We start from the raw sequence: 141,445 nt of genomic DNA on the forward strand, positions 1-141,445 counted from the left end.
TTTCTCTCTTCGACTCTTTGAATGCTGTTTTTGTGAACTTTAAACTTTTTGTTTGTTTGTTTTTTTGAAGAAAAAAATGTCCCTCTTTGTTGAAAGAGTCGTCCTTAGTCTGGTTCTGCCAGTTTAAACTGACTTTATGAACTTGGCTCAAAATACATGAGGCCTATTTTAAATCCTAAACAAAGAGCGCTCTTTTCTGAAATCACATAATCTGGCTGCATAGACTTAGCTGCCATTTCTTTTTTTTTTAATACGTTTTTTTTTTATATTTCTTTCAAAAAAAAAATTTCGGGTTTCATTTAAGGCTGTCCAAGGGATGGATTGAGATGACCATAAAATGCCTATATGTTTCCTAGATCCTCACACTTAATCTTAAGAACTGAGTATTCCCTTACTTAACACATCTCGCACCTTGACGAGGGTTATTGCAACAAAAATAATGGTGTAATTATGCTATAATGTAATCACTAGTATATCATAACTGAATAATTAGCTCAAGTTACAGCAGAGCTGACTGAAAATGAGACTTTAATTGAGGAGAAACAGCTTAGAATGGCTGCAGATTTGATTGAATATCTTGCTTTTTCCACACCTATTCTGGCTCTATGAATGCAAACTTGATTAATGAAATATTCATCTGTAGTAAGAACTTACTTTGTTTTTTTTAATACCATGACTGTTAAGTAAAACCCATTTTCATTTTGATTCACAAGATCATCTTGGCATTGCAGGTACTTGGGATCGTTTCAGGGCTGTGGGGCGGCCTTAAACAACAAAGACGGCAAACGGCTGCTTGATTTACATGTAAAGGACATTTCAGTCTTTACTTGATTGCGTTTTTAGCCTGAATTCACGCAGAGAATCGCTGGGAACAACCTTTTATTAGAATTATCTGCTAAAAAACAAAGTAAAAAAAATGATAATAATAAAAATACCTCCTGGATCCATTATGAGGGTGGAACCTCATTGCTCTGTCTGGAGAGAACTAGACTTGTCACTTTGAATTCAGTCTTGCAACTTTCAGTGGCACAGCGTTCAGTGTGATCTTTATTTTTAGCTCAGGAGCTCAATGCATATATCAGCACTGTACTGCGCAAGCACTGACACCCTCTCATGCTCTCATTCACAAGAATCTCTTCATTGTGTGTGTGAGGAGGGGAGGGAGTGTGTGAGCACACAGGGAGGCAGGTCTTGGCTAAAGTTTATTAACTTTCTCTTAGCCAATGGGGTGCTTTGTGCGTTTTTCTTGCTGACCAATGGGACAGATTGAGAGGTTGGAGGTGGGTGTTGCTTAGCAACTGCAGGTAGAATCTCAGATCATGTCGGACCCATTGTTTTGTCTTGCCTCCCTGAGACATTGCATGCTATCTGTTGTCATTTGTTAGTTTTTGAAAAAAAAAAAAGAAAGAAACACCCTTGTGCGAATGCGTCATAAAGTTGTTAACTCTATTTTTGTATTGTTAAACAAAGATCAGAGTCTTGAATGGCATTTCACCCCCCCAAACACGGAGCACTTTGTTGATTGATTGCCATCATGCCACTTCATGCAACTGTCTTATTTCATCCCCGTGTCACCGTTTGGAGATGTGAGGTCATTGAAAATTCTTCTTTTATTATTTGCTCCACATTGCAGGGTACTAACCCTCACTGAACCTCAAGATGATTGAATATGTACACAGACAGCAGACAACAAGCTGAAAACAAAGAGGTTGCTTGTAGATGAAACATCAGCATTTGCAACATTTAACACCCACCCACCCCAGATACCATCACACACGGAGCACCGATGCACTTAATTATGATTCCTTATTCCAACTCTGATTAAAGGAACCGTGAGTGCAAACCTAAAAAGAAATCACTCGTGTTTTGATAAATCCGGCGTTGGCAAAGAGCTTTTATATTTGTGCAGACACGGACTACTACAAATAAAAGCATACTACATGATCTCTCCCACGATGTTCCCGACTCCCACAATGTCGCACGTCACAGCTGTGAACTTTTCATCCCCCTGTCTAATTAGATGACCCGATATCTTAAAGCAATATGTCAGAGTGGAACAACTTGTGGAGAGCTGACCACCAGCACTCTGTGTCCTTTCACCACTAATGGTGTCGCTTGTTGGCTTCTGTTTTACCTCTTTTAGCCTGGAATAATATGTATATGACACCTTAAAAGGAATGCGTGCTTGATGAGTGTCTCATGTCGATGTGAATATCTCTGCTTCAAAAGCAGCTTAGACGACCGACCTTGGTATTTATTCTTGTGTCCTCCTCCAGTACAATTCAGTTTGAAATAGGAAGACTTGTACAACAAAATTGAAAAGGTAAATCTGTAACCTTTTGGATATATATTGGAGAATTTGGATTTGATTACATTTTTGTTGACAACAGAGCTTCGACATAAAACCGCAAATGAGTTGCTTCTGCCTGTGATCATGTCCCGTGATGCTTAATGCAAATATTTAAATGAGGTTTATGGAAATAAGAGAGATCCACCCTGCTTTGGCATGTAAAGCAGGGCCTTGAGGATTGCTGTTGACGCCACAAACCTTTGTGTCCACTAACTCCCACTGTGGGAAGTAAAAGAATAGATCTAAAACTAGAGAATAAGATTAGCTTTGTTGTCCGCAAAATTGTTGCACATATTGGGGGATACTTCATCTCAAAAGGCAGTTGGAAGTATTGATTTTGGAGAAGGTAAGCCCTCATAGCTTTGGATTTAAACAAGTGCAATAACAATTAGTTGATGAGACACTTTATTAGAACGTTGAACATTGTTGAGGATGTTTGTTGAATATTGTATTCTGGCTCTTTGTTCTTTTCGAGATTTCTCCAAGCTTTATAAACCATTTCATGGTGTTTTATTAACTAAATATTGGCTTGTACAGGATGACCTGTAGAAGAAGAGCAGATTTTGCACAGGCACCGGTTGTCTTTGCCATGTTTAAGGTGTGTGCCCAATTTTGTCAGAGGAAAAATAAGGACGAGGACGATGGTGATGTTGGTTGTTGGTGTACTTGATAAAAGAGGCCACGGCAGTCTGAGGTAATAAGAAACATCCATTCTGGGGAACATTATAGACAGCTGGTACACGTTCTCGATCAGATGGGACTCAAGAATAGTTTATTATGGATGATATCTGCATTAGAGACTAACCTGATTAGATATGCAGTACGTGTTTGGTTAGATGCTTCTGTCACCGTTATTTTTTCACAGTTTGAGAAATGTTTCAGGTTAAAATTTCTGCCAACATTTGACTCTGCAAGCAACTATGTGAGGAAATAGATGTGGCAGCAAATACCTGGCTCCCTTTATCAATGTTCAGCTGACTGTTGACAGGACCTTGTGCAGTGGTAATCATGGGGGATGGGTGAGATTTACAGTTTCCTTTACCAGGTAATGTCTCCTGTTGTGAAACAATGTGACAGAAAATCAGTACATCTGTGATGGCTCAGCAGTGTTCTTTGCCCCTCTACATTCTCCTCCAAGAGCTTATCCAAAGCCCACCTCAAACATACCGTATGTAGCCTGTGGATGACTCATCCTCGAGAGAAAGAGCTGCATGGTGCAGGTAGCCTTGCAAATAAACATTTCACGATTTGCAGTCGACTGAAGTATTTTGCTGACAAAGTCTGATCCCACGGACTGCAAATACAAACTCACAAACTGGTTCCGTTTTATTCTGTCTGCAGGGTGCAAACCTAAAATAATCTCCTGCGTTAACACGTCTCCATTGCGTTACACATGTGCTGCTGATATCACTAAAACACAGCCCTGAGACATTGGTTAAGGCTCCAGAGTCTTTGTCATGTTGTTTATTGAAACAGCAAATTTGTCATCATTGCAGCAATTGCCATGGAGACTGTGTTAAGTCCCAAACCTGCTGCTATTATACAGTGCATTCTCATCACCACAACTTTCAGTAAGTGGATGGGTGACTCCTCCTCTTACTGGAAGGTCAGGCAATATGCTCACATTCAAATGATCTTTGATTTCCCACAGCTTTTTGCATCTCTTCAAACACCCTTTAAAGTCGTCCCTAGTTACTCGTTCACTTTGCTGAATCTTGTAATTCGGTGGTCTTCGCATGTACTGTTCATATCATAAAGTTTGTCGTTAGTGGGGGGTGATGGTTCTCCTCTTGATTACAAAGCAGCTTAAGTGCTGTTTAAATGAGTTTTGTCCAACTTTCTTCAATTTGAATCAGATTTCCTCTGAGCAACACTGCTTTACAGAAATTTTCCATACAAAAGTGCAATTGTGTCATCATCCAAACAGTACTTTTTACACAGTAACACACAGCAAAAATCCAATATCAACGGTGCATACTGCAAACTTTATAATGAGTACTGCTGCTTGTATTGTGGATGTACATAAGAGGAGTCCTAAGAGTTTAAAAAATGGCAAATGGACTTCTTTTTCTAGGTCCTCTCATCCCAAATGCTTCTTCAGTGCTACACTAGTTGGTGGGGAATATTGGCTTATAAGTAGGGCCACAAAGTTCTCAAATAATTTTTTTTGTCATGGTGAAAATAACTCCAACAAGCCCCATTCACCTACTGAGACACCTTCAGAGACAACTTGGGGTTTGGTGTACACTTTGACAATTGGTCAGGGAAAGCTTTGGATATAACCACTCTTCCTCCTAAGCTACAGCCACCCCAAAGGAGTGTGTTGTCAGGTTTGGGTATTAAAAAGAAGGGGACTAAAACACTCAATAAATCAGAATTATTGAAGAAACTGTACCAAGGAAGGCTCTTTTGTATTTTTAACAGAAAGAAATTCATTATTACGTACTTAAAATGCATGTAAAGTGCTTGTCTGACCAGAATCGTACGAAATAGAACTTGTTAAAACTGGACTAACACCCAAAAAGGTTGAGGATTAACTGACTTATGCATGTATATACTCAACTAGACTATAAGAAGCCTGGCTCCGTACATTCTCCAAAGTTAAGACTGTGTCAATCTGAAGTCACATAAGACATTTGTTTTGTACGTGGATTGGTACGTAAGGTGATTGGTGTTTGTAATGGTGGCAACCCCTGACCCCAATGATGGACATCTGAGGTGAAGGCCGTCATCAGACTGAAGAGAGAGTCTAACAGAGCTTGGATGGCTTGTGGGACTCTGAAGGCAGCTGATGGGTACTGACAGGTGGCTGAGGCAGATGCATAGGCAAAAAACATGGGTCTCGAGTTTGGACAAGGTGTTTGGGGGAATTTGACAATCTTTGGGTCTGAAGTTGCTAAAGTAGTTCAACAACTCTGTGGCGGCAAGTCCCCAGAAGCTGAATATATTCAGGATATATTAAGGCCCTGGATGTTGTTAAGCTGTCTTGGCTGGCACGTCTGCACAACATTGCATGGAGGTCTGGAACAGTGCCAGGGCCAGACAGTGTGTTCCAACTACAGAGGGATCACACTTCTCAACCTACCTGGGAAAGTCTATGTCAGGGTGCTGAAGAAAGGAGTCCGACAGGTAGTCGAACCTCAGATTAAGGAGGAGCAATGTGGTTTTCGTCCAGAATGTTGAATACTGGACCAGCTCCTTACCCTCACCAGGGTATTGAAGAGTGCAAGAGAGTTTTCCCATCCAGTCAACATGTGTTTTTGTGGACTTGGAGAAGGCTTATGACCATGTCCTTTTTGGTTCTCCGGGAGTATGGGGTACCGGGCCTCTTACTATGGACCATTTGGTGACCGTACAACCAGCGTGAAAGCTTGGTTTTCATTGCTGGCAGTAAGTCAGATCCATTTCCAGTGCATATTGAATTCCCCCAGGGCTGCCCTTTGTCACCATATCTCCCGGTTGGCAAGGGAACAACTTGGTGTCCCCCCGGAAGAGCTGGAAGAGGCGGCTGGCGAGAGGGAGGTCTGGGTATCTCTGTTTAGACTGTTGCCCCCGCGACGAGGACCTGGATAAGAGGCAGAAAATGGATGAAATACAGGACCAGTACAGGCTTAGTGGTAGGAGTCACTGCAGTGGACTAACACCAAGGGCAGGGTTGTCTCTCATCCAGACTGGTACGTTTTATGTATATCACACTTCCCATTACCTTTCATTCACAGTCTGGTTTATGCATTAAAAACTACTTTAGGTAGTAAAATATACTGGCTTTACTCAGGCATCTAATTTACTTGGTTATGGCCTAAAAAAAAGGACTCACTATGTCGGTCTAAACCTGGTTTGATATCAAAAAATTTTCCAAAAGGGAAATTTTTCAAATTTTTTAAGGCAACCGTCAGTTCATAACTATTTTACACAGCTGCTTTGTGTTGTTCCGTGTGACTTGGTTTTTGTGACAGTTGGATGTTTTGTGAGGAAAAACTCACCAAATGTACAGGACCCGGGGCTGAGACATGCCTATGTTTTTGTAGTGTAGAAACACACATTTAGAGGCTTGAAATGCAAAAATGATCCTATTATTTACAGTAAAAGGCTAATATTAGTGGAAAGAAGTGAAGCCTCAGATATAAATCAGTTTTCATCATTTTCAGAATTTTTTTACTGTAGTGCAACACGCTCAACACTAAGCAACCATGCTGCACAGGAAGGTGAACTTCCTGCAGGGGTAAGGCAGTGTAATCTCAATACAACACCACAGACCCCTCACCCATCCAGGCATCCTCTTTTATTCTATGACTGAACTTTTGATTCAAGCCTAATTGGATTTGTTTCAAATAAAGTTACAGCCTCATCCATGTTACACCTACACAGGTGTTTTCACTTGCTTCACTTGATTAGACCTCCTCTCAGGACTGTGTAGGCGTGTACAGACTCTGCTTAATTCACATCTGCATTGCTCTGCCCTTTAGTTTTGTTGCACCAGTTTCTCAAGTATAACTTAAGCTTTTGACCTTGGCATAAAACAATAAGTGGAAAGTTGTATTTAAGCCTTTCTCTTTTTGTGAATCCCTTCCTGTTTTTTCAACACAGAGGAGAAATTCTCTTCTTCCTGAGTCTTCAGTATCCTTCATGATCAAATAGTATGTGATCGCTTTTAATCGTATTCATCTTAATTTTGTCCTCACTTGTCTGTCTGCTGAATCCAAGCTGTAGTAAGATTAATACACTTACTTATTGCAATTGGAAACAACATTCCACTTTAATCGTTTAGTTGATCCACAACAAGATTGTTTTGAAATTAATTGAATTAACAGCTTTAATGGAAGTTATGCTTTGGCTTTTGCTCAGTATTAGCTGAATTTGAATGTCATGGTTGTTTCTTGCTAAAATACTCCATTGCAATACATCTCATAGATGGGCTTGGTTTCCCATCATTCTTTCTTTTCCTACTCGTCATCCTGTTTTCTGCTGCCCAGAGCACTGTCCCCTGAGTTTATCTAGGGGGAACTGATGGGAGAGTGATTTTTATATATATACTGACATCACACTTAAGAATTTCTTTACTTTATTTACATAACAACATGAATTTTTTCCAACAACTTCAAGGAAAAGAGCGTAGGAAAAGACGTTGGGTGGTAATTATTTGACTATTCAACCGGACACTTCAAATTTTGTGTAAAAGTTTGATTGACCAGCGGCTGGTGATTTAACTGCTGACTCATGTGCCTGCTCACCATTGCTGCTATGATGCCTGAGAAGAGCTTCCATGTTGTGAAAGATGGATGATTGGTCTGCAGATCAATGCGGATATGACGATATTTGGTTTCACATAGTTATATTAGCATCTGACTGCTTATTATCAGTTTAAATTTTATTTACTGATCGTGTTCATTTTATGAGAGTAGTCATGATAGTATACCGCAAGCCTTGTCCACACCTTATCAAAGGAAGCGTTTCCATGGATATAACTCCAACTGTATGTGGGCTGGATTTCTGAAGATAGAGGTTAATTAAATTTTCTCCTGCCTACCTTTGACTTTAGTTTTAAAAACTTGCATAAAATGATTTTAAAAAATTAAGATACTCCTGCTTTGTAGAGATGATAAAAAATTACCTTTAAAACCAGTCTTCAAAAAGTCAATCATATCCCCAACCACTTTTTTTCACTTTTCCTCCCTCTTGTGCACACGAAAGAGAGGCATATTTCACTGCCAACTCACAGAGGGCCCCTCTGTCAAATGACAGGAAACGGTACTTCCAGGCCAAAGCGCCTGTTTGATTTGAAAAAAGAAAGGAAAAAAAAAAAAAAACGTGTCTCCAGGCGCAAAATGAATCTCATTGATTCAAAATATGGTCCTCAGTCTTTGTCTCTCTGACACACATACTATACGAAGCCACACAGTCAGACACACTCATGCCTCTACATGCTTTCATGCACACTGTACTCAGAAAAAAGCGAGGTCTCTTTTTCACCCTTTCTTTCTCTCTTGCATGATTAAAAAACAATATCCAGCTTATAACTGCAAGTTAGGCAGACACCCACACTCATTTGCAGTGAAAGGCAAATGACCCTGATGATGAGTCATTGCATTCACTCAGAGATTAAGATTTTTTCTTTTTTATATATATATATATATAATTATATATTTAACACAATGAAATCTCTAAAGGCAAATTGAAATTCTGCTTTTCACTGTTGTGAATTATATTCAAATATGGATATGCAGTCAAAAGTCAAAAGTCAGTCGGCGTGTTCAAACCACGCACGTATAAATTATGATGGAAGAGATCTTTTTTCCTTTTAGCTTCTAATCAAACAGGACTTTCTGTGATATTTTCAGCAAATTATTAAATATGTGTTACTCTGAAGTGTTGGAGGTGAACATGTTTCTATATATTAAAAAAAATAATAATAATCTAGAATCATTGCAGTGAAATTAAACTTATAAATGCTTCATTCCTGGTTTTTCTTAACCAGACTTATCAAAACATAAAGCAAATGTCCCACAGGACGGACTTATTAGAATTCTTAGAAATATTTCCGTAAACAACCGGTTGGCATAAAAAAAAGCAACAATGCTTCACACCCTGTCAGTAAATTAAGGGAAACATCAATGACTTGTAAACATTTCAGTGAATTTCCCCATGGCAGGGAGTTTATTTTGAATCATTTATGGGAGCTTGAAAATGTACAACTTTGCTGAGAAGCATTTTAAAATGAAATCTTCGAAGTATTAAAACAATATTTCGTAAGACATAGCAGTACTTTTCTTCGTAATTCGAAGACCCCTCTGATGTATTTTGTGGCTTCTCCAAGGGGTCCCCACCCACGCTCCATGGCAACAGCTGCCAATGTCATATTGAAACACAATATAAGTTTTTTTTTAAAAATTCAGTTGAATTTAATAAAAATTAGAATGAGGGAAAAATAACTTCTGATGCAGTGTAATGATACAGCATGAAGAGGAGCAGGGCAGTGCAGGGTGAGTCATGTCAAAGTGTGCAGACAGAAAAGCTACTTTCCTTCCATACTTGAATTTGCATGGAAAAACTTTTCAAGTTGTGACAATTTACTTCAGAAGAATGCAAAAGACCCAGGCAACAGATGTTTGAAGAAGCAGCAAAACAAAACAAAGATTTACTGTCAACTGAGAAACGTGTCTAGTTTGCCTGACCACAGTTTGTTTAAGGCTCTCTGCTTAAAGAAAAGAAAAGAAAAGAAACCTGAATGAACCTGAGACTCATTTTAGGGCATTAGGCCTGAGGGCTGCAAGTGTTGTCTGGCTGCATCAAGTTTACTTTGTTTAAGAAAGAAAGAATAGTGGAGTGTATGGGGGAGGGAGTGTAACGGGAGTCTTTACCAGCGAGTAAAAAGGACTGAAAGGATTTTGATCCAGTGATATTATATATCTGTCCTGGTCAGGGCAGACAAAAGCACACAGCAAACCACCAGAGAGCAAAGCATGTCATCTGAATAGCCTGTCTTCTTTGCAGTGTTGTACATCCAAAGTTGGTAGAAGACATAAAGGAGGCAGTTTGTTCGCCCCGACAAGTGTGCTTTTATTTGTGGCGGCCCTTTGATGTATAGAGAAACGTTGGCTGGGATATCCCTCGCAGACAATACACAAGAAATCCCACTCCATTGTATTATCCTTAACAATTCCCTCACCATTCACTCCAAAGCTTTTATTCCCTTTAAGACCTTTATTTTAAACTTTCTGCCTACTGTCTGTCTGTCACCTGTGATGGGGTATCTTGTCTGACGTTGGGGGATGTGGTGCATAAGGTGCTTATTTGCTCTCTTGCTGAGTGTTGTATAAGACCTTTAGCTGATTTTATGTTTCAGTTCCAAAAAACCTGGGATGCTGAGCAATAAAAACAACCTATTTGTAAATCGCAATAACCCTAAATTTGAATGAAAATAGTGGAAAGATTTTGAGTTAAATTTTGGAACTTAGCGTGTGTTAAAAAAAATTATTCCTAGGGAGAATGGGCCGAGGGAGGATGTCTTTCAAAAATAAAGTTGGGGAATGGTTTATTACTCTATGAAAGTCTGTGTGGACAAAAAGATGCTCTGAATTGAAAAAAACAAATGTGAACTCACCTCATTGCTGCGTCCACAGACACAAATTAAAACAGTGTAAAAAAAGTGACAATATCTTAAAATGATCCTGCCTACGCTGAGCTCGAGCTCATTTTATATGGACTAAGGTGGAAAATCGTCCTATAGGCTGAGAACTGATGTGTCCTCTGAGCAAAGAAAGAATGGCCGCCCAGCTCGTTAACAGAGCAGATCAGAATCCCGCATTCATCATGATTTAGCAGGCATTAGAGCACATGGCAAGTGGAATTTTCAGGGAACATCTTGCTCATTTCAGCAACACAATGCCAAAACACAGTCCGCACAAATTGCAACAGCATTGCTCTGAAGTAAAAGAAAAAAAAAGACCTCAGACCCTCCCAATGTTGTTAAAAGATGAGGTGATGCAACATGGCTTTTTGAAATGTATCAAATAAAAAAATTGGGTTTTTCAAAACACAAAATTCTCTTTACGAAAGATTAAGAATTTCTCGTTTTTTTAAAAATAATTTTAGAATACATGTAGGCTTCAAATTATTAGAGCCTGAGTGCAGAAGGGTGCATCTTGTTAAAATGCTACTGTTGATTTTTCTTCTTAGCAAACATGAAAAGCCTGTTTGATGGTTTTTACCATGACTGAAACTCATGAAACATTGCAGATATATCATAGGTAGCAAAAATTGACAAATTTTCTGGGTGCTGCGCATTTAGGATTAACTACAGCACCCTCTCTGGAAAATGAAATGACTCACTCCAGCCCCTTGGATTCAGTGGTCCACCAATGTAACATCCCACGACTAAAACCCATGAGACAAACCCAACAGAAGGTCAGCCATTTTGAATTTGATAAATTAATTTTTGTCGTTTTTTTGCCATTTTCATGCACCATATTTTACAGAACTCACGAATCGATCGGATTGACATAGCTGGCAAAATAAAACTACATAAACCCTAACCAGTCGAATTAGTTGGGAGCGAAGTAGGATGAAACAAGTGTGGACTGTCACCAGAAACACTTTTGAACAGTCCCTGTTCCAGATGTCTACAGACCAATACTGAGAAAATGTCACAGCGCCACCAAAAGACAATAGGAAATGATATATTTTTACACTTTGACATAATGCTTTGAGTTTTGTAATCTCAACCAACTTGGATGAACTAAATCTTCTGGCAAGCTCAGGAAACTTCAGTAGTGAGTCAGTAGTGACTGATGTCTGACAAGTTTAACATTTATTGATGATTTTTAGTTAGGATCTTTCAGAATAGCTCCACAGAGCCTCCTAGAGTTCTTCCAAGAGGATGCAACACGTTTCAGTGACACGTAAGAATTCCGTGCACATGTAAAATCCCATGAACCACGAAGGAACCCATTTTCATAATCCACCAAGATCTCATTTCGAATTTACTCCTTGTTTTTTGGCAATAATTTTGCCATTTACAAGTTGATATATTTGCACAAATTTCTCTAAGAATTTTTATCTGATCAACGTGATATTTCATTAAGTTACATTAGACAAAGAGAGGAGGCAAAATTTCACTTCATTTTTTGTTTTCTATAATAAGTGTCTGTGACAGCCTGGCAAATTTCAGTGTTGCGCCGTAAAAGATGAAGTTTGAGCTCATAACTGGTAAACAGTTATGTTTGAGGAGCACCTGAGACGGTATTATTTACTTACAGTCAGGACAGGAAAAAAATAACATCCAAATTAAATTAAATGTCCAAGGTTGTGTTAAACAGATGATATAGACGCTATGACTTAAGTCCTTTGAGCAGCATCTAGAACACTTCATTCCTGAAGATGTCCACGCATCTGGGGTAAAACCCCTTGAATGCAAAGATCCCACAGGTGCAGGAGCCAGATATTGCTGCTTTAATTCTCATGGATTCTGTTCTCTTTTTTACGTTTGACACAGTGTCTACGCTATTTCAGAAAAGAGCTTGTGGCTCATCGTGTGGAAATGGCGAGTTCTGAGCTTTGATCATAACACTACAAATGTTTTATTCTTTTTTAAAAAGTTTTTATAGAAATACACCATACTATTGTTCCTATAACAGAGAAGCCCGTTTAACAAGCACCTCTCACAAAACATTGACCTCAGCGTGTAACAGGCGGGGCACTTACAGCTGAAAAATAATTCTTGACATGCTGACATTGTTTGTAAATTAGCTCAAACAAATATGTGACTGCCTCGTGCTGCCATTTCTTCTTCAGTAATCAGCCTACATATGTAACCTGAAGCCAATATATCTACATGAAGCTGATATCAATCATTATGTCTCCCGGGCCAATTTATCAGTCTAACAATATGCCAGACTGATGCATTTATTGTTGGGTGTTGTGTCTATGTGGGAGACAGCTTATTCAGCCTGTTTAAATTCATTCATATGTAATGAGCAGCTATCTGTAAAATATAAAGTTGGAATTATCTCTGTTGTTCAATTTTATTTGTAAAATTCACCGATGTAATCTAAGAAAGAACAAATTATCAGATGTTGAGAAAAACTTGCAAGGGAATCCTGTTACGAACTATTGATTAAATAATCTTCATCAACACATTGATCATTTATCTTAATCTTAATTTATAAGCTTATATATTTATATATGTATATATTTTTTTCCTGAGCACAGTCATGAATCTTCATTTTGATGTTCATTGCTTATGCATGTCCTCTAAAGCAGCAGATCAATAAACAACCTCAACCCAGGATCAGTTTCCCAATTTTTTAAAAACTTTTGATCATATCACGTGATCCTCATCAGCGAGCTTTAAGTGCTAAAAAAAGCATCAAAAGGGCAACATCTCCAGTTGGAGCTCTGCCTTCCTGTTTTTTAGACTCATAGAGGAGAACGCATCACCCTGGCAGCGTCGAAACATGGAAAATGAAGCTTTCAAACATGTGTTTAAAATAGTTAAAAGGTCTATAGATAGGTAAATAGGAAGACTGATCTCTGCACCCGGACAAACAGCAAACTGCAAAAGAGTGAAATAGCAACTTAAACTTAAACATATTATGAAAAAAAAAAAAAATTTCACCAGCAAGTGAAAAACTCTCCAAAAACACAACCCTTGCATTTTCTTTTAGTGCCCCTTTGTCTGGAGGTTCCTCATTGAACGAGCAGCACTGCTTTTCATTTCAAAATGACATCACTCCTGAAGTTCACTCCACCTCCTCTGCTAAGAACTCTGAGCCCCACCTGCTCACAACCTGCTTGTCCGATTAATCCAAGCTTGGCGTGGAAATGTCCTGTTGTCAGCTGCCCTGAGGAGCATGCGTCTTACATCTAACCCCAGCCTCAAAGGGTATAAGAGTTCAGTAGATAAACTATGTTTTGGGATAAAGGTCTGTTTTAACAACTCGGTCCAGTTCAAAGATGGACTGAAGAAACTGAACCACAAAGAAGAATTAGTTCCAACTCTCTATAATATCATATAAAAGTATATAAAAGTATCTGAGAAATAATTATTTCTCATGGTTTTTTTTGTTTGTTTGTTTGTTTTTTTACATTTAGCAGTAGCTAATGCTAACGGCTTAGGTAAGGAATGTGATTATACCAACCTCCAAGGAGTTATTGCTGTTACTTTTTGATAAATTAACATTACTTTTAATTGAATAACAGTATTGGTCACATTCCGTGATTTGCACAACCCGGAGGTGTTTGGATAAGATGTGTTTTCTGCACAATGCTGGTCCTCTCCTCGCTCTTGTTGATGACTGTGGATGAGAAAGCATTGTTTACTAGCATCTGTTGCTAACTTACAGCTACATTACTAAACTATTTCCCTCTTGTATCAACAGAGTAATCTAGAGGTAGAGTGTTTTAGGAATGACTGGAGGAATAGCGTCATTGTGTGTGCATTTACTGCATTAAATCGTGCCCCTGTTGCCCAGGTTTTGATGACAGGTTATACACATAAACAAGAAGTGTGCTTTCATCCCCAGAAGGGAGGGATGTGCGGGTTGGGTAGCTGCTCATGGTCTCTGCCCCTCCGAACAGCCTCCTCTCAGGAGAGGTGTTTCAGTAGGGAAGAGATAAAGGCCACTGTGCCTAAATCAACACATTTTGTCTCATGCATCTCAATAAGAAGTCTTATTCATTCATATACCAGGACAATAAATTGTGTCAACTTATTAAAGAAGAGCATGATATGTGAAACCGGGTTTGATAAAATAAATAAATGAGACATCCTTTTTGTGGAAAAACATTTAGTCATAAAAGAACCTTCAATAATCTTTAACTAATAACCATATTTTGCTTTCAAATTTACATCCTGATGTTACATAAAGATTGTCTGGTTCTGCGGTTCAGAACTGAGTTTGAAGCACAACCTGCCAGCATTGATTTGAACTGAAATCCATGCTTGATTTAAAAATCTGCTTCAGAAAATGTGAGAAGAAACCTCACAGAGTCACACCTAAAGCTACCCGTTACACTGCCACCATCTCACACTTTATCAACCAACCAGTTGGGACTTCAGCGACTCTGTGCAACAGCACGTTTGCAGGTGTCATGTAGCCAGAGCCCGGTTTTGCAGCTCAGAGAATTGAACTTCAATCTTCAAAGTTAAGAGCCTCCATTTCCTATGGAGGCTGCTGTCTTTCATATCAGACAACCAGTAATGGAGTTAAAACTCTTGACCCCTCTGTTCCTGGGCGCCCACAAGTGCTTAAGCAGATAAAGATTATATTCATCACATAGGCATTTCAGTGTGGGGGTCAGAAAAGGGCTTTTACATAAAAACATTGAAAAAAACAGTTTTGTGTTAAAGCCTCCTGATGTGAATTTTGCAGAGATGGTGACCTTGACTGACTGTATATTGTAAGTTGGCTTATACTGGATTTTACATGAAGGTATTTACAGTGGTTAGTGTTTATAGTGGAAACCTAAACACTGACTGAATATTCTGGCAAACTGCACTGTAATAAAAAGTAACTAAATGAAAAGGAGCTAAAACTAAAAAAGGAAGTACGTGGCCTGAGTTCACCTTGCTGGTATCTGATTGAATCACACAACGTGAATATCTGAGCTCACAGTCTCCCACCTATGTCTGCATGTGCAGCTTCATCACTGTGGAGCGACTTCTACACATCTGTAGGCAATAGGAAAAAAAGAAAATCACTTGCTTTTACTTTTTTTGTCTTTCTTCGTTCCAGTAAGTCTGGCTTCATAGGTGAGGCTGGCATGCAAATAGGAATGAATATAAACAGCAAAAAACCACCAAAGCAGTCTTAACTTAAAAACTTAAAGTGTTGTTTCTCCTTTTTTTTCCTTGTACAGTTCAGAAGATAAGCTGGGAGGGAGGGACAATCATGAAATGTGATCACCTGCGTCAACATGTGTTACATATATGCGCTGCATTGAAGGTCAGTGCCTCATACTTCTTCTGTGCAATATTTGGCTGAGCATAAAGGGGCTACCATATGCAGGGTTGCCTTGCATGCAAAATTTCAGGTCACTACCACTGGGAACCAATAATGCCTTTGGCTAAGCAACAAGATGCAAATATATCTATTCAAATTTGCACCCCTCCATACACATCCAAGCTTACACTAACACACACAGTCTCATCTCAGAACACCAAGCTGAAGAATTAAAATACACTGCATTAATTTCAGTCATGAATAAGTCACAGTCCTGGGGCGATATTTGATGTGAAACAAGTTTGGATCCATATTTCTGTGTTCACTTTTCTTTTTGACCAATAAATTTGCTTTATCTAGCGTACTCTGAATCATTTAAATCCAAACTTTTGTGCTTACCCTCCTCGCTTTAGTTTGGCAGGCTCTCAGTCCGGTGGCAGGCCCAAGATTACCCATCTCACACAGGCAGTCATAAAGATAATGGCAGACAGGCAGCATCCTCCACTCCAGGCTGTTGGGCAGACGGAGGTTAGTCAGAGTTAGGAGATCAATACACTTATATGTCACACCCAGAGCTACAGATTCCTACCCCCCGGGTACTAAAGACAGAGTTTACATTGTCACTTTTGGTGTTTAACTGGTAAGGGATGATCAGGAGAGGACGGATGATGATGTTTGCTGCAAAACTAGAAAGAAACCCATCAGTGACACATCAGCACACTCAGTTCAGTTTCAGCCTGCTAAGCCACTGGGGCAACCCAAATATCATTCATCCTGACGCTGTCCGTGACACTATACATAGAACAGGGAAATTAGCACAAATGCAGTGCTCGCCATCAGTGTGAAGTATGGTGGCAGAGGGGCGATTATTTACGGGCTGCATTACTTTCTGAGGACCTGAGCTCTGAGTCACCAACCGAGCCTGATAATTAATTCCACACTCCACAGAAATATTATGAAGCTGCACTGCTGAATGACAGATGTACAGCATGAAGCACATTATCAACAGGCTGACCGCACTAAGCCATTTTGACGTGGAAATTATGATTCATTATTTCAAAAGAAATTAGGACCTCACATAAACAAATCACAACTTTTTACACTTGGCTGTTTATTTTCACTAAACGGTAGTTTGTTTGACCATTAGAGGGTGAGTAGCAGAGACAAGAGGTGCAGTAGTTTGATTTACTGGTGTGTAATCAGGCTGTTTGTTGTTTTCTGTCTGCTCTTTGTTTGTCCCAGAGCTCAACTTCCTGTAGATACAAGGGGGGGAATCTGACAGTAAGAGATAACCTGCTTCTATTTATAACAGAAGGTACTAGTAACTCATGACGTGGGACTCTTCTTATCAATATTTATGGCACAAAGATTAAGACAGTAATGATACACAGAGCCCTGACTGGATCCATCCTCGCCCAATCGTTGTCATTACGTCGTGAGGGAGGAAAGCGCTTATACACTCAAAGTTTTAGGCTGGCACACTGCATTTTTAGTAATTGTTCCAGAGACTAGACGGGGCCCAAATGTGATTAACAGATGTAAACTGGGAAGTATGAAGATTGCCGTGTTAAAACAACTTGAACATTCCTTTTTTTCTTTTTCTTTGGTGATTGATTTGTACAGTCGTCAGTAGAGGAAGTGGAGTTCATTTCCAGGTTTTCAATGGCAGATTGTTGGCAGGGATCACACTTCAAAGGTAGGTTGTGTTTCACAAAGCACAACAAGTGGAAATGAAACAGCCACTAAAGATGTACTGTAGGTCCTACATCCTCTACGCTGTATGTGTCCAGATAACATCTATGCCAGTCTCAGTGTTTCTTTACAGACCATATCCCAAGGTGCACCCTATTGGCTACACATTTTAAAAACACTCCCTGTGCCAAAATATTTTCCAACTCAAACGCACACAAGTTCTAAGAGTAAGCTCAAAAGAGGTGAAGTATCTTGGCAGACCGTGGAGCAAAATGCCATGCAGTCATATGCAGCCCAGGGGATGAAGTGATTGATCTGTGACCTCGGACTCAGCCATAAGATATTATGGTGAAGAGTGCGGGGGAGGGCATGGATAGTGGAAAAGGGACGAGCATGAGTCAGTAACAGAGTCTGCGAAAAGCTGTGGGAGCAGAGGAAGTGTTAACAACATCACAAGTAGGAGCAAGTCAAGTTACCACGTCAGGAAGCAAAAAGGCTTGGGAGTAGGATGATGGTAGGTACCCGAGACGTGACGGGACACACACATCCTGATCACTTCATCATGTCCGGCCAGTAAAGGGAGTTTTTCATGCTTTCAAAGCTGTCCACGCTCTGCTGGGATGTGTTACCTCTCTCTTTACATTGCTGCCTTTTATTAGTAGCCTGTAATGAGAAGCTGCCTGTGTGAAAAGCTTACAAGGAGTGAGCTGGAGGATAATAAGCTGTGTGTGACTCCCATGTCCAGCACTCGTTGCCCGCACATGAAAGACTGCATTTTTCTTGGCAGGCAATGATTGAGATTTTTTTAAGAGATCAAACTAATTTTATCTGATTATGCCATCTTGTGTCTTTGAGGCAGAAATGTATTGACACAAACTCCAATGAAAAGTTTTTTTGGCTGATGCCTCAACAAGTGAGCTGATACAGTACAAAAGTAGTTTTTGCTAGAACTATTTTTGCCAATTAATGACTTGAATGTGTCAGAAGTTTGGTTTAATACTGACGAGTGGCATTGACCACACAGAAATGCGCTATCTTTCCCCTCTGAGGTCATCGCGCTTAAATTAACTGAATGTGTTCCGTGTGATGATAAAGAAACGAAGTGTTCCCCCCTTACAGTCCTCAAAGGGAAGCAAACAGAGAGCCTGAATGACAGGTCTGAGTGGCTGCCAGTTACCTTAAACACTTTTGATGATCTGTGAGTCCAAAGATTTGTCAGACTGATGCCATTGTCTCCTTCCACGCGCACACCCACAGGTTGCAATAAGGCGCCACCCATGCTGCGTGATTTCCATAAACTATGACAAAAAAGTAATTTATACCACAAGAGTGACACTTTTCTTACACGCACTCTACAAAGTTTGGGAAGCTGGCAAAGAGTCAGGCAAATATCACCTATTACTCATGTTACTTAGTACATTTGGGGCTTCACTTGCAAGCACAGCGCTTCGTCACTGCATAACAATCAGATGGCTGAGTGTTGGCAGTGCAACTGATGGAATTTTACTGAAAACAGATTTCGCCTTTGAACTTCCAGATATTCCTGATCGAAAAGTGCTATATCTGACTTTAAACGCTCTGGTCGCTTCTGTCGGTGTAGTTACGCCCGTGGAGGACGTGGATTAACTTTTTCCTTTGTCTTATATCTGTCCGGGGGAAGAGGGAAAAAAACTATCTTTAAAATCCGCAGCACTCCCAGCAGAATTGGACTGTGTAAGTATATATGACAGAGTCGGGTCCAGCGAAAACAAGAGGGGGGAGAAGGGAAAAAAAAGCAGGGGGGGGGTGTTTTTGAGCAGCAACAAGTTTCTGTAAAACTTGACATGCAGACATAGGGGCGCTATAAATGTTTGTTTTGAAAAGCCAACCTGCTGTGCATTGTCCGTGTTAGAAAAATCTAAATGTCCAATTGTGCGTATTTGTAATAGGCCTATGGCCCGTCGCCAAATATGGAGTTCACAGCCTATAACACAAACACGTGAATATGTCAGAAGTTGTGTGTCCATCATTGTTGCTCGATGCGGATTTAAAGCTTTGAGGCTGTGAGCGAGAGATAAGCCAGGAACTAGTATCCCCATAAACTTGTGCCGCCCGTCGCTCATTTCAATCACGTAAGACCCCTTAATGGCGTTGTCCGGGCGAGGGTGTTACGTATATCTGTTCAAGCTTTTCTGAAAAGCCAGGCTTGTTGTTATTTGTCTTAACTGTAGAGCCACCAAGGTGTTGCCTAAGAGAGTTAAAGCACGCCGATATTGCAAAGGGTTATTAGATTCATAAGTCAGCGAAGTGGTGGGCGATCTACTGAGCACAGCAGAAGTTCTCATATGATGACTTCAAACAAGACACATTACCTACCAGCATCTGTTGGAGTGAGTGGATATTAAGACACTTCTATCTCCAGGACAGCGTAGGGGAATATGGTAAGTAGCAATGGAAACACACAGCAGATAAGGAATGATTACAAGTAAATAGTCGTGCTTGCTGTTTAGTCTGGCAACGCATTGCTGGAAGGGTTGGACTCAGAGGCTACTTGACAAACTCAGTATCGAGACCCATGTCTGCTGAGGCTGATGTTGACAGAGCTTGTGTGAAAAAGATTGTGTGGCATTTCTCTGCTCAGGATATGCCGGTTCAGTGAGAGGGGTAAGGAAATATTACATTGTGTCTGCGCGCAATGTGTGGATGTGATCTGGGCTGTAGGCTGTTGGAGGGCTGTGTGCTGGCAGTGAGGGCTTTATGTTTTATGCATGTATGTATGTTCTTTTGGAGTGCGCTACCCGTATTTTAGGAGAAATAAGCAACATGTGCCACTTACCTGTGACACTTGTCATAAGCATGGCATGTGGAACCTTAGGGCTCCGTATCAGCCGTCGGCAGTTGTAAATCGGCGTGAGAGTGTTGCCTTTTAAGGCGACCGTGCACCGAATTGAACCGGCGTTTGTCATATAGGTGCTTGTTATCTGAAAGGAAATGTCCGACCAATATGTGATCAAATATTAACAGGACTGGTTTGGCAAGGGGTGGGAAAATACACGTGACAAAGGGGAAGCAGCATAGTTGGGGAAAAAAAAAGAAGCAGTTTAGAGTGGGCACTCAAACAAAAGTATAGATATTTTCTTGGCCCCTCATAGTTACCCTGGCTGTGTTATGCTTTCAGCACGTTGGACAGAGGCACCGGAGTCGTGCATGGACTAAAACGCCGAGTGGACGCCAACTCTCTTTCTCTCTTTTCCCAGCCCCCCTTTGCCAAACCTGGGATTGTTTTTTCAACTTTTGGTAAGCTTATTCTCAAGGAGCCTGTGGTCTGTAAACGGAAAAAAAGCGGGATTATGAAAAAAAAAACCAAAAGAAATATTTACTGATATATATATGTATATTTAAAAAAAGGAGGGGGAGCTTGCCGTAAAAAAACAAACAAACAAACAAACAAAAAAAGAGCCTGTGCTTTAAAATGTGATTTTTTTTTCTAGAGCACTGTGAAAGTTGAAATGTTAGGGCGTCTGGTCTTTTGCACAGCACATTCTCGGTACCTATAAGCCCCCCCACACTGCGTTAAACTTTGGGACATGCAAGTCTTGGTCGCGGAGATCTAACCACGCACGTAGTGGTTGTCAGCCCCCTTGTAAAGGTAAGAGCACTATCCATTGTTCTCATGTCAATCTTATTTTACATTCTTTTCGTCTTTCCGGGCTTCTTCTGATTTTCTTCTTGTCAAATCAACTTCGGCTTTTAAAACTACAGCATGCAGCCCTTTGCCTTGTCAGTGTGATAATTGTGGACATCAGTGACCGAAATAACTCCGAATTCAGATCCGATCCAGGTGACCAATACCTCGGAAACCTTTTTTTACCCCCCTTCAAAACCAACCATTCTGGAATTAAGACTATGTTCAGAAATGCTTGATGCGAGCACATTCAAAAATGCTCGGTCTCGTGTGTTTAAACTGGGACTCGTTGTCGTGCAGAAAGAAAGCTTTTTTGAAGCGTTTTTGGAGTTCCCGGACACTGCCTGCTGCAACATAATTTGCGTAATCGTTGCGTTGTGCCTAATCATGCTCCCAATATGGGACTTAAGACGCTGCAGTGATCCTTCTAGCACAAACTGGAGTAGGATGCAGGTGCATATCATGAAACTGTTTGGTAAAAAAAACATCTATCTATCTATCTATCTATCTATCTATCTATCTATCTATCTATCTATCTATCTATCTATCTATCTATCTATCTATCTATCTATCTATCTATCTATGCATGCTTATTGTTCTTGTTGGGTCTGCTGCATTCATGTTTGGTCTTGATGTCAAACCCTCTGGATTTTGTTATCGACCAAAAATAGCCTACTCTTTACCCCCCCCCCCCCCCCCCCCCGAGACCCCCCCCCCCCCCCCCCCCATCCGACACACACACACACACACTCCCTCTATCCGCCCCCCCCCCCCCGTCATCGCCATCAAATCACTTGTGTTTTTACTACGACCGCTCCACGGTTTCATTCATAAGGTGCTTTTCACTTCACCTGCTACCCTACCCCCCTCTTTTGTCCGTACACGGCTCTGTGTCGACCTGTCAAACGCAGCCTACCAGCGAGTGATTTAGAAAAGGGGAAAAAAATTGAATAAAAGAAAAAAAAATGAAAACAGAGGGAGGGGAAAGAAAGATGAATTCATTCTCGATCGCTTTGACTCCCCTCGACTTGACAGTTTTTTGCCGAAGCGAGTCTCTCCTTCACTGTATACAAATTTCCACATTATTCCCGTGTAAAATTACAATAAAGATGGGCGTGGTCAAAGTGAGCCCACTGACAGATGTTATGGCTGAATGTGATGCTGAGAGATAAGATGGCTTGATATGCAATTGTTCACGAAGCAACGCTTCTTTCCTTTTTTCTTCAAAAGGAGGGCAGGCAGGCGTAAAAAACAACTCACCAAACCTATTACATATAGACTCACATAATTCAAAACTACCCAATTTTATTTCACTGCTCTCTTGAAGGACTTTTAGGCTAAAAAATTCGTCTTTCACCGATGCAGAAGCTGTGGATATTGTCTACCCCCCCCCCCCTCCCTCTCTCTCTTTTCCTCTCCACATCCTTCCCTCTCTCCCCCCTTTCTCTCACTCATCTTTCTTTCTTTTTTTTCCTTCCTCCTTTGGTCAAAGATTTAAGATTTCTGATCCAAGACGAAGCAATTGCATGCAAAACAACAGCAAGAGAAGAGAAAAGCCCCAACGCCCACTGGCTGTCCTGTTTTAATCAAGACTCCTCGTGCAGGCTGCGTCTTCAAATAAATATGAATGCATCCAGTAAATTCCTAATTGCATTTGAATTATGAGACTTTTCCGCTGGCGTTTTCGGTAATTTTTGCCCAGCAATGTAATGTGCGCAGATCGGTTTCTGCATATTACAGGCAATTACTCCTCATTTTATGAGACACTGAAACCAAAATAGATCATATTACTTATAAGGCTGCCCGACATTCATAAAAACGCTCATTTAATGAAGCCCTGCGACGCAACTTAATGCCACGTTTTAGACTTCAATTTACCATAAAACCGCTGACTGAACCAGTTATGCCCATTGAATGATTTAGCTAACGAAACAGTAACGACTTGAGCTCGCATGTGATCAAAGAAATTGTGATACTTTGAAGACATTTTTGGCCTTTTGTTCACAAATGCTGTGAATGAGACTTTTAACGCATCCTCTTCGTTATGGGTGAGGCTATATTTGTTTGTAAAATCTAATATTTTCTCAACAGATTGCCTATTTTCTGGCAGTATTTTTATTCTGTTTATTTATTTTTTTTTCTCTGAGACGTGGGATTATGGTGTGGGCGTGGGCGTGTTGGGTGGAGGAGGAGGGATGAGCGGAGGCGGGTTAGGAGGGGTCTGTGGGGTGGCACGACACACTTTGTATGTATGAAGGTTTTTTTATAGCACTTTTCTGCAATGTACGTCAGCGGATCAGTCCATAAATGGGGCTGCGTGCGCTTGTGTGCGGGCGTGCGGCCGCGTGCGCTCGCGCCTGTGTGCGTGCGTCTCCGCGTGTGTTATCTTTACCGAGAATCTCCCCTCTCTCTCCGTCCCTGCCTCCCTCCCTCCCTCCCTCTCTGTGCACTCTCAGCTCTGCAGAGTTGGGGTGGGCGTCAATAACAAACCTGATGGTAGGTTTCACGTCGAAAAGATAAAAGAAAAAAATTCTGATTCAATTCTGTCGGTAGGCCTATTTATTTAACGGGGAAAATCCATTGCGTATGAATAAAAACGGCATTAATTTATGGGCTAAATTGTGCCATGCGACTGATGTTTTTCTCGCTTGTTTTCATGAAGCAAACGTGTGGCCTTTGTGTGCCGTTCTTATTTTATTTCTGTTTTTATTTCACACATATATATATATATATATATATTTGCCGTTACGATTAATCCGTGCTCCCTGCGGCCTAAATGTGAGTTAATTCCATTCTTTCTGCTGAAATATGAGAGCAAATCTGTTTGGCTAAAAGTCGGAAAGTGCCTGCCCACTTTGCCACAACGTTTTCATTCATGAAATGCCGCCTTTAATCCGAGCTGAAGTCTCATACAAATAATAAATAGGCTATTGATTATTTTGGGCGGAAATCTCGGCTCGCAGCTAAGCGGACGTCACGATATATTTAGAGCAAAAATTAATCATCTTAATCATTATGGAAATGTAGGCTACATCGCCACCGCCGCGGTCGCTGCTGCTCCAGCTTTAGTCACCACACCATCATCTCCATCACCTTCATCCAATTAACAAGCTTGTTTAAACAAGTTCTGGCAGGAGGCGAAGCCTTGGACCTTTTTTCCGAACCTTTAATTATCAGTTATTCGTCATTCAGTGGCGTGGTTTGTTGTTTTACAGCGACGAAGCCCACGATAAGTTATTAATACACCGTGGATGGAGTTAAGACATTTTATGTCGGATCACTGCGGGCAACAACGATTCACGATGCTGTGTGTGTGTGTGTGTGAGGAGGAGGTGTTCAATCATGTCGGCAAACCATTCACGTGTGTGTGTCTCTCAGCATGTGAACATGCAACAGCAATAAGGAACATTTTTTGTGCTCCCTGGATGTCAGAGACACTAAAGGTGGATTAGAATAATTTATAGGCTGACTCAAAACTGTGTGATATGGGACAAATCTGAATCTGTAGCTGCAAATGGTGGCAGGATGTGTCATGTCAAGCCAAGCAGAAGCCTCAGTTTTAGTTCTCTACAACCTGCTTTTGACTAGCAAATCACCCCCCCCCCCCCCACACACACACACACACACACACACACCTTTCTCCTAGGTATATGTATCCTTTATAAACATCTGAGCATTTCCACGTGACTCCATAGTGAGCTTGTTGTGCTTTCTGTCATACAAACCATACTGATGTGAGACCAGACAGGGACTCGCCACACTTTGCAGTCTGTGCCACTATAGAAGTAATGTATCAGCTGCATGAGGGTGTGGAGGGAGGAGTGTGTTTGAGGCTTAGAAGACTAGTCTGTTGTGGCTGCCTCATGATTGCATTAAAGGTTATTGTCATCACAGGAGGGATGACATTAACTCCTCACCCCAGCATCCGGTTAAAGATGGGCCTACTCTGAGTTTACCAGTTTGAGAGTTCTCTCAGCTGTTCTCCAGCTCACTCTCTCAACTCCTTTGACGTCATCCAACCTCATACAAAATGTTTTCTCAATTGACGTGTTTGCTCCTTGAGCAGGAATGCAATTCCACTTTGATCAAAATACCCTCGTCGGCTCCCTTTATTCTCAGTGAAAATGACATTTCACAAAATGTCATTCCGCCCGTGTTACATGGCTCTTCTCCTGTGCAAGGAGGCATAACTCTACCTGTTAAGTGAGGCTTTCGGCAGTGCGGACCTGTCAGCATCGTGCTGCATTTGATGAGAGAAGCCTTGAAAGGTGATACAAGTGTGTCGCGTTGTCAGCTCCTGTGTTTGTTTCTTCTTTCTGCCGCACAAACAAGCTTGGGAGCCGAGAAGATGTGAGGACTACCCAGCTGTACCCACCGAACATGCAAAGGCTGAAGATTTGATTCCAAGAAGTCAGTGTTGAGCAATCTTAAACCTTAAGAAGTCTCATGCATCAGTTCAGATGAAATAGTGGTTTAGCACTTTTCTGAATGACTCCTGGTTGCCTCATAACAGGTCGATGCTGTCAAGCCTCCGTTTGATCCTCAACTGGATGAGTCAAAAAGATGCTCACGGCTCCTTTTTTTCCTCCCAGTTATTAGACATTTTATTACCTCCATTCAGAAATTCAGCCTCGCACATGCGAGCCAGAAGACTTCTCTTGATACGCCACCTTCAGTTGTGCTGCATTTGCAGATTTGAGAGACACCATGTTGTTGTTTTTGCTCTCCTAATGAGATGCCAAGTGATTTATTTATGAATTACTTGTTTGGAACAGCCCCCTTGTGCAGTGTGCACTTTTTTTTTATCCTCTTTGGAGTCATGTCGCTCAGTGATTGCTGATGCAACTCTTTGTCATCCAGAGTTTGCCCTCACCTCCTGTGAGCCTTCAGGGAGGGCTATATCTAACTTGGCATGTCCCCGAGTGTGTTGGAGGTGGGAGTGACTCATTAAGCAGGTGTGAGCATCCACTCCCATACTGCTGCATGCCAAACAAGAACTCTCCGGCTCATAAGCGCATGCAGGGAAGAATCATGATGGCAATATAGCAAACGCATCACAATAAATCTTTGCACTGGACCAGGGCCAAGTCAGAGGGATAATGAGCTGCTATTCTCCCATTATGCTCACTTTTGTATTCATCAGAGGTGGAATTTCCAAACGTTCATCAGCCTTTGAAAGATTGGGCCTCCACTGACATCTTTATTTGAGCCCTGCTTTAGAGAGGGAACTAATTGTTCCCAGTTTGCTCCAGATGAGGGGAATATGAAGAAGCAGAGCTGCTTTATTGTATGTCTATAAGCTCTGTGTGTGTAATTAAGCAGGTTTGTTTGGCTGACATTTGCTGCTAATAATCTGTGAAAGCTGGTCACCACACTGCAGAGGCATGCATCTGTTGGTGGGGATGGCTCACTTTGAAACCCAAAAGAAGGGAAAGTTTAGCACCGAACACTTTCTAATTTAAAGAATCATTATTATAAGTAAAAAGTATATATTTTCAAAATGTCACTTTATGAGAGATATCTGGGTTTTATGAGGAGGGAGGCTAGGAGGAAGACTTACATAAATAGTGACAAATCCTCCTCAGTTACATACCCCCCCCCCCCCCCCCCCCCCTTCTCATAATTTTGCGCAGATCTCCACGAGAAAGGTTTATTTTTATTTCTCTGAACATCTCATTTTACTTAAATAGGCCACCTCTAAATGGCACGCCGTGTATCACGACTTTGGTTGGAGACGCGCTGTTACGCAAAACCTTCAGAAAAATATGCCTCCTCTGTAGGCTGAGCAACAAATACGGAAGAGGAGAGGCTTCGCTCGTGCTTTGTATGTTGCCAGACATTATGGTGTGGATGCAGGCTGCAAGGTAGGCAGGCGAATAAAAGCGCGTAGTGCACGCTGAAAGCGCATTAATCGTTCCGCCCCGGGGCTGTTTAAACAGGAGTTTGGTGGCGACCAGTCAACCAGCTGCGGGTCACATGTTGCAGCGTCATAGTGTAGTAAAGTTACTGTAGTTGCAAAGACGCTCCTCATTTCAGCTCCAGAGGTCTCTCATCCCGTGCTAGTGCTGCTGCTGCGGCGGCGTTTCGACATGCGACAACTTCACTTTCAGACGATCTCCAAAGGAGCCGTGCAGCCATGGGAGTGCATTACCTCAGCCGTGCAATTTCCACCATCAATAATTTAATCTATTTGCTCCAAAGCTGAAGAGATATCCTGAAGCTTTTGTCGGGAGAGTGCAGAGAGGAAAATACCGCTGAAGTAGCCTAAATTACTCAGGGAGTTGTGCAAAACATCCCAGATGACACCACTGTCCTGTTGAATGGTCTGTTTTACGACTGGGCAGTAGAAGGTATGTGTCTGTTTGTTTTGACGGAACTTTGCTGTAGGCACTTTGACTTTGTTTGATGCTTCTTTAGAAAAAAAGACAGCTGGTGTGTGTGTGTGTGAGTGAGGTGGAGGAGAGAGAGAGGGGGGGGGGGGGGTGTCTAAAAGTAGCTCGATCAAGTCCAGTTATCCTGCGAGCAGACAGCGCCGCAGCCCGAGAGGGGATATGTGTAACCTTATCCTCCCGTTCATTAATAAAAAACGCAGTTATTATGTTGATTGGGTTTCCAGTGGAGAGCACGAGCTCAGGAGATATAATCTCATGAAAAAAAAGGTTGTGGTTTCATTAGCTACTGGGGCAGACTGAGCAATTATTAGTTGTGTTTTTCCTCCTAAGTAGGTAACAAAGTGGCTCTGCATTAAACCCGCCGAGTTTTAACATTTTGCTGCGACTTGACGCTCATAAATAGCTCAATAAAGTATTTCCTCGGGAGTATTTGACTGTATTAGCTCGTCTAACCCGAGGCCTTCCTCCACTGTGGACAAACAACAACAAGAACAACAACAAAAAATAAGGACAAAACTTGTTTCAGGAGAGAGAACACTTTGATGAACTCATTAAGACTTTATAGGACACCCGAGACCTAAACGCTCAGCCACGGCCAACTTGCACTGTTGTGTGTTCGCACTGAAAAACTCCACAGCAGAATCACCGACTAAAACAAAAAGTGGTGGAAAACTGGCGCATTTCAGACAGCTTGTGGGTCACACAATTATGATAAATGTTGGAATAATGGTGCTCTCTCTGGAAAAACAAACAACACCCGTTCTGTTGTCAAGAGTTTTGCCATCAAAGTGGACTTTACGCATCTATCTATCTATCTATCTATCTATCTATCTATCTATCTATCTATCTATCTATCTATCTATCTATCTATCTATCTATCTATCTATCTATCTATCTATCTATCTATCTATCTATCTATCTATCTATCTATCTATCTATCTATCTATCTATCTATCTATCTATCTATCTATCTATCTATCTATCTATCTATCTATCTATCTATCTATCTATCTATCTATCTATCTATCGAGTTTCACAGGGGGAGGTTAAGACAGTGGAAGAGGAGAAGCTCTCAATATTTCACGGTCTCATACGCCATCTAGTGTACAAACATGGGAACTGCCGCGCTCTCCATTTGGAGCCATAGGCCCACTGGTGTCGTTTCAGTGGTTGGGTTTCAGTGTTCAAGGGTTCAAATGAATTATGGATTTCTTTATAAAGCTTCCACCAGGAAGCTTTGTGCATTAACACATAAACTGGATCGATTATATAGCCTCATACCAGAGCAAGCTTTGACAATGCAGCTACTGTATCCTTCAGATTGTCCATTTCTGCACGCAGAGTGGGAGGGAGGCGACGTCTCATTTGGGTAGCATAAATCACTCAGCGGGTATTTGAATGCGGGGCTTTCTGTGGCAGGAGCTGGGGTTGGCTTGGAGGCCAGGTATAATCCGCAGCGATGCTCATCTATTACTAAATGTGCTCTGAAGCTGTTTCAGATTGAAAACAGATCTCAGGGAAGCAATCTTCCACACGTGTCAGCCATTACTGTAGACAAGTCAATTAAGTTTGAATGGCTTTCTTAAGAGCTGCATTGTGACACAGAAGGGGTAGATGTTTTGATAATATTTGCTGGTTTGGTTTTTTTTTTTTTCCGCAAGCTTCCACCAAAGTGAACAGATGGAATTGTGGGCTGCACACATCGAGCATGACAAAACATGCTGCCAGGTAAATAGTTCTAGCCACCATCGTTCTTGAGGAATTAAAGAAAGACGGATGCCCACAAGGGAGCAGCCGTGGAGGATGAGAGTAAATGCTGCACTCATTTCTATTCAAATATAGAGGACACACTTTACTCTTTCATCTCTACTCTCAGTGTTTCCATTCCTTTGTAATGGCCTCTCAGATACCATGCATGCAGTTAGAAAAGATGCAGCCATAAAGTGGGCTGACGTGCAGAGAGGTTGGAGAATGTTACTGAACGTGTAACAATACTTTGCCTTTGCTAGTCCTTTCATGCTTTAGAAAAACTTTTCAGCAACTGTCAGAGCAGGCATTTATCCCTTTAATCCCCACCTGGCAAACAGAATAAACGCGAGGGTAAGTTACATATCCCAGCCTTACAGCCGTGCTCTCCAAGCAGATGAACAGGTGGTCATCTGGAGACGTCAAAACCAAACAGCAGCTAGAGTCCACACACTCAGCTTCTCCCATTGTTCAGGGTGTTTCAAGCTCTAGGTGTGTTGTCATGGATAAAGGCATGTTTGAGCGGCAGTTATTGCAGGCTTTATTTCCCTCCGCTCTATGTTATTAGCACAGCACTCAGGGCTTCACATTTAGATGCATTAGACAAAAGCTGACCTTTTTTTTATGTACATAGGTGGATTTAATTTCAGATTTTTAATCAATCTGGGCAGAAGAAGCTGCACTTTACTCAACCAGTGGTCACAGAGCTCACCTAGAGGCTCCTTGCTTGCTGTATTATTCATGCTCATTATGTTAACACTGAAGACCATTTTTTTTTTAAATGTAAAATCCAAATGAAATGTTCCTTCACTAGATGTATGAAACGAGTGCAAACCAGACATTTGTCACATTTAGCCTCTCGCAGATAGAAGCCGGAGATTCTCCGCCAGTCCCACAGCAATTAAATGATTCATTGGCTTTATGGCATTTTAACAGGATGTTGATTGAGAGCATAAACCATATTGATTGTCCTGATGGAAACAGGAAATCACAGAGATAGAAATAAAATCATCTGTTGTTCCCGGTGAGAGGATACCCGGGGGAATGGCATGCAATTGCGCACCGTTGAGTGGCATTACCCCCAGCAACCTCCTCCCCTCCATCCTCTCCCCTATGGAGACCTGGAAGAGACGTCATCTGTGGTTGTTATGCTGCGAAATGACGCTGGCACTCTCCCCACCCCCTGCTACTGCAACATTACCCCTGTGGTCTGTTACGGAAGATGCAGCACTCTTCGTCTGCACCATTTCCAGCATGAAGTTTGACGCCTAACAGTAATCAGCCCTCATGCCGTCATTTCCCTCATGTGGAAGTGGAACCATTTGAGCGCGATGCTGATAATAATATCAGCCTAAATGCATCCTACACATAAAGCTCGTGACTGGCCTCAATCCCGTAAACCTACATGATTCTCTGTGCTGGGAAGCCTCGCAGAAAATCCTTGTTCTTGGAACCAAAAGATTATTCACAGGATGGATTGGATTTGTTAACAGTATTCACTGATAATTTGATAATCAGCTCATCATTTTTGGCTTTTGCCCTCATTGTTGTTTTAATTGGTGAGAGGAAAAATACCCCCATCTCCCTGCAAACACACACAAGCCAGCCCCTCCCCATGCCCTCCCTATAACACACACACTCACACACTCTGGAGAAGCACGTCACTGAGCTCGGGGAATGAGTGGCTCATTAAGAAGAAGGATGTGATATTCTGAATAGAGACTGTGAGACTCCCAGCACATCTATTTTTAGACCAGATATCTCTATGGCACTCACCGTGGTGTCGGTTAATTGCAGCCACAGCCCCAGATACCAATTAAGAATGAAACAAATGCTTTTAAGGTGGAGTTTTGCTCCTCCCCACTGGAAAGGTCCTTGTGCCCATTCTGTGTGGAGCCAGGAGTGTGTTTGCTCGCCGTGTTTTCCCGTGTCAGGTTGGGACATGCGGAGTGCAGTCAAAGCCTCGACAAGGCTATTTTTAAATGAGCCCCTGTGGAAAGCGAGATCTAGATTTTTTTTTTTCCTCGTTATGGTTGCTTTTATGTCTCTATCCGCTGGATGTTCACCAATTTATTGATTTGCTGTGAATCTTAGAGCTTCTCAGAGGTAAGGGATCCACATGTGCTCAGACAATTCAATGATTAAGGATGTATGTTCAACATTTCAGCAACACCTGGCTCTCCGTGGCTATATTTTTTTATTTTTTCAACCCTAGCAGCGCTTTGCTTATCTTGTGAGCTGCTCTCCAGAGCCTCGGGGTTGGTACAGTGCAGGCAGGATGACACATCTTTCTGTCATACAGCTTCCTCGTGACATCCTGTTAATTCATCCTGCGGTGCTCTTGCCATCCACCTGCCAAAAACAAACAGTGTCCCTCACAGACAAACCCCAGGTTCACGTTCATGACCACAAGGTTTAGTGTCAGACCTGTCTTGCAGCACAGACCAGTTTGTTGTTTAAATAAATAACTCTGCAGTGCCAGTGTTTGCCAGAGCTGACATGAACACCACATCTGCCACTCAGATGGCCAGTAGGTGCTGTGGTGTTGGAGGTTTTTGAGGTGTTGACGCCGGGGATGTTGTGTGGGAGATTTTCAAACGATAATGAGCTCGTCGGTTGGCCCCTCACATAGTTTGAGTCCTAACTGCATCCAGCTGTCAGCTTTATTATTAAAGAAGTGCAAGCACATTATTGTAACTTCTAGTAGATGCCTGAGAACATCGAAATTCCCAATTTTTCTTTTTAAATTCAGAAAAACCCATGGTGTGAGCTACGCTTGCCTGCACACTCTTCGGCAAGGATGTTTCAGCATCTATTTGTGTAATCTTATCTTTAGTAATAAGCAGCCTCTCTGATGCTCAGCACAGCTTTTGTGCGTTGCTGCCAACAAATAGAAATGTAAGCCAGACTTCACATAGATTACAGTTTGCAAACAGTTTGAAAACAGTGACAACGCAGTGCCAATATTAGTTTGATAAAAAAAACATGTTGTGGGTATTCCAAAGCTACAGGCTCTCTTTTTGGCGTGCAAACAAAGAGTAGTGGGTGTAGATAAGAGGGGAGGCTTACATGATGCATTATGGATCAAGAATAGGCTAACTTTGTTAAAAATGCTCTTTGACTAACCGTCCTGCTCCCTCCTCTCCCTCCTCTCCCTCCTTCCCTCTTCTTTTCTCTCTTTCTCTCCCCCCTCCAGTTCCACCAGGTTAGAAGAGTGATGACCATCCTGTTCCTTACTATGGTTATTTCATACTTCAGTTGCATGAGAGCTGCGCCCTTGAGAGATGCCCCGGGCATGCGGGGCCATCGGACGGAAGGCTACTTGGGCGCCGCTGCAACAGCCGCTCGAGGCCACGGGACTCCGCAGAGTGGTGGTGGGCCAGGCCAGCATGGGGAACTGCCCTCGCTCACAGACACATTTGAGCAGGTGATAGAGGAGCTGCTGGAGGTGGAGGGAGAGGCAGCACAGCTGGGACAGGGGGCCGCTAAGAACCAGGGAGGTGGGGGCCCGTCGTCTGTGGTCACCACAGAGACCAAGGATGTCGACCTGTACAACTCGCGGGTGATGATCGGCAACCAAGTGCCTTTGGAGCCGCCGTTGCTCTTTCTTCTGGAGGAATACAAAAACTATCTGGATGCCGCTAATATGTCCATGAGGGTGCGGCGACACTCCGATCCATCACGGCGCGGAGAGCTCAGTGTGTGTGACAGTATTAGCCAGTGGGTGACAGCTGTGGATAAAAAGACGGCAATAGACATGTCTGGGCAGACAGTTACCGTCATGGAAAAGGTCCCAGTCCCCAATGGCCAACTGAAGCAATACTTTTATGAGACCAAATGCAACCCCATGGGGTACACAAAGGAGGGCTGCAGAGGAATAGACAAGCGGCATTATAACTCCCAATGCAGGACAACCCAGTCCTATGTGCGAGCGCTCACCATGGATAGCAAAAGGAAGATTGGCTGGCGATTTATAAGGATAGACACTTCATGTGTATGCACATTGACCATTAAAAGAGGGAGATAGTGTATAAAATGTATAGATTTTATTGAAGAGTTTAAAAAAGAGAATAAAGAGAAAATATCTATTTGTATATATACATAACAGGGTAAATTATTCCGTCAAATGAAAATTTTATGGACTGCATGTAAAAAAAGATGAAGTTTATACAGTAAAAGTGATACTACAGTCTATTTATTGAACATATTCATGACCTTGTAAACAATTAAAAAAAATCTGATCAGTCATTTGCGCCCAGTTTAAATTACTATATCACATTACTCAAGACATTGTGATTTGTTTATGTTGCCAAGAATTAGAAAATGAAGGAAGGAAAAAAAAACAGGCAAGGAAAATAAGAGGACAGTTTCCATCTTCAAAAGCTTGCATGCTGCTTCAATTGTGAATTGAGAAATTCTCCACTTCCAAAAAAAAAAAAGGATATGATGCTGACCAAAAAAGAAAAAAAAAACATTCCGTTTACATATTCAGCAGAAAAAAATTTCCTCTCCAGTAATTTCTCTGTTTACTGTTCTAAACTTCTCAAGGTAATGTTGGAATTACATACTATGTCAAGGTGCTGTTGTCAAAGCTTTGCTGTTTATTTTTTTATTCCCACCAGAGGACAAGATATATTTAAAAAGTATATATATATATATATATATATATATATATATATATATATATATATATATATATATATATATATACATATATATATATATATATATGTATATATACATATATATATTCATTGACATGTTTCTGGGTTAATATTATTCATTTTGTATGTTGTGAAGTTGTTTGCAATATTAAACTGAAATATTTGAAGAAATAAAAATGACTATAGGCAACTGAAAAACAAAATCAATGTTGATAAAGTTTCAACAGTGCATTTTTAGGCAGGTTAATTTCACTTAGCAGGCAGGGAGGAGGAAAACAGGCACATAACGCACACACGCATGCGGACAAACTGCCATGTCTTCGACACGAGAAAGTGTGAAATCATCATCAACGCTGCCTGAATTGATCAGGTATCAGTGTTTAATAGTTGTTCAGGCTGCAGACGAACAATCATGGGGTTGTACATGGGGAAAGCAAACACAACAGTGTTGCGGGTGGGATGGATTCTGCTCTTGAGAGAAAAAGTAGGGAAAAGAAAAAAAAAAGAAGCTCCCTAACCACTTACTGCTCCCCACCGGCACTTTACTGGAACTCAACTTTTGTGCTTTGATACTTTTTTGTACATATCCAGGTGTTCGGAGATTTACTTAATGATCACTCCAGCTGCGCATGTCATATTTCACAATTACAAGATCCTAAAACCACAAAAAAAGGTGTCTACACATTCAAGTGCAGACTAGTGCAGGTAGGGTTGGGTACACATAAGGTATGCCTGAGGTCGACAGTGATGGATACAGCCACCCATACATTTGTGTACATTAAAGATATACACCCAACGTTTGGTTTTGAGCGCACGGTAATCCCATCTTTGAATCCCCTTCAAAAGAACAATTGTCACAGATTTTACGCAGCTGCACAACCACTATGATCACACAGTAAAGCAATTCTCAGCAACTGGTTTAAGAGACTACTGCGGCTTTCCATCAATATTCCCTCCAGCAAATAATAACTCAGTGCATTTCAGGGTGAGAATGCCTTTCTTATCAAGTTTTGAAGCCATAGTGGGATAGAAATGGAGCGTATTTGTCCCCTTATGTGATATTTCCCTGAAAAAGTGGATGCATATCTTAAAAAAAAACACAGTGTTTCATCAAAGGCCTGAGTTACACCACGTTTGTGTTGCACATAATCCCGAACACCTCATTTTACCTACATTTTACTTCTTCCTCACCAACCCGAAGGTAAGTGTGACCTCAGCAGCAGTTTGGACATCGTGAGATTTGGTGAACGAAGACAGTTTGTGAAAAAAAGAGAAGAGTCTCCACCTTCATCCCTGTTGTATGAGGATCCTCCGAACAGACCTGATGAAGACACAGTGAGTTAACTTTGTTGAAAATAAGAAATTGCTCCAGAATGAGCAAATAGTCTCCATTCAAACAGAAGATTCTCAAATGAGTTGCTATAGTGTGTATCCAACAAAAAGCTTCCTGTCATGGTCACAAAACAAACATGTAAAAATTGACAATATCAATAAGTCATGCTATTGTGATGCAGACAGAAGAGCAGCTGATCTGCTCTTTAAACAAAAATAAGATGGAGTTGGAATGGTTTTGTCAATTCAAGAAACCAAGACATCCCCAGCATAAACAACAACAAATCAAACATTCTGGTATTGTTATTAGATTAGTTTTTTGAGATCCTTTTTATCATGGGTACGGGCTGTTTTTGATTAACAACAAAAATGTTAACTATATGCCAATTACATACTTAGTAAAGGATCAGACTCACTGGTTTTCTATGAGCAAGTCTATGTTAGCAAAGAGACGGACAATATTGTCTTCTGTGATCAAAAACAATGCAGCTGAATATATTTCACAGTATAATGTGGGATTTCATTGAGCAAGAGTTGTGTTTGAAGAAGAAGAAAAAAAAACAAGCGTTGCTTTTGTTTCTAAAACAAACCAAACTACTGTGGCTGCAGTGGTGTTGTGTCTTCCGTCATACCCCGATCAGAAATGTCACAGCAAGTATTTTTCATCAGCTGTCCAAGACTAACTGTTTGTGTGTTCCTCACCAGCTGGGGTGTGGTCAGAAATGAATCATGCTCCAAAGTTTCAGCCCACAGAGAGCTGTGCAGCAGCGAATTTCTGCGGGTTTTTGCACTTGAGTCACAAGAAGTGCTGCAGTCAACCAGCCGAGGGCAGTAGAGAGGCTACTCCTCGCAGAAAGCCTGCACTTGGGCCTTTCTGCCTTTGACACCGGACATTGCTTCAAGCATCCTATAGAGGTTTGTAGGATCAAGACCTTTGAATACACCCACCCTATCAGTTAAACTGAGATTGGAAAGGGAGTGCGACTATCTGACCCCTTGATCTGAAATCACGCAAGTTAAATCTTGCATTTAAATGTATAACGCTGTATCCCAAACATATCTCTGATCCCTCTCAATAGTCCCTCAAATATATTGCACTACACAGCAAGGTAAAACACACATTTCTATGGTTAATCCTGATTCTGAACAGATTAAATCTCGAGTTGAACTCAGCTCCATAAATTAAATATGGACTGAGGGATAAGGTGTAGGGAGGAGTGAGAGGAAGACAATAATAACTGCCCACTAGACTGAGCCATGGGTGATTCAGATATGTTTGTGTGTATGATGTATTAAACTCTATTAAACTCTAAATGGACACACTATTTAATAAGAAATATTTGTATTTTCTAAAATTTTGATTCAAAAGAAAAAAAAACGTATAACATTGACTCATGGGAAATATCTTCTTTTTGCTGAGCTTTCCACTTTACGAGGTTTACTGAACGCACCATGACACTAGCAGCTAGCCTAGCTGAGCTAACTTGGCTAATCTGATTTATCGTCTCAGTTAAGCGCACGAAACGTTAGCCAGGATTACCAAATTTAGTTTTCCATATCTCCCTTTTAGTGGAATATCTGCCTAAACTCGCTTAACCGCTAATTTCGAAAATGGCATCACTTGGGGAGCCTGTGCGACTGGAAAGAGGTAATGTAAATTAGCTAGCTAGCTTTTTTTTGTTGTGATTAGAGGGAGACGTTAGCTTAGCTAACATTGCTTGAATAAAACTAGAGATAGTTTTTGAATACAGTCTCTTTTGTTTGATGGGATAACCTTGTCTTGATGATTTCTTTTGAATCGTTAATGACCGGTTGTATATATTTGCGGTACCAAGCCAAGTAACCTATAGCCCTTATAGTTATATCGTTTAATTTGCGCACTAGCTAATTAGCTGAAATTAATGACAGCAAATGGTGATTGACAAAGTCAGGTAGTTTGGTTAACGTTTGTTTCCAGTAAATACAAGACACGATCTTGCTAATTCGTCCTTCATTATTAGTAGCAAGGAATGAATGTATTGTCTGGAGACTGGTTTTCAACGCAAGTCTTCCTACTGATTAAATTAGCCCTGACTCTGGCAAAATGGTCATTTGTCTGCCAGGTTTTTATTGTCACCCTGACAAATAAACAGCAAAAATACGCAACATGTGAAATTATCCCTTCGATTTTTAACATCCTAAAGGATGAAGATAATGGAGGTTGTTGCTTCTTACGTAATTTAAAAGCTACAGTAGCATCTAGCGCTGGCTTGCTATTGACTTGCACCAAAGTAACTCTAAAATGGTAAATATATATTTATATATTTTTTAAAAATCAGAACAGAATACTTTGATAATGCAGAAAAAGGCAATTTCTTACTTGTATAACAAGAAATTAATGATGTGGATGTACTCACCAAAAGAGCTGGTATGTATTTTTTTGTTTGTTTACATATGTTCTTTTAAATTTAATTGAATTATCCTTCCTTGACCACTATTCAAACAGGAATATAAATCTCTTTCCTTTCTTTTCATTACAATAAAAGCACCTAAAATTTAACATCCTACCAAACATACCAGTTACATCCACTTTCAGGCATGACTCAGAGAAATAGGACACATTTGTATGTCAGTGAATCATGAGTGAAATTAATTTAATGTAACTAGATTATGTAACTTTACAAGCTTTTGCAGATTGTACCACCTGATATGGAACAGAGAAATGAAAACCCACTTTCCCATTTTTAGTTTTATCAAGCTGGATTTTTCTAGGACTTATCAAGCGTCTGTAGAGTGTACCTGTGTGTTACCATTTTTTTTTAGTTTTACATGTGTTGAGACTGAGTACAGAGAGTCACACAAGCAAATGCATTATTTTCTTATTTTTAATCTCGATGTTAATGTAAAACCTTAATGGTGCTCCGCTTGTTTTTGTGACAGACATCAACCGTGCTATTGAACTGCTCGATAAGCTCCAGAGGACAGGAGAAGTGCCTCCTCAGAAGCTGCAGGCGCTGCAGAGAGTCTTACAGAGTGAATTCTGTAATGCTGTCAGAGAAGTGAGACTCTTTTAAGCTCTTCACTGTGCAGTGCAATCTCCTTTGTCTGGTGTTTGGTTTGTTAATTTTGCTTTCTGAACGTGCTTTCAGGTTTATGAGCATGTGTATGAAACTGTGGACATCAACAGCAGTCCTGAAGTCCGGGCCAACGCTACAGCGAAGGTAGACCCAAGTCAATTACTGTCTAATACACGACAAGTTGAGCCAGCTTTCCTCAACATAAATTTCAGATCTTCTATGTCTTAAGGGAACACGCAGTTCATATTGTTATTGAGTGCCGTGAATGCGGTATGTTTGTGAAGGCTGAACAACCTATTTTGCTTTTTCGTAGGCTACAGTGGCAGCTTTTGCAGCGAGTGAGGGACACTCACACCCACGTGTTGTGGAGCTGCCCAAGACAGAAGAAGGCCTGGGTTTCAATATAATGGGTGGAAAGGAGCAAAACTCACCTATTTACATCTCACGGATCATCCCAGGAGGCATCGCCGACCGACACGGAGGCCTGAAAAGAGGCGACCAGCTGCTCTCTGTTAACGGAGTGGTACGTTTAATTCAAAGAATCATTACTTACTCAAAGATGGTCAGTTTGGAGCTTTAGCATGACACGTCTGTGTTTTATAGTGTCTTTGTGGACAGTTTATGCAACTCTGAACATTTGAAACATTTGAAACATTTGAATCCATTTAGATATGCACTGTTAGTTATCAAAGACACACCTATGCAGAGGTTTGAGCAATGAGTTCAGAATTCTGTGGGTCATCGGTGAAAGCTCAGCTGAACAACTTGTAGTTAGCAGCTTCGGACCACTCACAATTAGCCATCAAAATCCTCTACAAGTGAAGCCATCTGTCTGTTGTAGCACAAAGCCAACAATTATATCAATTATGACATTAGGGAGACGTTCAAAGAGGGAAAACGTTTGGCAATGAGATGTATGCACCAGACTCCCAAATGCACTTTCCTGTCAGAATAAAACAGATCTGCTGTGTGCCTGGTGAAGAGGAGGAGAAAACTGTATGGTTGTCATCCCAGATGCTGCTGCTGGTCTGAAAGACTTGTAACGACTTGTCAGTTGAGAGGGCACCTTGTAATTCTGGTTTTCAGACACTGAGATGATGATGAGCCAACTTAAAACTCAAACTCCCTTCCAATCGTTAAGAAATGTAAGCTGAAACTTTGAAATGGCATTCGGCAAACAGTGAGAAGGTAATAAAAACCTGCTTTCAGTATGTCTAAGGTGGGTTGCAAAGTACTGACTTTTAAACCTTTGCGCATGCCACAGTTGCAGTTTCACACAGGTTTAAAAAAAAAAAATGATAGAAACACCTGTCAACATCTGGCTCTTGGGTGTTCATACAGAAACTGGGTACACACAAATAATAGTAAAGCTGATGTGTTTTTAAGGAGCGCTTCATTCATCCACAAGATGATAATCACTTAATGAACAACTTACAACCATTGATTAACATCTACGCGTTGAGTCAGTTTGCCCTGAGCAGGCCTTTGACACCCCTTGTCCAGATGAGGAAACACACATACAGAACTGTTGTGGAGAGATGGAGGAAACCACATGAACAGCAGGAGGATTCCCCTCAGGATGAACTGAAATATATTAGACACTGTGCAGAGCAATATTGGCAGTTTAAAGTGTGAGTTATCAGGATGGTTTACTGCAGGACCTGAACCACACAGACTCTGTGCTGATGCTAAGGTGCAGCTTTACCGTCTTTCGCCATGAATCGTGTCATTTTAATGTACAGAATTAGTACCAACATCGCTGTCTCTCCAAAGCTCATCTCTGCACACATCTTGTAACTTTTGTTTTTTCCTCCAGGAAGCTCAGGGGAATCTTAAGAAATCTGGCAAGAGAAATAGTTGTGTAACTATGTTGATTATGTCTTAGTTGAATGAGCTCGTAAAAGCCTTTTCATCGGTCCACGTTCTCACCAAGGTTAACCCGAAGCAGCCTCCAGGAAAACAAAACCTTTCATAAACCTCATCGTGCATTTGGCCAGTTTCAGAGTAATCGGGAGCCGTTTCACAATGTCCCTCAGGGACAGTGAGTCACCCTCAACTGTAACAAAGTACCTCCTTACAAGAAGTTACAGATAAAAACAGTTTTGAACTTTACCTAAAGGCTCCGAAAATATTTTCAGAAAGAAATGCATTATTAGTACTAAAGAGTACTCTGTGTTTCTGTGTATTGTATTTTTTCCAGAGTGTGGAAGGTGAGCACCACGAGAAAGCGGTGGAACTCCTCAAAGCGGCTCAGGGCACAGTGAAGCTGGTAGTAAGGTACACCCCCAAAGTCCTAGAGGAAATGGAGTCACGCTTTGAGAAAATGAGGTCGGCAAAGCGCCGGCAACAGAACAACTATCCCCAGTAGGATTTTATTTTTTTTCTTCTTTTTTTTTTTCATGTTGATGCCCGGCTCCCTTCTCTAGCTTACTGGCCAACTGTTCTGGTCACTTTCTTATCTCCTCGCTCCCCCTCTCCACCCCCAACAAAGGAAAAAAGATTGAAGTTTTTAGTTGTTGATCCTCCTCAGACTTACTGTATATTGTGTTGTTAACCTCCTCTGTAGCATTTTTAATATTCACCATTGTTACTGTACCAGACACTAAACTCTAGACGAACACTAGAATGATTATGATTGTCAGCGTGAGTCACACCTTGTGCATTACTTTTGAAATTGACAATTTGAATGCAACTTTGAGTACTTTTGAGACAAAATGTATGACTCCTTTGACAAGAAAGGTGGTGTTTTTAATTGTTTTATCACATCCACTACCAAGTGCCTCAGGGCAAACACATTGATCTTATGTACTGTGTCAACTGACCTCATTTTTCTTTTAATGGTTTAAAGTTACGCACTGGTGATTAAATGCTTGTGGCAGGACTAACTAAATGCTTTGCATCTGTTAGTGTCAGTTTTTATTTTAATTTTTTGTTTGTTCGATGTAGATACACGGTAATGATATGTGAAACCCTTTAATTGTGCAAACTTCAAAAGGTGCAGTTTTATTTTTTATTGCCACATGACAGGCATGTGCAAATTAGTTTTTGGAGGAATTGATGACAGTTTGTATGAATTATAGAGACAACATCTTCAGTACTAAGCAAAACCACAGTAAGCTCACTCCAAAACTAAAAAGTGATGCTTCTTTTAAGGTTCTTCCCTGGGCTTAGCCTTTGGATTTTCTACCGTGCTATAAAAGGCCCTGCAGAGAATGTAAGTGATGGAATGGGGCCTCAGCAACTCGTGAATAAAATTGGTGCCACCTCAGAGCCCACATTTCAACTTTTATCAGAATAACAAACCTTCATAAGCATTAAGTCTGCACTCAGCGTGCTGTCAGGATGAACTTCAGCTTCCAGTTAACTTGTCATGACTTAAAGTTTAATTTGGAAGTTTACACACACTCACCGTAGACACGAATATCGTAGCAATAATTTGACTTTTGATTACTTTGACTGACTTTCTTGGACAGAAAAAATGTGGAGAAAAGTTTTGATTAGATTTTTGGTTTCCTGAAATCGATTTAGGGTTACAAAAAAATGCATATAAAAGAATATGATATCTGGTTGAAAGTTCCCAAACAAGTAGCACCTGGACCAGGTGGTTTTGTTAGACATCCATCAACAAACTACCAGAGATTAAGTCTGTTTGGATATTTCACGCCTCTCTTTGACAGTGTTGGTAAGTATCCACATATTTTGACAGGGTTGGGATCAGGACTGAATTGAAGAACTTAAATTGGTGCAGTGCTCTCTTTGCTAAGAGGCTTTTTTAAGAGCATTTTGAGACATCTAAGTGGGTGTTGTTTTTTTTTTTTTTTATTATCCTAATCTGATTTCAGAAAACCCAAAAGGAAATTGAAATGCTGTATGTAAACTTGTGGTTGTCACTATAAAGTAGAAATCTGCTTTATGTGCCGTTTTTATTTAGCCAGCTACAGCGTTTCATGAAAGTTCATTCAGTCACAGTTAAAGTTAACTTAGACCTGTTGATATCATATCAAGCAGTCATTACCACAACAATGCCTGATGTGAACTTTCACTGAGTGACATGTGACTTCCACACATCCACCAAGACTTTAGAGAACAGTGATTATGCTGTAAAATTCTCTGTGTATTTTTCCATCTCTTTTCAAAGCTAAAGTGTCTTAAATGAATCATTCACTTCATTTGAAAGTTTAATTTGGGTGATCAATTACATCTTTAGAGGATCTGAATTAAAGACAAAGACTACACAGGTACTGGGATAACAATTTAAATAGCTGCTTAATTTTGAGGTGCTCCGTTTTAAATAATAATAAGACGTACTTCAATGATTTTGAGCAATAATTTAAAACCTCACTATCATATCTCCCGTTATTACTAACAAATGTCTTTTGCACTGTTAAATCCAAGTTTTGGTGGCGCACATGCGCTCATATGTAGTTTCCAAACTGCAGGTGGTGTTGAAAAGAGAATAACAATAATGGACATTTCATTTCCGATTACTGCCAAACGATCTCATATGCATTTTAAAGCGGGCTAATGTCAAAGCAGCTACATTAGTTCCCACATTTGCATCACTACACTAAATATTTGATATTTCTCAAGAGTTTGCAATGTGCTATAAATGATATTCATATGAGGATAAAAATGTCTTGTGTTGTCAGCTGGTGATCTCAGATCAGCCTGGCCTGAGGGACAAGCTCAGATCCAGCTTCTAGGCTTGCACGCGTCATGTCAGTCAAACAAGTCACAGTTTACTTTTAAATGGCGTTTAACGTTAACAGCGAGCACTTGAAGACATTTCCTTGCTCGCCCGGTGACTGGAAAGTGTGACGATTGAATGTCTGTCTGTTAGATTGACTTTGATGGATGGCAAAATATCTCAAGAACAAATTTATTGAGATCCAGAGATTCGTCACTTGTTGGTTTTCAAAATGGGTGGTGCTATGTGTGCAGCATGCTGTAAACGTAACGCAGACCAAGCCATACTGTCGTCCAGTCTCAGCATCAACGCTCTGCGTCGCTGACACTCCAGAACAAGAATAAAGACGCCTCTGATTCATCCAAATAAAGTAGAAAGTAGATGGTGGATACAATGACTTTATACTCAGTCTCAAATTTAACGAAGACGTTTTGTCATAACGAGTCCATATCCCATTAAATGTGCCACTACTCTTTGACATGTGACAGGAAGCCATCTTAAATACAGACCAAAATAGCCTCAGTTTAGCCACTGAATGTACAGTTTGGTGTTCTTTTGTCATTTTGTCCACCGTCTCTTCACATACACCAGGGCTCAGTAAGGGCAACTCAGCGAGTTGTTCACAGCTTATTCAGAAGTAATGAAGGCTTGGATTAAAGAAAATCAGTAGAGATGTGTTTGTGCGCTTTCAGTGATCTATACATCCAAATTGCATCACCGAGTACCAAAAATATCGCCGGTGTAAAGCTAGAGCATGTGTCAGACATCATTGCTGTTTTGATATTCTGCCAATAACTGGAAGGAAAATGAAAGTTACACTGAAGTAAAGTCGGGGACTAAAGTCATCATTAGTCAACGCGCTTCAGTCACGGTCACCTGCAAGACTGTCTTCATCCAAATCTGGAAGGTGTTTATTTACTTTTTTTTTTGTTTGTTTCTTCTCTTAAATATTGCAAGAAAAGCAACGGTACACAATGAGCACGTTGCTCGCTCCGGTTCAGCGAACGCGCTCCTACAGACGTCTGAAAAACTGCTGAAATGTGGAGCAAAAACAGGAATTAAACACGCAAGCTTAATGCAAATCGATTACCTATGCAAAGTCATTTACAAACTTTGGAAAATAATGTGTTGGTGCAAAAAAAAAAAAAAATTTCCCATCATTTTTCTGAAAATAACTACGACGAATCTGCCTAAAAAAACAAAGAAAAAAAACTATTTTCGGGGCCACCCCATCCAGACTCGTGTAAGGTGACATAAAGAGACATTTGCAAAGTTTATCACCACAACAGCCTCGTATTGATCACTATCAAGGAGGCGCAGTGAAGATCTACTTGTGATCTTCACAGCTTCTACAACTAATGGTCATCAGGAGGCCTGAAGAAGAACAGGCAGCCACACGTTGCATTGTGGCTTTCAATTAAGCACTAACAAACTGACTATTACAGCGTTTATTAAAGTATGAGTCAATGCCAGCGTTTCCTGGTGAGGCTCAAAGTGCAGGCTGATATGTCACCAATCAGTTATTTGGGAGTACAGTAAAACGATACATTTGTGATAGATATTCATATACACTGCTAATAATGCTAAATAGAGGGATTTAAATGTGTGTGTTGGCAAACGTGCTCATATTTAAGAGAGGTTGGTAGAGTAAGAGACCAATCCATAGGCCACCCGGAGGCAGAGATAGGGTCTGGTGTACATATAAGTCTTTAAATAATGTATAGTATGTCTCATACGTGTGTTTTATCCAACAGTAGCTTGCTCCATACACTCCTCACAAACATACATGTAAAGTAAACGAGGAATACGATGTAATGAGTTATTTAGATTGCACAGTCACGATTTTCCACTGAACGCCACTGACCATTCAGAGAGCACCCTCCAACTTTTTACCCGCTTTACTTGTCTCTATATCAGAATAGTCAATAGAATGATTTTTTTTATAATGGTTTTCTTTTGATATTTTTCTCAATTTTTATAAGTGATTTTTCCTAAAAAGCAGATACCAGGAATGGTTGGTACATCTATTTTGATTGTGTGTGACCGGGGCCGCATCAGCTCGGTTTGTCTGGAAAGCGGCTCCGATGGGAGGATGGATTGAACCGTCCGAGATCAGCTCTAAACTGATTGTTCTTTTCTTTAAAGGACCAATACCAAACTTGCAACATTTGTTAAGATTTTTATAATGTTTTGAGATGTTTAAGTCAGTGGTTATTTAATAGTAATGCGTGTAGATGTTGTGTTATCTTGTGTTTTGGTTTGTTTCTAATTTGCTGTGTTGCGTTGATGTCGGATGTAAAATGTTGTGCTGTAGAACATAACAGTAGCTGGATTAGAAGCTCAATAAATCATGCTTGCATCTATGAATTTGAAACCCGCTGTTTGAACATCTTTTACAGCAAAAGTGTCCAAAGGAAGTACCTGTTATTGCACTCCTCACTGTATATAAGAATAACTTGTGCCCCTTGTCATAGGTTCTGTTTATTTATTTTTTTAAAACCCCAACATCAAGTCGTTTTTGTTGTTTTCATCAGCTTTTTTTTTTCTCTACCTTGTTGGAAGATGTTAGCAGAAAGTTATACGGACCCACATGAAGCTGCACTGTGCATCTGCAACACTGAAACTACAGAAAGGGCTTTAGGTTCTTTGTCTAATGCAGTCTTATGTTTTTTAGATGGAGGCTATCGTATACATATATCAGTATAAAAAATGTATGAGATATTACTTTATTATCAAGGTTCATTATTTCAAAAGGGAAAGGGGTATTGTATTGTATTTCACAGGCTGCTCAGCCTCGCCTTCCTGTCCTTGTATCTATCCTCTCAAATCACAGGTGTTTGGACAGCTTTGAAAGTTTCTGCCACAAGGAATTCTGGGAAGAAACTGTCCCCTTTTGTGCCGTACACGCTGGTCCAGTGTTTCCAGGATGCAGCGAAGCTCCTCAGAGTGTGGGGAATTTAAACAACTCTTGTCATGGCAGGTTATTTCATTCAGGAAAAAAACTTCCAAAGCAAAAAGGTCCATGTGACCGGATCTTGATTCTTTAGCCCTTTTTACAACCAACATTTTCACTTATCATAGTTGGGAAAAAAAGCCGGTTAATCTCAACGATGATTTAGTCGGAGTAGGAATTATTCATGTTAACAAAGATACCTGCTTTTGACTAGAATTCTCTGCCCGCTGTTTGCAGTGACCTCCTGCGGTTTATTCTGATTTTGTTCATTCTATTCTTTATTTTATAATAGTACAATTATTTTTGTTTTGCAGACTTTGACACAGTAGCTTTGCTAATAGATGACTGAGTTTGTTGAGTCTGCTGCTCTCATCAGTAATCAAGTTAACTTAAAGCAGTCACATTGCGTTCAGTTACATTTAAAAGGGTGCTTATATGTGTGTGTGTATATATATATATATATATATATACTGTATATTTCTGAGAGGAACTCTGTAACAGGAGCTCAGGAGCAGATCGGGGTTGTTTGCCTGGAACCAAGCAGTGCACGTGACAGAGATTCATTAGAGCTGGTTGTTCACACTACAGCTTGAGACCACAGCACAGCTGCTGGTTTCTGACGCTGTTGACGCCATCCGTTGCAGACTCGCATGTGTGGATGGTTCACTTCATCTTTTCTGGCAGCCAGAATCAATCACATCCTGGAGCAAACTAAGCAGCAGCAGGGACCAAGGAAGAAGCAGGAGGCCAAACTGGATCCGGAGCCAAATCGGCAGCAGAAGCAGCACACAGGGAAGAAGAAAAAAAAAATGCTTTCAAGTTAATATATAGTATAACGTGCATTTGTGTGATTGGATTGGCCTGAATAAGGCGACTGTTTCTGGCAAGACAAGGAGACATTACTGAGAGGTGAGTGAACTGCCGTGGTGTCACAAAAGTTTTAACGGGGGGAAGCAAGTTTTGAAAGCATCACAAAATACATTTTCTCGTGAGTTAGACTGAGAGAACTGACATATCAGACTGACCTAAGTGATGGTATGGTCCATTAAAAAGAAAAAGCAGAAAGGTGAGTTAGCATCCTCTACGTATGGATATTAATGTAGGCACAAAAACAAACTTTATAGGTTTTCACCAGAGATTTCCAAGAAACTGTAACCACTTTTATAACAGTTTCTTTTTAGGAAGCAACAACATTTGTTACTGTTTGATTAAGAAGCACAAGTTCACAGATTGTCCTGATTTATGCTCGTGAGGTGAATGTTGTAGGTACAGCATGGATGTTTTAAAACTGATTCCTCGTTAATAAACTCGAGTGCCCGTTTTTTATTTGGTTTAGCAAATATTTGTGCTGCAAGCACCCTCCTGTGCAGCAGGCCTCAACGCAGCTTTTGTTTACTCTTTATTCTTCACGAAGAAGAAGAAGAAGCTTTTTCCGCTTTCAGCCGAAGACGTAACTTCCTTTCTGTCCGAGCCAACCTCGAAGTGAACACGCGTTCCCCAGCTTAGCTCAAGTGAGTGTCCTTTTTAAACAAAATTAAAGCAGTTACCGGTGTGAAAATGATAATTTTTCCCATTGAAAAAGAGCTAACTTCCAACCCTGGTGGCTTGAATAGTTGCTAAGTGGCATCTTGGCGATTTTTTTTTCGTAATTTTCCTGCTAGCTTAGCTGCGGCTCTGTTAGCTGATGGGAGCGGGAGCAAACTACACGCCGACGCATGGGTGTTAAACTGTGAAACATTTCTCCGGTTGTCACGTTTCATATGGGTTGATGAGATAAAAAATAAAAAAGGAACCAGTTCGAGACATTTGTAATCCTTTAAAAGATGCTGTTCTCCTCGTTGATGAGGCTCGGCTTGTTGTGTCTCAAATGATCACAAGTCGTTAAAGTCGCAAATTGATCTACATGAGAAGCTGTCAGATGTATCCCTACTCATCATGTGAAAGTTTCAACAGTTACAACATGCCCTCTAGACAACTGGATATTCCTTTGCATGTAGCTAAGCTGTAATTTAAACGATGCCCTTACCTCTCATAGACTTTAAGAGTTGTTTATCTGCATGAAAGCCTAGTTACACTTGATTTATTTATAAGTCTAACAAAACCCGACAGTTTGTTAGCTTTTGGGGGGGTCACAATTTGAAAACTCTAACATAGTCTGCACCAGGTGCTTTTTCTCTTTTCTTATATAATGTAAAAGAGCTGTTTTTCAGTCTCCTGCTTAAACCTGCTTGTGTTTTAGGATGCGTTACGTTGCTGCTTACCTGCTCGCTGCCCTGAGCGGCACCGAAAGCCCAGAGGCCAAGGACATCAAGAAAATCCTGGAGAGCGTTGGCATCGAGTCTGATGACACACGCCTGGAGAAGGTATGGAGCCGCCCCCGTGTCTTTGCGCTTCTGATGTTCTGACTGCATTTTGCCCACCAGATGTTTGCCGCCTTTTGAGATGTTCATGTATTTTGATCTTTTCAAACAGGTCGTCTCTGAGCTCAAAGGCAAGAATGTGGATGAGGTCATTGCCACAGGTGAGTCGGACGTTTTGTCACGGGTCCAGATGTTTGTATGTGTGTGTGTGTGTGTGTGTTTAACTGCGAGAATAATCTTTCATTAAAGGTATTGTTAAGATCTTATGTTTGAGTCCGTATGGATTTAATCAGTTCGGGTTCTTAGGATTTTTTTGGAATATGTGCAGCAGCAAGAAACATGTACTGTGGGTACATTTCAGTACCACATCACATGCATCTGTAGCTCATGATGTAGAGTGGTTATCCTTTTCGATGGTTGGTGGTTTGATTCCCAGCTTCCCCAGTCTATATGCCAAAGAACCACACAATTCCCTCATTCGTCGCACTCGATAAAAACATCTGTAAAGTTGATGTAATGTAAGAAAATGTATTATTCTTTTAAAGAAGTTAACTATTTTTGATATTGGGTACAGTAAGATTAAATAAATTCCCTGTGTACGAATACGAAAATACGATTAAGATAAGCCCTCAAAGCATGCCGGCGGTGTTCTCACTGCTTATTAAAATAAATAGGGTCGCACATTTTGACATGCATCGAAAACCTGAAAATGGGGTAAAAACCTGTAGTTTGGAGCCATTAACGCATGAACCAGTTTTAAAGTATCTTCCTAAATAATGATATTCTGCAAGTAATGAACGCTTACTTCACACCTTTTTGACTGTAAGTGGTCCGTAGTGGTGTCATAATTCCATGAAGTTGCTCTTTTGCCACAGATGTTGTGGGATTTGGTGTTTAACTTGAATAAACCAATAAATTAAACCTAAATCCAGTGACGCCAAGAATCCACTGTACAGTGTAGTACAGGCTCTTATCCAGTTTTAAGTATTTGTAACCTATCTTGTCTCTGTCTAGTGTCTGAGCTATCGCTTGTGATTCATGTCTGCCAATGTGTCTCCTCAGGTTACGGCAAGCTGGCCAGCGTACCAGCAGGTGGCGCCGTAGCCGTTGCCAGCTCTGGAGCCGCTGGCGCAGGTGGAGCTGCAGCTCCTGCTGCAGGTGAGCATTTCCGTTTAGCACTTTGTCAGCATCAGTGACACTCTTGCCTCTGCTTTGTGTCGATGTGGTTACCTGCCGCCAAGTTGGGTCATTTTTCATAGAATTGAAGGACATAAGTTAAACCTCACTGATTGTATCTGGTGGGTACGAGACATGTAGGCTTTATACTTTTTTTGTATTTGTTTGAAGGATGGTCGGTGTGTTTTGTTGGACCAACTATTAAAACGTTTTTTTTGTTCTGCAGCTGAGGAGAAGAAGGAGGAGAAGAAAGAAGAGTCTGAGGAGGGTTCTGATGACGACATGGGATTCGGCCTCTTCGACTAAACTTTTTCAAATGATAAATAAAGTTTTGAAAAAAGAAAATCTTGACATTCTGTTCTTGTAAAATGTTACAAATAATTTGATTTGAGCCAGTAACATCCATTGAGATTTTTAAATCTTTGTAAAAGCTAAAACACACCTTGAGTAGACTGCACACCGTCAGTCTTGGGTGAGGAGTTTAATTTTCATGATGGACAAAAACAACTTCCCTCATTCCAGACTACAGGATCGATCCATTTAATCGAGTAGCGGAACAAGTTGACGGCTCTGATAGAAGGCTGAATTTAAGACTTACTTCAGCATCGGCATGCGTGTAACTGTGCCTGGTGGACACTAGATGGCAATATAGACTTCTGCTAGAAATGGGGAGTGAAACTTGAGAGATCCTTCAATAATTGTATATACTGGGAGTAAGAATTTGTTTGGTTTAGATAGTCCAGGACATCAGATGCATCCCTACACCAGACTGGTGCAGGTGACCTGGCTGTATGTCTGTAGCTAACCTGAAAAGCACCCGATGATGATAAAAAGCATCAATAAAAAAAAAAGTCTAGGGCCAAATACATTTCTGCATTTTAGCTTGAAAGCTTACATGTTTAGCTTCTTTTGAGGACTGTTCTCTATTAGAATAGGTATATGGTTAGATGGGTTTATACTGTATATAGTATGCAGTATCAGGGATTTTTAGTGAAATATATCTATGTATACTTTATAATTCACTGAAGAGAATTTTGATGAAGACATTATTGCAAAATGGCTCGTAACACAAGGTTTTAGTGTTGCCAGTTGCATTTGTATACAATAAAACATTAACTATTACCAGTGAGTTGAACTCAGTTTGGCTCATGTCACTGTATTTCACAGGGTTCAAAGGTCGACACCCTGAATATCAATTATTTACTGTAACCTCGTTGTAAAAATCCCAACCACCCGGTTCCAGTAGCTTTGCAGGGTTTGCATCATCTCTTGTCTCGCTTCATGTGCAGCTGTTGCTTTTATTGCCATAGCAATCGCTGACTCTTGAGTCCACACTCAGCTGTAAACGAAGACGGTACCGAACCATCTTAGAGCCATTTCATGACTGAACTACAACAATTCTGTTTGACAAAAGCTTTGCAATACATCAGAACGCAATCACAACAGTAGTTTGTATCACACAAAGACTGAATCCCTTTGTTTCTTTTCCAGCACAACTGTTAAGACTGCAGTTTTGCTTTCTCTGACAGAAGCAACACCCGTGCTAATAATTTTCCATTCCTTAGCCAATAGTGGAAGCTGCAAATCCAACCATGACACACAACCCAAACATTTCTTATAAATAATGCCTTGTGGAAGTTACAGCAACAACTCAGCATAAAAACTGCCTCTAACCCGTGCCTTTACCCCTCACCCTGCACATACGAGCTACTCAGAGATGTGTTCAGCGTGGTGTGTGTTTGTGGATCAGCATCATTAGCAGATCTTGACACGGCAGGTTCCTTCAACACAGAAATTTATGAGAAAAACTATATTCAATTATTAACAATATCAACCATCATTGATATGTAAGATTATTCACATTGAAAACTATAGTTATTTCATTCCATTTTTAACTACCACACATTGTAAATCTATGGTTTCTAGTAGGCTGTATTCTCCTGGCTGATAATCTCACTTTACATTAACTATAGAATCATTTCAATCTATCATATTTTCTCCAAGAAAACCAGCATGTCTCTCAAAGACAATGAATCATGTTTCCGGGGTGTGACAAATCACAGTTACTTAATCCCAAACTTCTTACATTTGCCAATGTCATTGTTAAATAAAAAAAAACCCAACCAGATGACTTATCTCATGGGTTCAAAGCTGATTCAGCAGTATGCAGAGTGCCTGTCCTCTTTGACTCTGATACGGCATACATACTCGTGATTGTGGACTATAAAACTAGATTTTGATTTCTTGCTGACTCTAGAAAGCAAGAATTCTGAAAAAAAAGGGTGTCTGTCAAATAAAAACTGAAAAATTAAAAACACGTCACGTTTGAATTAGCACAACACAGCTAAATGTTTCATAAATGCTGCAGGTAGCCCATAAAGAACCTAAAGAATAAACCAAGTGGGGGGTTTTGGTGGGCGCATGTTAAAATATTATGTCATAAAAGTTCAGCATTAGAAATTTGTCCCTGACAAGCAAAGTGTAGTTGAAATGTTAAAGGTGGCATTTTTTTGTGCTGAGAGGTTCCTTTTTAAAGAGTTATACTGTTGAATGTTGTTAAGTCACGCACTGAATCCAATCTAACAATGGAAGGAAGTAACCTCTTAGCTTTTAATGCAGGCAGCTTGTTCTCTTCCACAGTATGTTTGAGAGTCATTTCGTTTATTCACGATGATTTGAATTAAACATATTTACCTGCGAAATAACAACTTACAGGGATTTTATTTGTCGGATGAGTATACTGCATTCAAAAGCAATTAAACTAAATTGACTAAAATGACTAAATTAACTAAATTGAGAAATAGTTACGCAACCGAGCGCCATGAAGCTGATACGTGCTTTGTTACGTTCATGCTCCGCCCTCTTCAGGCACTTACGTAACGGTCCGTACCAACTCATTTATTTGGCGACATCCAGGCAACAACTCTCACAGTTGATCCACTTGTTAGCGGACGGTGAAGGTTACCTGCTTCAACAGTGCTTGAACGGCAACCTTTTATCTGTCTTTTTACACCGCTGACGGTAACAGTTGCATCGATAACGTCAATTTGAACTTCAAGCTCAGATAAGACACTCGCTAGCTAAGTTATCCTAAACCACGCTTAGCTCGGCAGATAACTGTTTTGCTAACAAAGCAAGCACTCGGGACAGCGACGACCTCCTCACGAGCCCATCTACTACTGAGATAAGGTAAGAATACATATCATAGCTATGTGTGTGTGCTTGTTTACTCGGAGTAGGAGTTACCGCAGACACCGTATTGTTGGTCCGTGTTAAGCGGAATGTAACGTATTTGTCCTGGTTCGGTTTTTCACCTTGCCGCCGCTAACGTGGCCCTTAGCGCAGTTGGTGTTCTCCAGCCTCTGCGCAGTCTTATTAGCATCAGCAAGGTGAACGATGACCTGGATTCAGACACTGTTTTTCCCATTAAAGATATGCAAATGTCCGCATTGGTAGGGCGGAGTAAAAAAAATAGTATTTAATACTTTTCGTTTCGTAATCGACATAAAATTCCATAATATAGTATTTATGCTTTTGTTGTTGTCGTTTTTTGTAACCATCGTAAGTTTCTCCCATTGTATATCTGGGTGACCGAGATTAATGTGGTCCAATTTCTGTTTTTCAGAGCCATGAGTTCCCAGGTGAGACAAAACTTCCACCAAGACTGCGAGGCTGCAATCAACAGGCAGATCAACCTGGAGCTGTATGCCTCCTACGTCTACTTGTCTATGGTGAGAGTCCAGGAGCTTCGTTGGTTTAGCAGCTAAGGATCAATAAGGGGAAGAAGAAAAAAAAAAACTGTTACAGGTGTTGACAACACGGGTGGAAGTGTCGAGTGAAAGAGGAACTGTGACCGCTTTGTTTGAGATTTATTTTTTTCTTTTGATTGCAGTATAAAATGCTGCATTATGGTTATGTTAGTGCAGGCAGTCTGCCAGCTTAAAAGTATAAGTTATTTGGACTGCAGGGAGATGGGTGTTATGTGACAGAGTAATTAAACAATGGTTGACATTCCTTTTTGAGATCATGTTCTGGGAAAAGCATGTGGGTAGCTCTTAAAAGGCCTGAGTCACTCTAACCAGTTTTCTCCCAACAAATGGCTTCCTTTTCTCTCTGCTGTCTCTCTAAAGGTGAATATGGCCGGTTTCTTGAAAGCCGGGCTAAAATCTTTGCATTGTGGTTCAGGAGCTTTTACAGCAACTTATAATTGTGTCCCCTCTCTCTTCCTCGCAGGGATATTACTTCGACCGAGATGATCTGGCGTTACACAACTTTGCCAAGTTCTTCCGTGGTCAGTCGCACGAGGAGCGCGAGCATGCAGAGAAGCTCATGAAACTGCAGAACCAGAGGGGGGGAAGGATCTTCCTGCAAGATATCAGGGTATGAGCTTTGTGAAAATGACCCATGGTTGTTTTTTTTTTTTCCTGAGATCGTTTTGAGTAAACTTATTTTTCTAAACTTGCTGCTGGGCGTGAGGTCGCGGGTTCACCAGTATCGCAAGGCCCATATTGGGAGCGCCAAAAAGATAGAGAGGGCGTGAGCGGGATGTGCTGCTTATCTTTTCAGAACAGAAACGCAGTAAAACGTTAATCTGCAGACTCAGATTAAGGTGATCTGAAGGCTCATCTGCGTCAGTTTGTGGGCCTCCCTCTCATGACTAAATGTCTCACTGACATCCAACCTTTTCTCTTTTTTTTCCATATAGAAGCCCGACAGGGATGAGTGGGCCAGTGGTGTCGAGGCTCTTGAGTGTGCCCTGCAGCTTGAGAAGAGTGTGAACCAGTCTCTGCTGGACTTGCACAAGCTCTGCTCTGATCACAATGACCCACATGTGAGTATTAAACCACAGCACGGTGATTGCACATAATCAAGAAAAGCCCCATATCTGGTCAAAGGCACTAAAACTAAAAAAAATTTTGAACTTTGGACACAATAAGATCGATTTCTTCTCAGTAACTACAAACAAAGCCTGGAGGTTTCCCTCTTTGTTTTCTGAAAGATGTGAAAGCGTCATTTAGACTTAAATATGACATTTAGACAGTGCAGCTAGGGAATCTGAAGGCAGATGTACATTAAAGTAGATCGCTGACTTATTTTTCTTGGCATGCAAAGCTCTCCAGCTGCTGGAGAAGTCTGTGTCTGACGGGCAGTTCTGCCTAGTTTTGTGGTGCAGCTCTTATGCGACTACTCTTCATTTTCCTTTCAGTTGTGCGACTTCATTGAGACCCACTACCTTGACGAGCAGGTGAAGTCCATCAAAGAGCTGGGAGACTGGGTGACCAACCTGCGCCGCATGGGAGCGCCTCAGAACGGCATGGCCGAGTACCTGTTTGACAAACACACTCTGGGCAAAGAAAGCAGCTAAATCCGTCCAGAGAATTTTTTCCAAAAGCTTCTATATTTGAATATTTGTATCCTGCTTCTTTGTTTTCAAAGTATGACATCTTCTGCATGGTACCTGCTAGTCATTTAAACTTATAGTATTCATAATATTGTCATCTCATTTGCATTATACTTCTATGAACTCGTGTGAGTTGTTACATTTAGAGCTCCATCTTCCACAGCTGTGTTCATGTCTTCACTTTGCATTTACTGTGTTTTATGCCAGGTGTTGTTTGTCAGACCAAATAAATGGAACCCTCTGGTTTCTGATTTTCTCTTGTTTCTGTTAATGTTTTCCAGTGGTGAAGTGAGCATTTGAATTGTCTATATTGAGCTGTGCAAATCTGTTTCACTTCCATTATTTGGGGAAAACGCAACTAGAGGGGACAGATTTCATCCTCGTGTTTTTCCATGTTTGCAAATAAAGCGGCGTTAGAGATCTGCTAGGTCTAATTTTGAAGTGTAAACCTTAAAGTAATAGATTCCCAAGGGAGGAAAAATAAGGGGGGGGTGATGAATACGCAGGGCATAATTACTATTTTCCTCAGAGCTGGGAAGCTATACAAAATATGTAGTGTAACGCCAAAATGGGCAGCTTGCTGCAAAACTAATAAGCATCTGTCACTGAGGTGTCAGTTTCATTGGTTATCCTGTTATTAACAAAGATGAGCTTTCTAAGTTGCTGTCTGTACTGTTGAAGTCAGGTGTCTATTAAGTCTGGACAAATCTGTAATGCTATAATACTGAAGAGTCAGCTCACTTAAGTATTTGGCAGTACTGGTGTGCAGCTGGTCTGTATGTTGGAGTTTTGAGCCATTCGTACAGACTGAGCTCTCGTGAGGTTTGAAGCCCTCTGTGACGCACACGACTGCAAACAATTTATTGGATTCAGGTTTTTAGACTTCCTCTTCATTACCTTGGCGTGACTGTTCACTTATAAGCTCCTGTGTACAATTAAGTTTTAACCCTCTTGCTTTATGACATGAGATGTTGGATAAATATATCCACATATGTACACGATACAATCCATTTTGGTAGAGTAGACCCAACATCCCGCTGCCACCGCCATGATTCAAGGTTCAAGGCCTACAGCTGGCGAGCCTCACACATTTCCCTCCAAATATAACACTTGCCCAGCAGCTTGGGTTTGTTTTCACCAGGCTGGATGGCATTTAGCCCAAAGTCATTTCTTTGTCTCCTGTGCAGTTGCAAACTGCAGTGCGATATTTTGTTTCTAGATGGCTTTGGAGCAGTGGAATCTTCATTGCTGTTTAGTCTAGCAAAATCATTCTGATAAAAAGACTTGATTTATCATGTAAACAAATACTTTCATGCCTTACCCCCCATACAGGGGATTTCTTTTGACCTCAGACGATGTCATGCAAAGAGGTATTCATTTTGAAAGCGACATGAAAATACTTCACTTCCTTCCAAAGCCACACAAGAATTTTATGGAATTTTCTAGATTGTTTCAACACGGGGTCTACATTTAATTCCTAACTCGCTTTAATTGCAATACGGGGACTTAAAAGTGCAATATTCTGTAAAAAAAAAAAAAGGGAGATGTTCATGGAGCAGGAGTGCAACATGGGAGCATCTGAAAGTGAATAAACAAACTACAATGAGTTGTAATAACTGTGCTGAAACCTTAAACTTAAACCCCCCCCCACGAGTTCTCAGAATAACCTGAAGCAATTCTTCAGGGGAGCTTTATCGTGTTTACAAAATGAACCAAGGACACATTTTTCCTGACCTCACTGCTCCTTCAAAATCAAAGAAACTATTCAGGATTTATTTTAAGGCACGATTTACACTGAATATTTCCTTGGCTTCTAGTTCTACAGTGAGGAACCTTGGAGTTATTTTTGACCAGAATTTATCATTTGACGCACATATAAAACTGGTTTCTAGGACTGCCTTCTTTCACCTTCGTAATATTGCTAAAATCAGGAACATCCTGTCTCAGGGTGATACAGAGACACTATTTCATGCATTTGTTACTTCAAGATTGGACTACTGTAATTCCTTATTATTGGGCTGTCCCACATATTCTCTGAAAAGCCTCCAGCTGATCCAAAATGCTGCAGCCAGAGTTCTAATGAGAACTAACAGGAGAGATCATGTTTCTCCAGTTTTAGCTTCTCTTCATTGGCTCCCTGTTAAATTCAGAATAGAATTTAAGATTCTTCTTCTCACATATAAAGCTCTTAATGACGAGCTCCATCATATCTTAAAGATTTAATTGTAAGATATTTTCCTAACAGAGCACTTCGCTCCCAAACTGCAGGTTTACTTGTTGTTCCCAGAGTTTCTAAAAGTAGAATGGGAGGCAGAGCCTTCAGTTATCAGGCCCCTCTCTTGTGGAATAAGCTGCCAGTAAATGTCCGGGAAGCAGACACTCTTTCCACTTTTAAGATTAGGCTTAAAACTTTCCTTTTTGATAAAGCTTATAGTTAGGGATGGCTCAGGTAATCCTGAAACATCCCATAGTTAAGCTGCTATAGGCTTAGACTGCTGGGGGACCTCATCTGTCACACCTTTCCTCACTTTTTCCCCGTTTAATTTCACAATTGATTTTATGTACATGTGACATTGTGGTTATTAACTTGTGTTTCCCTGTTCCAACAGATATCCTTTGAATGGCGTTATGGTGTTTTTCCCCCCTCTTTTCTGTCTTCTCGAACCCCAGCTGGTCGAGGCGGATGGCCACCCTTCCTGAGTCTGGTTCTGCCAGAGGTTTCTTCCTGTTAAAAGGGAGTCGTTCCTTTCCAGTCACGCTCAGGACAGGAGATTGGACTGAAGACAAGTTTCGGTGCAATCTGTTGGTTTCCTTAGCTAGGATATTAATTTTTTTGAATTGGCTCTATATGAATTAATTGGAATGCAATTACAATGAATTGGACTATATTACTCAAGTGCCTTGAGATGACAATTGTTGTAATCTGGCGCTATATAAATAAAATTGAATTGCTGACATTTGGGATTTCCACAAGATTGTGAAATCCCTTTGGGTTGAAATGTTTGGACTTACAGCATTGCTTTAAAAGACAGAAACCCACACATAGATAAAGATGTAAACTACCCTTTCAGTGAATATTACATTTGTAAAAGGGCAACACTGTAAATTTTGTCATGAGTTTCTTATGACATGATTTTAAATCTCAATTGAAGACAGACTTAAGTATAATTATACAACATTAGCCGAGTGTCATCTTGGCATTCAGAATGAATTATGTCACTTGGAACAAAGATTAGACAAAGGCAATGGCAGGGAAAAAGTATGATGGGGATTTCTGAGTGAGACAGTAAAACTTTTTACAGGAAGCCTAAATAAAATGTCCAAGTGAGCACAGGCACAAGTGAGTTCCAGGATTTTGCAATACCCATTCCTGACTGCTTGTCAGTCACTCTAGTGGTGATCTGAAAATAAGACAACCAGCACAGAGCCTACTGAAGAGCAGTGTAGATTTGGAAAAAACAAACTCTAAAATGTCTAACTTTTGAAAATGTAATAAGGAAAATCTGTTAAGGACACTGCTTTAAGCAGCCAGTAGTACACTGGAGAATAGATAAGCAGCAAGTTTACTTTAACTTCAAACAGTCAGGACTCAGTGGTTGGCAGAATACTTTATAGAAATTGTCAAAACACAATACATTGTTATTTGTTCCCAACAAAACAGGGAAGTCAACAAGCAAGTTCCTGAAACGAGGAGCGCTATGAGGAAGAAGAAACACTGTTATCACTACATCATCAAGGTGGCTGTGGAATACACCGATGTGATCGCAAAGCTCGGCCAGGCAGAGACGTTCATGCTTCCTCCAGCTCCACTAACACACCGTCGCAGTCTTTAGGATGAAGAAACATGACCGGCTTCCCATGAGCGCCGAGTCGAGGCTCTGCGGACAGGGTTCTGATGTTCTTTGCCTTCAGGTCGGCCACCGCAGCGGTAATGTCGTCCACCTGCCACCAAGAGGAAAGCTTGGTTAACGCCATAATGCATTAAGAGATTGGCCGTCTGTACATTTTTTAAAAAGGCTAAAATGATTGCCCCCCCCCCCCCCCCCTCCTCCTTCTAAACTTAATATTTTCCATTCAGTTTTAAGTGGGGGAGCAGCTTTTTAGCAATCAGATAATCTGAGCTTCATTAAACACATGCTGAGAGGTCCTTGAGCAAGATACTTTACCCCACATTGCCCCATGGTCTTACTGGTGTGCAAATTGCTTCGAATAAAATATTCTGCCAAATCAGGTCATGTTTAACCAATGTTAAAGATCCAAAATTGATCCCTTAGGAAAACTTTGAAATTATGAATAAAAACTACAAAAAAAATTCCCTTCATTAACAAAAACCTTTCTAGCATATCTTATGTACCAAGTTTGAGAGATGAGGCAGACCAGTCTGTCTGAACTCCATATAATAGCACACAAGTTTCTGAAATTTACATGAACTGACCACTGCAAATTTACTTCTGATGCATTGCGAAACCCGAGAAAACTCAATCTTCCAATAAAGACGTTAATATAAAAATCATGTACATCGAACAAGTCCATTCAGGTGCGTTAGTGCTAGTCTTTCCTACAACAAGTAAAAATGTCTGCTATGGACGCTGGGTCGCATGCACAACATTTCTGGCAGAGCCTTCAGTAATCACTCTTGCTTTGACAAGTGGTAACGTTCTGCGCCATTATTTCAGTTTATTATTGGGAAGTTTAAGTGTGTACTCCTCAATACTGACAGAGCACACCCAATAGTAATCCAAATGGCGACGTCTCACCTCAATACAAATGTGGTGCATCCCTCCTGACTTGTTCTTCAACAAGAAGCCAGCGATGGGGCTCTTCTCCCCCAGAGGATGGAGCAGCTCCAGCTTAGTGTTGCCAAGCTCCACAAACACCGTGTAGACGCCATGCTCCGGCAGGGGCACTTTGTCGCTCACCTTGGCCCCGAGCACATCCCGATACAGAGCTGTGGCCTTCTCCATGTCAGGCACAGCGATGGCAATGTGGTTCAGCTTCCCCAGCTTCCACAGAGATCCAGGGACGCTCTGATGGAGGGGGGCTGTTGAATGCGCCCTCAATAGCGTGACAAGAGAACATCTGGAAACGCCTGCCACTGAATTAGATAGACATTCAGAATCAACTATTGATAAGGTTTTAATATTCTGGACACATTTTCATGATATTAGAGATGCTCTGCAGTCCCTGCCCAATAATAAAATAAAAAGGTGTGTTGGTTTGAACAAGGTTCGTCTTCCATAGCGCGGGCTTAATGGCGAGCGGACCTACATGGATATACATTTGTTAACAATCCAAAGTGAGGTGTGCGTTTACAAATGGATAAGACAAAAAAAATTAAGTTTTTCGGGAAATTATTTCAAATATAATTTCCGAGGGATATCTAAAAAATGTACAGACGTTTTAAGACTCAAAAGTCATTCCTGTGTACTTTCATTTAAAAGTAACTCGTCTAAATACAATGTACACAAACGTTTAAAGACAACCTGGAGACGTCACGCGAGCATAGTTTTGTTCTCCAACGATGAAGTTCCGTTTGAAGCTCGACAACGACTCGGAGTAAAAAAAACTATCCCTGCAGAAATTAGTGTGGAAAAGTGTCAATATGGCAGTTAGATAATCATCGCCATAAACCAACCTGCAACCTTCATCAACGCGGACGCCATGTTTGTGCCTCGGAACCAATCTGCGACTACAGACAAGCTCCTCGTTGAGCCTATTTATCTGCAACACAGAGAGTCACACATGTGACGGGAATTATGGCTAATGAAGATACGTGGACTGTGCTGGAGGACTGCGTCAAGAAGATAAATGCCACCACCGCACAGCCAGAGAACTTTCTGAGGCAAGTATAGGTTGTTTTTGTTGAAATAGTTGTTAAATGTTGTTGTCTGCGTGTGTTGTCTGCGAGAGAGGGTTCGGCCAGCTAACCATCGGCTAATGCTAACTGCACGTTGTCACAACAATCAGTGAAATAAAAATGGTTTGGAGGCTTTATTATTTATAATTTCCGGATTTACTTGATTTTATAAGTTGAGTCAGTTAAGTGTGGTCAGACCTTTATCTGAACCCAAATAGCAGCAGCCACAGAAAACCTGTTGTCCCACTCTAACATTTGGACTCTCGTGTAGTTTTTACACTTTTAAACATGTTTTCTTTGAGTGCACTCTCTGAGTAAAGGGGCCGACTAACCCAACAGTATTATTGTTATTTATAATTAGGAAAATGGAAGAAACAGTCTTTGTAATGCTGTGCAGTGCTGTGAAAAGAAGATCTAATGACAATGATACCTAAGGTATTGCAAGATAAGCAACAATTACTCATTCTTTTGAGGATGCGAAGTACAACCCGACCGATGATGGATTATTATGGCCGATATCGGTCACTTTATCCATCTATGAAAAGGAAGACACGATGGGGTCAATTTTTTTCACGGTTGTTGGTGATTAACTGTGAAATATGCCCTAACTTTGTACATTCTTCAGCTCAGCTGTGATGTGAACTGCTGGTTCAGGCGGTTCCGAGATCATTGTAAACAATAGAGTCCCAGCTGATCTTCTCAAACTATGAGATGACAAAGCTTCTAAATCATCCTAAACACGGTTTCTGCATGTGTGATTGGACAACCTAGGCACCAATGCTGCTGCACCTGTGATAGGTCACAGAATAGGTCAGAATCAAAAAGACATAAATCCTCACCTGGATTTATTTATGTTAAGGGTTCAAATCAAAGTGAGTCAGAACAGTGTGCAGACATTTGATCACACAAGATCGCATGTTTGGATACAGTTGTATTTTGAACAATTAAAATTAAGCACCCCCATCACCGTGATTGTTTTTGTCCACTTTTTCAGCCTTCAAGATGGAGTGGCAGCAGACTTTACTTCCCTCACTAAGACCCTGTACGACCTCCACAAAGCTCAGGAGCCTGCAGATTATAAAGGCAGTCCGCTGGCTCAGCTGGTGGTGGAAAACTTTGACGAGGAGCAGATTTGGCAGGAGTTGGAGCTGCAGAACGATGCTGTGCTGAAACACTTTAAAAATGCCATTGAAGAGGTTGTGTCAGACAGGACTTTAACTTTGCTGTCAGAGGAGGAAGAGAATGATGAAGAAGAAGAAGAAGAGGGAGCAACAGATGATGAAAATATCATTGAGGACCAAGACGTGGAACCACCCAGACTGTCTAAGAAGAAGGCTGTGGAGGCTGAAGAGGGGTCAGAGGATTACTCAGAGGATGACTCTGATGTAGATTTTGATGTGGACGCTCTGGAGAATCGGGAGAAGCAGAAAAAAGCGAGCAGAAGGGCAGACTCCAGAACAAAGGCGGTTCCTTCTGAGGTTGATGATAAGTTCTTCAAACTGTCAGAGATGGAGTCGTTTCTTGATGATATGGACAAGCGAGAGGGAAAGGAAGAGGAGGATAGAGACGATTTAGACTATTTTCAGGACCTTCCCTCCGATGAAGATGATGATCTTGACTTGGATCAAATTATTTCTGCCACAAAGCAAAAGAAAAAAGCAGTATGTATTATATCACATGTTTCCAACTTATTTCTTTGAGTCCCAATAATAGAAATGACAAAAAAGAGAGAAAATGTATTGATTGTCCATTTTTACAGGTAAAGAGCTCCAGAGACCTCAAGTACAAGGACTTCTTTGATGCAGTGGATGGTGCACCAGCTAAAACAGACGAGCAGTCAGATGGAGAGGATGACAACACGGAGGAGAGCCAGGACGAAGGTGAAGAAGAAATGGATGACGAAGAAGATGATTTTGATGGTGAAGAGGAGGGTGATGATGAGTAAGTGTGATTAAAATTATGCAATGTCCATGATCATGTGTGGGAGAAGCTTGTTTGGTTGATTCCAGCATGATTGTGTCGTTTGCCAGGGATGAGCTGAGGAGTCACCCTAAAGCATCTCATAAGAAAGTGGCCTTTAATCTCCCGGAAGATGAGGACAGCGAGGGGGAAGACATGGAGGACATTTTTGGAGGAAAAACTCCAAGCTCGGAAAAGTCTGAGTCAAAGTCTTCATTTGAGAAACGGCAAGAAAAGGTAATCAGGTTTCAGATGTTGCTTATTTGATTATTTTTTAAATTTTTTTAAACAAAATAAGCCAAAAATTTCTAATGCATGAATGAGAATTATTTTCTCTTTGAATCTCTATAACAGCCCCAGATTACGCAGCAGCAAAACCTGGAGTCTTTAATAAAAGGGAGATGACAAAAAAAATGTGATCGGGCCTTTGATATTGACTTTTGTTTTGACATCTGTGCAGATGTAAATCACTGTCTTACAGCAGGTTGAGAATGGCAGATGAGGCTCCTCGATGAATGTTTTTGTGTTGCATGTGATGTCAATTGAATGTATCCACTCTATCATCAAGTAAGTGAAAGGCAACATGCGGGTTCACAGAAAAGGGTATGAGCGGCTCCACTCGCCGGCTGTAAATGCTCTGTAAGGTTAACTTCTACATGTACACACTGGGAATGAGAGCAGTTCTGTTGGGAATTTGGTTGTATTTATATACACTTTACTGTTTTTGATTGAGCTTTGGAGCACCCTGGTCCTTTTCACCCTAGTTGAACATATACACACAGGAGTGATTGAATGCATTATTAGGGTGCATTAATCTGGTTTTAAGAAGCTGGATTTTGTATGATTTCGGTCAGACTAACACTGTTACATGCAGTGTGGCCAGGCTAACCCAATACTTTTTCTTTCCAGGGTGATGTAAACATGTGTACTGTTGTTACAAGCGGCTTCTTCTTCCTCTGTGTACCAGCTTCTTCTGTTACATCTGGGTTGAAACCCGGGGCGAGTGCTGCGGAGCATGCTTAGAGTGCCTTTTCCATTTTGGGTCTGATTGAACAGACATGCAGGAGAATATTGACTTCCAACCGCATTATCTGGATGTGTCAGTTTAAGACATTCAATTTTGTGCAATTTCAGTTTGGACTAACACAATGGTTAGACTTTTTAGAATGATTAGAACATACAAGAGTGCTGATGGGAAAGAGGAGGGGGAATGACATGCATGTGGGTCACGTGCTCTACCAGGTGAGGCATTTAAGGTGCCCCACAGCAAGAATGTTATAGTTAGAAGAAAGGCTGAGCCAAATCTTTCGCATCACAGTTATTGTGGTAGTTTGTAAATATGTATTGTATGTCATATGTATTCAAATGCCTTTATTTTTAAGTGTACCACAAAATCTCCACATGAAACGACTAGTCATCCAACATCATTCATTATTTATTTATGAGTCATTATTAGCTGAAGCCAATAACCTGAAATCAGCAGGTAAAAACATCGCTAATGGTTAAGCTTACTAACTAGGTCATTTTTCTGATTAGTGCCTTCTGGTTCTTGGTATGATTTAGTAACATAGAGGAAAAAATGACAAATTGAAAAATTACACAGAGGAGTCCGTGTTTGAAAATGGGCTTAAGAGTGATTCAGATTCACAGAGCGAACGCTCATACTGGACTTTCTGTGTATCTCGCCTTAATATTGCCTGAAGCAGCAAAGCCTGTTCAACTTGATGCTTTGGCAGAGCAGATTTCAGGTCAGTAATGGCGACTGTTGTTGGTCCACCTTGCAGATGTCACAGAGGATCGAGGAGTTGGAAAAAGGCGCTCTTGCCGAAAAGCCGTGGCAGCTGCTGGGGGAGGTGACAGCGCAGACCCGTCCAGAGAACAGCATGCTGGAGGAAGATGTCGAGTTTGAGCAGACCTCAAGAATGGGTGAGTGGGCATTTAAATGCTGGAGATGCTATGTATGTCATTTTTATTAATGGAATTGAACTGTGTTTTTGTCATTTGAGGTTGCTGTTGAAATCCCATGAATTCCTTTTAACAAGATTTTGTTTTTTAGCTCCTTCTATCACAGAGGAAACCACACTACAGCTCGAAGACATCATCAAGCAGAGGATTAAAGACCAGGTTTGTCACAGTAACTTGTGTTTGATTTTGTTTGGAAACTGTACGATGATATTTTCTAACCCAGTGCCTTTCGCTCACTTTTTCATGTAAGGCTTTTGATGACGTGGTCCGCAAAGAGAAGCCGAAAGAGGAGGTGTTTGAGTACAAGAAGAGGCTTACTTTGGACCATGAGAAGAGCAAACAGAGTCTAGCAGAAATCTACGAGCAGGAATACATCAAGCAGACTCAGGTTTGACATTTTGCCTGGTCTTCGTTGTTGCCAGTAACACCTATGAACTGTGTAGCATCCATTTTGTTGTTTTGTTTTTTCCTATTCCAGCAAAAGACTGAGGTGAAGGAGAATCCTGCTCATGTAGAAATTCAAAAACTTATGGACACCCTCTTCCTAAAGTTGGATGCTCTCTCCAACTTCCACTTCACTCCGAAACCAGTGAGTTTTGCCAGACAAAAGTGACTGAAAGCCACCGGATAATCACAGAATACACTCAAAAATCACAGGCGACGTTAGTTAGTAAACACTTGTTATACCTCAAGTCAATGACACTGTGTGTGTAATATTTGTGTGATATTTAAAGCATGGGAAAAGCATATTTCTGCATAACAAGCCAATCGGCTCAGAAAGTTCAAAACATCGCAGTTATTACTGATAAATGCAAAGGGTGGCGTGCCTGTTGTGTCACTAATTCATTATGCCTTTTTTTTTTTCTTTCCTCCTCTTTTTGCACAGCCCATCCCTGAGGTCAAAGTTGTCTCTAACTTACCATCAGTCACCATGGAGGAGGTGGCTCCAGTCAGCACTAGTGATGCCACACTGCTCGCACCAGAGGAAATCAAGGTTTACCATCAGTCCATACAAACAATTATACCGATGTATGTTCAGTTATGTGTCTGATAACAATGTCTTCTTACCAAAGGAGAAGAACAAAGCAGGAAATATACTGGGTGACACTGAGAAGACATCCACAGACAAGAAGCGCGAGAGACGCCAGAAAAAGAAGGTGAAGCGGCTGAAGATTAAAGAGAAAGAAAAGAGACAGAAGCTTAAAGACGCCAGCAAAACTGGGGAGAACAAAAAGCAGTCAAAGGCTGAATTCGCAGAAAACTTGAAGAAACTCACAAAAGGAGGCAAAGCCACGATACTCAAGGTGAGTGTTTGTTTTATCTGACTTCACTTTGCTTCGATCAGTTTGCATTCAGGCTGAGTACAAGCATATTCTAAGCTTTTGCATTCTAACTATTGGGATTTAGAAAATAATGAAGGAAAAATACTTGGGTTAATATGAACACTGATTGTGACTAAATTCGCTAAGTGTCCTGGACTCGGAAGATTGAATCTCAGCACTGTACTTTGTCACAGTTCGGGATATTGAACATGAATTTACATTGAAAGCATACTTCTCCACACTTGAGCGAACATGGTCTGATTTTTCACATCACTACATTTGATGATTTGAAGGTTATTTGTTACAAATTTAAACACAAATCGCATGAGCAAATATGAAGGCTCATAAAAGATCAAATGACCAAACATAAAGATGCTAAAGCACGAAGAGTATTTCTCAGACATCATGTTTAAGGTGTTACTGATAGCAGACTAACTTCTGACTCTTTGATTAGAAATTGTCAACAACACTTCTCTGCTGTTATCTTAGTGGGAATAATAAAAGAAGACTTGGTTGTGTTGGTTAGGGCTGCCCCATAATAACTGACTAAGCTTTAGTCAATAATAAAAGTTTTGAATTGGTTGGTTGATCGTGGGGTACGGGAGGTGTCAGTTCTTTGCTACTTTTTATCTTATACTCTGGTTGGCCGCAGTGTGACCTAATGAGCATCCCTACGTACAGAATAATGTGAGAAGGGCTTGTGACACGCAAGTGTGTGTGTGTGTGTGTGTGAAAGAGAAAAGGATGGTGGGTTGAATCCAAGTGCTGCACTGAGTCACCATATGGTGGGAAACCCTAAATATATATATATAAAAGTCTCATAAAATAGTCCAATATGTGATTTAAACTGTGATCGCTGGCTGACCAAGACAAGTTTTACACGGGGGGGGGGCAAATATACGAATGCGCACAGCTAAATAAATGGAGCTTACCAGTTATTGTCGCTCACTGCAAGGATTTATTCTGCGTATTACGGGTAATGCATCGATGTTTATAGGTTTCATTCATGGATATAAGTTATCTGGAGTCTGTAGTTTACAAATATGGGGGCTATTCCACTGAGAGAAACGTTCTTTATACAATTAGACCGTCAGGTGTCTGTATTTCAACACAAAGTGGGGGTGCATTACTCGACAGATGCTGCTCACTTCCGTTGTGGCTGATGTGTTGTGTTGTGACTTTTTTAGCGCTTTGACCATTCTGGGCCACCGTAAGATACAGATTACTCCCATATGTTAATTTGAGTGTCCTGTTTAACTGGTACTGTGTCCTGAATTAGGTAACACATACCTGTATGTCATCTATTTTAAGCATTGTTATGAATAGCTCGCTAATTTCCGCTCTCCTGGCGAGCCACACCTTTAGATGCCAAAGTGAACACTTCATTAACTCTTAGATTACGCAGAATGTTCCTGAGGTGACTTGTCTGATGTTTTTCCTTGTTTTCAGGACGAAGGAAAGGACAAAGCTCTGCGGTCCTCTCAAGCCTTCTTCTCTCAGCTCCAGGATCAGGTCAAAAGTCAGATCAAAAGTACAAAGGAGCAGTCTTCAAAGAAGAAGAAAAATAAAGTGGTTTCCGTCAGCAGACTCAAATTGTGATGACTCGGATGGTTTGCTTTTGATGATCAAGTTTTCACTGTACAAATTCTTTTTTTTTTTTTTTTATAAGAAAGCTGCAATATATTAAACCTCGAAGTCTGTGTAAAATGTTGCCATTTTCATTAAAATGAATCAAGTGCGTATATGTGTTGGAGTTTGTTTTTGCTCTGATTAGTGCAGCATCAACCCCACTAATACATAAGAATTCACATGAAAGTCTAAAAGCACTTTCCTCTGTGGAAACATGGATATGCAGTACAGGTCTTAAGGATGTTGAGGATTCTGTTTCTCTCTAAGAATTCATGCACTTGCAAACAAGGCTGTTGTGGGAAAATAAAACTGTAGGACCTCGGTTTTTATAATAGCTAAATGTTTGATTCTAGATCAAATTAATGAATTAACTTACACGTCAAACACAAGTTCTTATATTGACTTCATCTTGTTTAACTGTAAGAAAATTGATATGCAGAGTTTCTAATTAGTGATAGATCTTTTATTTTTATTTTAAGGCAGCATTCAAACTTGGTTTAAAATTTTTATTTTAGGTTCTGAAAAGAAGATGCAGTAAGTTTGAAAGGCTCTTCTTTCCTCTTGGTACCCTGTACGTATTTATCATCTTACCATGGAACTGCTTTTTTTTTTTTTTTTTTTTTTTTTTTTTCATCTTTGAACCCTCTTTACTCCTTTTTATGTTTCATTTGTCTTGCATCCTGAGTTTCTCCCTCTCTTCTCTCTGTCATCGTCCCCACAATTGTTGCTTGGAAATATAACAATTAAAAAAATTTAAATTTAAATGCGCAGCCATGATTACATTATTTGGGAATGTCGTGGGAGAAGAAGTGAGAAGCTCTTACTTAGTGTCTATCAATGTCAGCCACAGAACATCAGTGGGTGAAATGCTGAATTAAGACAATCAGGGTCTACCACTTTTATCTGGCACTTGTACTTCACAGCTAGTGAATGGAATAAGTCACAAATGCTACAAATTGACAATATATTGTCACTGCCTCATTCACACTGAGACAGTCACAGTAAAATGTTTACTGAAGAGGTAATTTCATGTGAATGTATCGAAGCTTAGATTGATATGACATACTGTTTTTTTTAAGCAAGGTTTTGTTATATAAACTAATGGAAACTGTTAGGTGGTCACATCAGTTTTCTTTTGGGGCTGATGATATACTTTTGAGCTTAGGTGTAAATACTGTATGTCTCTGAAATACGAATATACATCCATAAATTGAGGGGGCTGAAGCTGCCTTTGGGCGAGATGAATTCTAAAAGTACCTTCAAATGGTAACATAAACTGGACTGTATTTTAAGTACTCACTTATTTATTATTATTTCAACAGCTTGTGAAATATTGAATGCTTGAAATAAAATCAGATCCTGTGCTAAATAAAACTTTCTGAGATGAAATAGTTAAACCCTTTAAACAACTAAATATTAGAAATCACATGAATGTTTAGTGAAATTTCAAATTTTTTTTAATAGTTAATATTTTTTTCTTGAGTCACACCCGCGCTTGATTCCAGTTTGACACAAAGACCCCGCCCCTGTGGTAAAATCTCCATGACGTCACTACACATAATCACGGAAGTGAACCAGACGACGAAACAGACCCAAACACAAATAAGTTGGTGCATACGTTTGACTTTTACCTGAAAGTGAGTACTTATCCCTGTATTTACCGTGTGTCGTTTCGAAATGACCATATTCTTTAAAGTACTTTATTTTGTTAGACCGGTTAGTTTTTGTTTTGCTAGTGTTGAACGAGAGCGACGAAGCTAACTAAGGGTAGAATAGGGGTAACAAAAGCCAAGGCTAGCTAACTGTCAGGATTCCTAAACGTGTATAACTGTTATATTATGGCGAAATAAGAGGATACAAAAGTAGAAGAGAGTATTTGTTTGGGTTTTTAGTAGCTTTGCGGCCCCTTGTTAGTTTGCGTCAAGCTAAAGCTAACAGCTCCAGTAGCCTAATGTTCCGTAGTTTCAGTTAGCAGGCTAATTTAATGTGTAATATCCGCTGTGTTTACATTTGTGCTTTCTCTGTTTGGAGTCAATCTGCGGAGTCATTCTGTTGCGATGGGTTAGTCATGCTCACATGATCAAGTGACTCGTTGGATCACGGGTGGGGGTGAAGGCAAATGGGCTCCATAGGTTGGTTTACATTTCCGTGTGGACTCAGGCTTTCTCATACTGTCCCTTCTACAGATAGTTTGTCATCATGCTAGGAGGAGGATTCAAAGCTGAGAGGTTAAGAGTCAACCTACGGCTGGTCATTAATAGGCTCAAGCTCCTCGAGAAAAAAAAAAGTGAGTCCTGCTCTCTTTGGCCTTTGTAGTTGGCCATAATGGCAAAACAGTTTCCACTTGATACCAATGATGAAAGTTAATTTTTTTTCCTCATCCCTTCTTACTAATTTCAAATAAAGCTGAGCTCGCCCAAAAGGCAAGGAAGGAGATTGCTGATTACCTGTCATCAGGTAAGGATGAGCGGGCCCGGATCCGTGTGGAGCATATCATCAGAGAGGACTATCTGGTAGAAGCCATGGAAATCCTGGAGCTTTACTGTGACTTGCTACTGGCACGTTTTGGCCTCATCCAGTCCATGAAGTGAGTACATTAACAAACTGGTACACTGTGTACATGAATATGCAGTTTTTCAAAGCAGCGTGCTTGTTGCAGTGATCATCCATTTCTATTTCTCCTTCTAGGGAGCTAGATCCAGGCTTACAAGAGGCTGTGTCCACCCTTATCTGGGCAGCGCCCCGTCTCCAGGCTGAGGTGTCTGAGCTGAAAATTGTAAGTCCTACCTGAATAGAACATGCAGACCAGGCAGCATTGACAACAATATCGAACAAGTTGTATTAATTTATTCAGATTCGGATGGTTGTAAGAGCCATATCTCTTATGCTTCTTTCAGGTGTCTGAACAGCTGTGTGCAAAATATAGCAAGGAGTATGGGAAGCTATGCAGGACAAACCAGATTGGCACAGTCAATGACAGGGTAGGGGATATTTCCCAGTGACTTCCCCACAGGTCCTTTCAAGAATGTATGAGCCTTTTGACTTGTAGTTCCACCTGTTCAAATATCTAATTTGTTTACAGCTGATGCACAAACTGAGTGTGGAGGCCCCTCCCAAGATCTTAGTGGAGCGCTATCTGATAGAGATCGCCAAGAACTATAATGTGCCGTACGAACCAGATGCCATGGTCCGGGTATGTTTTTAGGATTCTGTGTCGCACCGTATGAAGGATGAGGTCGTGTGTTGTGTTTATTTACTCACTCACAATCCTTTTCTGTTTCCGGGCAGCCTGAGGTGTGTCCCGGAGAGGAAGCAGACTTAATTGATGTGGACACTGATAAGAAGTCTGGAGGAGGAGGAGGAGGAGGAGGGGGTGGTGGAGGCTTTATGGCTCCTGCGGGTGCAATGCCTATGCCTATGGCTATGCCCATGCCCATGCCCATGCCCATGCCTATGCCTATGCCAGGAGCTTTCAACTATCCACCTACCAAAGGAGCTGTAAGCTATTCTTATTTACACTATTTTCACCGATTTTGTTGTAATGATTGAAGTGGACAAGTAGTTGACAGGAATTCAGTTTTCACAGTGTTGTATATGATCATATGGATTAACAATGGTTGTATGACATTGTTGTGTTTTATCAAATCCAAATGGACTCATAATACTTAACATTTTTATGTTATGGTCTTTTCAAACAAAAAAACAAACAAACAAAACACAGGTAGTCTTTTGGCGATTAAAGTGAGACTTAACCCAAATCACAAAAAAGTGCAAGTTCTGTCCTGTAATGCAGAAAGTTTATGTTCATATGCTGGTCTATTGTTAGAACTAATGCTCAAAAACAAACGTCTGTGCACTTAAAAAGACATGAGTTGTTTTTCTTTCTTTTATGATCCCTTTGGGGGAAATAATCTTAAACTAACTTTAAAAAAAACTCAACTGCTCTTAACTACAGAAAGTTTTTGTTCATGAACAGTGTGTATATATTACTCAAAATACTCACATCACAGTGTTCTGATCATCAGACATCACTGCTTTGTGATCCTTATGCTGTGTGGACTCATGTACACTCGTCAGCAGCCTCCCTGAGATTTGTGTCTGACTTTTGTTTTCCTCCAGGAACCGTTTAATGCTCCAGTTGGAAACTACAACAGCTTCCAGCACCACATGGGAGGAGGGCAGCCACCTCAGTTGCCCACTTCCCCACCCACATACGAGTCTGTAAGTGACTGAGCCCTTCAAATCCGTGCCCCCCTCCTGTCCCCACAGATGGACAAACAGACAGGGTGGGGCACCTATCAGGGAAGGACAATTTATTCGGCTTGCTTTCAGTTTTGCCTGCCTTCCGCACTTTTACAGTTTCTCAGAGTGGGCCTGCTTCATCCACATGGCTGTACAGTTAGGTCCATATGTATTTGGACACTGGCACAATTTTATAATTTTAGCTGTTACAAAGAAATGTATCTTTTAGTTTACAGTTATTTATTTACTATGCAATTGGGGAGAAAAGTACAGTCTTGGTCTTAAAGCTTGTGTAGTTGGGATCATTGTCCTGTTGCGTGACTAAATGGCCGCACATTTGACTGTAGAATGTTTTGGTGTACAGAGGAGTTCATAGTGGACTCGATAACTGCAAAGTGTCCAGTGGTCTGTGCCCGTGGCTATAAAAAACATTTTCCAAATCATCAGCCCTCCTCCACCGTGCTGACAGTCAGTATGAGGCTTTTGTGCTGATATGGACTTTAACAGTTAGCATTCATTTAACTGGAGACTGCAGAGTCTTATGTGTGTAGGTCTTGGGTTTTTGAAAAAGGTTTTCTTTTTTTTTTTCTTTTTAACCGTTACATGGTCTGTTGGGATGTCCTCTGTAGAATAATGGACTCCATATAGTTCAGAAATTGTTTTAAACCCATCTCAGATTAATGGGCAACAACAGTCTCTAAGGTCACTGCTGATGTCTTTCCTCCTTGGCGTTGTGCTAATGCACATCTGAATGCTCCAGACTTGTAAACTGACAAAATGTCTCCTTTATTGAGATGCTCACATTTGCTGATGATCAATGAATCAAGTGTGTTTGATTAGCAGCACCTGGCTGCTACTTACTCACTTTTGTTAAATAACAACATGATGTCATGGAACCATGTCATAACAACCATGACTTCATGGAGCAGATACTTATTTTTTTTTTAAGGCTTTGGTCCACAAAACCTTAGAATGGAAGCTTAGATATATCATTATCAATGTTTAACATAATTCCTCATGTGTAGCACACACTGATTAGCCATAACATTATGACCACTCGCTGAATAATATGCTACCAGCTCTGACCTTTCAGATTATTCAGTTTAGACAAAGAATATAAGAGTATCCCGGTGCCTGGTTCTGGTACGTTGGCGGTGGATCCTTTGAGTCTTGTGGGCTTTAAGGTGGGCTCATGGATCAAACTTGGGAGTTTGGAGGCCGAACAGCAGTTGTAGTACAGCACCTGCTTTTGTGATGACAAATCATCGCAAAGGAGGAAATCTGCGGTGATGTCCACGCGGTTCAGACTTGAGGCTGCCTGCAAAGGTTTCCGCACATGGTCAAACATGAAAAGCTTTTTTATGGTTGGGTTAGTTTGTGGTAATACATTTTATCTCCTGAAAATAGGAAACTTCAAACACATTGAGGAGGTGTTTCTGAAAATTGTGTCACTGTGCAAATATTCCCAGACCTTATCTGTAGGCATTATGAAGTGCTTATACTTTAACTGGATCAGTTGCCCTGAGCATGACTGCAATGACGAGATGAGAGCACTGTGTCCATTGAAAATAATTATCAGGGTACCGTCCTACTAAAATCTGCTTTATTAACTAACGGTGTTGGTTTCTTAAATAAGAATAAGATGCGCTTGTTTCTTTTCTGTTTGTTGCTTCTGTATTGTTGAATGTAATTGTTAATTCTTTGTCAGTACTAACAAATGTCCTTTTATCCTGTTATGAAGAAGAGATGATCTAACACAGTTTCTTTATCTTTCAGATTGATGACCTTACTGACAAACCCTCTGTTCCTTCCCAGGCTGTAGGTGAGTTCTGCCTACAGGGTAGGGCTATAACAGGATGCTTCTATTAAATATCGTTTTTACTTTCACATAATAGTATTTTTTATGCTTTCTGAAGCAGTTCTGTTTTTTTTTTACTTTCCCTTATATGCTGTAAGTTTTCGGGGTTTTTTTCACCATCAGATGTAAAATGCCCTCTGCCAGCAGGAAGATCACCTTTGATCTCACCTGTTTTTTATTTATTTTTTTAATTCATTTGACAAATGTGTTGCTTCATAAATTTCTTGTATTTCTCTCCAGGTCCCGGTGCTTCAGCTCACCTGTTTGACAACAATGCTCTACCCGAACTCCCCTCTGTGCCCGACACACTCCCCTCATCCTCCTTCGGCGGAAACACCACCAACTCGGATGACATCGACTTTGACGATTTGACGCGGCGGTTCGAGGACCTGAAGAAGAAGACCTAAATGTTTTACTGTTGGTCTAACCCCACAGATGAACAGGCCTGTGTCATCACCTACACAGCTCAGATCAGGAAATGGGAAATGTTTAAGCCTTTGAGTCACATTTTGGTAGTTCTCCTCCCCTTTCTGCGGTGAAGTAATTTTACAGCGATATAAAACATACATATATTCTTACCTCATTTATACAAATATGACCAACTTACTGCGGATGTTGATGGTCACTAACCGACCCTGTCTGTTAGTCACAGTCTCATTTCCTTTGGCAGTGAGTGCCACATGTTTTTCGTTCTACAACACATATTCTATAAGCTCCTGCATCCAATCACTCCTTTTCATTTCACTTCACTCTGGCTTCTAACTGTTCCCGTTTGTCTGTGTGATAAACTGCATATTTAGATTTAGATTTAGATTTTAATGTTGCTTTTCCTGGGGTTTGGGTTTTGACTATTTACTGTACATGCCTTGATTCTACTTTGCACATGCTGATGTCGCTGTGGTCTTCGCCACGGTGTCACTCAGTCCAGTCAAACAGGCCTGACAGGCTGCTCCACTTTGGTGGCACATAGGCATTCACACTTCATGAAGTCACCATGTCATCTCAGTGGCGAGGTTACAACACATGGCAATGTTTTACGTAAAGGTTCTCGGCAAAGACGGAAGCCATATTTCCAGTGTGTTGCACAGTCGTGCAGTTTTGTCACTGTGGAATTGACTTTTTGAAACACTCACAAGGCTTTTAAACGTCAAGGATGCATCTATATTATGGTGATGCATGTCAAACCTGTTCATCTGTCACAGCTGGTGGGACATAGATGTAAACAGACAAAAATGTGTTTATAAGACCTTCACAGTAATGTAGAAAGACTTGTTTACACGAATGATTGAACTGTGCAGCAAAAAGGGCAGCAAGGAGCTGTCTGATATTTGACAGATCTGTTTTATATGCAGTATACTTATCTCCAAATAAAAGATTTCTTCTTTTTTTTTTTCTTTCGAATGTCAATTTTACCAAATATCTGCACTTTCTAAAATAAAGCATATAATTTACAAGCAAAATTCTCTGACAAAAGCATCCACAGAACCTGGCGACATTAGGTATGATTTGTGACCCCAAAAGTGTTAGTTTTGTGTTGTGCTCCGTGCTCATGTGCATGGGTCGTCTGCTGTACGTTCACCCCTGCATTTGCCTTAGCTATCACCTCTCATCCGAGGCCTTGCCAGTCTGTAATAGGATTTAGCATTTTTGTCATTCATCAGGAGTGGAGTTGTGTCATTGTTCAGTCTCAGTTTATTCTTTTCTTTTCCAAAACAAACTCTCTTTGGAAAAAAAAAAAAAAAGATTCACCTTTGTTCACTGGATGCAGGAAAAATCTGTTCTGTGGGTTGTTTGTTTCCTGTGGAAATGGGGAGCGACAGAGAGTTTTTCTTTTTGTACAGACATGGCGCATTGCTGTAACCTAACCGCACCCAGCTCTGCTCGCATGGCAAATGGACGCCAGCCTTGAGTAAAATGATTCAGTAGTTTCTGGAGGCATGATGAGAGGTTTCCCAGCTGGTCAGTGGACACAGCTTATTTATAGATTTACCATGTGTTGCAGGACCTGAAGATAGATGATTAACACTACAGACTACTTTTCTATATTGGACTGTTCTGTCATTCTGTATTTTGCGACATAAATGCGTGTCTTGTTGAAAAAAATGATCATTTTTTTCACAATATATACTAAGATAACAATAAAGGACTGTTTGGAACTGGAACACTTTGAGGTCTTGACTCTGTTTACAGATATTTTCTAGTTTTTTTTTGTTTTTTTTTAAATACTGTAATTATTGTAGAAACCAGTAGGGGTCATTAATGACTAAAGAAAGCACTGATAAAAGTGATTCAGTGAGTTTAGAAGTTGCTTGCTTTGTGTAAACCTAAATGAATATGGAAAGCATGTGTGTATGGGTTATTCTTTAACATAAAATAAGAATTTATAAAAAAAGCAGTGAACCAAACAATCAATCTTTTTCACACTGAGTAAAGGATGGACTTAGCCACTGAGATTTCAGCCCAATTTGAAGCATTCAGTTTATCCTTATTATGTGGCGCTTCTCCTTTTCACCATTTCAGCTTTGTAGCTAAAATGAAATTATCTGCATTCATTTAGTGGTAAATTCTATTTTTAAAAAAAAGCTACAAAGGGATACAATATCTACAACTAAAACCTTGTGGCAAATCCTGCAACATAACGGCACATGTGGTCAGAATGTAAACATTTAAAAGTAATTTCCCAAACCTCTAGATATGTGGTCTGAAAAATTAGCTAACAAATTTGGATTAAGAGACAAGTGGATATTTTAAAACTGAGAAGGTGTGGGAACCCTGGACAGCTGATTAAAAAGCATAACTGCCAAAGGGAGGCAGTATGTTTCCCATGAAAATACCCTGTAACCCTCTTAATATATGGATTCATACAGTTTAGTCTTAGCAGTTTAGCTTTACCTGCCTGTCAACACAGACTCATTATACCATGTAAATTTAGGGCGTACAAACAAGGGGATGTTTGGCCATATACCTTTAATTCTAACCTTTCGTTACACCATAATGGGGTTTATGGCCAGCATCTTCATGTTTGATTGTCTTTAGCAATGACTAGAAACAAAAAAAGCTTTTCCTTTCATGCCATCAACGCGAGCACAAAATAGCAGTAGCCATTGTCAGCTGCGGTGGTAACACCAGCTCCTCCCACTAAGTGGAGGAGCAAATTAGTCAGTTATTGTGGTGGAAATGTGGGTTAGCCTGTACTGCACTGGTGATGTGGAGAAAACTGAGGCCTGATGATCTGGCGTGAGCAGCTAGTAAAAGTCTAATCAAGAGTGACCAGGTTTCACTCTGGCAGGTCAAAGGTTAGTCCACTGAAAGGACATCATTTGTTAAGGAAATGAACATTGATTGTCTTGGCAACAGCAATGTGAGGTTAAGTGATACTGCAGTTACTTTGCTTTTCTGTGTCTTGCTTCAGACACTCTGGTGAGGTGTCGTTTATTTCTCAGGAGTGAATATGAAAGATTAATGACATCGATTAAACAACTAACCATTTCTTTAGCTTGTACATTTATTTTGATGTTAGAACTACAACTTTTGCCATGTTGGCACACAAGCTTGGTGTAACTGAAAGGTTGAGAGAAAAATAACCATTTTTCTTACCATTATTTTGCATGTTGACATTTTATTTTGGTTTTAAGCACCCTCACACACTACATGTTGTAATATAATTCAGTTTATTTATATAACACCAATTTGCAACAAAAGTCATCTCGGGGCAAACAGAAAGTCAACAAGTTAAATTAAACTCCAATTAAAATGATTTATAATCCAATTAGATTAAAAAAAACTGTCCTATTTGGGATAATAGTCTACATTTATTTTCAGAAGTTGTCTTGTTAAGGAAACCAACAGAAACCAGTGCTGAAACATTAATTATAGAAGAGAATGTGAATTTTTTTTAATGCAATCATAACATTAACACAAAAACAACTTCTTTTTTGTCACACAGCAAAAGATTTGTGGTTTAACAATCAGTTAAGGCTTTCTGAATCTTACAGCCATCTTATTGATCAGTCTGTACGCAAAGAAAGGAAAATATGGACTTTTTAGGAAAGTGCAAAATGTTTCCTTTCCTCATACAGATGATTGAGGCTTTCAGGGTTTTCATCGTCCACTCCAAAGACTTTTCGCAACCCGTTGGTCTCGGCTTATTTTGAAATTAAATGTCACACAGTTAAATTTGTTGAGACTTTAACAGAGAACACTTTATTCTAATTCACACTTACAGTATCAATAAATCAAATCAATAAATATGGTAAGTAATTTATGATTAAAAAAAACCCCAGAAGATTTAAGACAGGTCTTTAAAGTGTCTGCAGGAATGCATGTATTCTAAAACCAAAAGCACAAACTTGTAGTTAGGTCTGTTGCATAAATCATTCAGAGGGAGTATAGACTGAATCTCACAGTAGCAGCCATGAATGATGAAAAGGGATAACATGCACTTTCAGCATGTATTTCGGTGTTGGTAGTCAAATGAAAAAAGTGATCAATTAACCATTAGCTCCCATATGTACAATTACATAAGTGCACCCTTCATCTTGTCCTCACAAGTGTGCATTCATTCACAGTCAGCGGTTGGCCATCACTCGCTGTGGTGGATGCTGACAGTAGCATAAGTTTTTAGAAGATGTTCACATTTTTAAAGTAGCTGACTTTAAATGACTCTGCACAAGTTACAGGCATTGAGAGTTTTGATCAAAACAAGAAGAATTCAGCATTTCAACTGTTTAATAGGCTGTTTAAAAGTAATTTAGGTTGATAAAGGGGGGGGGGGGGGGGTCTGGATCCTATCCCAGATGGGGGTGAAAGGCAGGGTACACCCTGCATGCATCCCCAGTCCATCACAGGGCAAACAGAGACAAACAACCATGCACCCTCCCATTCGCAAATTGATAATGCAACAGTTAAACCCAAATGAAAACAACTAAGGAAATAATGAAGAACTGATTAAAAGACACCGGTTCTGCTAACTTAGTATTTGAGTATAAATTTCTATTCCATTACTCGTGGATTATGTTTATCTTTATTGGATCGATAACAGCTTTTTCCTCTCAAAATCACACAAAAAGTTCATCTAAAAGCTCCAACGTCTCTCTAATCGGTCAATGGACTTGACTACTTTACTTTTGCAAGTTCACGTTAAATGAAAAGTGCATCCACAACTGAACAACAGCTGTTTCAAATAAGCAGTTTTTCGTCATATACATACACAGCATCAAGGACACTTTTAGATCCAAGCAGAGTTATTTATTGGCCTCTTTCCTCTGAGTCACCACTACAGAAATCTGTACATATGCCAACACCAGAATATTTTATGTAATTTGATATTTATGAAGTAAATGCAAACAAGTGTGAAAGCGGTGAGTGGATGCTGTGGTGATAGCGCTCATAGAGAAGATGGCATTTCCTGTAAAACGTTGCGCCCTCACAGTGAAAACCTGCCGGTGTACCCTCTGCACTTCTCTTCTTGCTCTGTTAAATAGAGAAAACACTGCAGTGAGACTTACGGCACTTTAGTTTCCTTCAACTGAAGGAAGTGTGTACTGATACAATTTAAAGTGAGAAGTCACCTGAGGGAGTAGAAAACTAAAAGGGTCACTCAACTGTAGTTGTCACCAAAAAAAATTTTTTTTCTGTGTGATAAGCATAATTACATAAGAGCTCTCTGCAGTCAGCCTGAAATAAGCTGTCAAGGCAACCTCTGTGTGCCTTATGAGGCATGAATAAAAAATTTGTGTGTAAAATCAAATTGAGAGGTTGGTTCAGGCAGCACTGCTATCCTTGGATTTCTATTTCAGTTTTCGTTATGTAAATTATTTTATATTTTATGAAAACTCTCTCTTTGAAGTGACAAACAAGGCAAAAAATATTTTAGCAAGCAAGTGTGCTGGAAGAATGGAGGGCAAAGGGGCCACCTTTCATACTTCACTGTCCCTCATTCGTTATAGCAGCAGATCACTGTGCTCCCGTTTAATATTTGTGTTCACAATAAGACACAATAACATGAATCATGCAGAACATTTCAGTTTGAAGTTTCCTTGTTCTCTTCTATGATAGCATTTGTTCAATATGTTTTGTGAGAGTTGTGACGGAGGATCAGCGAATGTGGTGCTGCAAATCAAAGCTGTTATTTCACTGCATAAATTCAGCAAACTTCTAATGCAATAAATTAGCAGATGCTGCTATCTGAAGCAAATTAAAAGTATGAAGCATGTTTTGGGGCAATGTGGGGTTCGGTATCCTGCCCGACAGCACTCTGACATGTAGTGTGGGGAAGTTGGAGGTTAAATCAGCAAACCTTTCGGTTAAAAAGGTAAAAACTCTACCCCCTGAGCTGTGACCCAGAGTTGACAGATTGTCTTAATAGGTTCAGCTGTCTGACAAAAAAAAAGGGTAAATTGTGAATGAGATGTGATGATTTGGGAATTTGGCTGCATTAATATACACTTACAGTTTACTGTTGCACAAAAAGATACAGAGAGATGAAACTTTGGAGCATGTGCAGAGTGCTTAGGCTCATTTGAGTCTAGCTGATTGTTTACATGCAGGAATTTATTAATTCCCCAACTGCATTATCTGTGTACGTTAGTCTGGCTTTCTAAATCTTAATTTGGCATGATTTAAGTTGCCATTTTTAAAGTTCAGTTTTGGTTGGACTAACACAATCATTTGTCTTTTAATCCAGTGGCAACCTGTTGAGTGTTTTGTCCACTTCTTTTACTACGTCCTTTTTAAACAGCCAGTAGATTCAGTGCAACGTTCCCAGTCATTTGTAGCCATTTATTGAAAATCATTTAAAAAAAATAATGCCTCTCTGTTCTCTGTTTTAGTCTCCACAAACCCCTGAGGGGAAATGATTGTCTAACTACTAAATGCTTCATTATGTTCACTTGTGTCCATCTGCTTTTTGGTGCTGAGAAGCTGCTGTGCAGTGGGTTTTTATAGCTTTTGACCCACAGCAGCTGCAAACCACATCTGTAATCATCTTGAATCAACCATGTTCTGAGACTGGACCAAAGTAATGTGTAAAATGATGGTAAAACACTTTATTTTACCATAATTTAGGTAATTGGTGTGAATAGTACTAAAAACAGAGATGACTTACACATGGAAGTATCAATTTGATGTATTGTTACCACCACGACTAACATCAAAATATGTTTTACACCTTCTTTCACCATCTTTAATAATGATGACTAAATAGACATATGGCAATATTTCTAGATACACACTTTTTTCAATAAAGCAGCTACAATCTTTCACTAACAGTCAGAAACAAGTTAAACCCACACTGGTCAGACACAACCTACATTATGTTCTTACCTAACAGCACTTGCTCCACTTCTTCAGTGTCTTCCACAGCTACAGGTTTCATCAGCAGGGCAAAAAACACAGCAACACCGATCACCTGTGAACACAAACAAGCCGCAGGAAAACCATTAAAAAACACCAGTATGTTTGAAAGACAGAGAGAGAAGGGTCTTTTCAACAAACTGACTCAGATTACAAAAAATGAAATATCAATAACCTTTAGAGGCTGCAGGATGAAGATGCTCTCGAAGAGGGAGAGGCCCAAAGACATTACCCACTTGATGGACTTTTCTCTGCCATACTCAAAACCGTACAACAGGGTGAAGTAAGTGGATATTACACTGATGGACACCAACAGGAACCATCCCACGAACACACACCACCAGGGGAGCCGGAAGCCCGCTGACCTCTTCTTCTTCTTCCTCACAGGAGGTGGGCTGCATAAAGGTGAGGAAAGACATGAGAGATAATGGAGCAAAGACGACAAAACACTCAAGATGACACTTCTTGAATAAAACCAGAAATAATTGTGCTGTAAAAACATATCTGTGTGTGTGTGAGTTGGCCGACCAGTTGGACAGGTGGCTGCTGAAGACCATCTCTGCTTTGCGAACCAGCAGGTTGGTGAAACTGAGTGCTTGCTGGTAGTCTTGTGGACTCGGAAAGTTTTTTCCATCCAGTTTCTCCAAGCACATCAGGAGGTGACAAAAACCAGCCAGGAGGAACTTGCTGCAGTAGACCCAGTGGTTGTTACTCTCGCTCTCACCTGTGATAGGTTGATGCATAAATAATGTACTGTTTTAGTCACGTTTCTCATGCTCATGCCTGGGCGTGAAGTTGTATTTTTTTTAGTGCTGATTTATTTCAGACGTGTATGTTTCAATGCTGATTCTCACTGCCATTATCATTATCAAGTCCTAATGATTTGATAAAAGTATTCAATTTGTGGCGCATGTCATAAGGAAATTATTAGCAAGGAGCAAACAGTGACAGACAGTATGAGGATGTTTGTAAAGAGTTGAGATATATGCTCTGTTGGTTTATTATTGATAGAATACAGTACATCTGTGCCCTTTGGTGCTTATTTTCTTTTTATAAAGTTTTCATCATTCTTTTGCTGCCCTTTCATGTTTTTCTTTTTTTCTTTTGTCTCTGTATAATGCTTCCCCGTTTGTTTTGTGTGCGTTTGATCAACTTTACATTAAATGGGAGGTGTTTGGTGTTTATTTACTTTCTGTCAGACATAATGAATAAACTACCTTGCATATGCTGGATGAGAATATGCAGTCTGTCCAGGGCAGGGCAGAGGTCAGCAGTGGACTCAAGACAGAGCATCTCTGACATCTTGTTTCTTGGACTCCTGCTCACCAGAGAAAGGACCTCCTCTGTTTCCTGTATATGAAAGTATATTCATGTTTGATTTAATGATTTGCTCTCAACTGTTCCAAAAAGTAAGGCTAAGTCAAAGCCCAACAAAACAAAGCACACCTTCAGAATGCTGGGTATGGTAACTGCAGGGGGTCTAAAGTTGTCCTCAGGGTCGCCTTTTTGAGATTTCGAAATCACGCGAGGTCGGATGCTTCTAAAGATGGTGATGATGAGGATGTTGATTGGGAACATGAGGAGACCACTCTGGACCCCCACCATAATCTCCTGCCAAGTGATGTGCAATGACCCTGCACACGTGGAAGAGTGACGACACAATGTTGATGTGAATTACAGCCAATTACATCCAAAAACAGCTGCAGTAGCAGGAAGCTCAGACTACCTGGGAAATTTCAGTCCCACACCCACCATTCATTAAGGTCTTGCTTTAGGTATTGATTAAACACCTGTAAACAAATCTTTGTTTATTAATATCAAATGTTGTAACTTTTTTTATATGAACTAAAAGCACTTTCATTTAACTATACCTTTAGCCTGATTTAGTATTCTGGGATCTGTAAAAGAGCAAATGAATCCACCTAAATCTAAAACCAATCAGATGTGGTCCTTCACTTCTGCAGAATAGTATAACTTTAGTTTCCTACATATCATATTACCCTTATTTCATGCTTCTTATTTAATTCTTGGGGGGGATGTAGCTCAGGAGGAAGAGGGTTGTCTGCCAGTTAGAGGGTTGGTGGTTTGATCCCTGGCTTTCCCAGAACACATGTCAAAGTGTCCTTGAGCAAGACACTGAACCTCACATTGTGTGAATGTGTGTGACTGTAACACTGTATAAACTAAAAAGTGCTGTGTGTGTGAATGAGTTAAAAGTTGCTTGTAGTGTAATAGTGTTTTGACCTGTCAACTAGACTAAAGTGCTTTATGAATACAGTTCGTTTTACCATTTCTAAGTGCCCTAAGAGGAACTGCAGACAAAAAATAACAATTCCATGGCCATTTTTTACTGCACTGGGCAGACAGAAAACACTGCATAATTTGTTTGCACATTTTGGTTCATTCTTTCGCATAATTTAGTTTATTAGTTTGTGCAAGATAAGTGTGTCTACACACAGAGCCAGCACAACAGAATAGGCTTTCCCCCTGAGGGCACTGCGAGTACTAAAGGGAGCTTGGCTTCGTTTAATAACGCGTCAGTTCCCCTGAAAATGGTACTGGGGAAATGTGGAGAGGGGGGAACAATATGCTATTTTTGCCAGGTGTGTTTATTTTTCATGGACTGTCTGTAAAACAGCATGTTGTTGTAACTGCACATAATAGTCCATGCACATAATGTAATACAACAAGGCTTCAGATTTTTCCTATTTTTTGGTCAAGGGCAACAAACCAGCTACAGACATTATAGCAAAGAAATGTAATCAAACCTAAAGACACAATGATGTGGTGACAATGTTCAGAGGTTTCAAATTGCACATTTGAAACCAGAAGTGTTGGAGATAAGACACAGGATCAAGAGACAACAGCTTTTCTTCCTGAATAAAACTTTGCCTTTTTTGTCATTAAGCAATATAAGACTGAAGTCACCTAATGAAAAGAGCACTGGGGACTTCTCATTCACAGGAATGTTCCAGAAGGCGATATTGATGGCCATGGTGCAGAGGAGCAGGCTCATGCAGCAAGAAACCCTCTGGGCACGTGTGAACGGGCTACGAGAGGGAGGATCCACGATGGACACCCAGATGTGTTCATCCCTAAAACCAGTTGATGTTCTGCTGTGGAAAATATTCCTGATTGAAAAAATAGAAACACACAGTGGCACTGATCATTTAACAAGGCTTTATCAGGAGCTGAGATGGTTGATTAGCGTGAAAAGCCCAGATTCTGACCTGAAGCTGGCGATCTCGTTGCTCTTTGCAGCATTGAAGGTTTTCTTGGTCATGCCATCTTCTCGGTCTTTACTCAGCCAGCAGCCACAGAGGAACTGCCACACTTGTCGAGTTTGAAGGTCTTGTATGGTCACCTTGTTAATGTACCTTTTTATAACAGAAGTTCATTAAAACAAAGATGAAACTTTTATCACTTTCTGTATATCTGTATTACAGTACAGCTCGTGCCTATTTACAGTGAGTGCATTTGCATTTGGATATTAAGCTCGAGGTGGTATGAAAGGTTACAAGAAGTGGTTCAAAACTTAAAAAAAACAAGCAAAAAAATAAGCCTTGCTATATTTAAATACTATATTTGAAAACTTGCGAAAATTCAAGCATGAAATCCGATGTGATGCAGTTTTAAATGCATTTGTTGTTGTTTAAAAAAAAAACTCTTCTACCATGATGGGTGACCTCCAGAGTTGTCATGCTGCAGCCGGATGTTTTGCACTTCGCCCAGTGGGAAGGGTGTGGCCAAAAGGAACATATCCGTAGCCCCTCTCTCAAACACAGGCTTGTCAGGGTCAGTGAGGTTGTGTATGCTACTCTCTCCATCTGACCCAGTCAGTTTCACTGTGACCTGCAGGAGAGCACAGTGAGCTGATGAAACAGCTCTGGAGTTGGACATCATTAACCCACACTTATTTTCCAGTACCAGATATAGTCAAATAAGTAACTTCATACTGTTTGAAGACTTGGAAAAAAACTGAAACTATGCATGAGGAAGGCAAACAAATTGACCTCTTGAAATCATTTTTCTTGACGTCTGCCTGTTAGATTTCCAAACAATTTTGAGTCTGTGCTTTCTGTACCTCATATTTGAGGGTATGTTCAAACTGAAACTTGAACTAAATCAATTAATTGTCAGAGAGGAATGGTGAAATTATTTAATCTGAAATACAACATATTGTTACTAGCCGAAAAACATGTTACCATGACTATAGGTCTTTATGTCAAAATATAAGTACAGCTCTGTTTCCAAAAAAGTGAAAATGCTTTGCAGAATACAATTAAAATCATACCAAATCAATGCATACCTAATTAACTGGCTGTGCTCTTTTTTAAAAAGGGTTTAATCTCACTGAGCATCTGTGAACAGAGATGCAGTGAGAATAATGTAACGAACAATGTAAACAGGCTTTGGGGCTACATATCGAATGCTGTCTGCCAGATTCCATGACATCTTTTTAAGGGAAAGACCTGTTGACTTCAGGAGAACGACACCACAGCACATTCTGCACTTACTACAGCAGCATGAGTGTAAAAGAGGCCAGACTAATCACCCACTGAAAACATTTAGTGCATTAAAAAATGAAAATATTCCACATCATTCCTGGAGCTGTTGAGCTGCTGGTATCTAATGTAAACAAAAATTAGACATTTTGCTTTTAAACTGCAACAATGCATCTCCTAAGTTCCCAAACACAGTAGTAAATATGTCCTTGTCTTATCTGTTTTAATAAAGGTTCATGGTATCAAATTCAAAACAAATATTATTCTTTTAGAAAAAAAACAATAAAAATCTCAGTTTAAACACATGATGTGAGGCCCTCATATTATTCGCAATGAAATATGGGATTTAAATGACTTGCAAAAATAAAAAATAAATAAAATCCTCTCAGTAGAAAGGAAACTCTTACATTAGCAGAAGTCCCAGCATTCTTGCGATGGCCAGTTTGGACACTGATCAGGTAGTTGTACAGTGCTCCAGGGTGATTATCCTTCAGCAGAGTCATCTTCCTCTGCATAAACATGTGGTGGATAAATAGGATTGTGTTGGGTGAAAGTTTAATAGGGAGATGTGAGGGGATTTTGATATGCTTGGAAACAGCTCAGAAGAAAACGAGGAGCACACATTTTTTCTAAAGTGGCCTTCTAAGTTTCTCTGTGTTAACAGTGTATTGTGCGCTGAGCCTCCATAATTTCATTTAAACAGAACATTATATGAAACACACATCCACAAAGACCTGCTTTATTAGACCTGACTAACCTTAGAGCGTGACTTGCGGTCAGCATAACAAGCCCACAGCAGCGTGATCAGGTAGAGGCCAAAGAAAGCGCACAGCAGGGCCAGCACCACGTAGTTCTCAGACACGGTGGCAAACAGCTCTGCTGTGCGAGATATGTCGACATGGTTTGGCATCACAAAGAAGGAGCTCCCAAAGAGAGTAAGGTGGTTACACAGACACTGTGTATGCTCTGGAGTGCTTTTGTTTCCCACCTAAGAGAAATACAGCGCATCAATTTGTGATTTCCAAGTAGTGCTACCACAATAATATGAATGCACACGCAGAGCCACTGTAATACAAGCAAGTTTAGTGTGTATCTACCTACCCTGCAGCCATAAGTGCTCCAGCTCTCATTTCCTGTGTGCCAGTACATGCACTTGCTCAAGTAAGAAGTGATCGTCAGCACTACGTCTGTTTCACTCTGGTCATTTTCAAGTCTGGTGTCAATATACCAGGTCCCCGGAGTCTGCAGTAACATCTCTGGGGTTATCATCCAGCGATATCCATCTAAAGCAAAAATGAGCTAATATATGAATATAAAGTCTAGCCTGAACATCACAGAGAAACAGCAATCAGAGTTCAGGCAGGACAGTAAAGCAGGTCAACTGCTACCTGTTGTGTTCATGGTGATTCTGTTGCTGAAATGCGTAGAATTGGGTGGCAAACCGTAAGACAATAAAAGAGACAGTGAGACATCGATGCTTGGTTTTATATTGAAGATGATGGTCGTCTCAGGGTCCGAGATGTTGAATTCTGTCAGCAATCTTGAGTCTCTCTTCAACACAAATGTATTGTTCATCACTGTTGAACTATTTGGATGATGCAGGAAGATCTGAGGAAGCCAGGGACAGCAGGTATCACGATAACAGCTACAAACATCTGCTGTTTTTTTTCTTTCTTTTTTTGTGTGTTCAACAACAGGCTATAAAGATACTAATGTGAAAGAAAACATCTATATAAAATGATAATGTCGATAGAAAACATACATGAATGTCATATCTTTGTCGTTTACACACACTTAAATTATTGAGGTTTTTATTGCTGAGTGGTATGTTTGGCATATATTTTGTAACTTGTATTAAAAAGTATTTAAAAGTGTGATAACAAGCACAAATTGCCAACTAATCATCTGACTTGACCCCTGAGTGTAGTGATACTTTTCCACAGGAACACAAACTCAGGGCAAAAGCTTTGTGCATACAGAACTAACTTATACTTAACATACTTAATCTTTTATTTGTTATATATATATATTTTTTCCATGTCCTCTGTTTTGCTTACACATTCTATAATTTTTCCTTTCCTTGATCTGGGAAAATCTTTTTTTTATCATGACGCTTTTTTACAAGGTATGTTTTACAAAGCCAGAACTTTTTTTATCTATAAATAAATAGAGACATTTAGATTGTTTTGTCTTACATATGTGACTGCTTTTATCTAGAAAAAAAACAAAACAAAAAGAAACACTGACTGTAATCCTTCAAAAGAGTGCCGACTCCAAATTTTTGCCAAATGTTTCAATCATTTATAATAGAATATTGATGTGTATAATTACTACTTAAGAGAAACTTCTAATTCCCTAAATCGTTGTCTCAAGTACTTAAGAGGCATTGTAATGTTAAGAGGTGAGGTTAGAGATTTACTTGTTACAGCAGCATAAAAGAAAGTGTAGAATACCCTACAGAATTAAAGTAAACTATCTATAATGGTCTAAATGGTCTATAATGAATGTAAAACATCATCATCTATAAACAACCTTCAGTAAAAAGCACAGTTCTAAAGGTCTTATGATATTGTACACAATTTTAACATTAGCTGTACCTCAATCGACTCCTCCAGGTTTTCAAGTTTAATCTCTGACTTTCCATCACTAAGTTGAATACTGCAAACAGTCCCTGTTATGTTGTCATCAGAGGGATAAGGATTACTTGAGAATGTAGCCACCTAAGAATGAAAGAAGCTCTGTTAAGAAGATTGCAGACGACAGCGATGACACAAATACACATGTTCATCACTCACACAGACCTGCGTAGAGATCTTTTTGTGATTTTTAAGGTGTGGCGCCAGTGCTGAATATGAGGGGAGTTTAAAATAATACCCATCACTCTCTGAACCCAGCACTGCATTGCCGAGGTCAGCAGGTTCATGGCTGATGGGAGGGAAACCAAATTTTATATGTCACAATTTTGAAAAAAGAAACTTTGCTCTGAAAAGAAAAGTACAATAAATACCTACGTGCTCAGATACATGGCGCCTGTTGGATAACTGATGACGATTGGTTCATTCCCTGCTGGACTTACCAGCATAGACACTGCCTGCATAATCTGAAAAACATCCTCAAACAAACTCTGTAGGGATAAATGCAGAAGCATCTGAATGTTAGATGAATGACAGCAAAATGGCATTGAAGTATTTGGTGGTAAAGGGAACTTACTTTAGGGTTAGGGTTGATATCAACATTGCATTTTTTCATTGAGAGACGTTGGATTCCAATGCTAACGTTAAGGATGGATTGGACTATCTCTTGGTCAACATCGTCCTGGTTTAGGTTTTCTACACCTTCCAACAAATTCTTGATCAAATTTTTCTGAGAGAAGAGACATCCGAGAGAATTTAATGAAGCATGATAAAAAGTGTGATGACATGATGGAATGATACAATAAGACGTTGCAGTAACATGAAAATCTCCACCCTTCTGTTATTTGTCGGCTGCCCTTCAGTCGTTTCCATTTCCTTCAACTCTTTGACAGCATCCTGCCTCAGAAAAAAGCACATGCAAACTTTGAGGTAGAAATGACAAAGGGCCTTATTTTCAGCACAATTTGATTCTTTCCATTATCCATGAGTCATGACCAGGCTGAGTGAAATTAAAGAGGCTTCCCTCACCTGAAGAAAAGACATGTCAGCAGACTGCCTTCTGAATCCTGGAATCAACAGGTATGTGTTTACAGGTGATGTACAGAAAGAAAGAAAAACTCAGTTTTCAGACTTCAGACTCCTTAATGAGGAGATCAAATCATAATCTGTTACGTTTCAGTCTAACTTACGAGATCTGGTGGCATCACTGGAAACGATTATGTCCTGCAGTAAAAAAACACGAACAAAGCTAACTCATGAAAACTCAGTCTTATAGTTTCTTACTGACAATATATGAGAACTATTGCTTACCTCTGTGCTTGATTGAGATCGCAAGGCTTTAAAAAAAGAATGACACTTTTAACAGCACATTCAATGCAGGCATGCATTTGAGAATACAGGGGTAACAACCCTAATTTATGAGCAAGGAAAGCCGGCAACGAGAAGAGCACAAGGGGGAAGGAAAGAAAAGATCCAAAGTTCAAGCTGCGATTACGAAGTTTCACATACTGTGAGTGCAGAGGAAGCCTCGTCTCTCACTGCAGTTAGATGTTAGGAGCTGAAGAGGATTCAGCGTTATGTACGTGCAGAAGTCCCTTGAAACATCTGTCAAAGAGAAGTGTGTGTACAAACACCCACATGTCTTGAGAAGGCTTTCTTTGGGGACAATGAATTGAGCAGCCATTATGTTATTGTCATCCCGTGAAGGCAACAATCATTAATGCTGCAATTGTCAGTTAATCTTTTAATAGTTTTTCAGACTAATGAATTTGGTAAAATGTCAGCTGTCAAAAATAACCATAACAGATTCCCAGGTTCCCACACTGCTGGTTGCTTGCCTCTCCAACCAATCCTGAAAATGCTACTGACACGAGCCAGGCAGATGCAGCATCCATGGCATCTAAATTCCTTTTAAGCTCTTTCACGTCTGTTTCTACATCGCTTTTTGTATTTTTTCCTGATAAATGTCTTACAACACAATATATTAGCAGCTAAATCTTATTTTATTACAAAAAAATGGGTCAAAGAAAACATGAATTCCCCTCAAGGGAAAGTATTCGAAAACATTTAAATCCATTCTGTGCACCTGCATGACACAAATTCAAATGAATCCGAGTCAAAGAACCTGAAAAGTCTTACTTTGTGCACAACTTCCTTTGGGTTCATAAAATACATTTCTGGTTTTACTTAATGTTACATTTTCTTATATATAACAGTTTTATTGACCTTTTTATAACCTATATATAACCTCATAAACTTATTTTTATAAACTATGCTTAATAATAATTTAAACCAAAGAAAAGTTTTACTTAAATTTTTTCCCTCCTTTCAACTTGAAGGAGGTTTGAAATAGACACTTTTCTTTTTCTAACTTTGACAGTCACAAGTAAAACAGCACTATAAGAAAACCATATAAGTACATATTTCACTCACTTTGAGTGGGCTCCTGGTAGTCAACTTTGATAGTTTTTCCCATCCACCAAGTGAAGTTACTGGTGTTAGTCTCTCTGGTGATGTTGCTCAGGAAGATCTTGATCGGGCTGTTGAGCACCTTCAGGAGCTTCCCTCCTTTCTTTTCACAGCTGCTCTTGGCCTGGGACCAGGTTCTCGATTCCTCAACAAACTCCAAACAGACATTTTTTGAAACAAAATCGCAAATCGCTGGCAGGCCATTACTTGGAGAGGCCTCAGACTTGTCAAGCAGAGACAGACATCCAGCTGAAATCCACAAAAAGACAGAGGTTCGGAGTAACATGTCCATTGTTGATGCAATGTACAAAGCAAAAGCTCATAATGCTGCTGGGACTGTGGCTGGACCTGCAACTGAGCAAGGCCACTTTAGTATGTCACATGGAAATTAGAGAGCTTCCTTCAGGAAAAAAAAACCTCTGCATATGTTGTAAATACTTTAGGGAAATCACTGCAGACACTCAAACAAGATGCAAAGTGAAGGAATCACTCAATGTCAGTAAAGGTGATTCAAACTTTCCTTCTACATACTAATCAATAGTAACTTTGTATTTGGACTAAACATTTAAAAAAAAAAAAATTTCTATTATTGTCTGTGCAAAATTATAATTTCTTAAAAATAAACATATATCTAGTCAGTTTAACATCCTTAAATATTCTATGCTGCCATATTACGTCTTGAAATGTTCAATATTGTGGCTAAACAGCCAAGAGTGAAAAGCTTCTTCTCACATCAGGATTACGAGGCCTGACGAAAATATCGCGAGAAGATGTACAGGAAGCTGGTGGCGCGTGTGTTTGTGTAACGTGTAGGAAATGCATTCAATGCCCTTTAATGCAATGACAAATTGCGTCCATGGCGGGACAATTTAAGGTAATTTTAGATACTGTCATCCAATGTGTGTCTTGCAGAATATGGTATTTTATATTGACACCAGTGCACTTGTTTGCTAGCTATGTTGTACTTCACGAAAGTAAAGATAAACCAGAAGTAGCTTGTCTCTGCCGGTGTCTTCAAGATAGTAACACAGTCACACATGATAGCAGTGAATGTGTATTAACCTTGTGTTTTGAAAATAGGACTTTGTCTTTAAAAAAAAAGAGCATGAAAAAGGTTTACATGTATAGCAATGTGTCACGTTTCCAGCTGTTAGTTTGAGAGATGTAACCGAAGCCTCCTGCAGATATGACACATATCGGTTGTCAGATAACTGTTTTCATTCAGGACAAACTGAGAGTGGTAAACCTATTGTTGCGTCTAACTTTGTCAGTCTTCTTGAAAGCAACAAGCAATCATTTTAACCTCTTTTAAACAGACTTGTCTACAGCCGTCAAGACTTACATCATCTGATGTAATGAGAAAGAAATGGTTGAAGGGTATTCTGTTCAAGGGTATTTTGTTCTGTTGCATCAGTCTTACTTATTTCTCTCGTATTGAGATGGTTTACACATCAAAAACTGATCTGTTTACGAATCCATGATGATGACAGTGTTATCTTCTAAAGTGCTTGCAAAACTGTTGTTGTTACAACAGAATTTATCACTGACCCTATTCAGACCTGTCTGATTGGATCACAAGTGCACATTTCTCAGACTTGCTGATCATTCAGGCCACATTCAGATGTGGTTTGGGGCACATGAGGCAAGATTTTATAAGAGAAACACTAGAAAAAGAAAAAGCCTGATAATTGTTTTTTTTAATCTTAGCTGACCTTTTAAAATGCATCAAAACTCCTCACTGAAATCACACCAAAATCGAGCTTTTTGTAATTGGACTAACACACGAACGCGTACTATTGCTCTGTTAGCACATAGCTACTGTTATGTGACTACATGCTACTATAGGAGAGCTCATGTCTTATTTCCACTCGGATGTTTTATTGGACTTTTTACAGAAAATACATTCTGTAAAAAACAAAGTCACAGGATGTATCATTCACAGAAAACCTCCATCGGTGAATGTTTTGTTGTCGAGTGTATTTCTGCTTCTCACAGCTGGAGTTTTAATGTCAAACAGCAGCAACTAAACGGGGAGTGTCGTAGTATTGGGGGAATGAGTTGTTTGCATTACAAGAGGCTGTCAACCTTTCTATGTATTACATGTTGTAAAGTTGCTGTTTATTGTGAGCAGATGTTTTTTTTCAGCCATTTTTTAGGAGACGAGTTCAGAGTTGAAACTGCAGAGGCAACATCACAAATCAGTTATTGAATGTATTCCTGATTTTTACAGAAAATTCTTTACTGATGTTCCGTTTCTTAATCAGGTGAAAGCTCACTGTGTGATGTAGGATATATGTTTATATAGAGCAGTAAACTGAGATCTGATCAGAAGTGCTCTCTCAAGACGCATTTTAATACCAAGTGTCATCTCACATCCTTAATGCTGTCCACTTGTGACTGGATCACTCAGAACGCACGATAATTCCTCATGATAAGTCCAAACAGCCTCGTTGTCATATTCATAACTTAGCCTTAAAATGTAAAATATATATATTGAAGTGATTTCACAATCAAAATAACCTCTGTTTTTATAGAATGAGCCTAACACAGTCTCACAAAAATAATGCATTTAAAAAACAAACCAGGTTATGTCCAAAGTAAAAAAGGGCTCAGAATATGATGCTTTCTGGCTGTGAATACATAATGAGTTTGTTCCCAGAGAATGAAGCAACAGTCTGCACTTCCCTTGTTTCAGATAGTTTAAAATTGAAATATGCCCATAGCTGAGTGCAGCGTACCCCGTTGAGAAGACCAGCTTTTACAACAGATTTATGACAGCCATCTGAATAGTGACTTTTACTTCAATTTGAGCCACACTTGATGTTTACTTTTGTAAAACTGGCTCCTGTTTAGTCCAACATGTCTCAAAAACTCACATAAAGCAGAGCTTTCAGTTTAAAAACCCATGTCTCACCTGGTTATTATGTCTATTCTTATCGCAAAGTGTGTGAATGTGGGTATGATAGAGACATGCTTCATGTATGAATGAAGAAAAAACGGAATGTGTGTATGCGGCTTGTACTTTTCTTTTTGCAACAAAAATCCTGTCATCAACCCACCAAGCACCAAACAGCACAAATAATGTTAGCAGCTCGTTCCCTCTGAGAATTCGTGATGACTAAAACCGGTGCTAAGAGAATGTGACTTCAAGTGATATAATGATATTAGTCCATAACTACTGGATGTGGTTATAAGCAACTGTTTGTTTATATATTTACTGTGTCAAAGAAGCTTCGTTGGGTTTTTTCAGCTTGTTTCTGCAACCTCAGAGTTATAATAAAATGGCTGCAGGTTTAAACTTATTCATTTTATCACGTTAGAGTCAAACACACCCCTGCAGATGCAGCTTTTCCACAGCAGATTGTCACTGGGCAGAAAGCACAGGAGGATATTAGTGAATTATCCTTAATTTCCGTGATATTGAATGAGACCTTTCACGTGCAAGGATGTGCAGTTTGATTTTCCTCGTGCTACTATGTAACCACTTTATATATTTAAGTGTTTATGTATCAAGATACTCTATGCACTCTATTTCTGTTACAGTCAGGATGTCTGATACAGTCTCTTGAAGATGTATTTTCATGCTCTCACCAACAGAAACAGTTTAAGGAGGCAGTGAAGGTCATCAGCTCAGGAAGCCTTTTGTTTGCTTCTTACCTCACCGTGGTTGGAGATGAGCGTTTCTATGCCAACCAGCTGATGCCTCTGCTGCAGAGGATAGTGGGGCCAGAAACAGCGCACGTGCTGGCAGTGAAGCTAATAGGAATGGGTCTTGTTCCGCTGAACCGCTACCAGGACCCGGCGTCATTGGTAAGACACAGAATTGTGTCCTAAGTCGACTGGACACTTTAAACTAACAGTAAACTCTGTAAAACTTTGTTCTGTTTGCTGATATGTTTCTACAGGAAGTGAATGTACTTGGATTGAAGTTCAAAAACCCCATTGGGATTGCAGCAGGTTTCGACAAGCACGGGGAGGCTGTTGATGGCTTGTACAAAGTGGGTTTTGGCTTTGTTGAGGTGGGGACAATCACTCCACAACCTCAGGAGGGGAACCCTAAACCACGCGTGTTTCGACTCACTCCAGATCACGCGATTATTAACAGGTATGTTTGGGAAAGGCAGATGACTCAGTGGTACTTTTGCTAAGGTACAGCATGGTCAGACTTCAGCACACCTCAGTAAATACTGGACAGGTTAAGAAATGCATGACAGCAAAACTTCAATCAATCAATCAAACTTTGTTTCTAAAGCACTTTTCATACATTAAAAATGTAGCACAAAGTGCTTTAAATGTTTAAAAGCAGCCCCCATCCCCACCCCAGCACATACACGTGAACACACACAGGAAACACCATCACAGGAGGCCATCTGCACTTGGTGTTGCTCACGACCCACAACTAGGACGCCTCCACCCGGATGCACACCAAGCTATAGGCCAGCGAGGGGCCCACAGCAGTGGAGCACTGCAGCAGACCCCCCCACCTGGCCAAGCCAATGTTCACCACGAGTCAGAAACATCCAAGCCAGAGCCGATCACAGCCCCCACCGAGGAAACACTGGGGACATGGAATAAAAGCATTAAAACTACAAAGGCTCAGAACAAAAAATAAATATATGAAATAAAATAAAGTAACAATAGAAAATACCTAAAATGAACTCTGTCGTAAAAAGAATAAAATAATAAAAGGACTAAAATATAAATTGACTAAAGTAATTAAATGAATGAATAAATCCGACATTAGTTAAAAGCCAAATCAAATAGGTGAGTCTTGAGCCTGTTTCAAAATATATCAACACTGTGCGGCCCTCAGGCTATTCCACAGACAGGGGCCAGAGTGCTGGAAAGATCAAGCTTTGGGATCTAGCTTTGGGGATCATTAAAAGGCTCTCAGGGTGCGCAAGGGCTCATATGGTAAAAGCAATTCTGAAAGATAAGAAGGTCCAAGACCCCTACGACATCTAAAAACCATTTAAAAACAATTAAAATCAATCCTAAAGCACACAGGGAGTCAGTGTAGTGATTTTAAAACCGCTGTAATATGTGCCCGCTTTCTGGTCTTCGTCAGCACACGTGCTGCTGAGTTCTGTAAAAGTTGTAAACCTAAGATGTTTCTTTTTGGAAGACCAGAAAGCAGGGCGTTACAGTAGTCAATACGACTGGAAATAAAAGCATGCGTTAGTGTCTCTGTGTTAACATGAGAGAGAACGGGAAGGACTCTGGCTCTCTTCTTTAAGTGATAAAATCCTGTTTTTGTTGCCCCTGTGTCAGCCCAAAGGAAGGATACAGCAACCTCAGTGTTGTCTTTGTTTGTTTATGTGATGTTTTATCTGTTAGGAGTCCCACAGAACATGTAGTACACATCATACACCTCTCCATTGCCATTAGAAGTAACATGTTGTCATGTTTAGGTTTTTGCATAGACCTTAAGCAAATGATTGTAGCGAGCATTTCTTAGATGTGAAGCCATGTGGAAGTGTGAAATGCCTCTAATGGGCCATACTTCCCTCATTAAATAGATAATAAGCCTCAACGATAGACATTTTTGTGCAGTCAAATGTCAAGCATCGTTCTCCAGTTTCACCCTCTGGATATGGTCACTTCTTACTCCTGAAAAGCCAGTATGGTGATGGAAGATTAACATTCATGAGACTTCAAAAGAGCAGTTCACAAACCAGTGGATATGTCCACTTCTTGTGTACCACGATGAGCTGATTGCATGTTTTTGTTCTTACTGACGCAGCGGAGGGGCTTTTAAAAGAAACCACCAAATGATAAACGGGATGTTGTTTTAGCTCATTTTCAGTGTGCTGTTTTAGATGTATTTAGAATTACTTTTAGTACTGGGTTGACATTTTCATCATTTGTTCTTCACCTGTGGTTTGTCCAGGTATGGATTCAACAGCTGTGGTTTGGCAGAAGTACAGGAGAGGCTAAAGGCCAGAGAGGAAACACAGCAAGAGCACAGTAAAAGTTAGTTGGTGTTCATGTTCTGTAAATTACTGTGAACCTGTTCATTTCATCAGATTAAAAACTGCTTTGAACATCGGGTTAAAATGACAGCTTTCTTCTTTTTACTGTTACAGGATGTCTGATATGAATCTATTTTTCGTCTTTTGTGTGTTCTGTGTCATTTGATGTTGTTGAGGGAAGCTTGGCAGCTAATTCAGAATTAGATTACGTACACTTTTCTATTCTCCTGCATTTTATTGTTTCAATTATCATGACCCGTCCTTGCCTCACGTTTTATTGCTCACAGCTCATTTAGAGCATCAGCATTCTCTGCCCCAGTTCAGTCTTGTGTCTGATGATGCAACCCGTGTTTGTGTTTACCTCAACCTTCCTACTGGTTTGTGAGTGTGTTCATATATGTGCACGTGTGTGTCTGTTTTTCTAGCTGGCCTTCCCCTGGGCATCAACCTGGGGAAGAACAAGCTCTCCCAGGACGCAGGGGCAGATTACATGGAGGGGGTGAGAACACTGGGCCCGTTGGCAGACTACCTGGTGGTAAACGTCAGCAGTCCTAATACTCCAGGTCTAAGAGATCTACAGGGGAAGGCTGAGCTCAGCCAGCTCTTGCGCACGGTAGGACTGTCTTGATGTCCATTAAGAATACCAAAAGTGCTGGGGAAAAAACAGTCTACACCTCGTGGAAAACTTGAAAGCTCTCATTAAAAACCATAAAAGAGTAGAAATATTCATGTGACTGTGGATCCTCCATGGAGACATGAAAGCTTTCTTTTTACCTAACTGATCAGTAAATGGCAAAAAGAGGATGCAAACCTTTCGGTTGAGGTTTGCGTGAAGACGATTTAAACAATTTTTTTGACAATCGAAAGCTGAACGCTTTTTCGCCTCACAGAAAGCTCAGTTTATAAGCGGCGCACTCCAGCAGTAACGCCACTGCAGCTGGTGCCCGATGCGCTTTGGTTTTGTTCCGGTTGGTTGTGCACATTTTGATTCTTTAAGCCTTGTGTGCGCATTGCAGTTGGCGCATTTGCAATGTAGAAGAGCTGGTGGCACAACTGTGTGAGTACAGGCATCTTCACACTGAATAAATGCAGCACAAGGTCACTCTGGTCATCTGTGACAGTGTTAAGTTTGTGCCAAGCATTGCCACAGCTTAATCCTATGATTCTGTCATCTGTGCAACAATACCATCTGCAAAAACTATGTTTTTTTGTAAATCAAAGCTTTGAGCTATAAGCCAAGACCCTCCTCCCACCTCAGGCTCCTCTAAACCAAATACAGAAAGCAGCTGTTATCAGTGAGAGGGGAGCAGCTGAGAGTTGTTGTGGTAGAAATAGCGTAGTTGTGGAAATACTATCATTAACAATTCTAAGTGAGTAGAAGCCTCTCTAAAACACAACTAAGCTAAGCTTTAAGCTGCCTCTGAAGCGCCAGCTTGATTTTAGGGAAGGTTGAACACAGGAGTCATTGTCACTGTTTCCATGTTCCCCAGCAAAGGAAGGAAGGACATGTCCCTGGATTAAGTATTGATCTAGTTTCCATCTAGTTGAAGTGAAGACAATTTCAATAATGTCAGAAAGACAGATACACCACAGCAGTTGATGGGCTGTGTTCTGTAATCTGTAGCAGTGCTAGACGTTCTCTTTCAGGTGTAGAGAACGTGTTGATTGTGTTGGTGTAGATTGTGTTGTGCATTTTTTTTTATTTTTAACTTTTTTTTTTAGCTTATATGCAAAACATGCTTAAATTACTCCTGTATTGTTCCTATTTTAGTCTGTGCAGCTGTGGCACAGCCCCTCTGTGAGGAGCAAACGCTGTTTTCCCTTGCAGCTAAAAGAAAGTCAAGGGCAGGGTTAATGAATGCCACAGAACTGTGACAACATATGTGATAAAAGCCTTTCAGCACTATAGAATCTCTGTGGATTAGCTATTGATACTCAGTCAAATGAAAAAAATGAGTAAAACAAGCGAGAAGCCTGATGAGCAGATTTGAGTTTATGGAATAAATACCCCATCCTTTGATGCACTTTTTGAATAGCGATGTGTTGTTTAAACAAGGTTATTCTGTTGTATTTAAATACATAAGTATTATAAGTAGTATAGTTTACATCTTTCCGAGCCATGTACTGCCTTTTTGTCTAGTTTCCAGCTGTTGAACTGTTGCTGCCTCCTCATACAATCTGCTCAGGTGCTGAAGGAGCGCGATGCCCTGCAGGAAGAGCGCAAACCTCCGGTCCTGGTGAAGATTGCTCCTGACCTCACTGCCCAGGACAAACAAGACATCGCTGATGTCGTCACAGAGGTATCCAACTTATTTGGATACATTTCTTTTTTCATGCCTTGTTGATTTGATCATTTGATTTAGTCCAACCAGTCATCTCTCGTGGTCTTTGCAACGCTGGTCAGAAATGAGTGTGTGACCCCGACATTAGGAAAAAGAAAACTATTCAGGTTTAAAGATTCAGCAGTTTTTTTTTGTTTGATTTTTTTAGTTCCTTTTTTGTTTCTTCCTGAGAATGGAAAAAGAAATGCATGCAAATCGTTCACTTCAGGTCACATTGCCCAGACGTGGAAGAGCTAATGACTTCAGCCTTCTATGTCACATGCAAACTGTACACAGCCTTCGCAAAGTTGCAGCCGCCCACACTGCTCATGGAAAGTTTTCAGGTGCTTTCAAGACTTCCACACTCATCCTAATGTGGATTCAATTCATTTTTCATTAGTCTACACTGTTCTCCACCGTGACAGAGCAAAAGCAGGTTTCTGGAGTGTTTGTTTTAAAATAGTTTATAAAAGACTGATATATCCCATTTACACGACTATTCAAAAACTTTTGTTTTGACTCTTGCAACTTGGCTGCAACTGTTTAGTCCATTATGATTGTGGAGTCAGAACCAGTCTCATAGCTGGATGTCCAGCCATACTGAGTAATACTGTGGGTGGACCTGTGTCACGCAGGTAACCAACGAGCCAATGGTTCCTATTGGTGACAATCAAGGTTTCTTTAGGCGCATTCGGACAGAGTTCTAAGAACGCAGTTCTAAGAACTGTCCACCTTGAATTTAGTTATAAGAACTGCCCTTCCCCAGGGGAACTGTTTCATTTTGCTTTCACACATAAGTCGGGGACCTTGGTTGGGACTGATGTGACGCAACCGTCTGTGACAGTGACGAGTTTCTGTAGCGCCACCCTCAACAACAAAACCCGCCAAATGTAAGGAGAGAAGAAAACAAAACAACACCACCAAGAAGCTAACATGAGAGCGAGGAGGCCACCGTGTTTATGGTCTGCATGACGGCAGTATTAATCATGACGATCACATCAGGCGTCAAAGATCGAGGCTGGAAGAGCTCACAGCAAGAGTCAGGAGACGAAGAATCGAGCAGCAAGCTAACTTTAGCTTTGTTAGCTTGGTTAGCTTGGTGCAGCGATATCAATGAAGATGAAAGAATGAATATTTAGTAGAGTGAGAGCTGGAGGAGTTTTCCTATCAAATGTAAAATTATAGCATATTTTTCATCCACTGCTGTTTTCTGTATGATTATCTAAATGAAAGCTTTTCAAATCACACGTGTGAGGTCTCAGCAATCTCTTTTTTCTTATTTTACTGTGGTGGCTTTATAACTGATCGGTTTTCAGCATCAACAGAGCTCTGCTCAGCCAGAAATGTTGTATGTAAAACCCGAGAGTAACTGTTTGTTAGATTTGCCCCTTCCTCATCTTCCTCCCCGTTCTCCTCCATTATGGAAAACAAATATTTGAGTAATACTCAGTTTCCCTGTTTGTCACAGTGCATCTGGCATTGGAGGGCTGGGAGTCAGACGACCCTTCTTCATCACACAAATACAGCAGTGCTGCTCCTGAAGCCACAACAACATTTGTCACTTACTTCCCATTATTTCTTCTCTGGACATTCTGTGTTTGCAGCTGGGAGTGGATGGCTTAATGGTGTCTAACACCACTGTGTCCAGGCCAGAGATACTTAAGGACTCACAGCAGTCTGAGGCTGGTGGTCTGAGTGGTCAGCCTCTCAAAGACCTCTCCACTTGCACTGTCGGCGAAATGTACAACCTTACCAAAGGTACGTATTTATTCTTTTTTTTTTTTAACACATTTATGTCCATTTCTTTCCCCTCAAGAGTCAAGAAAGTATATCTGAAAGAAACATACTGTACATTTGTTTGTTGTAGGCAAAGTGCCGATTATTGGAATTGGAGGTGTGGCCAGTGGGCAGGATGCGATGGACAAGATCCGTGCCGGTGCTTCACTGGTTCAGCTCTACACTGCCTTAACTTATCAGGGTCCACCTGTTGTGACAAAGATAAAGCGAGAATTAGAAAAGCTTCTTAAGTGAGTATGAGTACCAACAGGGATGATGCTAATTAAAGCTGTAATAGGCAGAAAATGCATCAAAATCATTATGTAGCATTTAGCAACCAAAGTGGGCTGACAGGACAACTACCCCGCTGCATCTCCTCTGGGCTTCGTTCTAACCCTGCAGAACTTTTCACACCATGAAAGGCGTGTTTGCTCAATTATAGGTCTCGTTAGGCAGAGGTGTCGCTGTTGGCTAAAATAGGCAGGTGGCGCCTGCATGTGCCAAGAGTTGAAAGAGATCTGGATGTAATATTGGCAGTACATGCAGGAAAAGTCCAAACTACAAATCCAGCGTTGGCAACAACTACTTGCATGGAAGAGCATGCAAAAAGGAGAGATGGAATTTTCAAACCTGTAGACAAAGAGAAAGTATGACAACAGACGGAATGAAATGTTTGTTAACTTAGGCAAACCTGTCCAGTAATGGTGAGAACTCAGTGATTACACTAGACTTGAGCTTTACTCTGAACTGCTGGACAGGTGAGCTCCTGAGGCCCTGTTCCAGCAATATCTACATGTAAGATTGTGGTTTGCTGCGAGCTGATAGCCACAATGAGGGCCTGCAACACAGCGTTCCTGTGGCTCCTGCAGTGGTTAACATGATCATTTACATCACATTTATAGAAAAAATTGATGCACACTTCAAAATATCTCAAAACAGCATGACCATATCTGCATTATAGTTTTGCTGTGTAACATTACTGCGTTTAGTCATTCCTGTTATCTAAATAAAAAGCCTTTTCATGCTGTGTTATATTGATCGAGCCCAGTTTAGACTTTCTGTAGTATTGCTTTAAGTGGCTGCCTCTGGCCCGCTGATGTGCGTGTGAACACGAGTCTCTCTATGGACACGCTTTTTGAAAAAGGGAGGGACTGAAGGGACAGAGAAGGATGCAAAGTTCTGACAAATTTGTCTTGTTTCCAAGATTTTTGCTTACTGCAGCTTTAAGGTATTAAGTAGGGATGCACAGTTGGGAAACAATTAAATACACACTAGAGAGAAATAACGATTTAAAGTATTTCCCCTTTGCATCACACAATCTTTGAATGAGCACAAATTCAAACATGCAAATGTTTAAAGATGTATGAGCCAACCACCAGTAGCCTCTCACCAAACCATGATTGTAACCTCTCTCATAAAAAAGGTTTGTTAAACCATCACCGGCTCAGTGACTTTTCATTGGTTACATGGCCTAACAAATCTTCTTTGTGCTCAACAAAATTTAAATGAACAATTTAAAGGTGGATGAGGAAATTACTGGCGAAGCTCTTATCCATCATAGTTTACACAAGTTTCCAGAGTTGGGGTATGTAAGGCACAACTTTATTTATGGTAAGAACTATATTTATTGGTGTACTCTGATTGTTGTGGACATGATTTTAAAGCTTTTGGATTTTAGCACTAATATAGCCGTATAGGGTAATCTGGCTAACAGGTTGCAGTGTGTTAGAGGCTACTGATTTTTAGCTTCTCATGCAGTAGCAACTCCATGAGGTGTAAGAGTCATGCTGAAAACAATCTACAAATAATTTAAAATGGCATGTTTATTAAAGGCTTATTGCACATGTTAACAATTGACTTCTGTATGTGTTTGTGCAGAGATCAAGGTTTCAGCTGTGTATCAGAGGCGGTTGGAGCAGATCACAGGGAAGACGATGGGAAATGTTAACACAGACACTCGGGGCTTGGCGGTAGCCACTCGATTGTCTGCCTCTCCTGAACTGTAATGAATTCTATGTATTTGTGGTTGCCCATTTATTCATTCTGATTGCCAAGAAGGTAGATATATTATGGTTTCACTAAGCAGTTTGTGTCAGTAAGTCAAAGTAGGACCTTTATGTGGAATGTAGTGAAAAATCTTTATTTCTTCTACAGTGTTGAGAAGCTGAAGTCTGCAACCGATTTCAGCCATTCATGTTTTGTTACAGTGTAACAGCAGCTACTATTTCTCAAGTGCTAACACCAACGTGCTTGAACTCAATTTTACAAATGTGTACAATTTGTTTGCTTGTAAAGACACAAAACTGTCATAATGATGTGTGGTTAACATGACAAAACTGGTCTTATATTGTGAATACACTTGGAAAGAAAACACAAATCCAGACACTGACTTTGTTTTATTTGATATCGTCTAAAAATCATCCTCATGTTTATTTTTAAAACGATTTTGTCAGGGTGTAAAGTCATAGAATCCAGTCAAACACTCTAAAAGCGTAGATGTCATTCACGTTGGTCTGTGAGTGTTTTTTCAATGTCAGGGATTTAATTAAAGAAAAAGAAACAGTCTGGCTAAGTTACCAAGAAAGCTGTCCCAGCCAAATCATCTGGCTGCACAAAATGTTCACTTGCCTGCTTAGCATTTGACTTGAGTTCAAATCTCAAAGATTACACAAAGAGGAGCCGGAGACGTCAGTGTTTGGGGAAAAGTTGGTTCATTAAAAATGGCCGCTTGATATGCTGAGTTGCTTTGGGAATGTGCGAGGGCTTTGTTCCATTTGCAGGTGATATAACTTTTAGTTTTACTGCCAACTTACGCTGAAATTGTGGCGAGCTGCTTCATACAAGTTCTGGTTTTAGTTTGGGAAATCCTTACCAAACCAAAGTGCTGCTTATCATGACTAGTATTTGACAGTTTTTAAGTAAGTTTTTTAAATGCAGGCCTTACATGACCAAACAGCGACACATTTTTCAAGCTAGTGCTCTTATTTTCGTTTTGATGTTGACAAATGTCAACAAGAACAACAAAAATTTAACATTCAGATGTTTTTTCCATGGGGTATGACTATACTTTTCTCCACATTCAGCTTGTGTGTCCATTGCTATGCTAATCTGTCCCTGCCCATGCCCCCACTCAGAAGCAGATGATGCCGCCTGCCCTTTTCACTCTGTTTAGCACTTCTAATGCTGGAGTAATTCATCCGTAAATGTTTGAATCAAAGAAAATGAAGCTTTTCTGAGGCTGTCACCCCCGACTAAGTCTGAGGACTTAGAGCATAAATCCTCAGACATATCACTGATGTCTGAGTTTGCTCATGATACTGCCTGATGAACACGTAAATAAAATCTTCAATCCGTGTATCACACACTCAAAGCCGCACCAAAAGATCTCTAAACCCTAAACTATGATAATGTAAACTATAATGACAGAGCTAATACTTTGAGGTTGTGTTTACTTTGTCATGGTTGTGCTTTTAAAAGCTCTTAAAGGCAGACATTCAGTGTAATAAGAAGAAGTGTGTCAATGTGGTTGCACTCGTACAAGGTGATTACTCTCACTAGATTTTTATTACTTTTTTCATCACCCTTCTTGTTTGTATGGGGAGCACATGTCAAGGAAATAGTTTTTATTTTTTTACAAGGACAGTTATTTTCCACAGTCCAAAAGCCCAAAAAAAAGGAAGAAAGAAAGAAAGAAAGCTGCTTCTGACTTATTGTTGCGAATCTGTTACAGAGTTATACTCATTTGAGTTCTGATTTAAGAGATTTTCAGACTTGAATGGACTGAGATGTTCTGTCAGCGGCACAGAAAGCCCTTTAAGTCATAACTGGTTGGTATCATGGCCTCAACAGCCAACAGCTGCTTTTAGAGATGTTCTGAGCTTTATGTTATCCACTGACACATTGAAATGACTTCTTAGTCTATCAAAAAATGCCAAGAATAGACAATGGTCATTAGCCATTGCCTGTGAAGGCGTGAGGATCAGCTGTGAGCTGCCAAGTGCTTCCCTCTTTGTTTCCTGAGGCCAGACTGTCTTGTATCTTGGGTGGTGTCATTGAAAGGGGGAAACTTTCTAAGCTGTTGGTTACTTAGATGTATGCATTCCTCAAATAACTTTTGTCATACCTAGGAGGCAACAGTTACACTGTACTCTGTTTCTAAGATGCTTGGTTTGTCTTAAATCTGACAGCTAACAGGAAAAGGAAGGTATAAGGATAAGGAAGAACAAATGGGCTGGAGTCTGTATTACTTTGCCCTGATTAAGCTCCATTGTTCTGTGTTGACTGTTTACATTGCTGATGAAAACCAAATTAGGTTCCGAAATGGTGAGAAATGTCCATTATAGCCTGCAATCACACAAAACCCAGTCAACCACTGATAAGTAATTCTGAAATGTGGAAAAAACGGTCACATTCGAGGAAACAAAAAAGTGAATATTCTGTATTTTCACTGCGTGAATGAGTCCAGCGTCTTCAATAACTGCAGTGCTTCAGTGCAACAATAAGTGGTCAACACAGCAAAGAAATTCAAAAGATGACCAATACTTTTATAAATAAGAAAATCAATTTACAATTATCCATTTGTAAAGTGATTTGAAGAAAATTGAATTCTTGACTTTTTTCCAGTGGTATGTTGTAGATGGAACAAAGCCCAGCAAAGTGTCACACATGCCTGTTCGGGATAAACAGGATGACGTTTGTCATGCACGTTTATGGCCCCCAGAGGATACTGCTGACTGCTCAGGGACTTTTCAAATTTTGTTTGCACTCAGATGCTTCATCAAGATAGGTTGTTAGTAATCATCAGTTTTCCTTTGACACCATCATAATTGAAATATGAAATTTTGTACAGGTCCTAGGCTCATCACCAAATACCTGCAAAGTGAATAGCATTCACTGATTTCTATTCATGCTTAAGACATATTATAGCGTGTGAAATGCATATGGCATTCTTTGTCAGTATGTGCAGATATGGAACTCTATACATAGCACCGAGACTGTTTCGGCGGAGCTAATCATTGGGTAATGAAAAATACATGAGATTCACAAAACCTTTAGTTGGTAGAAGCTTGAAGGACTGTAAAAATTTTTTAAAGACGCATATAAATTTGTGAAAAGCACTTCATATTGCACAAAACAAAAAGGCTGTTGGCAAAACTGAGCTTTCCAGCTAACCCCATTTTCAAGCATGTCGATGGCAGAATCATGATGTGGGGGAGGCTTGAAGGAATCAAAAGACTCCTGAATAAAAGAGAAAATGAAAAATACACGGCACGAAAGGAAACCTACATTAGCCTGCCAAACACTTGAGATCAATATAGCCTTTTAATTGTGACTGCAGACAGAAGATTTCCACACTGGAATAACATCAGAGCAAGAGCATCAAAGCCCCAAAGAGACCCATGTCAAAGCTCCCACTTAACTACCCCTTTAGACATCGATTAAATACTTACAAACTCATCCCTGTTCATCAAAATGAAATATTTAGTTGTTGTTTTTTTCCATGAAAACAATCCTGCATGCCTTAAAATTACTTGGATGCAACTCCGCACCTTTGCATTATTTAAAATGCACTGATCTGTGGGAAGGCAAATTAGCCCTGACTCCATGTCCGCTGCTCAGCTGGAACTCTGCTCAGAAGCTCCCAGTGAGCTCCCCACCGGAACTGTATGCACATAACTTATGAACCAAATACCTTATTTCTAAAAATGTGACGTCACTGGCTTCTTTGAATTCAGTAGTATTCAAATTAAAATGTTGTATTGTGCCCAATCTTTTTTTTTTTCAGTCTGTAAATGTTTCTGAATTTCATCACGATTGGCATGGATGATCAAAGCTGTTTGTCCAATACAGTCAATAGCCTTGAGTAATTACACTGACGTGTCGTAAAATTAGTGCTTCCTCTGTGGATAGCAGAATAAACAGACCAATCCAAAAGCTCTTCAGAAAACATCGCTCAATTTCAGGATAGTTTTTTAAATGTGACAAATAATCAAATGAATTCAACAAAGGTTAAAAGAAAAAACATTTTAATATTTGTTTAAATCTACGAGTTGAAAATACTAATGTCCTTGTATGATGTGAACTTAAAAGGAAGCCTTTGAATACATTTTGGAAAAACAAGAAATTTAGTTGAAAATGGCCCTAAATGGTTTACTTTATTCTGAGGTTGTAGTGAGTGTTTATAATATGTTCATAATTTACAACTTACATTCATCTGGGACACACTTGTGTCCAAAGGTACTTACAATTAGTAAATTTGTACCATTATAGAAGAGAGATTTTCTGAATATTGTTGAGATGCATATTGATAATAATAATAATAAATAATGTGGAATGAGACTGATTTTGAATAAGTATATGGTGCATTATATCTTTGATTTACACTGAGCTTTAGGTGTTGCAGAGCAGATCTGCAGGTCCTAAATAAATTGTACCAAATGCTAAAAAAAGGGGTAAAAACGTAGAAATGGACAGTAAAGCGGATGTGAAGCAGATGGGATTATGTAACCGTTGAGTGCTGCAGGTGCGGTCTGAGGTGCTTGTTTGCCTGAAGGAGGAGGAATGGCAGCTGCGAGCCTGTCAGCTCAGGTCAGCTAAAGAGGCATAAATGTTCTTCCTGAATCTTCGTGGTGACGTGATGTTGTTTGTGTTAAGTTCTCTCCAGCCAGAAGTTAACATGGCAAAATAAAACTGGAAGAAGTGCTCGAGTAAAAGATTAAAAAAAATATCATTTGCATATGTTTCAATGATGCTGCCCATTTGTTCATTTAGATGCATTAGTGTGCAATAAATTCTAAATTAATGACACTTACTGTAAAAAAAATAAAAATAAATGTTTGCAATATTATCTGAGGTGTACACTAAATAACGTATTGGTTTTTAACACACAGTGATTGAACATGCTGGGCTCATCTGTTTAAAATTTCTTACACTGTTAATAGTTGAATAAGTAGATAAATACGTTTCCAAAAAGTTACATATGAAACTTTTGCTTATTTTTTTTTTGCTTTGTACCATCTCAGATAACTTTTAGCTTGAAGATCCTAGAGCTTGATACCTTGCTGGAGCTATAAATTATTTAGAGTACTGCTCTACAGGAAAAGTAGATGATGAAAATTTGGCTTCATAAAGTTATGAATATTCCGACTCATGAATCACTGTCTCATTCCTCCTCTAGGCAAGTGCCCAGCTCTCTGAAAAAGCTCTTTTAGGTTTCAGTGTCTTCATTTTGTAATGTACAAAAGAAACACCAGTTAACAGTGATGCCGACCACTCTGAGATCTGGAAGAACAAGAAACTTTTCAAGACAGCTGCTTGATGGATTGAAAGGTAAATCAAAGATCCACTTTTACTGTAAAAGACTTTGAGGTAGATTTAGAACACATGCGACTCATTTACGCGTGAATTTTAGTGGATCAACTTAAATTATCTCATTCATTTTTTAAATTTTGAATCCCATAACATAACTCTGAATAGCAGAATGCCTGTAAGGTACTTTGTATAAATTACATCAGTGTGCTCAAAAATGTTCACCTGGTCCCACCAACAAAAGATGAAGGTGAAGATGAAGATCAGTTGTACACTGATTACATCTGCAGTTATGAGGGTGAGTGATTATACCCGAAGACTGACTCTGTTTATGTAAAGTTTATTTATTTCTTTGTAGAGTTTTGCAAGATTGAAACAGAAAGCCAAAAGCGCTCCGAATGTGTTAGAAAAATTGAAATTCAACAAAGGAATTTCAAAATATGGAGACATGAATTTTCAGTGAGATAGATATGCAGTCAGAGTCAGAGGAACTCAATTAATTTTCATGATATTGCATTCAAGCTGTAAGCTTATTGGAATACAGCTGTAGACTTTAGGGAGGGGTCTTGGTTCAACTCTGGACAGGTTGTCAGTATGTCACTGTGGGTTAACACAGAGGCAGACAATCATGCACACTCACACCTATGGCCAAAGTAGAATATCTAGTTAACATAACACAAGTGTCTTTGGACTGTGGGAGGAAATCGGAACACACAGAGAAAACCCTCACATGCACAAGAACTTTTTCAAAGCAACTTATCAAACAAAAATAGACTTTCCTTTTTCCACAAATGAACAAAGTATAACACTTTTTAAAGTCTTGGTACAACCACATTTTTTGAGGAAGTGTGTCATGACTGCTTGGTATTGACAATGTGTTTGGAGACCCAAAAGAACAACCAGCTGCTAAGCATGGGGGTGGATTTATCATACTTTGGAGAGAAGAATGGACTAATTTACCAGCAAATCTCTGGAAAAAAAATTCTGGAGGATAATATCCAATTTGCCTGTTGAAAATCTGAATTTGAAAATGGCAAAAAACACAGGAGATTTGACATTACCCTTACTATCTCTTGACCCAAAAGTCATCAAAAGTCTGTTCATAGACCTCAACAGAGCAGGACATACAAGACGGGTCAAGAATCTAAGAGAATTAGAAACCTTGTAAAAAGAAGAATGTGTAAAAATGCAGTGATAAGAACAAAAAGATTCCTCGGAAGCAACAAAAAACATTTAAAATCTTTGATGCATACCAGAGTAGAGCTTATTAGATACTATACGAATTTATCCTTTTTTTATTTTTTTAAACAAAAAAAAGCAATGTTTCTTAAAATATTAAAGGAATGTGAAATCATTGCTCAATTAGCTATTCACATGAACATAAACTTTGACCACAAATGCTTTAATTTTTACATTATAGTGTATGTCTGCCAACCCATTTAGTTCCAACAACAGTTCTAAGCTTCTTTTTGATACCACTAGTTTATAAGTCAGCCTTTTCATGTGACTGTAAAAGGTTTTATACTTTAAAGATATCTCATATTTATTACCTAATCTAATTTTCCAAAGCAGCCTGTTCTACTCAGTTAGTTTCTAAACGTTTTGCTGCTCTGAACTAAAATGAACTTAGGTGCCCTTGCTAAGTTCTTATTAATTATTTTGTAAAGTTATTTGCTAGGTCTTCTTTCTGTTTATTCAATCGGAAAAAGACAAATTTGAACATGAGTCTTGATTTCTTAAAATTGTAGTGGAGCCGTTAATGGCTCCACTACAATTTTAAGAAATCAAGACTGTTAGAAGAGACAGCATAGTGATAAAAGGACAACTCCACAGCACGCTATGCTGTAACTCCACAGTGGGGACCAGCGCCACCACACCCTCCTCATCTTTTATACATGACTGCACTCTAGGCAAACAAGAGCTGCAGAGCACACGGAAGACCAGTTGAAAGCACTGACAATTCTTGTTATCATTTTCTGTCAAGGTGGATGTGCACAACAGGAAATGTCTATGCCAGTTCATGTAGAACAAATGAGATAAATGCACATTAAGAAATAGGTCCAGTCAGTCCAGTCCAGGACAGAGAGCTGCCTGTCCGCAGTGCCATGTGACTGATGTGCAGAGCAGTGTCCGTCTGCGGAAGGCTGCTATGAAGCTGGAGATGCCTCTGGCTACAGGAAGTCACAGGTGTGCTGAAGGCAGGCAGAGTCATAAACCACACAGCACCCTGCCCAAAACAATTACCTCTGATGGGTGTACAGAACAAAACTAAAGAAAGGCAGAGACGGCTTCATTAATCTGGTTTTATTTAGATTAAAAAAAATACACATATTCTGTCGGAAACATCTCAAGCAAAGATATTTTAGATAAATCACATTATCGCTTTCATTTCAAAGCAAAAAAACCCACATCTTTAATTTAAAATAAAAAAAAAACAACTATGTGTTGTTTTTCCAGTTAACAGACATATTTCATATCATTTCACCTGCGATTCACCGTTTTGTCATTTACGATCTTCTTATACCTGTTGATAAATATATAAGGTTTTGCTTTGCATATTTATCTCTAGAAAAAAAAGGGGTGTTAGAGAAAAATTGAGCACAAACTGTCTGATTTCCACAGATCATTGCTGCGGGATTTCTTTGTGCTTGACAAAATGTTGCCTGTTTTGAGGAAATAGAGATGGCAGATTCAATTTGTCACTGCAAATTAAGGAAAAGAAAAAAAAAACCTATGATAAATACAAAAACACATTGAATGCACATTGCATTTTTTTATGTTAGAAAGTAATAATTAATTACTTGTAAATGAATACATACAGAGCATTTCTACTTATGACAAATCAATTATTGTTTAAATGTTTGTATGCTGCTTTAAAAGCCAGAGGGAACTCACTGTGATCATTATAGGATTTTACTGTCCACATATAGTAAGAAAAATACATTTTAGTCTAAATCCTTAAAATGGTCATTGTCCTTCTTTTTAATCAAAGAAACACTTGTTAAGTTACAGTGTAATATTTGATTTCAAGAGTTTAACGTTATTCTGACTGTTTGGGAGGTAAGATATTTTGTATACCACTGGAATTTAAAGTTTGAATATTAATGTTTTGTTAAAATGTAATTTTCATTCTGTTCGGTTTATGAAATGTAAGTATTAATACAAACAGGCACAGAACTCTCAGGAGTTTCCCCAAACATTTCCGTTCCCCGCTCCTATTTTTAACATTGTCCTATAGTTGTTTTAAGCTTTTTTTTTTTTTTTATAACCCCCACTTCCGATAAAGTGAGCAACTCACTCTTTGTCATGCAGTAAAGGCATATGGGACTTCAACTCTCATTAGCCCAAGACAGCGTGAAACATGCAGGCTGAAAGGCATCAGAGATAACTGCCGTTAAGCTCCGAATGATGTGACTGCTTTTTAGATATTAATGCCATAACTGTCTTGAATACACATGTGTATGATAGTTATGACTAAACAAAAAGCATGCTTGGGGTACAGATCTTTAATGGCAATCAGGGAGTTGCTTTTCCATTGCTGTTTACTGGGAGTGAGTTTAGTATTTGTTTTAATAGATGTAACAGATGATAAATTCTTGAAGTCTGTGAAGCGCATCTCACTGAAAAACTGATCCCTTCAAGAGTATTAACTGCACTGTTATCCCAACGCTTCCCACAAACACAGTAAAACCCCTGTGATAAATATTAAAGCAGCAACCTCTCTGCACGATGACTGGCAGCAGTGATAGAAACACTCCAGTTAAGTGCAATAGTAGGTTTATTGTGTAAACTGTGGGTGAACTGTGCAGATGTGTGCAGTCACAACATCAGTAGAGACTTCAGGTAGACCTGACACCAGACCTACAGCCTGTTTACTTAACTGAGGCTCAATCTGCTGGGCAGGTGGCACCGCTGTGGCCACACTGTCTTTATGGGTGAATAATCTAGCTGACTTATCTGCTAGTTATGGGACTGCAGATGGGTGATGACGGAGTCATTATTTTCATCCAACTCTCAATGGAGATTCTGCTCTTTTCTATTTTGCATGAGCAGCAAATTACAAACTTACAACAGTATTTATTTTTTCATACACTTAATGCACAACACTTGTGCAGCATAGTGGTTTACAATATTTATGAGTGTGAGATTAGAAAAATGAGAACGGCAGTAAACAGAATAGCACTTAACTTTCTAGAAGATTGGAAAGTGAATTATCTTTACAAGGCAGCAGACTTTCAGTTCATGTAAAGGACTAATCATACTTTATGTAACCTTATTAGATTCAGACCAGGTCAAGTACATTAATTGTCTCAAAGTCTTTAACGTAGGCATGCTGGTATTTTAGACCACAATCCCATGCAAGATTCCTTTATTTGCAACAAGATGTCCTTTACTGTTAAAAGTCCTCTACAACATTGCAATGGAATTAAAAAAATAGCTGAAAGAAAACCTGTTTTTTGAGCCATTCCTTGGTTGATTTGCTGGTGTGCCTGAATATCCTTTCCCTCCTCATCTGTTTGATAAAGCCACTCCAGTTCAGCTTATGGTCTCTCATTGTCTTCAAGCATTCTGTGATATGAATCTGAATTCAAAGTTGAATCAGTGATTGCAAGCTGGCTAGTCCCTCAGGCTATGAAGTAACTCCAACCGTAACATTTTTGCCTCTACGCTTGACATCCACCATATGATTGCTACTCTGAAAATTTATCTTTGGCCTAAACAGGGGGTGTAACTATGACAAAAGAACTCTATGATTCATCTGACCAGAATCAACCCAGCCTCATAGCGAAAGTTTAAATGGTCATAACAACAACAAAAAAAAAGAAAAAGAAGAAGAAAATAAAGAGTTTGTGTTTATCAGCGCAAATGCAAAGTTTTCTGTTTTTTAACCATTTGACATCTGGCCAGAACACATTGGTCAAAAGACTCAGCTATGTTCCGTTTACCGGCAAACATTTAGAATTTAAATTTTAAATTTTTTTTAAGAGGAGGGGGGTTGTTAAAAAAATTACTACACTTGCAGGGAATTTTTAAAATGCTTTTATTTATTTATCCTTACAGAGGATTAATCTATTTCAAATGATTTAGAGTTTAAAAAACAAACAAAAAAAAAAACTATACTGTCGTAGGCATCCAAATAATTCAAGGCCATTAAAGAGCAGACAAATAAACTGAAAGCATTTGTTCTACAGCATTTTACAACCAATTATTCTAAGCTCACAACACTTTGAATAGTATGAACACTGTGATGTACAACATCTTATACAACAGTATATTTAGCAGTGTGAACAGTATATTGTTCTGACATTTTACATTCACAAAGAGCAGTGAATGAATAGTGAGATTAAAGTGTATGGTGCAAAGTTTTATTGAAAAAAAAAAGATACTTTAAATCATTCCTAGAGACAAGACGTTGTTTTATAGTCATCTATCATTGTAAGCTCATTTTTAGTGCTATTGCTGCTGACAAGAATGATGTCTTCTACTGCTCTTTGTTGGAGCAAAGCTAAAGAAGCCTCTGACTGAACATAATGTTGTTTAAAGACTGACATATTCAATGTTACCTACTTTAAACTGTATTGTCTTTATTCATTAATTTATCTACCTTTTTGGTGGTTGAACTGTATCATCTATAGACACTGTTTTAAAAATGATTATTAAATGAAAATGATCAACTTACTTTTTCCGAAGGTTGCAGCTTGATCACACATTGACTTTAAACGCTGCTCTACAGTAAATATTCAGTTTTTAACACCCCTGTATGTTAAAAATGCTGCGTTCTCTGCTGCACTTTTACTACATTTCCCTTATTGAATTTTAGATTAGTTACAGAAACCCATTACTTCACTTGCAAATGTTTTTTACCTCTCACATGTCATTACAAGACTATGCTATGTTCATACTCTGGAAATATTAACCTTTAATGAGGAGTTCTCTGAAGAAAAACACAAAACTCAGATTCTTATCAGAACAGATGGGATGAAGGCATTCAAGGGATCAAGGTATTCCTTGTGCTGTATCATATTCTAGATAACTCCTTAGATGACTCCTGCGGATCTGTAGCGGACGTGGCTTGTTGTTGCCCCTGTGGAGGAAACTCAGCATCGCTCCAACACCCCCCACCCCACCCCCCCTCCATGTCACCCCTCTCAGCCATCTCTGCCTTTGCCCTTTCCTCTGCTGAGCCAAAAACAGACACCAGCCACAGGTGGTCTCTGTGCTTTATTGGTCATGACACACATGTCTTGCCTTAAGAGCTTAGAGACAATTAAAAATTAATTAGGACAGTGAAATGAGAAAAGATAAAGAATGAATAGGACAAACAACAATGCATAACCTTGCTGAGGCTCCAAAGTTCTCTGACCTATCATCTGCAATGCCTCTTGCTGGGAGCAGTATTTTGCATGAGTTTGTGTGGTAGTGTTGTTGTATGACTACAGCGCTGAAGAGTGTGTTGCATATAAGAAAACGTTAAAAGCTCTGGCCTCCGAAATCATTCAGAGGGGAAATTTATTGATTTATTGATCAAGTCATCTTAACTTTTACAGCCCATTACAGAAGAACTGAAGTTAAGCTACTGGTTGAGCCATTTGACTCATGTAATCTTTCCTCAGACATTTGACCTCACCTACATTTTTCTGACTAACAAATAACCATCAGCAAAGTTTTTGTTTACATGCAAATTTGCTTTCGCATTCCGTCTATTAGTGAGAGTTCCCACGCAACAAAACAAATTCGCCATTTTCAGCCATGTCATACACATTGTTCTGACACACCCTACGTCACACATTGTTTTTGTTCCCCAGGCAGAGTCACTATTAAAAGTTTTCTTAATGCCTCCGTGCTGGCCGTGTCACAGGGTTGGAGTCCCACGTTTTATGCTCTCCCCATCACATAACGAAACACAACCATCATATTTGTGGACTGACTCATTGCTGACATATTCCTTCACAACCCTGCTGCCAGACACAAACTAAGCAAATATATTTTTGGGTGAATGAGAAACCAGAGGAAATATTTAGGCAGTGATCTTAATATTTCATTGAGATGCATCTTTCCATACCTAATAGTGTTTTAACTCCTCGTGGTGTGACAGTTCTGAGAGTTGACTCAGAAACAGGAATCAGGCAGAATATAAGATGGAAATAGAAAAAGGGTCACACGTGGGTGGGCAGTCACTGAGCAAACATGACAGACAGGTTGAATCCATCTGAATACTTTGTTATTATATGATATGAAAAAATACATGCAACCAAGCAAAAGTTGTAAACCACAACTTTGAAAGCCAATTACTGTCCATTGCGGGTGAAAGAACCCTGAAACCTCACAAAAGCAAATAATGAGAAAAAGTTTGCATTTTGGCTATCAAAGTTCTGAAAACAATCCACCAAGTCTGTGGAGGACTCTGCCATTTACAAGCTAACGAGCTAGTAAATATATCGAAGAATGCTAGATGTGACTTTCAATGCTCAACAGATCCCCCCATCTAAGTTTAGTCATGAAATCAGTCAATGTGATAACAAGATAAAGAGTTAAACTCAATGTGTCCTTCATTTTTAAATTTCCATTTCCTGCTTATCCTTGAAATGCTCGCAAAGGGGCTCCAATCAAGCCTTGTGGAGGAAAGTTGCTCTCTTCCACCCCTTAGTGTTCTCACTCTCCAACTGAATACTAGTTGTCTTTGTCAAATGGGAAAATCAAGGTGGAAGACACTGCCCTGTTGCCATCCTGTTGGCAAAAACATCCCCCCCCCGTATATCTGCAGCCTCGTATTTGCTGGTGGACCATAGACAGTATGTATTTTCCCATTTCTCCTATGAGAAAACTTGTGGATGGCTACCTATTGCTGTGACATATTCACAGGTTTTAAAGACAGAGACCAGAGATATCTAAGAATTCTTTTTTTTTTTTTTTTGCTTCAAAGTTGATTTTTTTTTATATCCATTTCCTGTTTGATAGAAAAGCATTTCACCAACCGAGATTATAAATATAGTCAACAATTTCTGTTGGCTTGCGGGAACTGCCTATTCCTTGTTTCTCAATAACTGCTGCAGAGTTTATCCTGAATATATCAAAGTGAGTGTGAATAGAGACGAGATGAGAGAAATATGAAATGTCCATCAGCTGGGAGTTCAAAGTGGCTTGAATTGAGGTTGCCACAGTGATGTTGAGTCCAACATTCTCTGTCTCAGAATGAAAATGTACCCAAATGTAGACTCCAACTACGACCATTTAAGCAAAAAAACTAAACTCCTATTAACACAGTTACACCACTGTGAGCACTGCTTCCTGCTCACATCAGTGTGACATTTATGTTTCTTTTATAGGTCTTGTGGAAATACCAATGACTTTAGAAATAGAGATTGTTTGTTTTTCACAAAAATGATTTATCTAATTTTTTTATTGGTGTCTGTGGTGCAATATGTGGTATTCCCATTATTTGAAGCCATCTAGCTCAAATGTTATAGGTCTGTTGTCCTACAAAGGTGCATTGAAAGAAAGAAGACAAATATTTTATTTTTGATGAAGAATTATAATGAAGAATTGATTCAGTTAGATTGCAAACTTTGGAGGGTGCAGGAGGCTCAAGAGAAAAATTTCAATCAATTTTTTTTCATCTTTTTCCCACGTAATTGTATCACACTCATTGCTTTCCTTTTGAATAAGGATCCCCCCCCCCCCCCCCACACACACACACACGACTGTTTTAACATTTGAGCAACATTTTTAAGGGTCTAGGTATGTGCCAAAGTTTGCAATAACTTTTTTCAGTATAGCAAGATACTGTAAATCCAAAGCTGGTAATAGGACCCTGTATTATAATAATATAGCTGTAAATAATAAGGACTTTATTTAATAAATAGGACTTTAGAGTCATAATGTGTGGCACAAAGTGAAGCAAAGTATTGGCAACTAGCTTTGCAAACACAAGCAGATGTTTTGTTGGTTTTTTTATACCTTTAAGCGAATAAAGCAGTTTAAAAATGTTTTGTGATATGTCAACATGCTAGTCAGTAAGAAACTATTGAAAAACAATAACTACATACAGGTGACACTTTTAAAACATCCTGCTTATATGCAAAAACAGCGTTGTAACTCCATAATTTATTTTCTTAATAGTTTATTCTCTTTCTGTCAATTTCAACAGCGCTCTTCCTGAAAATAACGTGTTTCTCATTCTTGATCTTAACCACATGAGCAGCCAAACACACTCCATCGCATCAAATTAAGGTCTCTGGGTTTCAAGTTTCTCTTTTCTTAGTCTTTAAATCTGAGTTTAATTTTTTGAAATTTTGTTTTAGATATCTCAATGAGGAGACAGCAGAGTAGACCTCACTCAGCTTTCCGACCAGCACTCCGTTAAAGATATCCTCATAACCTGATACATTTCATCCTAGTGGGAACAGGTTTTTAATATTCCAGAGTAATTGAGGGAAATGCCGAAATGGTCTTGCTGAGGCTGTGAATATTACAGCAGTGTGCTGAGTGCATTACCGAACCCCATTAAACTCACAAATGAAATATTCCCAAACACATTTATTATTACCAACTCACTATTGATGAATTATGCACTTATGATACAATTCTGTACAGTGATTCAATGCCAGCACAATTATAACCACTTGTTCTCTTACACAGAATGAACAATGATTAGGATGCTGCAAATTTCAAACTCTTCCACGATTGTGTCCATGATGATTGTTCTCAAATGACAAAAGTTGACATCAGTCTTTGCTGGAAAGTTGCTGTAAATTTATACATGTTAGATATTTCTCTCTGTGACATTTTTAACATCACGTAATGAAATGTTAACATGTTTGTTGTGGGTCAACATCCCATAACAGCACCCTTTATGTAAAATAAAAAAAAGATTCTCTCATCAACACATCAACATGCACTGGATTGTCTCTGAGCTGGATGTCAAGGAGTAGTGCAACATTTTGAGAGTTACTCTCACTTTTTCACTGAAATTCTGAGAGCTGGATTGGCAGGTTGATGTTTGGACAGAAATACGAAGCAACAGCCTGAAGACAAAGATAACAAAGCCTTCACAGCAACTTTAAAACTCGCTATTTAACATATTATTTCTGGTTTATTATAGGGATATCCAGAGTTCTCTTTTCACTTTTTCTTTGAACTTCTCAAGAGGATTGTAGCTGGGTTTTTATTCACTAGTTAAGCAGTTCTGAAGTATTCTTTTGAAAACCCATCTCTCCAACTTTTGACCTTGTCTGGTTGCTTCAACTAATCACAGACTCTATGCTTAGCTAACTGCCTCCTGGCTCCAGCTTTATACTAAAACAACAAATATGATATCTATATCTATTGTTCCATATAGCTCTCAGAAAGAGAGAAATTATTTTACAAAATGTGAAACAGTTCCTTTATTGGGCACTTTATGGTGAACAAGACAAATATGTCTTGCTTATACTGTGATTTACTGTCATTAAATTGTTGGATTGCAGTTTTTATGTTCACAGAATAGATTTTTAACCATTTACAGAAGTCGTTGGTAAGGAAAACAGCTTCATAAGAGTGTTTAATAATTTAATCTTTGTGTTCATTGTCTTGCTTTTAGGGATTTGTCTGTTATAATTGAATACAACTCTATTATTGCAGGTTAAAACTGTGACATTTTATACTTCAATAAGCTCAATCTCATTTATACCTGATATCATATTGTCAAATTGTAAGATGCAATATTCCAACCACACAAGACTTATAGCTGACACATATTGTTTTATATAATGAATACATAATACCCTGAAAAGACAAGCTGGCACAGTATGGGGGTCTGCTCTTATCATTTTCCCTTTTATACAACACAATTGTGGTTAATATCCCATTCATTTAGTCAGAACTGGAGTAATAAAATATACAGATCATTCCTTCATTTGCTGATTAAAAAACCCCAAAAAGAGATATGATAAAATGCTGAAACAGAACTTGTAAAACAACCTGCATATTATCTGACACATGGCACAATGCAAATGGATCACATTGTAACAAATAAAGTGCATTTCAAATACTTGAGGCAGATAATTATCAAAATTCATTCAAATGAAATACTCAAAAGCAAATCCAACCATGTCAGCTGTTAACTTCAAAGGATTTGTAATCTACTTTAGTCCAGTGAAGAGGAGGCAGATTTCTTAACACAAACAAAGATACAGAAGGTTTGGTTCCTGATGTTTGTGAAATGTTCATAAAAAGTCCTTTAATGACGGCTTCCGAAAAGAGGCAAGAAAATAAAGGAAAGAATGAGGCAAGAGGAGATGATGTTGATTGTTGTTGCAGTAGAGCAGCTAAAAGGATCTGGATTTTAATCAGATTGTGACACTTTTCCTTTATGATCTACAGCATATGTGAAGTCCAAACCTGAAATCTGTCTAATCATGCAACGGATTGGTTTGTTTTTCAAAGATACATGTGAATGTGGAAAAAAATATACTATTTGGCTTCAGTTAACAATTTTCTTTGATAAAGTAGAAATGTTTTCAGTGAACTGTTTCTTTATCTTTTTTTAGTTATCTATTGTTTTAGCTCAAACAGACTTTACCCTGGAAACAGGAAATGGTTGTGCAGTTTCTGACATGTACCCAAAGTACCGTTTTCACTTTCTTGCAGAGGCATAGATTAGATGATAAAAATAATTTATGAAGTTCAAACTAGGGAATTGCTAGTTTAAGACAACACTCATTTATCACTCAAAGCAAGTACTGGCCACCAAATTTTAATAAAGTTTGAACTGGTGATTTACAAAAACTTCAACCCCTGAGGAGTTTTAATCGAGACGGAAATTCAATATAGAGACCAAAACCACCTTTTTTTAAAAAAGATATTAGACTTACTGGTGGAGTATCAAGTGTTCATTCAAAGAACTGCTGCTTTTGGCTCTAAAAGGTTTTCTCCATTTTTCAGTCATGGATGATCTGATCACAGTCAGACAGCTCTAACTACGCCACTTGACATTTGGCAGCAGATCAGATGGGATCTTCCTCATTCAAATAAACATGAACTTAATATCCATTTGCTGAGAACAAATGCCAAAGTCTTGCACATGTTTAATTTAACATTACATTTATCTCCAAGTCAAAACCGAACCAAAATCTGAAAAAAAATCTTCACAAAGTGACTACACAGTCATTCACTTCTAAGGGCTATTCTTTTTTGCTTAATCTAGTTTGCAGTATTCTTCCTTAAGTATTGTTGCTTTTCACCTGCAGAAAGCAATGAGAATGCAGAGGTTGCTAATCCACAGTGGCTCAAAACACATTCCCATTTAGGTTGCTAAAAGAATGTGGCCATTTGCTGTCACGAACACCTCTACCTGTCTATTGAGAGGTCGGTTTGCAAAGCATCCTGGTGGAAATCAGAACCTGTACTTTGAGCTGTCTTCGTGTGTTTGAATCTCACAAAAGGCATGTTAATGCCAGGTGAGAACAGGACCTATGTTATCTTTGGACAAAATACAGACAAGCCTTTTTTCTCCACTTCCTTTCCTCGTGCATTGATAAGCTTGGTATTCTGTGCAAACAGAAGTGAGGCATTGATCCTCTCATAAAGAAAGTGAATGAGCATATTTCAGGCGATTCAAACTTTAGATCGCAGCCACAAAATTTACGCTTGCTGCAACAGAATGAATTAATGTGGCCCTCAGGTCTTCTCACCATGTGGGGGAGACTGCTCTCTTTGAAAGAGCAGCGTCACACCCTTCCTGAAGCGGTGGTCCCTGACACTGTAGATTATGACATTACAGCAACTGTTTCCTGTAAGAATCCAAAAGGCAAAAAAGGAGAAGTTACACCAGGTGTATCCCACTACGTTTCCAAGCACAAACACCGCAATGGGAGAGAAGGATGCTGTGAAGGCGAATGTTAGTATGCCAATCGTCTTTGCAGCTTTGATGTCTGAAAAGGAGGGCCTGTGAGAGCATCCTCCCCCTCCTCCCCCTGCATCACTCAGACTCCCCTCTGAGAGCAGTTTACGTTTTTTGGTGTAGCGCCGAATACTCGTGAAAGACACAATATTAACTGCCAGTGTGCCACCGAGCAGTGTGAAGTCGAATGCTGGGAATAACAACAGAATGTTGGCATCAGGTGGGAGCCGGCCTCCAAACATTAGAGGGGTGTAGTTACACATGCGACTGCATTCATTGTACTCCAAAGTGAAGTTGCTGCTAAAGATGACAGGAGCGAGAGCCAGTAGGAAGCTGGCAGCCCAGGAGAGCAGGATGAGGAGCAGTGTTCGTCTTCGGGTCACCAACGCGTCCTTGTGGAGCGGCCAAAGGATGGCCACGCTGCGCTCCAGGGTCATCAGGAAGATGGTGCTGATGGAGACAAAAGTGCAACCAGCAAACACAGGACCAATCAGCATGCAGGGCTGCCAAGGGCTCACTAGTCCACCAAGGGTTGTGAAAGTAGTACTACCCTGGTACCAAATGGGAGGAGCACTGGTTACCATCAGAGAGATTTCAGTGTAGACAGAGAAAGGAACCACGAGGAGACCAACCATCATATCTGCTATGGCCAAAGACACTGTCACAGAGAGACAACAAGAAGAAAAGACCAAAGGAGATGCAGTCAGCCTCCATTCCCCTTGATATGCTTATCTTATAGTTCAAATTTCACAATAACAAATAAAATGACAGCATCAATTTTATTTGAGGGGTATAAACACAATGGTTTAGTGATGAAAATGTCAGAGAACTAAGTTTATTTTTACTTCTTATCGGCTCAATATGGTCAGCTTTTGACTAAGAGACAATACTATGATAAACTACCAAAATGTTGGAGCCTTTTTATACATATGAAAAAAAAAACTGTCTTTTGTGTTTGAGGCTGAGATATTCAACATTCTCTTCCTTGGTAGTTTTGCATTTTTAAAAGACAAGAAAACCATTTGTTGCCGTGCATCACTGTGGCATTAGTTAAAATGATTTTCTCAGCTTCGATACTGAAAAACTCTCTGTTACCAACAAGGTAAAAATAAGAGATAGCAAAAAGCTAAACAGCACTTACCTTTCAAGTATCCCTGTGGTGTTCTCGATTGCCTCGTTTGCACAAACACTGTAAGTGTGACCACATTTCCGATCACGATTGCAAACGCCAGGCTGACCATGAATGCCACTGCCAGGGTGCGATTGAGAACCCCACAGCAACAGACGGTACATAGTGGGGCCAGTGACTGGCCTGATCCCTGTTCTGCTTGCACAGTCCGGTTAAACGGACAGTCGGTGGTTCCCAGCAGAGCTGCTGTACTCCCTGAAATGCTGGCGTTGGGAAGCAGAGCAGTCATGGCCCAGAAGAGAGATGACCCTTGTGATGTATAGGTGGGACAGCTGCTCAGGAAACCATGTTCTGGACTGAGAAACTATCCTAAAGGAAGATAAAAAAAAAACCTGCCATTTAATCATTTCAGTCAGCATGTCAAGCACATTCAATCACACTTGAACACGGCCGTACATGTAAAATAGCCCATTGTTGTCAAAATAAGCAGCTTTTATCACACTGTGGTGTTCACACCCCTCCTCTGCCTGGATCAGCTTCTAATTTAGCCAGTTTCAATCCCCCTGGACAAAACAACACCTTCAAAGATAATACCCTCTTGCTGTCACTCATGTTATTCTTATTTTGAATTGATAATTAGTATCACATAGAAAGAACTTTGCCAAGTAAAAGCATTGACTCCAGATTGTTTTTTGGAGAAATAGAAACATGGTGGTTTAAGCTGAATGGTTCAAACCTTTCTCTCTGACATATAGTGTTCACTGAAAGAGACAACATTTTACTTCAAAGTCAAATTCAAAGTCAAAATACAAAAAACAATTTATTTAGCATCATCTCAAGTGCATTCAAGGGCATGTGTGAATTCCATGTTTTCACTTAGTTTTCTCCAGCACTTCCACTTCCTGCGCAGTGTGTTTATATGAGAGTTATTCGAGTGCTTTCTGAGCCGCTTCAAAAACTTATAGCAACAAAACCAAATCTGAAATCCATTTAAGCTATTTTGACTGAATTTTTCATATGGTCAGTTTTTTAACTAACACACAGTGAAACTTCCCAACTTTATAATCGGCATTGCAATTTTTAAAAATATTAATTCTATGTAAGTTTTCTGAAATAACATGTTTGAATATGCAAATGAAGAATTAAACACACATTATTCTACATAAAGGTCTGATACCTAAATGTATATTGGAATGCTTTAGTTTGACTAGTCTGCAAGAGTGGGATCACCCCTATAATTTAACACTGCATTTAACCTCCCCTCACCACCACCACCACTTCCACGCCCACTCAGATGCCACTCCAACTTTAAACAATCCAACTGAATTATATATCCAGTATAAAGAATCTTTCCTCAGGTGAACCTTAGATGCCAAAGTGCAAGTAATACAACACATAATGCACTCCGAGAACAATGTAAACATCTGCACATTAGGTTGCTGTGATCACACCATCGTGTCAGTGTCGCCATACAAGAAAATGTTTATCTGGAAAGTTCTGTGTGTGTGTGTGAAAGTTCTTTATCATCATGCAACATTCACACAGCTTGGTCCTGCCACTTTGTTACATAATAATAACTTTTATGACATTTATGAATAATAACATGTATCTGTTAATTGTAACAGTCATAATATGCCCAGATGTAATGATTTCTTTCTTTCTTTCAGGTTTATGGCTCACTTACATGTGCCATCCTTTTCTATGTTTGGCCCATGTCTGGCCACCATATAAACCTTTTTTTAGATGTGCCCCAACAGTTGGACAGAAAAAGTCCAAAATCCTAGAATTGCTTTGAATAAATAACTGTGACTTTGCCTTTAATGTCTCACCTCCTCTGAAAATTTCTTGATGATAAGCATAACATTTAAAAGCTAATAGTGTCAAACCAAAACAAAGAAAATATTCTATATGTTTGCTCTTGGGGGGTTGCTCTATGTGAATGTAATGGTTGCAAGTAGAACATATCTCAACATCAGGAAAAATATCAATACTTTTCACTTATTCTCTTGCTGTATGTACAGAGAGCCACATTTATCGTGCAAAGGACATAATTCAGTGACATGCCTGCTTTGGAGGGTGTAGAGGGCTTTGTATGTTCTTCCATTTATAGACGCAGACATGTAAGCTGTTGATAGCCTTTCTTTTTCCAGTGTAACATTTGCGATGTGATTTTGTTATATTTGTGTTGTAGTTAAATGCTTTTCTTGTGCCTTAATGCTGTTTGAGGAACCTCGATGCTGTCAGCGCCCATGCTGAAACTCTAAGTTCAGAACCAACCGTCTCTCTCAGCTGACAACTAAATACACGGGTCCCTCAATCATTTATGCTGTTCAGTGGGCTGGAGAGCAGGAAGGTACGTGCATCCAAGAAAACAAAGGGTAACAGGAATGGACATATTCAGACCAGAGCTAAACCAAACCAGTGTTCGCTGAGTGGCTTTGGGTGCAACTAGGAATCCTTTTACTTCTGCCAGCAATGAATTAGACTTGAGATGATGAGAGGAAAAAAACACATGTCTGTGGTGAGCGTATTGTTCTGGATTCAATGGACATGTCGAAGAATTCCATATTGTATTAAAGCCCCTACCCTCTCATTGTGCTCACATACAGATGATTACTTTAGAAGGGACTGTCTACATTCAGAGATGCTGATGGACAATTAAGAATTATCTGTAGAGCAAGTCAGGGTCAGACATCACAACCTCATCATGCATCTGATTATCTGGTTTTATAAAGCTGAACTCTTTCATACTATGTTATAATAATTAAATCATGCATTATCATACATCATCTTAAAAAAACACTGACCTCCCTGCAAAGTTGTGTTCAGATGATTAAGTTTGAGAACAAACCATCTCAGTGATTTATACAAACACAATATTCACAATACATAAAGTGGACGCACCTTTGAGCTGCAGTAACATCCTTCAATATTTGTGGCTAGATTTCTGTCTACTTTGTACATGTTGATACATCTATGTCTCGTCGCACATGTGTCAGAAGGTACCTGCCTATCTGTAATTCAGCTTTCTCATTAGCTGGACATGTACATCCTGTTTTCTCACCTTTTTTAAGTATTCATCACTTGAATATTGACAGCGTCTATCGCCTTATTCACATTTCTAATTTTGCCATCTTCTTTGTCTCCAAAATAAATGTAAACAAATACAGTGATCTCCTGCCATATTTGTCCATCATTTGAATGCTTACAAAGCAATTATGCACAAGGGGCATAACAGGAATGAATGAGCAGAATGGGCTCTTTGCACGCTACAGTTTTTGTCATAAAAGTTAAACCTAGTTAAACTTGAGCTTTCCCATCGGCACTTGCCTCATCAATTTTTTAGAGTTTTTGACTCTGTCATATTAAGTTTCAGAAATTCACTGACCCTACTTCCCAGCTCATGGTGTTTCCGAGGATTCTTGGCTTGACATTTCTCAGCAGTTCAGTCCTCTTTCTCCAAACCCAGCTTATCCCTTTTGGCCTTTTCACCATTACATTTTTTACACGTTGCTCATAAAAGTATGATATATGGTACGATATATATTATGTTTATATATGATGTTTCATTCATTTGTTTATTCATTTACAGTTTTCTTGGTGAAGGAAGTGCTGATGGGAATTGGTTGTGGCTAAAGCTCCCGACTCTGAGTCTGGGGAGGCCAGTCTTACTAAGCAAAAACTGTAAAAACTAAACAAAAAAAAACACAGTGTCAGTCAAAAAACTATTTAATGTAAAACCAGGCAGCAGTTTCACAAGTGCTGTCAGAGCTTGAACATGGGCACAAAGAAGTTTAACACTGCAGTTGTCCTTACAAGCGGATAGTGTTCGGTCAGTGGATAGTGACTAATTCAGTATTTGTATTTTAAGACTTGCTGTACTTTCTAGACCTGACGGTCACTCTAAAATGGGCACAGTTGTGCTCACGTTTCGTCAGGTCTTTGTGGTTTGAAGAAAACTTTAACTGGTTGGTTTTATTTTCCTTTAAACATGTTGGATTTTTTCCTGAACTTCTTGTATGGGCCCAGTATCTGCGAATCCAATATGCACAAGCTCATCATCCATGGTCTTGAAATGTGCATGTGAACCCCAGCCAGCTGTGTTTCTGCCTCAGGTGAGATTACACAGAGGGAGAATGTGTCGAATGACATACTGATTGCCTGATTGGTTGTTTGCCACTTCCTTTTGCCTGTGAGCTATTAGCTTGATTTACGCTTCATCACAGTAGCATTCAGAAAAGACAGCATGAAAAACTCTGTCTTTATGAAAAGACTTCTGAAGGAGACATTCATCCACAGTGCCTTTCATCAAACAGTCAGCTCAAGCAGGCTCAGGAAAATGCACAGCTGAAGCCCCTGAGAACCAATGTTTTATCAAAATTTATTTTAGTTCCTTGTTGTTTGGGGTCCTGCACCCCACTTTGCTGTTTGTGTAACAACATTATGATTTTCCCAATTCTTCTTTATTTTAAATCGTTAAAGCATGGGTTTCTGGAAATTGAAACAGAAATATGACGACTCTTATTCTGATCCAGAGAAGCAAACCTCATCCCACTTGAAAAATCTTAATAATAGGATAATGCTCAGTGATTGGTTTCCTCAACACATGATTTTGGGAACTGTGGCCTAATATGCAATCTTTGTTTCATCTGATCGGATGAGAGTCATCCAGGTGCACTTTATCAAATGTCCAGCAGGCTGTCATGTGTCCCTTAGAGATGGATAGCTTCTGCCTGGCTATTCTATCATACAATCCTTATTAGAGGAGTATTATACTTTCGGTGGTCCTGCTGTATAGTTCTTCCTGGCTTGTTGATTATCTCTTTGACCCGTTTGTCCCATAGACTCTGTTTGGCTGGACAGCCAAACATGTTTTCATAATCAAATGTTTCCGGACAGCTTTTTTAAAAAGATGACGGGTGGCGTACTTCTGGACATATTTGTTGCGGGAACTTTCTTGTATCCCTACTCACTTGTGTGCCTTGTCACAGTCTTTCAAATATACAGAAACTTCTGTCAACCTCATGGTTTGTATTCGCTATTAAATTCACCATCAATTGAGAGACCTTACAGTGTATAAAGAGATGTGACCTGTTCATTCAGTCATCAAGAACAACTCCATTGTGCATGTCATGATAAAGTGTCTGAATACTTACATTAATGTAATATTCTGCCCTTTTTTTTCTTTTTAACTAATCAACAAAACACTGCAGAAGTATGACTCTGTGTTTTATGTGTTTTGACTACTTTGTTGGCTTCTTTTATCCATGGCTGCTTGTTTTTGCTTTTATTCTTGTGCATAATCTAACTATTACGAAAAAAGTGTGACTTTTTATTTACACCATCAGTTGTTATTGCTGCATTTCTACTGATATGTTTTATTATACAAATAGATTCAACAAATTCAGTTGCCTTTGTGTTGCTTAATAAACTTTGGTGTTAGCTTTACTGAGATGTCAATTTTCAGCTTTCGTAACAATGATACACTCTCATAATGTAGAGTGATCAAGGCCAAGCTTTACAACAGCTGTTAGAACTCTGAAAGAATCTCCTGAAGATGTGAAATACCTGAGGAGGGGAGGATGGTGTAGTTTGACGTCAAACATGGTTCTGTCTTTGACTCTGATTCAGATTTCTGAGTGTATTGCGTTCTCTATGAAGCATGTGGTATAAATGGGGTTGTCAAAAACTAAACAATGAAATATAGTCTATATTCCACATATTGATAACTTTTAAATGGGTTTCAGCAGTAGCTTTAGGTAATCGTTTTTACATTGATTTACTGATCATTAGCCTCCACCAGTGGGAAAGACAGACGATGAGCGTCATTTAGGGGCTTTTTTGCTGTTACCTTGAGTGAAGATGACAGGTGGAAGTCTTCCCTGGAGCAAGACCTCGGGTGTAGTGACACAAGGAACTAACAGCAAAGGCAGGACACACACACACAGACACACACACATTCAGCTGTTCCAATCTCAGCATCTTCACAGTCAGGACAGCGAAAGATTTAACTGTTGTTTGAGAAAGGATAGAATGAGATGCTCCACAATGGAATTACCACATCTATACTTTGACACTTATTTGATGTTTGAAGAAAGCATCATGATTTTAGGTTATTTAAAAGAATACTTGCGTCACAAACTATAAGAATTTATAGTTTAAATGTTAGTAATTAACTGGGAAAGTTCCGTAATTACAACATTAATGAGGAAACCAGCTTTTAATAAGTAGCTGATTTTGGTCATGGAAATAGAGAAAGTTCATTGATTTATTCTATAAATCTTTCGTCTTGTTCTATTTTACATATTTTTAACTGTTGCATTACAAAAATTCCAGATTGGACTCTTTGGACCGAAATTTGTATTAAAGGGTTTCTTTTTAAGACACTTACAGAGCAAATTCTGCTTGGTTCAACCACAAAATGGCCTTGAAATTGCACGGATGTCCACAAGAGTTTGATATGAAATAAAACATCAAGTATTGCTTTTTTATGATTACCTTTTGTAATTATTGGATTTCTAAATTATTTCAAAAATAAACTGCTTGTATGTGTGAAAAAGTTTTTTTAAAAAGTAAGATTTTGATATTTGCTGCCATTCTTTTCCAATCCTAATATTCTGTTGATGAAAGTAGTTGCAACTACAACTGCAAAGATAATTCCTCTAATCCATTCCTCTATCTCTCCTTCATATAGATACCTTCAACAAGAAATCTTTGAAAGCATGCTCTAACAAACTCTGAAATCTTGATAAATTATATCCTTTGAAATTGTCAGTCATATTCTCCAGCTGACAACTTGGAGCACCTTTAAAAGACATTTTGAATTCAAGGAGTTACTCATTTATTTTCGCTCATCATTTGAACCTGAAAGGAATGAAAATGGGAAATCTTAAGATACTTTCAAGTAGCCTTGCAGCATTTGACTGAAATACCTTTCTATGAATAGATAGAGACTTTAAACCCAAATGTGAACATTTCTGGCTCGATGAGTTTTGCTTGAACAATAGTTATTTTATCAGTATACGATCACCTTTACACATCTGACATTGAACATGGCCTCCAAATAACATTTACAGTTTCTTGTTGTGTGCTGACCATTGTGCAAGAACTGCTGCATAGTTTGTTGTCCATGCGTTCAGTGAATTTCCTCTGACAGGGCTGTGTCCCTGACTGACAGGTTTAGACATATGTAGGAAGACTGTGAGACCCTGATCAGGGCTCCCAGACCAGGTCACTCCACACACACAAGGGTTATGTGCAATAACAAATACTCCGGACAGGCCAGCTCCAAGACGCCCGAGGCTCCGTGCTGTCTCTGCTTATGAGCAGAAAGACTACTTTCTTGTCTCTATTTGTTTCCTCGTGTTCGTCAGACAAGTGCACTTCCAACACATTCATACGCACACAAACAAGGACACATTACGGGAATTATTTTCTTTTTATTGTTGTTTTGCCTGTCAGTGTTGGTGTCTCGCTTACATCTGCAAAATGATTGTTTTTCTCAGACAAAATTTCACCAGCAGACTTACTTTTCTCTTTGTTCAACCTCCCAGCAAACCTCCCATCTTAAGAATGGTATTCATCATTATAACATTCCAACTGAGATTATTGAACTTTGATGACTCCTCTATATAATGTTACATTAACTAGAAGGCTGTAAATACACCCAGCAGATAACTGTTGAATTGGCTGCTGGAGCGTCACCGGTGGGCCATTTGTCTTTGCATTTGTGCATGCACTGTACATGTGTGTGTGCTCTCCATGTTGTCAATGACTCCCAGTCTAAATGACACTCACTAATGGACGTCACACTCACATCACTGCACCGTGTCAACAGATGCTGCAGCAATATCTGGCACTAAAGAGGACTCCATCTGACAGTTTCACTCCAACAAATTTCAGGCACTGACACATATATATGTGAAAAAAACAAAATATTCATATTATTTTTTTCAATTATTGTTTCATAGAAACTATACACATTTCCTCTTAAATGCAGTTTTTTTAACTTTTGGTCCAAAGAAAAATGCCATTATGCCAACCTTATGAATAAGTATTTGTTTCTTGTTTAGAAAAACACCTGATAGCTACAGTCAAATATTTTCTTGAGTTGCTTTCTACTGAGCAATCTTTCTATAGCATAAAAAATTCAATAATGTCTGCAAAACTGCTGTATGAATGCAAATCACAAAGTCAACTTTCATGTGCCTTAAGAGGCCAAGTATTTCCAAATCATCATAAATAACAGTTATTTTGTAGTCTCTGGGACAACTTTGGGACAGCTATGGTATGGGAACCTCACTTTAGTTCTAAGTCATTTATTGCATATTAATGTTATTCAAGACCATCAATTGTTTAGTCGTTCAGTACTTAACAAACTAATTATATGCAAGTGCATACAGTTTACGAGTGCAGCCTCCAATACACATTGAAACAAACCAATCCGAAGTTAAAAAAACAAAACAAACAATTACCATGAAATGTTTATCCCTGTGTGTCATACTAAAGATTAAACAGCAGTCATATAATGCCACAAAACCCAAAATAATAACAATAATACCAAATGGAATAATCTTACCGGCATTCCCGTTGTTGTTGGATGGCATAGCACTTGGGCACACTCAGAGGTTGACAAAAGGAATGAAATCCAGTTTTAAAATGCTGACTTAGAGTAAGTTAAATCCAGCTGAAAACCCTCCAGTGCAGAAGAAAGTGGAGCTGTTGTCCTCATCATTCATTCTCCCGAGAAGCGCACATTAAGCACAAAGCCTCTCACACACTCCAGCTCTCTGTCCCTGTGATTCAGCCTCTCCCTCCTCCGCCTCACTCTCTTGCTTCTGAGCGCTAAACCTCCAGCCACTGCCCCCCCTCCCCCTTCACCCACTCCTCCACCACAGCTTCAAGGTAAAGTCCACAGCTTTTACTCTCCTTTCTCTTCCTTCCTCCCACGTTCACCCTCTGACGTGTTTCCTCCTCTTTCATCTTCTCCCTCAGACATCCCAACTCCAAACATCTGTCATGCTTTGTGTCTTAGCGCTTCCATCACTGTTAAACTCTTACTCTCAGTCCATGCTTCACTAGATTCGTTTGACTGTCTCAGCTCCCAGGCAATGATTCATTTTCGTCGCTGCTCACAAATTTGACTTTTCATGTGTCCAAACTGCTGTAGTTATTGCTTGTTCTATGTGTATACTTAAAAAAAACGACAATCCAGCAGTGAATAGGTCAGACAGATATGGGAATTACTACATTACAATAATGAGGGGTGACTGTGCTACAGTACACATAAGAGGGTAGAATGCATCTTTCCTCTCTTGGGGCATTTTTCTGGCACTGCCACTGTTGGCCTTTGCCCATCTGCACAGCTTCCATGGTGTCTGGCATGATGTTCACATCCATCCTCTTTGTTGTTGCCCCCAGGGAGCAGAAACAATTGCACTCATTTGAGATCCCTCCCTCAAAAATGACTGGAAACACTGGACATCACATTGAAGGACACATTGTCATCCTTGAAAGAGGCTCATTCACAGCAAAGAAATTAAATGGAAATGGAGGCTCACACTGATGTATACGATGTTGTGGCCAGAGCAAAGAAATACGAAGCAGTGCACATGCTGAGCCACATTATGTAACTTGATCCTTAAGGCTTTTTGTAAACTTGACAAATAAATAACTATAGGACGCGTCCTGTTCTGTAGAAAGAGGGTCGTGCTGTGCGTCTGATTCGGCTTTTCAACAAGATATGACCTGGCGTCTGGTTGAAAACATATAGAGGGCCAGTAGCCTGAGTGTCTTGCGATGTTACAGCATGGTTGGCTTCACATTTTCTATTGCCTGCTGCAAAATGTTATGGCATGGGTTCTTTTAAAAGTCATGCTATGAATAATTTAATACAAAACAGGCAACATTTACCAGAATAAATCATTTTTAATAAACTGGTAACCCGGAGTCTGTGATGCATATTCACAACGTTTCGAATGTTGTAAATTTAATTAAAATTCTAACTCAATTAGATTCTTTTAAAAAAAGTGAAATATCAGTAAGGATGCAGAACTAATACGCTGTTTAGCAAATTTGATATTAAGCAGTCTTAACACACAAGTACAGGAAATGTTGTGGATAATGTACAGATTCAGTAAGTACCTTCAGTGAGTTCCTTTTGATATTTTGAAGTTAGAATTCAGCCTCATTCTCTCTATTTCCAGTACACGTGGCTCTTTGATGTCAATATCATTACGACATAAATTTGAATGTGTCCACAATAACAGTGAGTGGAAAGCAGCATACAAGCCAGACAGAAAAGGAATAACAACAAATCCCAGGAAGCACTGGCCCACAAAAATGTTCTGGAAGATTATTTTGGCAATCTGAAGTGCTGAAACTTGCTTTTTACATCCTGCGTCTTTAAAACATCTCTTTGAAAGTTCAGGGCTGCAGTGCATTTATAGAAATAACTTCCCATGTACCAATCTAATATTTGCTAACTACTGCTACAGTTTTGCAGGTATTTGATGATTTGGACAAAGATCAACCTCATAGTAGAGACAAATGAAAAGTGAGAGAACTACCTACAGTACTCCACGTGGATTCAATTTGACTGGTTTAAACTTCAAATGCTCAGCACTTGACAGCAGAAAAAGATAGAAGGATTGTGCTGGTCTGAGGAAAACTGGACTTTTACATTATATGTGAAGATGTTTATTAGATTAAAAATCAAGGCGTTCAAAGACAGACTAACATGCCCAGATAATGATTGTTGAATCCTTCCTACATGTACAAACTCCCACAGCAAAAGTTAGAAGTGGCAGAATGTCAGACATTTTCTCAAATCCTCCACGGAATAGCAGTGTCAGACATGCTGAAGTCAATAACTCCACCGCTTTCAATTTATGGGACAACGCTGCCCTGTGATGGACTGGGGAGCTGTCCAGGGTGTGTCTCCATACTACTTGGTACACAGTTTATACCTTGATAGTGGAGGACACAGGAGATGGTGCTAATATTTTCACCTTCAATTAAGACAATGCTGGTTTGAGACTCATCCTGGACATTTTCAACATTACTTACATTTTTCTATTTCCTCTCCTTCAAATTGTTGGGTTCCGTCACAGTTCATCCTTCCTGTCTCCCCTCCTATCCCTCTGCCTCAGTTATTTTCCACTCACCTGCCAGCCACTCCAACCTATTCAGCCCAACTACACTCACCTGCAAACTCAGCTGCAGCTCATTCCCTGCAGCTCATCGGACATGCATATAAGCCTCTTCAGCACTCTCACATTTGACAGATTGTTTTACTGCATCCATGCGAGACTTTCCAGTGTTCATGGCCCACCTGATGTCTTGTTGCCGACCCTGCCTGCTTCCGACCTGCCCTCCTCGCCTGCCTCCCAGTAAACTTACCTGCCCTCTGTCCCCGACCACGTGCTCTGCTTCAGCGTCTCTGGCATCTTTCTGTTTTCTTGGCTTCGACTCCTTGAGCCGGAGACCCAGAGACCGTGTGTGGGCTACTAGCTTGAAGGTTGGACTGTTTGCTGAGTTTTGCTGATTTAAAAATAAAAGCCATTACCAACGGTTCCCGATTTCCAGAGTGCTGCTTTTGAGTCCTAAATACACCTGTTACAGGTTCACAAGGTGAAAATGGTTGGATTAACTACACAGTTCAGACTTACACGTTTTATTACTGGTGTGTGGCGAATCCCTTCATGTCTCATAAATACTACCCTGCAGAAAAAAAAATCAGACAAGTGATATATATTGTCATTTCACAATCAGCAAGCACGGATTGTGACACAACAATATTTTGGACGTCTGGCCAAACTAACTTTAGCTTCTGAGAGCACTGGAATGACCAACAGTGAAAATAGTGTTCTTCACTATAGTTGTGGTCACGAGGGAGCCCTTCTCCACTCCTTAGCAGATAAACAGAAAGCAGTCAGAGTCCATGTGAATTGTGCAAAACGTTAAATTCTATCTAAAAACTGTCTGAATCTACATGTAACAAAACAGTGATTGAACATTTCAACAAATGGGACAACAGCAGTTCAGTTTGGGATCGGTTCAATTTTAATTGCAGTCCATAATATTGTGCATATATAATAACTGGCCAGTGTGGCATTACAGCTAAAAAAAATAGCTGAGGCCGGCATTTAAAAAAACATTCACAATGTTATTTTGTACGACTACTTATGATGTCAAAGTTATGTGTCAAAGAAGAGAGGCACTTCTTGACGGAACAACTTCTGTGTCTAATCCACTTAAACGTGCCTTTGCCTCAGGTCACTGAGGACTGTAACCCTTAGCATCACTTCCACCATGAAATGACTTCATTTGAGATGTGTTTGTATTTTTATTTTTTTTTATGGATTTTCATAACCAGTCATAAGCTTAAATTGATTACCCTGAGGAAACCATTTATCAAGACTCACAAACCAATGTTGAATGAGCTTCCACAAATTAAAATTTCAAAGCACAAATATGAACCTATCAAGTCAGGCTGCATGACTGCACAAAGGAGAAATGGAGATTTTTGCTGCGCAGTGTCTATGTCAGTATTCATGTGCATACTGCTGAAATATGAATGCACACTCTGCTAGCATTAAAATGTTTTATGTAAAAGCACACATGCACTGACTCAGAGCTTTTAGATGCATATAAAGGGGCACCGTCCGAATGTTTTTTTTTTTTATTGAAAATAATAATGTTTCATTGCAATTACTTTTATCTGGTGCACTTACTGCAGTAACTTGTTCTGGTATACTGAAAATTATATTATATCATACTATTTTGATCATTATAGGCTGTTAGAATTAAACCATTCACTCCTTCTAATGTTGATATACGAAGGTAAGCAATGTAAACCAGATAAAAAATAACACAAATAGGGATTTTAATGCTGCTGTACAGTCATTTTTGCATGTTCTTTAACTTGACTGCAACATTTTGTAAGGTAAATATCTCATCACAGAAACCCTTCTGTTTACCTTTTGTAAATGAATGCTCAGAGCAGCAAAGTTGGACTTTCCACTGTGCAGCACTTATCTGATGTGCTCCTGTCACAGTTGAAAATCCACTGCCGGGAACTTGAAGAAATATTGTGAATTTCTGTTCCCTGGTGAAAACCTAGTGAGGCAATATGTGCCTTTTTTTCTGTAACATAGTAAACAGCAAAGTGAGTTACACCCCTAATACTTTAACAGCATGAGCATTAGTCAGTTATATTTACTCTTAGTAAACTATGATGCAAAGAGTGCAAGCTGTCCCACTGACAAAATATGACAAAACACAGATTGTTGACAGGGTTTAACTGGGAAAAACCCTTAATCCCACTATGATATACATGTGGTCCAAAACTAAGCAGAACAACTGAAATCACCTAACACACAAAATCTTCCCAGATTTTTTATATATATTTTATATTGCTTTTTTAAAATCTTTTTTATCTTTTGTTTTACAGGCTAATCTGAAATACCTTTATCACACGAAACACTTGTGCTTCAGGTGCAACATACTTTGAAAATCCAGGAACCCCCTCCCTTTTGGATAAAAAGAACTCATTACGCATTACGAAAATCTCCCGAACTATGAGTAATGAGATTTTGCAATCCCACTGTTGATTTAAGATTTGGAGAATGAAGTTGTTTTTGTTTGTAGATCAGAGGCTTTATTCCTCAGCAGATATAAATACTCCCAACAGCAAATTCATGGCACACTCAAGAGGAGCTTCAGGGCAGAACATGAACATGGTCAACATTCAGTAAGTTTGTCTAAAATCTCTGAATTTATCTACATATGATTCTATGCCTCAGTACCATATGTTTCATGCTTACAGTTAAATCATTAACTTAGCCTCATGATTAGAATCTGCTGAGCATGAAAGATCTGATCGAACATCGTTTTACAAAACTATTTGTAACCATTGAATCTTCCAGTAATTATCCTGTTTCTGTTACTGAGTAGCTGTAAATTAAACCCATCAGACTTCATCATAAAGATCAAGTCCCTATCTCTATTTACTGTCTCTATTTTTTGTCTTTATTTACTCTCTCTCTTATTACTCTCTCTCCATTTTTAATGACTCCGCTGATTCAGAAGAGCAGAAGCAGTTGTTGTTTGAAATGAATTTAACTCTGTTCTCATTCAAAGGTATTCACTGGCTTTAGTCCTCCTGGCTGTGTGGGGCTGTTTGGCAGAGGAGCAGATGAGGGCCTCTGTGTCAGGTAGCACACAAACATTTAATTTCTTTTCCAGTTCAATATTTCTAATCATTGTAAAGTGATCCAGTGGAATATTTCTACGTTAGTTTTATATTGGATGAGCAGGATTGGGTGTTTATCTTGCATTAAAGAAAGCAAGGCCAGTTTCCAGCTATGTTAGCAGAGGAGTTTGCACTGATAAATCTCTCTCGAAAGCTCATGATAGCCCATTTGCTGAAGTACAAGGACTAAAAGGAAAATCAGTGAAAAAGCACAGAATAACTTTAAAAGCTCCTCAGAAGGCCATCCGAACCACTGCTCGAAACCATTTAAGAACATTCCAAGAAAGTCTGGCTTATTGAAACCAAAATATGAAGAAATGAGGGGTATCTCAAGACTGTTGAACAGCAGTGTAAGTGCTGTAATTGACACAAAACCATGTTTTTTCTCCACTTAATCCTACTGGGTATTTTATTTCAAACATTAATCAGAATCTTTACTGAACCTGAACTATCCATTTAAAGATGTAAAAAAATATGTATACATCAGTAGAATGCAGCCAGAATGTAGGGGAATAAACATGTAATAAAGAATCCAAAATGTGACGGAAGGAACAACATAAAATAATTCAAACCACTTCAATGTCATTCTATTATGACAAAATGATAGGATGAAGAATAAAATATGTAAAACAGTAAGAGGGATGAGATAATCAGGCCGGGAGGTCTTCAGCTCTGCACAAAAGTAATGGACAGGATGGTAATTGGACTTCGTATATGGTGCTTGATGAAAATGGATTTATTTATTACTTCCAAATTACCCACTTAGATAGTTCGGGCCACATTTCGAGGCAATCTATCCAATAACCATTGTGATAATTGAGTCTGGACCTATTAGGTGATATTGTTATGTCAAATTAACAGTGTATTAAGAAAGTGACTACAGTCAGAGTATTACCTTCCACATTTGTATACCAACCAGTCATGAGGTTCAAATTGCTGGCTTTTACTTTAAGGACCCTCCAGTTGAAAATACTATTTAGAATACACCTCCTCAAAGGCTTTGATTCAGATTGACAACTTCTGCTTTCCTTTTGGGATCTGAGTGCTCCTGTCAGATTTAGCTCTGACGCTACAGGGCTGAAAAAAGAAGTTGTGTTCTTGTCTGATTCTCTAACAAAAACATAACAATAAAGCCAATCAATATGAATCTAGTGAAAGATATGACTGAACCCAATGGAGGCATGTTAAGAATATGTGCTGTTTATTTTACATATTGAAGTGAGGAGTGATTAATTTTTTATTCATACAGTCTTCTAATGCATTGAGCTAATAAGAATTTTCATTATTTTAATTACTTGTAAGACATTATCAGTGTTGAATTCATTACTGAGCAATATCATGAAAATCCTTTTGGCAAATTAACCCTGCCAGAATGTGGAGTTACAACAGGATTAATGATAATGAGCATGTACCCAAGATGTTGCTATCACTTTCAAGAGACAGCCACCAGAAGCTTGACAGTCACACAAAGGACAAGTGGATTAAAAGCACAGAGGAAGGGTTTCTTCTTTTCTATCTTGTGAATGAATTGGAGGCTCCTATTTTTGTCTCATAGAACATGAAAGTGTAGCAATGGCTACACCTCTGAAGGGGGAAAAAATAATACATGTGTTTCCTGCAAACAAACATAACTGAATGTGCTTTTATAGTTTGGACGTTCATGTTGATACAATAATGACACAACTCTGTCCGTAGGGAAAGGGAAAATGTAAACTAACAAAACTTCTGAATGATCCTGGTTGTCAGCATTAGTTGTGCATTAGTTGTGTGTTTATGTGCTCCTTTTTTGACAAAATCAGCAGCTTGGTGGGAACAGTGTTACTCGGCTTAATATGTAAAAATGTCCACAGCCAGGCCCATGATGATATTTAGTAGAAATCACAGTAAGAAAGTAAGAAACTTTGAGCGAGTAGCTTGTAATAGCTTGCTTTGCAGTGCCCTGGACTGCACTTATATTCATTGATTTACTACCAAATATGCTGAGAAAGTGCCAGACCCTGACGCTTTTCTTGACAATGGATGATTTAACATGGCATGGCCAACAATACAAACACATCACTGACAAGCTCATTTATACGCACGAAAAATCTGCATGACAATAAATCAGATAACAATTAGATGCATATGATTATGTTCTGTATGGTTCCAAAAGACAAAGGCTCATGACAGGGGGGGGTACTTGTTGTCCGGAGAGGATCCAAGTTGGAGGGGAGGGTGCTGGCTGTGTTGCTTGGTTCCAAGTCGGCTGCGGGGCGAGCAGGCAGGAAAGTGATATAGGCTCATGAGAGAGACGAGCACTGGAGGAGACAGGTTAAGGTAAGGTTTCGCAGAAAGTAAACTCGCAATGGAATCACTGGAGTTGTCCTAATTACCACAATGAATGTGAAAAGATCTGGCAAAGACTGGTTGCTCCTGCAGCTCCTATGAAGGTGTCCCGATGAGGGCAGAGGAGCAGATGTGATGGCAGGAGCAATCCAGACTCCGCCCAAGACTCCCAGGAAACCTGCTCAACCCTGCCTAAGACTCAGAAACCAGAACAACAGCCAAGCATGATCGTGACACTTCAGTGCCTTTGGGAACTCAGTGAGCTTTTTACTGATCTGGATCCACGACCCTCTTCTGCTATCAGAAAAGGGCTGTGATGCCCTTTGAATACTGAAAAACTTCCATCCACCTTTTCTGGTGGTTTGTTCAGTTATCTGCCTTGTCATTTCTCTCAAATGAACTGGGATGAGCACAGCTTATAAAACAAACATTTACAGAAAAATCAAAGCGTGTGCTTATGCAAAAATGAGACATTTCCTCCTCCCAGAGATTAGAACAAACACTAAATCAAGAGTGAAAGTCATCAAAGTACAGACAAACAGAAGTAGTCTGGACTTCGGTGGACACAAAAGTGGGATCATCACCATTAAAGACTTTTAATTTCAAAGTGGTACATAAAAGTCTTGTTTGGAATAAATATAAACAATTTTATCATTTTAATTATTTTCTGTTCTCTGTCTTTTCTCTGTGTGGTTGTTTAAATCTTTTCATGGATTTATCTCCCAATAATTGTGTTTCTCTTGGTCATAATTTCATGAATCATTCTGGGCATCAAACACATCATTTTTATTTGTGGTCATTTTGAATCTCTTTATGGCTGTTTTCAATCTTTTTTGTGCATCTTATTTATTGTGCCTTTTGCACCTAATTTTGGTAATCTTGTGTCTCTATCTTGTATATCTATTTATGTAATTATACTGGTGGTCCCCTGATTATTTGGGTCCATGTCTGTGCCAGGTAGGAACCTTTACCTATCTACAAATTGGGGCAAAAGTAGCAAAAAGGAGCACCTGAAAGATATTAAGTGTATCCTATCAGCAGAATATCTAAAATCCACTAAATGCAGTTTTTTAACAACATTAACAACATTATCTAATGAAATAACAAAATAATAATAAATTGATAAATATGTCTGTGTCTCCCAGCCTCCAGATTGGCATCATTCCGTTCCAGGCGAATGGTTGGGGGGAAACTGGCTCCTCATGTACCCTGGCAGGCCATGGTCTACCTCTCTGATGGTGTGCTGGATGGAGGCTATGCGGGTGGTGCTCTTATCTCTGACAGATGGGTGTTGACAGCTGGAAGAAATCTCTTTGTGAGGAAAAGTCGACAGGACATTCAGGGAAAAGATCCTGTTATCCCTAAAGTGTACTTGGGTATCTCGCAAAAGGCAGAAGCTAATGAATCCAAAGAAGTCACTGTAGAGAAGGTGAGCAAAAATGTCTCTGCATTAGTAGATTTCTTTTTGTTTGATTATTACATTTGTCTGTTAATATCAGTAAGTCTACAATCGATTCGTTCATAAAGGTGGATTGTTTGTACCCTTAACTACGACCTGTAATGGTGTCCTTTAATGTAATGGGGGGTCTGGATGATGTGGTAATGAGCGATGTTTTTAATTGTTCATTTTCATGACAAGACATGAGCTTAAGACCGACACATTACATACTGTATATGTTTTTTTCAGTTCCTTCAGTATCAACACTTTACTATAACTCGTTTGTCACCTCCTGGTTAGGTTTAGGCAATATCATTACTTTGTTAGGGTTAGAAAAACATTGTGGTTAGGCCTAAAATACATTGTTTTCACTGCATGATCGTCACCCTCATGGATGTCATTTTGCAGCTTGTCTTTGTTACATGTAAACACACCACAACAAAACCTCCTGAATATATTTAGCTAAAAACTGATAAAACACTACATGGCTATGGCTAGAAAACCATCATGATAGGAATAAAATACACTCTGACATAATTTTTTTGCTGTCTAACGGATACTAAAAGTCATCCATCCATTTTCTATACCCGCTTAATCCCTTGGTCGGGTCGCGTGGGGCCTGGAGCATCCCAGCAGTCATCGAGTGAGAGGCAGGGTACACCCTGGACAGGTCGCCAGTTACTAAAAGTCATATATTCTGCAAATATAATCATGAGCAGTTTCAATAAATGCCCCATAGAGATGTATTTTGGCAGTGAACAGTCTCATTAATAAAGATTCTGTATCTGTCAGGTTGATGAAGCTAAAACATTTTGAGATTTCATTTTCTAGAAGCCAGAAAAGATTTGATTTAAACCTTGAGGGTGAGTGAAATGAATGGCATCCACTAGGGGTCAGGAAATGATAAATTAAAACAAGAGAAGCGTTATTTTAGACTTTTGTGAAATATTCCATACTTACATGTCTTCAGGCTCCTAAAACTTATTTTGAAGAGAGAAATTAATCTTTGAATTGCTCACAACACCCTGTGACAAGAAGACGGGGGAAAAGCACTATTTGTTTTCAATGATTACAAATGTGAAAATATAGAGCACATGTTTTTTTAATTTTTTTTAAAACTTTTAATTAAAATAAAAAGATTTCCTCTTCTGCAGGTGGTTCTCCATCCAGGTTTCCAGAATCAGTCTGACTGGGATAACGACCTTGCTCTGATCAAACTCAAACACCCTGTGGTTATGAGTGATAAAGTGACCCCCATCCCCCTACCAGAGAGAGGCCAGGACCTAGACAACACAGTGGGCAGGTCAGGGGTTATCACTGGCTGGGGCTGGGGGGTCC

General features: G+C 39.7%; 11 protein-coding genes and 2 long non-coding RNA genes across 20 annotated transcripts in view; 8 read left to right on the forward strand and 5 right to left on the reverse strand.

Moving 5' to 3' along the window:
- Positions 1–15,710: 15,710 nt before the first annotated feature.
- On the forward strand, positions 15,711–33,698 carry bdnf (brain-derived neurotrophic factor). Of its 5 annotated transcripts, none has more exons than XM_072380715.1 (2): positions 15,711–15,792; positions 32,480–33,698. In XM_072380715.1, exons 1-2 carry the CDS (start codon positions 15,739–15,741, stop codon positions 33,308–33,310), a joined length of 885 nt encoding a protein of 294 aa, XP_072236816.1. In that variant the 5' UTR covers positions 15,711–15,738; the 3' UTR covers positions 33,311–33,698. The 5 variants fall into 5 exon arrangements, with proteins under 5 accessions (XP_072236816.1, XP_072236817.1, XP_072236819.1 ...); XM_072380716.1 differs by lacking the exon at positions 15,711–15,792 and adding an exon at positions 19,814–19,901; XM_072380718.1 differs by lacking the exon at positions 15,711–15,792 and adding an exon at positions 20,242–20,757.
- Positions 33,699–36,711: 3,013 nt separating this feature from the next.
- Positions 36,712–45,396, forward strand: lin7c (lin-7 homolog C (C. elegans)). 2 transcript variants are annotated; one of them, XR_011914941.1, is made up of 6 exons: positions 36,712–36,927; positions 38,199–38,317; positions 38,408–38,479; positions 38,649–38,858; positions 40,536–43,241; positions 43,304–45,396. XR_011914941.1 is itself a non-coding variant. In XM_072380720.1 (5 exons), exons 1-5 carry the CDS (start codon positions 36,891–36,893, stop codon positions 40,701–40,703), a joined length of 606 nt encoding a protein of 201 aa, XP_072236821.1. In that variant the 5' UTR covers positions 36,712–36,890; the 3' UTR covers positions 40,704–45,396. The 2 variants fall into 2 exon arrangements, 1 of the variants encoding a protein (XP_072236821.1); XM_072380720.1 differs by having other exon boundaries at positions 40,536–45,396.
- Positions 45,397–47,387: 1,991 nt separating this feature from the next.
- LOC140302010 (large ribosomal subunit protein P2-like) lies at positions 47,388–49,856 on the forward strand. The gene is made up of 5 exons (XM_072380742.1): positions 47,388–47,486; positions 48,215–48,338; positions 48,448–48,496; positions 49,398–49,493; positions 49,738–49,856. Exons 2-5 carry the CDS (start codon positions 48,216–48,218, stop codon positions 49,815–49,817), a joined length of 348 nt encoding a protein of 115 aa, XP_072236843.1. The 5' UTR covers positions 47,388–47,486; position 48,215; the 3' UTR covers positions 49,818–49,856.
- A 2,558-nt stretch (positions 49,857–52,414) lies between these two features.
- On the forward strand, positions 52,415–55,163 carry LOC140302007 (ferritin, heavy subunit). The gene is made up of 5 exons (XM_072380739.1): positions 52,415–52,700; positions 53,137–53,242; positions 53,745–53,891; positions 54,217–54,342; positions 54,718–55,163. The coding sequence occupies exons 2-5, from the start codon at positions 53,141–53,143 to the stop codon at positions 54,874–54,876; spliced, it is 534 nt and encodes a 177-aa protein (XP_072236840.1). The 5' UTR covers positions 52,415–52,700; positions 53,137–53,140; the 3' UTR covers positions 54,877–55,163.
- A 3,342-nt stretch (positions 55,164–58,505) lies between these two features.
- On the reverse strand, positions 58,506–60,613 carry mcee (methylmalonyl CoA epimerase). The gene is made up of 3 exons (XM_072380740.1): positions 60,548–60,613; positions 59,670–60,007; positions 58,506–58,854 (listed from the first exon to the last, which is right to left on the reverse strand). The coding sequence occupies exons 1-3, from the start codon at positions 60,573–60,575 to the stop codon at positions 58,702–58,704; spliced, it is 519 nt and encodes a 172-aa protein (XP_072236841.1). The 5' UTR covers positions 60,576–60,613; the 3' UTR covers positions 58,506–58,701.
- A 55-nt stretch (positions 60,614–60,668) lies between these two features.
- Positions 60,669–67,755, forward strand: mphosph10 (M-phase phosphoprotein 10 (U3 small nucleolar ribonucleoprotein)). The gene is made up of 11 exons (XM_072380733.1): positions 60,669–60,754; positions 61,764–62,430; positions 62,529–62,710; positions 62,800–62,965; positions 64,513–64,654; positions 64,785–64,852; positions 64,944–65,081; positions 65,172–65,282; positions 65,580–65,687; positions 65,767–65,997; positions 67,465–67,755. The coding sequence occupies exons 1-11, from the start codon at positions 60,669–60,671 to the stop codon at positions 67,612–67,614; spliced, it is 2,049 nt and encodes a 682-aa protein (XP_072236834.1). The 3' UTR covers positions 67,615–67,755.
- Positions 67,756–69,183: 1,428 nt separating this feature from the next.
- ist1 (IST1 factor associated with ESCRT-III) lies at positions 69,184–75,906 on the forward strand. Of its 2 annotated transcripts, none has more exons than XM_072380736.1 (10): positions 69,184–69,281; positions 69,831–69,931; positions 70,051–70,231; positions 70,333–70,420; positions 70,542–70,625; positions 70,727–70,837; positions 70,933–71,142; positions 71,764–71,865; positions 73,663–73,708; positions 73,985–75,906. In XM_072380736.1, the coding sequence occupies exons 2-10, from the start codon at positions 69,844–69,846 to the stop codon at positions 74,149–74,151; spliced, it is 1,077 nt and encodes a 358-aa protein (XP_072236837.1). In that variant the 5' UTR covers positions 69,184–69,281; positions 69,831–69,843; the 3' UTR covers positions 74,152–75,906. The 2 variants fall into 2 exon arrangements, with proteins under 2 accessions (XP_072236837.1, XP_072236838.1); XM_072380737.1 differs by having other exon boundaries at positions 69,187–69,254.
- A 3,124-nt stretch (positions 75,907–79,030) lies between these two features.
- Positions 79,031–88,627, reverse strand: pkd1l3 (polycystic kidney disease 1-like 3). Its single transcript, XM_072381313.1, has 16 exons — positions 88,614–88,627; positions 88,404–88,527; positions 88,200–88,322; positions 86,991–87,210; positions 86,704–86,885; positions 86,360–86,590; positions 86,010–86,111; positions 84,771–84,949; positions 84,328–84,474; positions 84,026–84,228; positions 82,544–82,731; positions 82,315–82,447; positions 81,626–81,821; positions 81,273–81,492; positions 81,068–81,152; positions 79,031–79,216 (listed from the first exon to the last, which is right to left on the reverse strand). Exons 1-16 carry the CDS (start codon positions 88,625–88,627, stop codon positions 79,170–79,172), a joined length of 2,394 nt encoding a protein of 797 aa, XP_072237414.1. The 3' UTR covers positions 79,031–79,169.
- A 42-nt stretch (positions 88,628–88,669) lies between these two features.
- On the reverse strand, positions 88,670–89,461 carry LOC140302432 (uncharacterized). Its single transcript, XR_011914967.1, has 4 exons — positions 89,426–89,461; positions 89,265–89,302; positions 88,813–89,132; positions 88,670–88,726 (listed from the first exon to the last, which is right to left on the reverse strand). It is a non-coding gene; the product is annotated as an uncharacterized lncRNA (long non-coding RNA).
- An 80-nt stretch (positions 89,462–89,541) lies between these two features.
- LOC140302433 (uncharacterized) lies at positions 89,542–91,047 on the reverse strand. The gene is made up of 3 exons (XR_011914968.1): positions 90,669–91,047; positions 89,745–89,840; positions 89,542–89,572 (listed from the first exon to the last, which is right to left on the reverse strand). It is a non-coding gene; the product is annotated as an uncharacterized lncRNA (long non-coding RNA).
- Positions 91,048–91,493: 446 nt separating this feature from the next.
- Positions 91,494–103,150, forward strand: dhodh (dihydroorotate dehydrogenase). Of its 2 annotated transcripts, XM_072380721.1 has the most exons (9): positions 91,494–91,578; positions 94,302–94,514; positions 94,610–94,809; positions 96,595–96,677; positions 97,102–97,289; positions 98,863–98,976; positions 100,602–100,755; positions 100,865–101,024; positions 102,652–103,150. In XM_072380721.1, exons 1-9 carry the CDS (start codon positions 91,561–91,563, stop codon positions 102,719–102,721), a joined length of 1,200 nt encoding a protein of 399 aa, XP_072236822.1. In that variant the 5' UTR covers positions 91,494–91,560; the 3' UTR covers positions 102,722–103,150. The 2 variants fall into 2 exon arrangements, with proteins under 2 accessions (XP_072236822.1, XP_072236823.1); XM_072380722.1 differs by lacking the exon at positions 100,865–101,024.
- Positions 103,151–120,738: 17,588 nt separating this feature from the next.
- Positions 120,739–122,379, reverse strand: LOC140302434 (trace amine-associated receptor 13c). The gene is made up of 2 exons (XM_072381259.1): positions 122,103–122,379; positions 120,739–121,619 (listed from the first exon to the last, which is right to left on the reverse strand). The coding sequence occupies exons 1-2, from the start codon at positions 122,377–122,379 to the stop codon at positions 120,739–120,741; spliced, it is 1,158 nt and encodes a 385-aa protein (XP_072237360.1).
- Positions 122,380–135,735: 13,356 nt separating this feature from the next.
- Positions 135,736–141,445, forward strand: part of hp (haptoglobin) — a 6,246-nt gene continuing 536 nt past the window's right edge. Inside the window, exons 1-4 of the mRNA XM_072380723.1 lie at positions 135,736–135,843; positions 136,233–136,306; positions 139,815–140,098; positions 141,262–141,445. The exon at positions 141,262–141,445 is cut by the window's right edge and continues 536 nt beyond it. Coding sequence (XP_072236824.1) covers positions 135,791–135,843; positions 136,233–136,306; positions 139,815–140,098; positions 141,262–141,445 — 595 coding nt within the window. The 5' untranslated portion in view covers positions 135,736–135,790. The remainder of the gene's footprint in view (positions 135,844–136,232; positions 136,307–139,814; positions 140,099–141,261) is intronic.

Source organism: Leuresthes tenuis, unplaced genomic scaffold (assembly GCF_036924035.1).
Source record: "Leuresthes tenuis unplaced genomic scaffold, fLeuTen1.0.hap1 SCAF_2, whole genome shotgun sequence".
Classification (NCBI taxonomy): domain Eukaryota; kingdom Metazoa; phylum Chordata; class Actinopteri; order Atheriniformes; family Atherinopsidae; genus Leuresthes; species Leuresthes tenuis.

Coding starts and splice junctions, on each gene's coding strand:
- bdnf (XM_072380715.1), top strand. CDS start 15,739: ATGAAATGTGATCACCTGCGTCAACATGTGTTACATATATGCGCTGCA. Junction 15,793..32,479: donor ATATATGCGCTGCATTGAAG/GTCAGTGCCTCA, acceptor TCCCCCCTCCAG/TTCCACCAGGTTAGAAGAGT.
- lin7c (XM_072380720.1), top strand. CDS start 36,891: ATGGCATCACTTGGGGAGCCTGTGCGACTGGAAAGAG. Junction 38,318..38,407: donor TCTGTAATGCTGTCAGAGAA/GTGAGACTCTTT, acceptor ACGTGCTTTCAG/GTTTATGAGCATGTGTATGA. Junction 38,859..40,535: donor TGCTCTCTGTTAACGGAGTG/GTACGTTTAATT, acceptor TATTTTTTCCAG/AGTGTGGAAGGTGAGCACCA.
- LOC140302010 (XM_072380742.1), top strand. CDS start 48,216: ATGCGTTACGTTGCTGCTTACCTGCTCGCTGCCCTGAGCGGCACCGAA. Junction 48,339..48,447: donor ATGACACACGCCTGGAGAAG/GTATGGAGCCGC, acceptor CTTTTCAAACAG/GTCGTCTCTGAGCTCAAAGG. Junction 48,497..49,397: donor GGATGAGGTCATTGCCACAG/GTGAGTCGGACG, acceptor GTGTCTCCTCAG/GTTACGGCAAGCTGGCCAGC.
- LOC140302007 (XM_072380739.1), top strand. CDS start 53,141: ATGAGTTCCCAGGTGAGACAAAACTTCCACCAAGACTGCGAGGCTGCA. Junction 53,243..53,744: donor CCTACGTCTACTTGTCTATG/GTGAGAGTCCAG, acceptor TCTTCCTCGCAG/GGATATTACTTCGACCGAGA. Junction 53,892..54,216: donor TCTTCCTGCAAGATATCAGG/GTATGAGCTTTG, acceptor TTTTCCATATAG/AAGCCCGACAGGGATGAGTG.
- mcee (XM_072380740.1), bottom strand. CDS start 60,575: ATGGCGTCCGCGTTGATGAAGGTTGCAG. Junction 60,008..60,547: donor CGCGTTGATGAAGGTTGCAG/GTTGGTTTATGG, acceptor TATCTAATTCAG/TGGCAGGCGTTTCCAGATGT. Junction 58,855..59,669: donor TGCACCACATTTGTATTGAG/GTGAGACGTCGC, acceptor TCTTGGTGGCAG/GTGGACGACATTACCGCTGC.
- mphosph10 (XM_072380733.1), top strand. CDS start 60,669: ATGGCTAATGAAGATACGTGGACTGTGCTGGAGGACTGCGTCAAGAAG. Junction 64,655..64,784: donor TGAGCAGACCTCAAGAATGG/GTGAGTGGGCAT, acceptor TTTGTTTTTTAG/CTCCTTCTATCACAGAGGAA. Junction 65,283..65,579: donor TCCACTTCACTCCGAAACCA/GTGAGTTTTGCC, acceptor CTTTTTGCACAG/CCCATCCCTGAGGTCAAAGT.
- ist1 (XM_072380736.1), top strand. CDS start 69,844: ATGCTAGGAGGAGGATTCAAAGCTGAGAGGTTAAGAGTCAACCTACGG. Junction 70,626..70,726: donor TTGGCACAGTCAATGACAGG/GTAGGGGATATT, acceptor ATTTGTTTACAG/CTGATGCACAAACTGAGTGT. Junction 71,143..71,763: donor ATCCACCTACCAAAGGAGCT/GTAAGCTATTCT, acceptor GTTTTCCTCCAG/GAACCGTTTAATGCTCCAGT.
- pkd1l3 (XM_072381313.1), bottom strand. Junction 82,732..84,025: donor CCCAGTGCTCTTTTCATTAG/GTGACTTCAGTC, acceptor CCACGTGTGCAG/GGTCATTGCACATCACTTGG. Junction 81,493..81,625: donor AGCAGCCACCTGTCCAACTG/GTCGGCCAACTC, acceptor ACCTTTATGCAG/CCCACCTCCTGTGAGGAAGA.
- dhodh (XM_072380721.1), top strand. Junction 97,290..98,862: donor TCAGCCAGCTCTTGCGCACG/GTAGGACTGTCT, acceptor CAATCTGCTCAG/GTGCTGAAGGAGCGCGATGC. Junction 98,977..100,601: donor TCGCTGATGTCGTCACAGAG/GTATCCAACTTA, acceptor CTGTGTTTGCAG/CTGGGAGTGGATGGCTTAAT.
- LOC140302434 (XM_072381259.1), bottom strand. CDS start 122,379: ATGACTGCTCTGCTTCCCAACGCCAGCATTTCAGGGAGTACAGCAGCT. Junction 121,620..122,102: donor ACCACAGGGATACTTGAAAG/GTAAGTGCTGTT, acceptor TCTCTGTGACAG/TGTCTTTGGCCATAGCAGAT.